We start from the raw sequence: 143,499 nt of genomic DNA, 5'->3' as shown, positions 1-143,499 counted from the left end.
CTTGACTTGTGATAAACAGGAGAAGTCACTGTTGAATACAAATACCCAAGTTCTACATCCTATTTTTAACTTGCAAATTGTACTGTTAAAAAAAAATAAAAGCTCCATCACCGCCATCAAAATTTGAGCTTCAGAGATGCCCATAAAATATAAAACTTGCTGATAAGAGCTCATTGCAAAGAAACATGGTCAGCAAGCCCACACTCTCCTCCATAAATATTTTAAGTGTTCATAGAACAGTACCGAAGAGAGAGAGAAACACCCTAAAAAGTATACTTTACATCCCCTTTCCTTCCACTCCTTTTCACAGTGGACAGACAGGAGGGGAGCAATGGCAGCTACTGCCTAAATAATTTCATCAATCCAAACCAGATCAATCTTACAGCAGACAGTACCAAGAGGAACAAAAATGAGCCACCATCTGTGGCATCTTCTGGGCGGCAGCACAACTAACATCTTGTGAGTGAGCTGACACTCATGTCAGCAACAAGAGACACATGATACTTTAGCAGAAACTTTTGTATCATTCTAAATTTATTTTTGATAATGTATGATGAAAGAAATATTGATGCCAGGAGTAGCAAGCTGCTTTTTTTGTGAAGGATCCTAACAATGTATCTTCACAGTTGCATGGCACATTTGCATGTCTGTCATTGTATCATCACGGTGTGACACAAACAAACCCTCCTCCGAAACTACAACTCACTACTGGCAACATGATACCTGAAGTTAATTCAGAGCTCTTTGCACTCCCTGCAGCTCTGAAGAGCTCAGAGACACCATGAACACGCATTCTGATGGAAGCTGCTAACAGAAGTTCATGTGCACTGAGGAAGCCTGGAATATTGTTTTGGAAAAATGCTCATGCAGTTTTTGAGGTAAAAATCTTACCATGGTGGAAGCAATAACAGTGAAGAAAAGCCACTTGATACACAAGCACCAGTCTTCCTTTCAGCAGACAGATCCAACAGATTAATTGCTAAAGTGTCATCAAATATCTGACAGATCAGACCCAAATGGTGTGGTGTGCTTACACCACCTATGCAGCAGGCAATCTGAGTCTTAGAAATAAAGTTACAGCCTTCTTTGTTCTAAGGTTTTCAAATGGCCATGTCATGCACATTATTTATAGACATCTGCCCAGACATTCAGATGAACATCCTAAGAGATGTGAGCTTCCACCTCAAAGTCAGTGGTAGCATCTCAGTTCTCCAGTTTTAACTATTAAATTACTGACTGCTTCTGCAAACAGTCAAAGAGTGAGAAAACCCATCAGAGAAGAAATAGAAGTTACTATGATAGGGGAAAGTTCAAAACAGAAAGGCAAACAGAGACAGTGAGGGAAGGAGAGTCTGGTGAGGGGCAATGGGGACACAGAAAAAAGCACATAAGGGGAGTAGTGGGGGAGGGGAACACTGTATAGAGAGATGGAACCACAAACCTCACCTCAAGAGACCCAGAAACGACAGCACCTGAATGCTGAGCCACCCTCCACACTCACCAGCTCACTCAATCCTCCCCTCATTCCCTTCCTGAAGTCTCAGACCAGCCGCTGCAGCAGGGGAGTGAGGTTGTGCTGCGGTGAGACCTCCAGTGCCTGCTTTCCTGCCCCTCTATCTCCTCAGCTACTGCCAGAATTGGGCTTCTGCCTCCACACCAGCACCCAGAGGAACCTGGGGCCTACCAGAGCACCCTCAGTGCACTCCAGGTCCCCACAAACCACCCCAAAGTGAGGCCTCGCTGAGGACCTGGACAACCCTCTCTCCTTTCTTGAGGGAAGCACGAGGCAACCGCTAGCACAGCCCCAAGAACAGAGCAATGACCTCAGCCAGGCCCAACAGGACCACACCAGCCCCAGCACAAAAAACATGTTTTAGTACCACCAGCCTGGTCTGCAGCCTCAACAGCTCCTGCCAGCCACGCAGCACTCTGGAAAAGCAGATAAAATGGTTGAAGCGCAGTATTTTCTTCCCATTGATGATGCTGCTTGCCACTCCACAAGCTCTCTGAAGGCTGATGCTGCCCCTCCCTTCCTGAGGCTGGGCCCAGGTGTCCCCCATTACCTGCCCAGCCCCACAGCTGCCACCCTTCAGGGCAGGCTCCCAGCACACAGCCTCCTCCAGAAAACTTCTTCTGGCCTAACAAGCAATTAATGCACGAGCCTCAGATTTTAGCATACAGTCCTGTTACGTGCATGGCCATGCTTTGACATGGTAGCACTTCAAGGTCACGCAAGCCCCCTTTTTTTGTGTCTGGGACAAGCCACTGCTTCAAAAGCATCAATGTCTGAGGTCTGGTTTGTCATCCACGTTAGACTGGGGCAGGGGGACACGAAGGGTAGGTGTCCCAGGCCTTCCTTGTAAACCTTAGACTTTGTTATGATCTCCATATACAGTGTTTTCTGGAACCATCCATTGCCCTGAGAGGACTTTTGAGCTGGTTGCTCAGCTGACAACAGCACTGCAAAAAGTTGCCCAGGGGCAGGCTGAAGGACATTGCGCTGATCTCTGGAGACACAGGTGTCTGCCAGTATCTGCTCGTTATGCTCCAGCAGAACATAAAAAACTAGACCCAAAGACAGGTCAGGTGTTGCTCTGTCTAAAACAACCTTTGTTACTACAGTTAGTAACCTGCACACGGGTATTGCTCAGGGTTTGCTGGAGGCTCACACCACTGGCAGCATCTGGTCCTTTCACACCATGCAACTTCAGTCAGGTTGAGTTTGGTTTCTCCAGGCTCTTCCTCTTTGGGCTGCTGCTGCTGGCCAGAAATCCACAGGCAGCATTTTTGCAGCAGCTGTTTTGAGACTCAAAATTATCACAGAAAAAGGGAGGGAGGGGAGCACATGGTGGTCGTTATCCCTCTGTGTACAAATACCTCTCATCATGCAAAACAACAGCCTTTCTGAGAGTACGTCTTCACAGCACATTCTCCATCCAAAACATGGGGAAAAAAAGTTTCTAGAAACTAGGGCAAAGGCCAGTAAATTGAAGTTTTTTTTACAGTGGTATCAAAGGGCCACCTTTTTGAATGGAGAGCTTATATGAGCTTCTGTAAGCTGAAAGAAAACATGTTTCACCCCCAGATTTGACTATCAGGTGGAGGCAGCTTCACTGATAAGAGCTTTCCACAGAGAACTTTGCAGAACTAGGAAGTAGCAGAAGTGAGGATTAACATGCTTTTCTGCTCTACTTTCTGTCTGACACCAAAAGAAAACCATTTGTCTGACTTGTAATATATTTATATGCCCACATCTTATAGCTTGTTCTATCTGTCCATGACCTCATCAGCAAAAAGTGTTTAGGGTTTGCCTGATATTAAGTGGCCAGACAGAGTGCATTAGTCTAGAAATGAATTGTTAAATTCCACTGTCAGACTGAAGTAGTCAGTAAATACAGTGGAATGCAAGTGCTTTAACCATGTAATATTCCACGTGTACTTTATTGTTAGGAAGTTCCCATACAGTGGGGTTCCAGTCCTATTTTGGTTTCTTCCTTGCCCAACTCTAGTTTCTCCTGTCAGGTTTTGTCCTACCCTAGTGTGTCGTACAGCCAGCTTCTGAGTTGCCCACATCTTCGGGAGCTGCCCCTGCTCAGCAAAGTGGGCAGTGGGCAGAGGAATCCTCAATCCAGGGAATTCAAACGACTCACACAGTTGAAGGACCACAAATGAACTCCATTTCTACATAGAGAACATGCTTCCAAGCTGATAGGAAGACTCTCTCCCCTTTTGAAAAGCAGCTACTGCTGTTGAAGTTACAGGATGCAAAACTGTGACAGCCCCACAATATTACCTGCCAACTCAACAGCAATACTAGAAGGATTAACTTCAACTCATCTCCAGTCCAATCAGACACTTGTTCTTAAAACCATGTTATTGCTGTCTTGCAGCACAGTGCCAGCTGAATTTGTCCCAAAGCAGATTCCCACTGTTCCTACCTGGGATGGCATCAGTAACCTGAATGAAGCCAAGTATATTCTAGCTGTTATGGATCAGAATAAATCTTTTTTTACTTTTAAGAACGGAAAGATAGCATCTGTGGGGATTTTTTTATTTGGTTGTTGTTGGATTGTCTCCTGATCAGAGTTATCAGATAACATAAGCTGTTCTGAGTTAGAACTGCTTGTACCCTAAAAAAGTATTCATGGGTCTTATTTCAGCAGAATTATTTTCTTCTCAAAGAAATCTTAAGCTTTTGATAAAGAGTTAAGAAGTCACATCAATTTTTGGGACAGTTTTCATTTTCTTCATCTCCTCACTTCCTCTGATCAGGATTAAATTGGATTAAGAGAACTGGCACATTTTGGTCCTGTTTCACGTAAACCTCATTCAGTTTAAGTTTTAAGCTTCCATTCACTCTACCAGGGTTTTTCCAAAATGCTCCTGCTGGCAAATCACCAAATGATTCTTAGCAACCAATCACATTAACATTATTTAATTCTCCACACCTTCTCCAAAAGTATATGCAACCCCCCCCAGAATAAAAGTGCATAAAATTCAAGGCAGGTTTAAGAATTGTTTGGTTTTTGTTTTGAGGTCCCAATTGCACTGAAGATAAGAATATTTGTATTTAAACCAGATAAAGCAATGCCCTCTAGTGTTCTGCAAGGAAATCTGGTACAAGGCTGCCCAAAGCCTTTAAAAATTCAAGCTTAGGCTTGCTGTACCATCCCAAGTGACAGCCAAAGTTTTGAAAGCTTATCTGCACACAAGGGTGCCTTGGAGAACTGCTGCTGATGCTTGCATCAGAATTTCATGTCAAAAGATGTAGGTATTTTCTGGGCATGCTCTGATAGCTTGAGAAACATCTGGGAACTTGAGAAGCTTTTGAGAATCAGGCAAAAGCCTGATCCTTTCCTTCTCAGAGTTCAGGAAATAAATTAAATCCCTCTCATCTCTCATCATCTACAAACACCATCCATGGAGTTTTTTTACTGTCTTCCTACCTGTGGCAGATGACAAGTCACATAACACCCACCCTGCACCTTCCCCAAGCACATCCAGCATTTGGTAGCCTGTCTTACCAACCCACCAAAGCAGGATGAAGCTTTTGGCTTGAATTGCTCTTACAGAGTTCCAAAGCTTAGTGCATTTCCTTCCAAGAGACTGACAAATTGCAAACAGAACTACCCAAACTCAAGAAAGATTTAAAGGAGAGCATTCTCCTACTTTAAAAAACAAATAGACAAACAAAAAACAAACCACCAAACACAACACCTGGAGAGCTATCAAAAGATTTATTTACACATTACAAAACTAAAGTTTGCATCACAGAAAGGACTGGAAGAGTTTTTCTCACTGGAAGTCTGAAAAGGAAAAGGAAAGAAGTCCTTGATGATGGTTGCTCTTGAATGGGCAGCTAGGAGCCCTTGAGGTTTACCATCCATTGCTCTTGAAAGACAACTGCTGGGCTCTCACCAGAATAGAAACTTGAATGCCTTTGATTAAACTTTTAATCACATCAAGTACTTTTAAAATAACTGACAACAAAAAACGCATGTTGACCACTGTGTGTTACTTTATGCATCATTGATCAGAAGGGACAATATGAAAAAAAAAAGATATTAAAATGAAACATCAGTTTTGCCCTTCTCCTATCTGAAATAACAGGGTAAAAGATGAAACGGTGTATTTTCTGGCAACTGAAGTGGGACTGGTACACTTAGAAAACTGCTAATGTAAAGACAGCACCACAGCCATGAGGTTGCTAGCTGGAATTTGTTTCTTGTCTTGAACAATTTCAACAATTACAAGCTGGCCCATTAACAGCGTTTCACACTCTTACCAGGACATTCACTGGAGCAAGGTTACTATAGGTATGGTTTCTTTGGAGGGAATCTAGCTTGGCCTGTTCAATGGGTAAAAGTTTAGGTCTTCAGGCCAGGCATCACCCTGCACCTTCCAGAAGAATTTATTCATAAGAACAAAACAAAATAAATAACTTTAACAAGTTTTGTTCATGAAAGTAAGTTCTCCAAACAAAAGCCTGCTAGAGTGACCATAGTTCTACAAAAATTATTGGATATAAACAAAACATCTGGTGAGATCACACCTAGGGGAAATTCTGGACTTGACGTGGCACTTCTGATGAGCCTTTTAGGGCACTCTATTTATAGCTCTTGTGTCTGAGGCTGCAATACAGAATTTGGACATAGAAATGGGATAAAATTGTGCATATTTAAAATTAGGTTTAAGCTTATGAACTCCACTTTAAGATTTAAATTACATTGCCCTCTTCTCAGAGGGCAACCAATACATATTCTAGTTAAACAAGCAGACACTTTTTTTTTTCTCTAATGAGGACTGGTTACTGCCAAGCACCCTGCCCTGCAAATAAATCATTTTTCTTCTTGTTATACATGCAACCAAATTAAGGGAGAAAAGAAAGAAGTTTAGAGACTATCCAAAAGACAGCCACCCAGTGTTTGCACCACTGCACTAGGAACTATTATTTCTTAGAGGTCTGACATAGTGCATCAGTGTGACTACCTGTGTGCAGAGAACACTGCCCTGGAGAAACTGCTTGTATAAATGGTTTTTTTAAAAAAGAAAAGCTCTCAGGATCAGCTTCTTCCCTGCTGTATTGTCATTTTATTTACAGGGGATAGTGTGGGGAAAGGATCATTCAAAACTCAAGGTACAAAAAAAGCGAGGGGAAGATCTGGGGAAGGCAGAACCACAGTCTCCAGCCTAACTGAACAAAATAGCTTTTCCACTTCCTTCAGTTTATTCAACAGTCCAGTGCCTCTCAGACACATTTCTCACCTTCTCTGTGGATAAGCAGAACAACCTGAAAGAGAATTAAGGAAAATGCTCCAGCATTCATCACAGACACCACACACACATTGCCGTATCTTGAGAAGATGTGTATCGTTCTGCACTGCTGGGAGTATTCCACTAGTTCTTCACTTTGCAAAGATGCCAAGAGTGTCCAGGCAAGACACTGAAACTGTCTGAAGAGCACATCGTTTCATCAGTGAAGCATAAACTAAGCTCTTCCACTCTTCCCCCTGGCTGTTTTCTTGCACAAGTGTTTCACTATGAAACTAGTGCTGGTGCATTCTCCTTATCTTCTTTCTGTGTCATCGTCTGCAGGTACTTCAGTCGGATGGGAGGGAGCTGCTCATAGAGGTCAAACCCCAAAGGGCTCTCTGGATTCAGCAGCCTGTAGTAGAGTAGGTGCTTTTTCAAGGTCTGAAGAAACAAACAGCAGCCATTAAGCATGTCTGAAAATAATCTAATCTTTTCCACCCTGTTTCCAACACAACACAGTGACCTGCCAGATAGTACAATTACATCAGACACTGCATATTTAATTGCATCATCTTCAACAGAAGAGCTACAAGATGCGAGTTTCTGCCAGGAAAATTCGCTTTTGATTCACATGAGCTTTCCTCTCCTGAACACAACTCCACTGTCTCCTTCGCAACCCCTCACAATGCCTTCTCGCCAGACACCCAAACGGGGTTTTGAGTGGGATCTAAGAATTTAGCCTGGAGGCTAAATATAAAAGCCGAAATGACCCAGCTCTGTCAAAAAACTGATAGACTTTGGCAAGCTCCCCGAGAAAAAGAGAAACTTTACATTTGTTTTGTTCTTTTTGGGGGAAGCATCCAACCAAGGGTCAAGGGAGATCATTGCTGACCACTTATTCACAGTTGTGTTAGAATCAACCCTCTAGGACCTCTCACTATCCAGATATAATGCTGCTTGGGCAAGAGGTACAGAAATATAGTACAGAAGATTCATTTAGGTTCCAATGGGCTCAGTGCTTTGAGTTCAATTACTACAAGAACTGGATAACAGTATTTATAGCCATTCCAGGTCAAAATCCTGCTGCTAATTTCCTCCTATTCTCAAATAAGCAAGGTAGTTAAAACACAAATTTCAAAAGACAAAGGTAAATCTGTAGGAGTACCATGTCTGAAAAGTCCCAGTGGCACAGACTGAACTTTACAGATCCTACCTCATCCACCAACAGCCACGTCTTCCGCAGCATGCTCTTCCGAGCAGCATCGGTCTCCTGGGAACAAAACACACGCTTTGCTTAATATGGCATGACGCTACCTTTGCTGACGTGCACACAGCACTCCAGGAGGATGCTTTGCTCATTATGATGATGCTCCAAAGGGCAGGTTGTTCCATCAGAAATGGCTTGAGATGGCTATTGCTTGGATACTGCCTCTCTCATACTTCTCCTGACCTGAAACTCAGCTGACTTCCCAACTTGCAGGTGCAGTTGTAGGTCAGAGGTGAAGTGTTAGCACAAGTAAACACTGCTAGAGGACCCAAGACCATGGGAAGGCTTCTGCTTGGTTATTCAAGCAAGGTGAAAGATCACTTTGCACATTAAGATTGGTCCAGGCAAAGGCTAAACCTATTACAAGCTCTCTCTGCTTGATCACCTCCCTCATCCGCTCTGCTTCATTCTTCCCCTCCCATAGCCCACATAGTTTCTGGCCTCAAAGGCTTATGTAGGATTGGCTACCACTAATGCAAGTGTTTTAGGGTATCATGAACAAGAGCTGCTGTCCAGGGTCAGTGATTCACCACAAGCCACAATGGATCCCTGGGAAGAGCAGATGGCAGAACCCAAAGCTTCCAGTCCTGAGGCTCTGCTACCCATTACCTACCTGCATCGTGCTGTCTTGGGAGAAAATAAAGCTGTTCACATGAGCCACAGCCACCACGTAAAGAACAGGGCACCAGGTGTGGCGCAGTGCACCAGTGACCAGCGTTCGGAAGTAGAGTTGCAGGAGGTTCAAGTTATCCTCAGGAGGGGAAGTGTATCGCTCGAGAGGCACAGGGAACTGCAACAAACCCACCCAGAGGCAACATTACAATTTTTGTCAGGGTTTAAGTAGTGAGGGGAAGTTCATTACTCTAGGATGTCCTTCCCCAGCTGTTTGTGTGTGCACTTCCATATAACATAGAATCATAGAATGTCCTGAGTTGGAAGGGACCCACGAAGATCACCAAGTCCAACTTCTGTCCCTGAACACGACAACCCCACAGTTCACACCATGTGTCTGAGGGTGTTGTCCAGTCTCTTCTTGAACATTGTCAGGCTTGGGGCTATGACTGCTCTGGGTGAAGAACCTTTTCCTAATGGCCAACCTAAACCTTCCCCGGCACATCTTCCTGCCATTCCCTCCGGTTCTGTCATTGGTCACTAAAGAGAAGAGTTCAGCACCTGCCCCTCCTCCTCCCCTTGTGAGGAAGCTGTAGACATGATGAGGTCTCCTCTCAGTCTCCTCCAGGCTGAACAAACCAAGTGACTCCAGCCGCTCCTCATAGAGCTTCCTCTCCAAACCCTTCACCAACTTTGTAGCCTTCCTCTGGACACTCTCCAGGAGCTTGACGTACCTCGATGGCATGACCCCTATTTGGAGCAGAGTTGTTATAGCCCACACTGACTAATGTGACATGCCTTTGACAAAGCATCCTCAAGACCTCTTCAGCTTTATGGAGAGATATTTTACTGGTGAAATCACTGCAGATGCTTTTTGGCACAGGTAGGAAGAATGGTTTCAAAGTGAGGAGACAGAGTACTTTCAACAGCACCACATCCTGCTGACGTACCAGAGAGGTTCACACTGATCTATGCGTTTAGCCAGAAAAGGAAAGCAGTTATATGTGCCAGAATTAATGTTGCTGTTAAGTGAAGTTCCCATCATTTTCTGACTTCACTGTTTGGCTTTGAAAAACAGGTTAGAAAAGCTTTTAGTAACAACTTGGTTTTGTTTGCTTTTCCCCTCTCCAGAAGTCAAATTTTTATTCTTCTCAATTTTGAGGTAAGTTCTCTAGGCTAAAATTACGTATTTCACTTTGAAGCGTCTTCTTTGCACAATTAAAGACAATCATTGATTTTATTCAATTCAGAAAGCAGTCTGCCCGCTAGGGTATTCCTACTGCCCGCTAGGGCATTTTTAACTCAAGACAAAAAGGGAAAAAATGCAGAAAAACAACACCTCCTCAAATGGTTTTGCTCAAATTTTCCAACACATGGTTTGTTTTCAACCAACACAGCACTGAGAACATTGTTCAAAGTACTTGGCATTTATAAAATTCCTAAGCACAAGAAAAATAATCTGCTTTGAAACGCTCTCACTGTAATGTGTGCCACAACTCCAATGGTACTGAGGGATCTGGTGTTGAGGGATCAAGACAAGATAAAGCACGTGACGTAGAATTAAGGCTATCAACTGGAATATGGTTTTCAGCTCTGTTCCTACGTCTATTTGTGGAACTGAAATAGACAGGGAAGGGCTACTGGGAACATCAAGAGAACAGAGAGCTTACCATAATGGACAGGTCAGAATATCTTGGCTTACCTGGCTTAAGAAACAAAGGCTCATCTGGCCATAATGATATAGAAAAACTGGCCGCAGAGCTATTACAACTAGAGCAAAAGTACTGCAACCACACAATGGTAAACTGCTGGTTCACAGTTGTTTGGAAGAAAAAAAATGAAAGGTTATCTTTGCATTAGCAAACTTCAGGATAGATCAGGTATTGTCTGTCAACTGACACAGAACTTAAAGCCATCTAAAATCCATCTCTTGTGCACTGCTCATTCAAAAGAAATGCAGTCCTGCACTTGACAGATCAAAGTTTCTTGCCAAGTTACTCAGCAAAGCATGATTCCATTATAACTAAATGTGGAAACACGGCTGAGAGGGAAAATGACTGGTTTACAACATGCAGTGAGCAAGGAAAAGGTTCTCACCAAGGTGAAAAAAAGACTTATTTAAGAGAAAGGTAATTGCTGGCAGAACATGGGGTGCACACTAGCCCTTCATACATATAGGCCATAAATTAGAAGATGGTTTCCAATGATTAGACCAAGCAGGGTGTGGGACAGTTTCCACTGAAGACTGAACAATTTCACAGCTCCTGCCCTCCACAAATACACACTATCTGCTATCAAAACAAAGTTCAACAGGTTTCTGAAAATTATTATGTGACAAGGGCCTGCACCTACATGGGCTGGACTCTGTTCTTCAGAGACTCTGTCCCTCAGGAGAAAGGGAAGTGCTGGGAGGATGCCCAAATCAAGGTTGGAGAAGCACAAGCAAGAGCCCAGTAACCGAGAAATATGCAGTGACAGGCAAGTGCCATAAACCAGGATTACCTGCTGGAGCGGCACTCCCAGTGCCCGCAGGATACTTGTGTGCTCCCCAAAAAGAGCGAGACGCAGATGAACACTGAAACGCTTCTGTAGAGGTAGAAGAACGAAGACTCCAAAGAGTGGATCTCCAAAGGAGACACCTTCAAACTGCTCCAGGAGACTTATATAGAGATCGTGGAAGGATGCCAAACCAGGGAGAGGAGCATCCAAGTTCAGGGAGTCCAATGCCTTGGGTTGGCAATACACAGAGAGAAGGGCAGCTGTGTAGTTGTGGATTGGTGCTTCTAGAAAGAGGTCACCACCTGTGAGGAAGACACACATAAGCCGTGCGAGTTTGGCAGCAGTAGGGATGCTCTGAAGGGTTTTAGCACGCCAGGTTTCCAGTAACAAGACCCACTGCAGGTTCCAGGTCACAGTGTTGACAAGATCAAGTGGGAGAGAGTTCAGTACAGCTCCACGTGTCTCTGCATTAGTCACTTTGTTGTAGAGGCTGATAAGCGGAAAGAACGGCCAGTCTGAAGGCAGGATGGGCCCTTTGACCTCAGGAAGCAACATGGACTGGATGAGGTAATTCCGTCCTTGGTAGGATGCTTTGGAACGTGTAAGGGTAGGCTGCAAGTGGACAAAATGAGAAAGGTAGCAGGAGCGGATGAAAGGCAGATTCTGGTACGATTCTCTCAGCAGGGCACCACGAGTAGCCTTTGGAAAAAAGGCTGCCGCAGAGCCAGGCTGTGCCAGTTTGGCACTGGTACCCAGATGCAGGATATCAGAGAAGTCAGCTGCTTCTGGCCCTCCAGCTTTCCCTTCACTGTAAGATAAAGACAAACATCAGTTTAAGAGACAAAAAAAAAATCAAAACAAAACACTACTACAATACACCAAACAAACATAACACCACAGAAATTAATCTCTACAGTCTTCCTGGATCAGGGAGAATGGTATATGTGCAGCACTCACAAAACTTTGTACAGCATTCAGCTGCGATAATTCTGAGTGCCAGTAAAGCATCAGCTACCTTGGCATTTACAGGAAATTCACAGAACTACATTTGGAGTTAGCAACACTGAGGCCTTGCCGCAAAAAGACTCCACACGCCAGCAGTCTGGTGTGGAGGCTGCAACCTGTCCAGAGAGGCAGTCTGCTTATTATACCAATACAGCTGTCAGGGTGCTGAGATGAAATACCACATATCATATAGGCCTACATGAATCAATGAGACAATTCTTGAAAAAGTATCTTTGCAGCTGGTAGTGCCAAGGTCAAGAGAACCATACAGACCAGTAGTAAGAAATTGGGGGTATCTTTGTCAAATCCATGTGCCATAATCTCAGACCAGAGACTGGTCATGGTATCAGATTACTTGCCAAATTCTCATGAAATGGGTGCTGGTCCAACCTCCTACAGGGATGCACCATGACAAATTTCAGAGAGATTGTGATGAACAAGATAAACTGCTACCATTTTCTTGAACAGACATAGGAGGCTTCACATTTGAGACGCTCATGATTTCTTCTGGTGGGAGGTGGAAGACATCACAGTTGTCAAATGAGGAAAAATTTGCATAAGAACTTGTATAATAAGGGTTTGAGGAAGACTTAATAAGCTTTTCAGGCTATATCAAATTCCCATGTATCTTCTAGACTCACTACTCTCAGGATGGCAGATGCTGGGTCTCAGTGAGAATCAGTGCTATCAGGAATTGCACAAATCTTACCACAGAGGCGATCAGAAGAAACTAGTCACATTTCTCAACATTGGTACACTGGAGAGAAATCTGCAACTGCACTGCTTGTCTGATTAGACGGCTCCATGACTGGAGAATATGCCCATGAGTAACTGAAGTTTGAATACAGGCCCTATTAAAAGCCAAAAGTTATGACAAAACTGCAGTGCCAATGTGACCTTTTTCAATTTTCCCAAGTATACCCATGTTCCAGACTACAGAAAGGAAAAAATTCAAAGCTTACGGAAGAAACTCTGGATTAAAGGCCAGATCCAGTAGGACCTCGTGAGCCAGATGCTCACTCCCTGGCAATAGCCGGCTTAGCAATGCCATGGCAACACAGTGATGGAGTGAGGCATGCTGGGCGTAATCCGGACAAGTGTCTGCCTGTACAGGAAACAAAACAACAGGTAAAAGCACTGTACTATTTGTCAAGGCAATCAACAAGGACAGGAAGTTCAACAGAGATACAGATCTCACTGGAAAGTCAGAGACTGAGACAGATTGCCAGAACAGTCAGTGTCCATACTGAGATCTTTCTGCTTCCCCTTGATTGTCTTGAATAGTCAGATATCTTTTTTAGCAGCACAATTGAAAACTTTGTTCTCACTCTATCCTAAAGACAGGCAGAAATATAATTTTGCCAAAGTATTTTGGATCTAAATCCCCACATCAGTAACTGTAAAGATATTATTTGCTAATGGGGCATAAAAGACAGCTGAAGAATCACCAGACCCAAGTCAGAGATAAGAAAGATGGTAGATGCAAAGACAAGCTGCCAGTCTGACACACCAAGGTAGAGAGGCCAGTGTGAATCAATTCCTCAGGTGAAAGAAGTGTAAAGACTAATAAAGGACTAATAAAGATACCATTCTCCAAGCCAATGTTAACACAAAGTACTGCAGGTGATACTCGTGGCGCAGGATCCACGCAGATGAGGGTGTTACAGAGGGAAGTCCATTCTGGCAGCTCTGATGCAGATAATCCTTCAAGCCTCTGATGCCCAGCACAGAGGTGTACTATAAAGGAATCAGAAGTGGAGACAAATACTACTAAGTCCATGCTTGGAGGAAAGTAAAATCTAGCCCTCTCCAAGGACTACCCCCTACCCTCTCACATGAGAATTCCTGTTGACTACTCCAAAAGGGGTATTTAAAATAGCCTGATAAATATCTGCTTTTCTGCCTCAGGGCTCACCCGCATCCATCATGATCACCCCTCCCCGCAGGTAACCAATAGTCACTGCCTATATTTTCCATAGCGCTTTGTGAAGCAGAAGTCTGGTCAGTGGCTTAAGATATTTCTCTCTCATCTGGCCAGATACTCCTACTAGTTATTGGTTAGCTAATTCAACATAAGGGGACTGTAGAAGGCTCTGAGAGAGCTTATGCTAAGTACTCCATCTCTCAAGGGCTCTGCCATTTCCTCTTCAGTTTGCAATCTTCCATGACTCTTTGATTCCAAAAACTCAGGACAACCAGAAATGAAAAAAAACCTCTTCAGCTACTGCAGCACTCATTCTCCTGTTTAATTTTATTCAATTTTTTGTTATATACCCTTCAATCATTCCTTTGCTCCTCTGACACTCAGCTAGTTTATTGCACTTAGCCAAACAGTTATTTCACTCTTCTCAACGCTCTCTATAAATCCATCCTTTAAACGTCATCATCATTCATCACCTGTTCTATAAATCCAGCTTCCCAGTGTCAACTGGATATTGGAATTCAAAGACAGAAGATACTTTTCAAATCCTCATCCCACCTGTTCTGAAAGTTGGGGTACTTCTCTCAATAGTATTTTGATATTTTTAAAATGAAAATACATTACAATTTCTTTTTAGTCCTACTAACATGACTCTTAAGCCTGGAAAGATACAAATATGAACCTCCTTCACAAGTATATCATAATTCACCTTGAACTTACAGTGAAAAAGTCTGTTCTCACCTTGCTGCTCAGGCCTTTGTGAACGTGAGTGATGCTACTGATGAGAAACAGGAGGGCAGTGAGGAAGGGGAAAGGTGACTTGGAGCCAACCAGGCTTAGAGGAGGTTTGCCTCCAGCGCAACTCAGAGACGCAATGCTGAAGACAGATTCTGGTGCTGGGGAACAGGACAGAGGGTTGCACAAAGCAGAACATGGCCTGTGTGAATAGATAAAGAGAGGTGTCAGGTCAAAAGCACTTACACTGCTGAAGAATAGTCTTGTAGGAATGTTACTATCTGAACTGTGCCACACATCGCAGTAAAATGGAAGCCCTGAAGACTGTGAAATAAAACAAAACAGTATCACATTTGGTCAAGTAAGTACAGTCACCACACAAGCTACTACCAGTGAATTGTCATGAACTTGCATCTTCAGCTAAATTGCTCATGACATGCAGAAATACTGAGGCAGTGACGCACCTCTGATGTCAAACATTTGAAAGCATTAAGCCTTTGATTGAAAAAAAAAAAAAATAAATACACACTTCCCCATGTACATACATAAACCAGGCTAATAAAGCTGTCCACATAGGCAAGACATTTCAATAATAATTGGCAGGCAAAGCCAAAAGGCCAGCTTATACCTAAAATGGACACTGCAAAAATGCTGCTCCTTACGTACTCATGAAATGCATAATTTTAAAGTCTACTCAGAAAGAACCTAGCTTTAATGTATGTGCCAATGACCATGCACACCACTCTTGGTGTGTGTGCTCACTTTTTGTGGGCAAAACTAGAACTTTCCATACCAGCAGTGCTTACGGGGTCCACATGAAACACACCATGTCTCTACAGGCAAGACCAGTAAAAGGAAGAATGACCATTGCATTGCAACTCGTTCCACCCACATTACCTTGTAGGAGATGCATCAACACATCCGGGGCTCACAGAGCACCCTGAACTCCTGGCCCTAACCTGCCCAGAATGCTTAGACGAGATTGCCAAAATATTAAGGCAGAGATTAGTTGACTTCATTTTTACCAGCCACCATTAAGATCAGCTTAGGAGAATTCTTGCTGATGGGCTTTTACAGTTTCACCAAACCCGTTGTTTTCAGACCTCAGTGACAGGCAGGAAAGGGTCTAATGAGTGTCCTTGTGTTGGAACCTTTAGTGCTAAGAGCTCCAGACTTCAGTTCTCAGTCATGAAAGAACATGAGCCAAATTGTTTGGTGACCATTCAAATACCACTTAAACCCAAAGATTTCAAGGGCCCTTATATCAAATGTTCTCAGAAGCAGCAGGCTGTCTCCCTGACCACAAGTTAGGCCTTTTAGGTTCTGCTTTCTCCAGAGGATTGATCACAGGTTAGTAGCGAAGCTCCCTCTACAGCAAAGATGAGTATCTGCAGTGCTGAACAACTCCCAGAGCCCAACACAATGCTTATAACGTCTGAAAGACCCGTTTGGTATATGGCCTTTCACTTTCCTGCAGGGGCTTTCAAGGCCTTAGTGAAGCTCTGCAGGAGCTTAAAGATGAGAGTCTAGTTTAAATCATTTTATATAGGCAGCATCACACAGAGCACATGAATGGTACATGTACATACACACTCACTTCCTCAATGTAAGAGGGACTCGATGTTACTTTTTTTTAAACCCAGGAAACCAAAGAAGAATCAAAGCCAAGAGTGACTAAAATCAATCTGAAATTGATATGAAAAAACACAGGTGCAGGAAAGGGAAAAGATATAAACCATGCAGCAGAACCAGTAGGAAAGGAAGAACTGGAGAACCTCTGCAGCCATCGTGCTATTTGCTCTGAGGGGAGAGAGCACAAAACAGGGTGCAGACAGAGCCCTGCTACACTCTAATTCACACATACAGGGCACATATGTACAGGGGAAAGAAATGGGAGATGGAAAACTGCCACACAGTACAGAAATTAGGCTCCTTTAGTGTCTGGCAACAGCATCTTAGCAGTGAAATTATTTTACCTGAGCAAGTCCCACATGCTGTGTATGGCTGGCTGGCTGAGAAGGGGCTGCAGCACCTCAGATGTCAAACGTTCCAGTTCCTCTAAGTAGTCAACTGGATTGACTGATGGCTACAGGCGACACGGAGAAAGACAAGAAAAGATGGTGAACGAAGGCATTCCAGTGAGGGCAAAAAGAAAGGTTGATTTCATTGCTTTCTCTGTGTTTATTATCTTTTTCCCAGACCACATAATCTACATAGTGGTACTGCTCCAGGTTAGAGCTGGCCCCACTGCCAGACTTCAAGGTGTTCTTATACTCAAGTATTAAAATTATCAGAGAGATTTTGTAATTGTCTGGAAATAAGGTATGGGATCCTTGGGATCAAGATTCTCTATATGAAAACTTGCCCAAAGTGGCTAAACCCCCTTCCCCATATCAGCTACATGCTGATCTTTCCTATTAAATTGAAGATGACACAAAGGTGATCAGAACTACCTTGAGAAAACTGAGTGGCACCATGAGTGTCTCCAAAACAAAATTATATACTTAAAAAAAATATATATATACATATATAGATAGATAGATATATCAACTACATAAAGTGTGATTGACCTACCCATTGAAGCATGATTGTGGATGAACACTGCACAGAGCAGGATCTGTGGGTTTTAGAGAACCATCCAAATTCTTCCAACCCTAGTAAGTAATATTCCAGGTTGAAGGAACATGCTGGCAAATTTTAATGTTCTTTCCCTTTGTTAGAATGCTTTAGGATACAGAAATATTCATTTCTATAAAATAAAATCTAATTTTACCCACGGTGAAATTCCCTTCCAGAAATCAGTAAAATCTACATGAATATGTTAACCTTAGTTCTTAGTCATCTCACAAAAATATTCCAAGAAGGTCCCAGTATACACTCATCTAGTTACTATACAAGTTGATTTTTTTTGCACTAGTCCATTCAAATGTGCTACCTGCAGTTCTATTTTTAAATTTTAACCAGATTAGCTAACCACAGGTAGATGATTGAGCTTTTTTTTTTAAGTGGAAATGAAAAAATTTCTGTCATAGTTCAAGGACTTAAGAAATTATTTTGTCTGCCACTCTTCTGCGATATCTATAAAGGTTGAAAAGGAGTATTAACCTCTTGGTTATCCTCACCCTCTAATGCTCAAGCCTTAAAGACAGCAAATGAAGACCAACCTTTGGGGCACTGAAGACATCTTGTAAAGATACTGGTGGTTTCTACCACAGCCACAACTAACAAACTCAGTTGCTTTGGGCAAGTTTCAGAGGAGTTGCAGAAGTGTGAATACAGCCATTAAATTACCCCCACACCCCAAAACCAGCTCTCCCAGGTCAAAACTCAGGCATGTCAGCTGTGCAGCAAAAGGGAAACTTGCATTTATATTTAGAACATGACTCTTTAACGTAGCTGAAGTACATGTTTTTCTTCAATAGTATCACACTGATGTGCCACCTTTAGAAAACTCACTTTAGAAGATGGTCACGTAATATAACTGTAACTGGGTTACAGAATTTGACCTTGAATGTCAGTGGGGCAGCAAATAAATTTATCTTTATTGTTTCCTGTCTGAAGTTCGTATGGCATGACCCTCAATGCTCAGTCTTCCAGCCAGATCATTGCAGTGTCATTGTTTGCATGTAAGCTCTCAGACCAGAGCAAATGCAAAAATGTGCAACTTGATTTAGCCCACAAGGAGAAAGGACTGCCAAACCAAATTAGGTCATATTTGCTTTGTGCTTTGGATCTCTGCAGTAAATCATAACAGTTGCAACACTATCACATACCCTGATCAAGACTCTGAGCCCAAAGGAAGAAAGGAAGACCATTATATTTGGCACTGCTAATATGAAGGATCAGCAGACCTATCTGAACCCAAATGCCATGCAGCCTAGATATGAGCTGTGGTCAACAAAATCTAGTCCTCAGCTTGATGCTTCAATGTCTGTCTCTTTCAGTACTGCCTGTAAGTTCAGGTTTTCAGAGGTAACACACAAGCTGATGCTGGTGAGATGAAAAGACGTTCTGCATTTTCAGGTCCTACCTGTTGGCTGCAAGCACTGTAATAAACTCCCAAATAGATCATATAAGCTGTGGTCAGAGGCTGGAGAGTTTGCCAAGTTTCTGTCTGGGATATCTCCTGAAGGATTTTTTTCAAACCCGTCTCAATGAAGGGCTGTAGGCCTGACACTTGATTCCATGCCACTGGAGGAGGTGGAATCTGTTCACCATCTTCAGAGGTATTACTGAAACACAATGGACCAATGACACAGGATAGCCAACATGCCTCAGAAACAATTCTCTCTCTAAATCACCATTTTTAATAGCAAGATTTCAGGCTGCATTTAGTCTAGAAGGCAATACCTGTCAACAGCCACCAGGGAAAAACAGTCTTTGCACATTCCCACAGACCAGATCAAATCAATCCAGGCAGAAAGGATGAATGCAGAATCTACTCATGAAAGCTGAAGTTTCTCAACCTACAATATTCTGTTTTAACTGACACACTACCTCAGTATCCAGCTTTAGTTAAAGTTTCCTGCTTTTCACCAGAAGGACCTGTGTCTACAGCAAATCCTACTGCTTTGGTGCCTATCAAAACAACCAACCTCTTAATTCTGACCCATCTTGGTCTCTGCATAGAGGTTCTTTCCTCCGTTCCTCAGGGAGGTTACTTTCTTCTCCCCATAAGGAAGGTTAAAGGAACTTCCCAGCTCCTTTCAGCAGAGCATTTGGCTAACACTGTTCTTCTGCCCCACAGCTGAATGCACATTTTTACTTCTGCCTCTTACCAGGCTAGTATGTAGACAGCTGTCAGAGTAGACATGCCTTCTGATTCTGTGTCAGAGGCAATACAGCCCACTATGCAGGGATTCACACGTGGGACAGTAAATCATTTAAAATGAAGGGAAAAAAAAAGGTGATAGCCAGGTCTCCAAACCAAAGAAAGGGAAGGCAAGATGCAAACTACTCAGATATGCAGAACTAGTGACAGAGGGGGCCTACCTGCTCAGCTTGGCTTGCAGCTCTGCCGTGCAGCCTGCTGTCTGCGTCACATGTGTCAGCAGAGTAACCACCGCTGTAGCTCGCTGGACAGACAACTCAACCATAGGGCTGTTCCCATGGCAAGTGCTGAGCAATTCAGGCAGGGACTGCAGTATCCTCACCAGCACAGGGTAGAGATCCCTATAGTATGAATCACAGAAGAAATTAGGTTGGAAAGGGTCTCTGGATATCATTTATAGTTCAACTTCATGGCCAGATAGAGCAAGTTTGCCCAGGAACATGTCCAGATGGATTTGGAATGTCTTCAAGAACAAAGAGTCCACAATCTCCCTGTGCAACCCGCTCCAGTCTTTGATTACCTTCACAGTAACATTTTTTCTTACACTCAGTTGAAATTTTCTGTATTTCCATTTGTGCCCATTACTTCTTGTACTTCCACTTCATACCACTGGAAGAATCCAGCTCTATCTTCTTTACACCATCCCATCACATATTTATAAAGATCGCTAAAATAAGATCGAGAACCATAACCACAACCAAAATAACAAAAGTAAACGGACATGGAAAAAAGATGACAAGGGAAGAATACTGCCATTCCAAATCAATCTGAATGGCATCTACCTAATACTCTGCTTCCAAGCATTCTGATAATATCTTGGAAAAACTACTTTTTTCTTGCTTTCTTAGTTCTCAAATTCTCAAAGTATCCACAGTTATAATCATGCAAATTTAAGGAATCTTCTGCTGTTCCTCTTTCCTCAACGTTATTTACAGTGCTAAAAATTATATATCGTTTTTACTCTTTATTAACCAATACACCTGATTGGGCTGGAGAACACAAAATGCCGTTGCAGAGAGCGAATGTCCCTTCTGAAACCTAACACTGGCCTCCCTTTTACTCCTCTTCAGAGCAACTCTATAGCCAACCCCGTGCTTCCAAGTCAGTACAATTACAAGAAGAAGATTCAACGCTTGAGGTAGGTCAGACTTATCCTAGTGCAGACCTTGACGGTCAAGCACAAGAACTTGTACTGAAGCAAAAGAGGAGGCAGCACGCAGAGTTTGTCTGCACTCACTTGGCACACATGCTGGTGACAGCTGCCCACAGTCTGCCTTTAGGTCATCAGATTCAATCCTATGTGTGCTGCAAACTATGTGTCTTGATGTCACACAAGCACATATTATTCATGCCTTCAAGAGGAAAAAGATGCAGCCCTAAAACATTAGGGGGGTTTCCCATAGTTCAGAGAAGAAACAACAGAATACCAGTGCTTAAACACGGGAGATAAAGGAGAACCAGAAAAAATGTGATCCTCAACACAAATACCTTTAGGGAACTGTGAGTTCTACCGCAAAAGGCCAGAGAAGGGGAGACAAGACTCCCTGAAGGGAGTAGAGACTGAGCCTGGAGATGCCTGTATTTGCCCCTCTGGAACATGATGTCCATTTCCCCTGTGGTGCCTCCACCCCCAGCTCTCCAGCTTTGGACGCTACCTGTAGAGATCGCAGGCCTGACCGTAACCAGCCGCCACAGCCCACAGCCGGAAGGCTTCCGTGCTCAGCCTGACAGCTTCTTCCCTCGGCAGGGGCAGATCCAGTGGGTCTTCAGCTATAAATCGACTTAACCGGCTTTTCATTTCAAATTTATTAAGCTGTAAAATAACGGAACAAACAAGAATGAACACCAAAAAAGACAAAGAGATGAGTGACAGCAGTTGCATGCAGCATTAGATCATCACTCTGACACGTCAAAAGAGCTGCAGATTTCAATTCAGCTCATTCTAACCTTCTTGCACTGTTCAAATCTGTCTTTATCTTGTGTAATCTTAAGGAGCGTACTCCAAAGGACCAATAGATGGTCAATGGCTATTAGGAGAGAAATATTCCTGGAAGGGATGACTAGGTGTTACCTAATCCATTCCTGACACAAATCAACTACACTTAAATCATTCCTGACGGGGTTTTATCTAACCCACACACACTCTTGTTTTGGATGTTCTCTGCAGCATTTAACTGATTTTTAAGAAATATAATTATCCTTCTTTAAGCAGTCATAAATAGAACTCTATTAGTCAAGACTACATTTAAAAATATATCTTATGAAAAACAATGTATAGAAAAGTACTGAATTGATGCCAATATTCTTTTTGAGAGGTCACAATAAATGGCTTTTAGAGGCCCTACAATCCAAATCTTTCTACAATTCTGTGTTTATTTTATAAAAAGGGTACCTCCTGCCTATTAATTTTATAAGATTATAGAATTTTGATGCCTTGGAAATGTTCTGAGGTTATTTTAGCATTGAATTAAGCATGACATGACTCATTTGCAGTTCTCTAGAAATAATTTTTATCCTCCCCAACAACTGGGTATTTTTGCTTAACCATGAAAAGGAGCTTCTCTCTCCTTCTCCCACACATACAAAAGGTTGTATGCACTCTGTCTAAACAAATGAGCTAACAATGTTTTTTTCACAACACGAGGACATATTATAGATAATTTAAAATTCAAATGCTTTAGAGACACGTTGTAGGAAAATCAATGCACACTAGGAAGAAAGCAAAGGAGCTGATGAATCAAACTATGAATTCTGACACCTCTCCTACAGAAGAGGGGGCGAAGTCAAATTTACTTCCAGAGGAGGAAGATGGAAGAATTTTGTTGTTAGCTAAAATAAATTCCTACATTGATGATTTTGATTTAGTTTTTTTATTCTCTTCCATTCCCATGTTTAAGTGCCTGTAACAGGCCATTTGAGAGTTCAACAGAACCAAAGCCTGAGTGGCAGGAACCTCATAAGCAATTTTTGCATGCCTTGACATACCTGGAGTATACAAAGCCTGAAATAGAGTAATATTCAGAGATTTTCTATTATGTACCTAGTACCACTTAACAGCCTTTAAATATCCCACTATCCATTATCAGCACATTATTCTATGTATTTTATAGCACAGACTGGTGTTCTTCTGCTGATATTAGCAATTTCCTGGATGGTAATTTATTAGATGCTATTAACAATAGTGAACCAAAAACCCTACAAGGTGCTCATTGCATTGAAATGGCTGCTGCTCTTCATAGATGTTACACATTTATAGCACCAGTGTGATGACCTATACGAATGAATGCAATTATCTCTGAAGTGGAAAACCTGTCCAGAAGTAGATAAGAGGGGTTAAAAATACTGATAAGTGACCTCAGAGTTATTAAGACAAATGGATATCAGGAAAGCACAAGGATAGCAATTACATCTCTGGTTTATACAGTCCTAAGCTGCCTATCACCAGAACACAGGAGAGTACAGAGTATCACACACCAATGTGTGCTCTAAACAGCTGCTGTTGCTCAGTATCACTGAGCTGTGCTATGTGATTTTGCATAACTGCATCAGATAAAAAAAAAAGCCTGAGAAAAGCCTGAGACAGCTCTTCTACTGGTACACAGCAGAAGGCATTATTATTGTGATGCTGTCAACAATTCCTTCAAAACACACATATGCAACTTCTTCACAATTATTATTTCACCTTCACCTCAGATTCAACTCCAATTAATCCTCTTCTTTTACTTAGAAAGTAAGGCATAGAGAATAAAGGCCTTTGTAATCAGGAAAGCTCTTCTGAGAATCACTCACCAGCCTGGCTGTTGCATTTCGTCCTCCAGATGCCAACACTCTGATGAACTTCATTGCAGTGGCACAAGCAACTCCATGGAGGCTGGTAAGTAAACACCCGGGTTCAGCCACTTGGGGATCCCAATGAGTAGGGAGGAATTCCCTGACAATGGTCTCAACCAACCGAGGACAGTCAAGCAGCTGCAGAGAAATAGCAAGCACCACAAATAACTAACTATGCAATTACACAGATATGCAAAACACATACGCTTGTCTAATCTCCGTGCCATAACTTTACCTGCCTCTTTCTTCCCTTTTTGCAAACCTTTCTCTACCATTATGGAGCTCCCGCACAATGGGAGATTTACCTGGCTGCATGCTTCAGAGGAGTGCCTTGCTATGTGGGTGAGGATGTGCAGTATATCCAGGACTACTGTTGGAACAGGTCGTACCACCTCTAGGATGTACCTCAGCCGGTGCTGGATCCGTGTCCTCAAAAGTCCCTGAAAGGAAAAAAAAAAGTTTGGAAAGTCCATTATACTCTTAACGATTGCTCTCTGAACACTGCAGTTGCTGGAAGACAAAAACAGATTCAATTGAATCTTCTGCAGAGAGAAGGCTTTAAAATTACAAGTGGGGAAACAAAGAGAGAAGTTTCTGTGGATTTGCCAGTACGCTACCAAATGAGCAAGAGCTACCTCAGGAGAGCAGGAACAACTGCACTTCTGTTCTGAATCAGACCACTGGTACAGTTTGGATACTTGAGTTTTCCAGAGTATGAAACTGTAAGTAACAGGGAATAGGAAAACAAGCTTCCTTATGAAGACTTCTAAATCCTAAAGTGGCTGAAAAGGGTTTTCTCATGCTCCTTGAATCGTGTTGGCCGGACACCACCTCCAACTAATGCAGCACTGTCTGGCAGTACCTGTTACAGCAGAGAAAGTTGACAGAGGCAGAGAACAGACATCAATCTTATTTTGCAGGAAGAGAGATGCAGAGAAATTATGTGATTTTTATTTTATGGCCCACAGAGCAGAAGACCATGAACAGTGGTGGTCCTAGGAAACAAATCTTCAGTTTAAGCAACAGTGTTATGCATTCTTAGTTCTGGGAAAAGGCAATTCCCCAACACCTGAGTTTGTAGTACTGATACTTTTTAAAACTTACAGCCAAGCAAGATTGTATTTCTAGGCCTAAGTTCAGCTGCTAGTTTAAATACTCATTTTTCCAACTGTGTGGAGTAATTGGGTTTTAACAGCCAATAAGCAGGTGTGAAATGGAATTTCACAACAACTGTAACAGTGGAAAATTTTAATCACAAATATCTGCTGAGTTTGGGCCACTTGGAACAAGCTAAAATCTGTTATGCTGAACCAGGCAACTGTTTCCAGAATCACAAACGGATCTGACCTCTTCTGTCTGCAACTCTTTTGTTAAGCTTTTTAAACAGTGTCACCTAGTAGAATACATCTGAAATCACGGAATCACAGAAGGTCACAGAATCACAGAATGTTAGAGATTGGAAGGGACCTCAAAAGATCATCTAGTCCAATCCCCCTGCCAGAGCAGGAACACCTAGATGAGGCTACACAGAAATGTGTCCAAGTGGGTTTTGAATGTCTCTAGAGAAGGAGACTCCACAATCTCCCTGGGCAGCCTGTTCCAGTGTTCTGTCACCCTTACTGAGAAGAAGTTTCTTCTCACATTCAAGTGGAACCTCTTGTGTTCCAGTTTGAACCCATTACCCCTTGTCCTACCATTGGTTGTCACTGAGAAGAGCCTGGCTCCATCCTCATGACACCCACCCTTTACATATTTGTAAACATTAATGAGGTCACTCCTCAGTCTCCTCTTCTCTAAGCTAAAGAGACCCATCTCCCTCAGCCTTTCCTCATATGGGAGATGCTCCACTCCCTTAATCATCTCTGTTGCCCTGTGCTGGACTCTCTCCAGCAGTTCCCTGTCCTTCTTGAACTGAGGGACCCAGAACTGGACACAATATTCCAGATGTGGTCTCACCAGGGCAGAGTAGAAGGGAAGGAGAACCTCTCTGGACCTACTAACCACCCCCATTCTAATACACCCCAGGATGCCATTGACCTTCCTGGCCACAAGGGCACGGTGCTGGCTCATGGTCATCCTGATGTCCACCAGGACCCCCAGGTCCCTTTCCCCTACACTGCTCTCCAATAGGTCATTCCCCAACTTACACTGGAACCTGGGATTGTTCCTGCCCAGATGCAAGACTCTATACTTGCCCTTGTTATATTTCATTAAATTTTTCCCCGCCCAACTCTCCAGCCTGTCCAGGTCTCGCTGGATGTCAGCACAGCCTTCTGGCGTGTCAGCCACTCCTCCTAGCTCGGTGCCATCAGCAAACTTGCTGATAGTACACTCCATTCCCTCATCCAAATCATTGAGGAATATACTGAATAATACAGGCCCCAGTACTGACCCTTGAGGCACTCCACTAGATACAGGCCTCCCCTGGACTCTGCCCCATTGACCACAACTCTCTGGGTTCTTTCCTTCAGCCAGTTCGCAGTCCACCTCACAAATCATGAAGCCTCTAAATGAGACCAGATGCCCAAGTACAGTAATTCATATTCCCAGTGAAGCTTTTAACCAGGGTCATTCAAATGGGCTCAAGCACACAGATCAAGTCATGTGATCACACATTTTAATGATTGCAGCAGGCAAGAGTCGCATTAGCTCCACCAGGGTTTGCGATAAAGATTTCTGGTTTTAGGTCTCCTATCACTAATGTGGGATTAGGCTTAAATATGTGAGGAATTCCTTCCAAATGCTCTAACTCTTTACCTAAGAAATGCAAATATGAAGAATGAAATTAGGGAAGTGCTAAGTAGCCAGCTTTTGTCAATTACAAAAATAATGTCATTGTATAAATTTAACTAGTTCTGAACTATCTAGCTGTAATGCTCATGTTTAACTTTACAAAAGTGTATACAGACACTTTAATAGTGGCTAGAACCTTTTCGCTTTTAGCTCAAGTAAGCGAGCTTGAAAATCATGCCTGTGTGCAGCCTTTCAGCATGCCTTACAAGGTCAGCAGTGTACTTGTTGCCAGTTTCCCTGGATGAAGTTTTAAATACTTAATGATACTGAAATCACACAGGTCAAGTTTCACCATTTTTAGAGATCAATAAAATTACACTCCTGGTAATATACAACAGAAACGTAACACCAACAGCCAGGGAAGAGTTCTAATTCTTGTTCAGAACGTTTTTAAAGGCATACACAGGAGGACAGATGCTTCAAGAGCACACACACAGCCACTGTGCAGAGCCTATTTTCCTAAAAAGATTTCAGGTCTAGCTCTGTGCTTACCTTTACAACATCATATCGGGCCACATCAGGATCTGGCTTGTTTTCATCCTTTAATTTTTTATCTTGAGACTTCTCTGTTCCATTTAATTCTTCCTCTTCATCCTCTTCTTCCTCCTCATTGTTGGGGACAAAGGGGAATGCAGCCATCCCTTGGTACCATGAAAAAGTCCAATCAAGATATTTCTATAAGGAGAGTAAAAGCACATAAAATAAGACTCTCACAAAGAAATCATGGAAGACAAAACATTTTCAAGGATGCTTTTGATTACAGAATGCTTTTTTTTTTATTCCCACCTCACCCCAGGAAAACAGGAGCACAAGAAAGGGTATTCTAAACATGTACAGGCAGAATGTAATGCTTTTTCAGGCAACTGACTTCAACCTATGACCCACACACCCTTGGGAAACCACAAAAAGCAATTACTGTCAGGTGAATTAAATTCACTACACAGGTAACAGAAATGCAGCTTAACTGAAAAATGTTTAACATAAAAATAAATAAACCATGAAGGCTCTAGAAGTTAACCTGAAATTTGGCATTTATTTGGTCTAGTCCCATTTCTGGACCTGTGTGGAACTCAGGTCATAAATAATACAGAATGATCATGTAAAAACTGGCACATTAAAATAAAGACTGTCTGGTGTATCTGTTCATGTTTGTTTGGCCTTTCTTTGAACACCCTGCAGCTTCAGCAAATAAAAAAACCTCTTTTCTTCACTGCTAATGACGGAGTCGGATAGTGTCAGGTCCTAGGACAATGTTGCAATAGGTGAGCTTTCAACTCTTCAGAGAGGGGATTGCTCCCATAGCAGACCTACTTCTCCCAAAATGTTTTAGAATATAAAAGATAGTCAAATCAAACATTTGCACTACTTAATGACTACTTTAAACTTCCATCTCCTGAACTGGCAATCTGAAATAACTATCACACTTAGTGCGAAAAGAAGTAGTAGACTTCAACTAAACCCTGAGCTGCCTTCAAAAATTTCCAATGAAGCGCCAAGGAAGGACAAGTTATTACCAGACATTAACAACAACAACAAGAAAAAGTGCAACATTAAACAAAGTTGGTGAGTGAAAGACACGGTCAGAAAAGGCTTGACTTTAAGGGTTGAAGCTATGAGTCCATCTGGAATACCAAGCCTGGAACTATAGCCTTCCTTCCACCAAGAGAAGGAAAAGCACAAGACAGAATGTCTAGTTCTCCAAAGGAAACAAGTGAGAAAGGTACTTCCTTCCCATAGCCACTGATCAATAAACAAAGCCTTCAGACAGCATGATCTTTATGTGTGTTGATCTTCTGTGTTTATAGTGGAGATAAAGCCTATTTGTCCTATGAATCCTGGAGCAAAAAGCTGGACTTCCAGCTCTGTCCCTCAACAGACCTTTTGAAATTCAGCAGCAAGAGACTCTAGGAAGGACTCTCCAAACGAGAAAATGCACTGACACAACATTCACAATGCTGCTTTTGGCATCGAGAATCAGAAATCCCTACTTGTATGAGATGTCATACCACAAGCTTTGATCTGAGCATCAGAGCACTGCAGACGGTTATAAACCAGAGTAATATCAGAAGAAAGAAAAGCACATTAAGAAGTTGATTCATAAGAATAATTACCAATCATGGGTGGGCAGAACTCATCTATCAGGACATCATTAGGTTCATAGGTTAAAAAAGGACCAAGATGTGGAGAATGCTACCCGGTACCCAGTCCTTCATTTCTCTTGCCTCCCCACTAGGGATAGCTCTAAAGGCCTGGAAGAAGTTGAGATCTACCCACTCTATCACCAGCCCCTTTGCAGCCTGACATAGCCTCACAGAAGGAACGTGAAACACCGTCCGCAGCACACTTTGCCTATAATGGGCTGCTTCTGTCCAACCAGGAAGACATCTTAACCTTGTTGCTCAGGGCTCTCTAGTATCTTTGAATACCCAAAAGAGGTTTCAACCTTCTAACGGAAGAAAAAGCATCAAGGAGAAAAAAAGACACATGAGAAGGTGAAAACAGGTATTAGTCAGTGTAAGAGAAGCACATTAGAACAGCAGAAAACAGACAATGAGAAAAAAAAAGAAAACAGCATCATTATGAGGTATAAGGGAATGCAGGGAGAATATTTAATCTGTTCAGAAGCAAGAAAACTACAACACAAGATGCCAACTACATAAGAGGCCACAGTGAAAAACTAAATTGCACACATACATTAGTTGTAGCCTGATGCAGATTGCAAACATGTCAAAAGGAAGAGAATCTCAGCAGTCTGCACTGAATTTAATCATGGGGCACATGTAGTTCAAACAGGAGAAAAGACATCTGAGACTCTCAAACTGGGATAACACACTCTCTTGTCTGTCCCAAAACACAGCAATGGTGTTCTATTGATCATTAAGCTAACCCATCCAGCAAGCCTTTGTTCAAGCTATTTACCATATCTTCTCATTCTGATTCCCATAAACAGCTCAGCATGAAATCAAAACCAGGCACGTAATGATTGTCTCACCTCATCATCAAGTGACACCAGCAGAGCCCGGAGAGCACCAACAGATGCTGCCATGACGTTATCCACTGCATCATCCAGTGAGAAGCGGAGCAAGAAGAGAAACCCAGCATCAAGCAGCAGACGCAGAACGCTGCCCTTCAAGGAGGAAGCAAACTCTCCAGCCCTGGCCTGAAATGTATGCCACACAGAGCCAGTGTTAAAGCTGTCTCATCTCAGCTGGGTACATCTCAACATTCTGTGTGTTTGCCTCTTGCATTTCTGCTGTGAAGCAGGCAAACTGTGTGCAGGTCATTTTTTTTTCTTTATTTGCTCCTTCTTTCATTCTACAGAGGCACACAACTCCAGTTCCTTAATTCAAGAAACCCTTCTTTCTAAAGTCTGGACCCATCTTCTGTCTTCACCCTGTCCTGCCCCATTGTTCTTCTCAAAACCACACTGTTTCTTCTTCTCTGCCTCCACTGCTGTTGGAGGAATGTTAGCATTTCCCCTTAGAGTTAGGTGGAAATGTGCACAGAAGTAGATATTAATTTGTTTTATGTATTGGCACATTGCTTTAGGAGTGGGCTGGTTCATTCTCATCTCCTACAAAACAAGCACATCATGAAGCTGGCTCAGACAACAGGAGTGAGAGGGTCGTTGCCAAGGATAGGTTTGTCACAAAAACAACACCAAAAAACCAAAAAAATTTGTGTCCAAAGAAACTACAGAACTGAAGTTGCAGCACTGCTGCTGAACAACACTTGGAAGCATCTCCCTCCAGAGAAACCTGAAACTCAATCTGTTATGCCTCAACACTTAACTTTCCTAACAGTAGATAGATCCTCAGTGAAAAATAATGTCCTGTTGGTGATTTTACTCACCTTCATTGAACAGTAGAAAGCAAACAATTGGGACCAGAGAATCTGGGCCCTGATCTACCAAAAACTTGATTATGGGGAGAAATTCCATGGAAAGTGACTTACCTTTTGAACAATACGACCCAAGACCTGTAGAGCCAGTGTCCTCTGCTGAATAACTTGGCTGCGAGACAAATGAAAGAGCTCTTGGAGAGAATAACCAGCCCTCTGAATAGGAAGAAGAAGAAAAAAAAAAATCCACATATAACCTCAGCAATAGGTAAAAATAGGCTCTTTAAAGTAAGATTAACTGTAAAATACTGCATAACAGGAGATAAACTGCAATGCAATGTTGTTTGATGCTTTGTAGCAATTGCAGAAGAGGTTCTAATCATCGATGAGACGGGAGAAAACTGAACTTAAGAAAAGGATGTCTGTGCACCTTTTCCCAACACTACGGACTCTTAATGGCATTACAGAGAAAAAGCATTAGTGGAGTTTTCTGAAAGTAAAGCAGCTAATGCATGCAGACCCGACTGCTCTTCAGGAGCTTGTTTCAAAACAAAATGATCCATCTGCACTTTCCTAAGGTTTTTGTCGCCAGAAAACCTCAACACAAAAGGAGTCTGCCAAATCAAACACAGAAAATGGAAATGGGTGTGCCCTCTCTACTGTATGACACCTACCTCTGCCTCTTCTCCGTGGTGATGCAGGCCCAGATGTGTTGGTAAATCAGCATCTGCAGGGATCAATTCTCCTTTTAAACTGAATCGAGCTTGCATTCCCTACAATGAAAGTGTGGAGGAAGAAATAGATTATTTCTGTTGCCTTCCACTCTATTCATCACTTAAAATACTACTTCTTGCATCAACTGCAGCAAGGGAAGAGTTCAAAAATTCCCCAGGTCAGGTCAAAAATTCTTAAAAAAAAAATCTTCTCCACTCCTTCCTTATTTCTTAGCTTTCAGACCTGTTTCATCCCAAATTACAGTTGCTAAACTCACTTCCAAGCTCTCCTGAGCCCTACAGACTGAACTGGCCACTTATCATCCCACCTTGTGGAAGAAACTGGGGAAAACTGATGAAATCTTACAGACCGAGTAACTAGACAACTAGGTTTTAAAGTCTTCAAAACTGCTACTGCTAGAAGCATGATCCAGACACAAACAAGAAAAACACCAGTTTCTGCATTCAAACCTTTTTGGTTTTCTTCTGCCGGGGTGAGGGCAAATCTTTCATCCATTCCAGCTTCTCAAACTCCACATTGTCCATGTGAATCCATTCCTTCTTGGGCTTCACAGGCAGATCATCATCTTTGCGGGGCGATAAAAATGGCATTCTTACCTTCCAAGGCAGGAATGAAGAAAATACTATTCCCCCTTTACCAACCTACTTGGCTTAAAGACAGCATCAAATATAGGATTCATGTAAAATAAGAAAACAATTTTCAAACGACTGTTAGCTGAGGCATAAACATCAAAGGTTTAAAGCTGTTTTCATCTTTCATGAGAGCTAGAAGAGGAAGTAAACAGCACTGTAATGAAATTCATAGACAAGGCTAATTTGTGAGAAGTTCAACAGAAGTCAGGACATAAATATGGCAAGTGATCAGAACCAGGTCAGAAAAATAATTTCAGCCCTACTTTTGAGAAAGCAAACTAAAATAATCCAAGGAGGGAGGTGTTAGAGGAGGTGTGAAATGACTCAAAGGTATTAGTGCAGAGTGGTCCAAGCAAATTATTGGAAGCAAGTATGATTTCAGCCTAGATACACTGGAGAGAGCACAAACACTACTGTTCATGATCCTGTCACATCTGCTATGCTGCTCTTCATTCTGTGTCCCCTTCTAAAGGCCTGAGGAAATCAGCTTGGCAAGAGAAGATCAAAACAGCTGAAAATTTACACAGCTTGCCTGAGAAACAGCTCAGTGGGGAAGGTGGACAGTTGAATAAGAATTTGAAAGATGCAAGTACTAAAGGAAGAAATCAGTGATTTAACTATATAAAGACCTTTGACTAGAAGAATTTGAGAAACAAGATATTTATGCCTGACATCACAATAGTTGCTCTAGGAAAGACACAGATCAGGACGTGCAAGAATCTCACAAGTGAAGGGATAGGAAACATGTAACTGGAAATAATCTGAACACTAGGAAAGGTAATGCTACTATACCGTAGCAACATGAAGAGAGATGAGCTCAGAAGCCTTCGCTATCTCAAGAGAAGACACTTCTAAGGATAGGAACAGGCAAGTCTGAGGGCATGAAAAGCAGCAGCATCGCTCCTGCTGGAGTGGCCTAGAACTTACTTGCATTGCAGCTATTAATCCTAGTGCTCTAGTCTGCTCTTGCAAGGAACAATGGGTCCCACTGAGATGCTCTTCTTTCAGCAGATCTTTTCCTGCTGATAACTGGACTGAAACCTAACCTTTTACTTTCCTCGAATTAGCAGATAAACTTTCAGGAAGGGCACTCATCCTTCCTAGGATGAAGCTTCATCCTTAAGATCAATGTAGTATTGAGTCAGGCAAGGAACCAAGCACAGCGTTATTTTCCCCAGCCGGAAAGCTGTTCCACAGAATTTCAGCCAAAGGCTCAGCACACATTTCAATTGAAAAGAAGGAAAAAGCATCTGAAATGTAAGAAAGTAGAATGTTTGTGGGTGGTAGGTACAAAACTAGAGGAAATAAAAATTAGCAGAAAAATGAAATCTATTGACACTTGTAACTCAACAAATTGTTTCTGCCTTCTCCAAACTGATAGGGTTGAGTTAATCAATGTATTAGTTTGACCTTTACTATTAGGATCTTGCCAACAAGAAAAGATGGATACATATTCCGAGACATCAGCAGATTGTTCATTTACTGAGAAATCCCTCTACAGAAACACAAGCTGACAGTGTGAATGCAATATCTGTCCTGAACTTTTTCAGACTTGGGTTATATTAAAGGCTACCATCCAACCTCTTCCCTTCCTGCTTTGTTTCTCCCCTTTGTCTTGGTGCCAGAATTTACTTTTCCATTTGATAAGAGAACAGGTTGCTGGAAAAAGGTTTTACTATCTTATTAGAAACAGTAGCCTTTTATCTCATTAGAGAGGCAGGTTTGATTTTTGAGCAATCCCATTACTTTGTGTCATCATCCTCTCCCTGGGAAAACTCAGTATGATCATTTCTGCTGGGTTATTCATGATGACTTCACCTCTGAGCACAAACGGATGCAAAACTAAACACTAAGTGCTCATGTCAAATTAATATTTTACATCTCCTGTTGGCCCAGATGGGCTGCAGGCATAAACTCAGGTGCTTCCCTGGGTTTTATAACTGTGATCCAGCTCATCCTTTCCTTGTTATTCCAAATGTCCTGGGAAAGCTTTTCTCCTTTCCTGTGCAGTCTTCCATGGAAGCAAAAGATATTATCAGCACACGATGCTCTGAACACTGAGCTGTTCCCAAGAGCACTACTACGATCTTGTTCAGTCTTTACAGGCTGAACAACCCACTTCTATTGCTCCCAGGCAAATAAAAGAATGTCATTTCATCTGGTGCAACTTGTGCACTCGATTGTTCTGGAACTAAAAATAGTCCTTTTGATTAAGATGGATTCGTGGAAAAATAAAACTTGGGGAGAAACAGCACAAGGACTTTTCAAGTGTTTTCCTCGTTAGAGGCTAATCAGCTTTCCTTCTCCTGCACGTGTACCCACATATACGCTCACAGAATCATCCCTCTCATCAAGAAAATGGTAAACAGTTGTTATCTCTGGTAAACACCAAGCTGAAATCCAGGAGTGATTCAGAGACCTCTTTAATCAGCCTGCACATTGCACTGGGACACAAAGAATGCATCAAAAGAGAGGATCAAGAGATGGAGACAGCCAAAAAATGACATGAAACGGGAAGAGAAGCATGCTACCGAGAGACATGCTATGAACAAAAGTGTGGGGAAGAGGAGAATGGGAGCCTAAACTCACACAGAAGAAGAAATGGCTAAAGAAAAGAAGAAAAAAAACTGCAGAGGAGAAAGCAACAATAAGAGGGAGAAAGTAAGGGGAAAACACTTATTTTCTCTAGCTGCTGGGGATAAAATAGCTTTCTCCTCATACAACAGAACTCTTTAATACTCAATGTATGACTGTAAAAGGCAACAGCTCTGTACAATTCTTCCAAAAAAAGCAGAACAACACTCTAACCTTAATACTTCCCTCCATCCACAGCACAGAGGAACCATATTCTGTGGAAATCACTGTGTGGGCTCTGAGACACAAGCCACAGAGTGGGGCCATCAAGTGCAGCATCATGATAAGACACAAATGTGTTATATGAGCAATTTCCCTGAAGTGAGATTAACTATCATCTCCATGCCGGCCTGTGAGCAAATCACTAATTCTTACCTACCCAACACCCTCTTGTCCCCAACTAATCTCACAAGAAAGTATTCAAGCAGCAGCTGAATCTCACTACCGCACTCTCCTGTTCCCTGTTCCTGACTAAACAGAAGAGCGATGATGCCTACTGGTTAAAATACATTTTCACTTCAGAGACCTCAGAACAAACTTCAAAATCAGAGCAAGACCTCCCACTAAATAGCTCACCTTCGTGACTTTGTATATCACCCTTCTAATTTATGGACCCCAACTAGAAATAACAGAGATGTTCCTTCTTCAACCTAAAGTATATGTATTTTTTTTAATATCATGATAAAATTCTGAGTTGGATAACTAACGAAGTGCCACATCAATCAATTCTGGATTAATGCAAACACCATATAAACCTTAATTCATGTTCAGAACATTAACAACATGCACTTTGTTTCTTACCTGTGATTTCTACCTTCATATTTTCTTCCTTCCTTAGAGATTCTTCCAGACCTGACACCTGCATGGGAAGAGATGATCCAACATCATGCTGAGACACAGGCAGAGATTCCACAAACTCCTCCGATCTGTTCTGTTCCATTTTAAATTCCTTTTTCTGGCCTTCATTGCCACCACGTCGTGACTTTAAGAAAGCAACTAAGCTGGAATCTGCAAGTGTTGACAAAGAGACAGACGGAGAAGTGACAGAAACTCTCAAAATAGTTGATATACTTATAGCTCCTGCTATTTATGTTTTAGTCTTTTCATTCCCGTTCCACATGCTTGCTTCTTCTGTACCATCACTTCAAACTGATGCACTTAACTGTTTCATGACCTCTTGAGCATATAAGCTGGGAACAACTGACCAGTGGAACAACACCAGAGGAAGAGCTGAAAAATGGTTTTCAAGGTAAAAGAAGCACAAAAAAATGAATTTATTCTCCCAAGCTTACAAATAAAAAGATAATTGTTTCTTTCCCCCTCAGTGCCACTGAAAAGGCACATCCAAATAAGACTATGCATGGTGGAGAGAATTCTGGTGTGTGATTTATGGGAAGAACCTGACAGTTTGCCTATCCTGCCTGCAGACTGCTCAGTGGCACCAATCTGAACACTATGAGAATACACGGAACAGACACCACAAAAAGAATTACCTGCTCTTCATTGAATTGCATTAGAGCTACAGTGGGTGGTCTAGATATTATGTTAGAAGAAGGAGATCTTGTTTGTTCTGAACTGACTAACCATCCTGAGAGTCAATTATGATCTGACAACATCCAGAAAACAGACATGGCCATTCTCTTCATGCTTCGGATGAGAAGAACATTTGAGAGGTAGGGATGTTTTGAATGACAGATAATATTTCTATGACTCTAAAAAAGGAAAATGTCACATGATCATCAATTTACTTTCAGATCTGCTACAGATCTCCCATGTCATTTTTAAAGGAGCACACTTTCTCTTAAAATACTCTTAATCTAGAAAATGGTGTAGAGATGCTTATGCCAGAGGTGAACAGTAAGGGCCTGTTCATTAAGCTTCTAAAATGTACAATGACACCCCACTAAGCAGTGTCAGAGATGTATAAAGTAACACAATATAACACCTGCACTGGTTATTTATTCATTGAAGGACAAAGGACAAGCAATTCAGAAGTGCTCTGTAGCTGAGAGAAGTTATTCCAATAAGGAAATGACTCCCACATCTCTGAAAGAGTTCAAAGAGGATGCAGGGATCTATCCCACCCCTGTGATTGCTACAGTCTCCTCATGATGCAGTTGAACCCTCCTCAGCCCAGTCTCATTAAAGCATGCATTTTTTTTCCAGAATGCAAGCAGAGCTTGCGCTTTCTCACACTTCACTGTACGCATCAAGGAAAAGATTGTATTCGTTATGTCACCATTTCACTCCAACGGTGACAAACAAGTCACTGATTATATCAAAAAGTAAGCCTACTTCTGCCCAGAGTCTCCATGGGCAAAACCAGAACAGCATTAACAATAAGACCCTGAAGACACTGCTCAGCATGGAATTGACTATCCATCCTCATACTCCACACCCTAGAGTCTCTACTATGTCATAACTAAGAGGTTAATTCAGAGAATGGGCAGCATTAAACACCCACAAATTATTCATGCTCCAGAATATGCAGAAAAAGTCTCTTAAATCCACATCGCTGTGCCTGTCCAGTTCCCAAGTTCATCTATAAACCAGCAAGTTAGTTTAGGAGTTACTTCATCATGTATAATTCCCTAACCACAGCTATTTCAGGAATGCCAGAATTACTCCCACTTTCCTTAAGGCCTCAAAGACCGAAAGAGCTACAATTTTAACCCATAGAGCATATAAACAAATACACTGGCTTAGAAAATAATCTTTTGTTCAAAAATGTTTTAAGTACATCCTATCCTTTTTAAACTCCCTAAGTATTCACTTCCCTAATATCCCAAAGGACAGAATGGTGGGGACAAGGAGCAAAGATCAAAAATCAGTCACAAGAAGAAAGTATATAAACAAGACATTTTTCAGGTAGTTTGGAGCACTCAGCTCTCTGAAGGAAGGATGTACCTTAACATTCTGTCTGCAATTAATTTGCACAGTTCCTTTGCCACCTTTCTGGTTATGCCCATGCTGCTTGCAATGTCAAGATCATTAATATGATCTTTAAGTGAAATCCACAAGAGACTTATGCATCTAAAATGCCACTCACACCTAGATTTGATGCTAGAGAATCTGAAATTATGAGAATTTCAAAAACCCTTGTCTGCCACCTACATCTGTACATCCCATCTTCTTGAGCACACAAAATCACTGAAACCAACACAAACAAGTTTTATAGTGCTGTAGATCACACAAAGTCTTATCAAACATACCACACTCAGTGTTGCCCCCCGCCTTGTCACCAGCTGTGACAGGCATCCCCAGAGCACCACTGTGGGCTCCAAACCACAGACCAGAGCCCTGCCAGAACACCTGTACTCAACAGCCAGATAATTAAAAAACTTTTTTCAAAAAGTTCACGACTAGTTGTAAGCTTTTCTGCTCTACCAAGTACAGATTTGAATTGAAATCTCTCACATGCCCACATGTTTTCCCTGTACACGTATTGACAGTTCTGGCCCAGTCTTATGTATTTTGGTAGGGAAGACCAAGAGCTCTCTCTCACCTCAGCATTGCTACACAGCCATCCTAAGAACAGCTTTTCATTCTTATCTGTTTCAGACTACTACATTTTAGGACCTCAATACATGTATATGTAACCAGGTATGTGGTATGCAAAGTAAGAGAGCGCATGGACCATCGTATTCCACAGCAAAGGGGAGACAAGACAGACTTACACTAAGCCTTCCCTCACTGAGAAAGAAATGCTCTTTAACTCCTTCACACCGACTTCTTATTCATAAGCTACTGACATGACATGGAAGTTAGATTATCCACATATGCAATGAGCAGGAATCCCAAGCTCCCATCTTTGATCTGTGAATTTGGTAAGACTTCAGGACACCTATATATTCAGTAAACTTCCCCATCTCTAGAGTTCATGCTGAGAAACACATACCCAGCTGAGCCAGAAGCCTTTTCTGCTCCTGCAGGATCTCTTCCTCAGACATGGACTGCAGCTTCTCCAAGTTCTCTTTGTGAATAGCTTGAGCTTCTTGCTCACTCATTTGGCTTCCAAGACCCTCTCCCGTTATGAGACAAGGCCGCTGAGAGGTCAAAAAGTCACCAGCTTTATCTGTAAGATTTGGTAGAGAACGCAGTTAGTGATTTAAGTGTCTACAACATCAGGAATGCATCTCAATTTTGTCACTATCAGGCTTGCATTTTTTTTTTTTACCTTGGTAACCAAATTAAAATAGGAGTAAAGAAGTCTAGTTTAGCTTCAAACAAAACTATCATCCCAGGTCACAACAAAATGTCTTTTCCACCTAGATTCTTGAGGAGTTTGGGGAAGTATGGGGGAAAAGGAATTTTGTTTCTTTGATGCAAAACAGCAGCAACACAAGGTAGAATGGAGCATAATTCACAACTGGTGAGTCAGGCCTTCTCTGCCCAAGAACACCTGAACTCGCGTTTGTATATCAGCTGAACCATGACTTAGTAAATACCTGTTGAGTGAGAAAGTTAATTAAAATGATTAGGTAAATAGTTTCTGGAGTGATACAGGATTCATTCTCAAGAGAGGCATATTTGCTTCTCACAACATCCTGTATTCACCTTTAAGGATTAAACACACTAGGAGTTCCAGAAGGGGGGTTATTTTTCCTACCCTGAACAAAATCAAATTTCCTTTATCATCTGATCTAAATCCCTTCAGAAGGCCCATTTCCTTTAACTCTAGCAGCAGGGTAGCATTCCTTTGGTCAAAGTGAGACCCTCCAGCTGTCTGTAGCCTTGCTACATAATGACTTGACTTGTGGCTTTATTCCTTATGTTTTGTTCATATGCTTCACATAGTGACTTGGAACATCCCTAAGACCCCAAACCAGCCAACCCTGAAAGCATCAAATCGCTGTTCAAACCGCAGTAATGACACTCACCACAACATCAGTAAAGTTTGATGTTATTTCCACAGCAATTGCCTTGTGTATTGAACAGAAAGAGATGAGAAGACAGGGTGGCCTAGTAAAAGATTCAGTAAGCTTCCCACCATCATCAGCTGAGTTGAGAGTTACCAGCCACAAACACTTTATTACTACAAGAAATTGAGCTCCCCCTCTTCTCTTGCTTCTAGTGATCCTGCCACAAGAATCTTGCAGAGGAGGCCAAGCCATTTTCTGATCCCTCTGTGGTAGTGCTACATTTTAGAAGTGTTCTACTTCAAGAGGATCACAGTTACAGTGCTGCTGTGTTTCCCTTTGGGATCTCTCAGAAAGAAGCCCAAATGCACAATTGTAACAGGAGATACAGCAGGCACAGTATATTGACCTGGATGGCGGATTTGTGCACGCACAGCACAACACATCTGCGGGTTCTCTCACCAATTCTCTAACAGAGGTCAGGGCAGACAGAAACCTTAGCCAAATGGCAATAACCCTCAAATGACATCTGGCCTCTATTTCAATGTGAAGACGGGTGTCAGGAAAAAAACCAGACACACAGTGGTCCTAAGCAAATACGACTGCTGGTACCAGTTGAATTTTGATTTGGTTTCATCCTTCCTTGTCATGTTGCTGTCAGATAAGTAACTGCTGGAGGTGGCACTGAGTCATTAGCACTGCTTCACAGCATTCCTTATGGAGCAAAGCCACAGTCGCATGGCAGTCAAGCTGGCAATGGAAGACTAAGCTTTCAGCTTCTAGGTAGGAGTGAGAACCTGAACCACAGTGGTCTTAAACACCTTCATCAGACACAAGAACAACTCTCTTCCTAAAATCGTAGAAACAAGAAAAACTTTACATGTAACAAAGAGGAAGAGGAGGACGAGAGCTTTGAAAAATAAATCTATTTGGCTCTGTGTGAAGCAAAACAGAAATCAGTGAGAAAGCTAATCTAATTTTCAGAATGTTAATTTGGATCTCGGACCATTTCAAATCCTTGTCACATCACAGACATTCCAAGTGAGCTCGAGATTCCTAAACTGAGGGTAACAGTGACACCCTAATTTAAAAATAAGGAGCACTCACGTTACAGTTACTAAGGCTATATAAATATGGTAGGCTGGATAAACAGAACCTTCTCCACTTACCATCCCTGATGCTGGGGAGAGGTGCCTCTCCTGCTGATCCCTCAGGATCCTGGGCATCTGGAGCAGTTGATGTTATTTGCATGCACTCAGCAGTGGAGGGAGCTGTTGCTGCCTTTTCAGCAGCTCTTCTCGCTGCCATCTTTTGTGCAAAGATGCTTTTTCTTCCAGATCCCACCTTCACCTGCAAACAGGGAAAACATGTGGCACTGCTTTCCCCTCCAGACTCCCACACACACCTGCAACTAACAAATGTATAGATCTAATCCTAAAGACACTCTCAGATCAGACTTTGTGACACGACACAGAGAAGCTGCTGGCAGCCACCTGCCCCTTTCTGTGTCAGTGCTGTTCCTTTTTCAATGCAGAGTTTAACGCTAGGACGGAGAGATAAAAAACATGAATATTTTTGCTGCCTAAGGAAGGAAGATGATTAATTATATGTGAATTCAAGCCAGGCAAGTGCACCTAAAATATCACCAAGCACAACAGTTCCAGCTTTCCTGCTGTTTGGAAACCCCGCATAGCTGAATACTTTGCATTTCTGAGGATAAATGGGGCTGTACTGTACTGTGCTCACCACATGCTTGGAACAGGCTTCTCATAAGGTGATTAGAGAGCAGCAGGGTGAAGAGATTTACACAGTAAGAGCTGGGCAAGTGGTGCTAAAATAATCCTTACTAAATTACTGTGTTGCTTGCCTAGGTGATGGAAGGGCAGGGCTCTCAACAGCTTTGCACAGGATGCACAGGAAATCCAAAGCAGACTAAGCAAAAAAATTCTTGCAAGTCCTCAGTCCAGAGAATAAGCTTAAAATGTAGTCTGAACATTTGGTAGCTGCTCTGTGTGCTCTTGTGTCAGATAAACAGAACTGGTAGTTTAAAAAGTACTACTCTTTCCTTCAAAAAAAGATGTCCTTCAAAATAAGGTTTCTCTTCAAAGCAACCACAGCTGTCAATCACATATCAATTCCCAGCACCTGACTCCCACTCAGCGAGTGGCCCTTCCTACTACAGCAAACACTGATGACAGCAGCCATGGCTTCCAGTTTTACAGCCTCAGAAAAAAAAATCAAAATCCAAAAATCTGCAAAAGGATAATCTGTGCAACTACACTCAAATATGATGCCAGCAAGAATCAGATGCAATGTCAGTAAGTACAAATTTAATCAAACCTGGTGGACAAATGAACAGTGATTGTTTCTCAGAGGAAAACAAAAAGAACAGGATCAATTCTATTACAACAGCACAGATTTGATCCACTTCACTGAAGATGGGGAACACTGTCTTTCCTAAACCAAAGGATTCCAGTGTCATTTAACTGCAGGGTATGGAGTGCATACTTGATGGCAAACTTGGTAGGAGAACTCTCTCCGATGATAAGGTGGTAATGCCACCTTATATATATGTTGAGCCAGCTCCTAATTTCCAGCATGCCAAGCCACTTACTCTGAGCCCTACCACCCACCAAGCATTAGGCTTTGTTGTGGGGAAGTTTTAATAGTTAATGAAGGTAGCATAAAACAGCTTCTCCCAATCTTACCTCACTTTTTATCTCAGAGCGGTGAAACGTCCTTGGAAATGGAACTCCCGTGGGCACTGGCATAGTCACTGCTACTGCACTTGTGTCTCGTTCCTGCAGGAAAAAATTAAAACCCTGTAGAAACCATTGCAACAGCCAGGCATGCTTACACCATTTAGCTAAGAGTGAACTCAAAATCTCTCAGCTCTGCAGGTCACAGGCTTTCTGCTACATCACTGCCAGGCTCAGAGTACCTTGAGCTTATTTAGAGCCAAAGTGAGGCTAACTGGCAAAAGGCTGGGCTGCCAAACTCCACCCATCACTCAAAAAAATCAGATAAAGGAAAACCTGGGCCAGTGCAGAGCAATGAGAATATCTCCCTTAAAAAGTCCAGAAACTCACCCAAATCGACACTAAAGCACGTGCCTGCATGCAAGCAGCGTGACCTGTAGGCAGTCTGGACTGGAGTAGAGATTCAAAACCATATTTAACTGATAGCAAAAATACACCTAAAGAGCTTTTTCTTTCAAGGCGGTTCAGGACACTGATCCACAGTGTGTCATTACACTGTAGAAATAAAAAGCAGCAATATAACCCTTCATCCTTGTCCACTGCTTAGTCAATAGCACTCACAAAAAACACTAGACCGTCACCTAAAACCAGACATACAATAATTTTGCTGAAGACTGCTGTAATGTGCCGATCGTGTCTCTCCAGTCTTTCCTCTGGATCTTCATCCTCAAAGTGGACACAGGTACTTTTGATCTTGGACTTTTTTGGAGGAGCTGGAGTTAGAGCTGGAAGAACATCAGGAAAATCTGGGGAGGGGAAATAATAATTAAAAAAAACAAAAACAAAACCCACCACAGTCAAGCATAAGTACTGTGCAATAGGTACTATACCAAAGGGTGCCTAATAGCATGTATTATTGTTTTGATGAGAAACGGTGATGAGGAAGTGATAAGACAAGAGTCATCTGACCTGTGCTAGGTACTGCAGAGAAGCATGCTCAAGAATTCTACTACTTATATATTGACACTAAGGTCTTTTTAAACAGCTGGAAAAGCAGGAAAGGGCACTAAGACCTGACGGTAAGTATTAAGGGAAGAAGTAAGATTGTACAGAAACAAACAATATCCTTTCAGGTTGTGTTCAGGCACAGAAAGATACATTTCCACTGCCAGCTCTAAAAGCGAGTGATTTCTATGATCATGAGCAAGCCAAAGCCACCTTTTCACTATCTATAAACTGGGACCATATTTCTTTACCTGGAACCAAGCCCTGCAAGATTTCAGCTGTTGCTTTTAAGAAAGTACCTTCAGTTTCTGAGACTATTAAGCACATGACAGAACTGTTACAGTTAATAGAGACAGAGAAAAACAAAACCGCAGGAAGGAGGCTTACCAAGCCAGATCTACTGGCTGAAAGCTGGAGCTGTTAGCAGAGATAAATCTCAAAGAGACCGAGAACAGGGTCTGGATAGATGGCAAAATAAGCATTGAGTGTCCAACGGGTACAAATCACAGAAAACATGTCTTGCATTGAGAATGGCAAGATACCACAGACGGCTGACAAATGTAGACCAAGGCAATGTGTTGGAAATGTCTTTCTTGTGGATGCTAATAACAGTGGACAAGTGCATTTTCCAACAAGGCTACAAACAATACTGCAAGGAAGACACATATGCAGGGCAAAAGCAACTCTGGGTTGAGAGGGAGGTGAAAGGGCAAGCACTGAGGTACGGAAAGAGACAGAGAAACCCAGCAATTCAAAGAACTCCACCAGGGAAACTACCATCCAACATGACTACATCCTTGTGATCCTGCAGTGGGTGTCTCTCAGCATCTGTGCTCCCTTCTTCCCCCTTCCTCTTGTCTGCTTTCTTCACAATCTTCACTGCAGGTGAAGCTCTGGCTGCCAGGAACTGGTTTTGAAAGTGCAGCAGGTCTGCCTCGGATTCCCCAGGCTTTGGTCTTGACAACATCTTGCCTCTTTCGTCTTGCAGCACAGCCCTGCGTGCTGTTCACATAGAATCTATTAAAGACAGGAAAACCGGTTACAGAACTGGATTTCCTGGGGAGAGGATGGGAAGAGCAAAGGAAAACTCTTTATTTTTGTCCCACTCTGCTGCTCCTGTACATACTGCAGACACCCTACTTCAGGATAACCCCAGGACACAATTAGTTGTACCAGAGTCCCAGACACACTGTTTACCTTATTCTTTATTGCCAAATGTGCTACTAGACAAGCCAACACCTGGTCTACCAGACAGCTGGGAGCAGAATGGCATCCATCCAGCAAAAAAACAGCCAACATGTGTATCACTGCCAGAATGCCAACAACACAGCCTTGGATTTGCAAAGCCACAGAAGCACCTGGTCCAGCACAACAGATTTTACTTACTCCAGTATTAACACCAACCAAGAACATCAGAGGCACAGTATCATGAGAACCTCCCCGCTCCAGCACACAGTCTTCTCAGGATCCTGGCAGCAGCAGCCCTATCAGGATGCAAGAGCCTGCCTATGTAGATTTGGACAATGCACTCACTCTCACTGATTCTCTTTGCTCTCCTTCTCACTCAAGTCTCCCAAGTGAAGAAAGTTTTTCTTCCTTATCTAGTCCTCCTGCTTCAGTTCCCTCTCTCCTTCTTTCACTGCCTTCTTATTGGCAGAAGCCAGGCAACTTTCAAGCATTTTCAGTCACTGTCCAGGCCAGTTTGGGTTGAAAGCCAAGGGTGGTATTTATACAGACTTTTCCTCTGTGCATATGAAAACTCACTAGGAAGGCAACTACTCCACCTCCCATCTACTGGGCATGAGAATATTCATGAGTATTACTTGACACCTCTTATTCCCAGAGCCTGGGACTGTCAATCCATTTCTCACAGGCAGCAAGTAAAGTGTTTGCAAATACATTTCACACTAATTGAATCACTGATCAGCACTAACGCTACAGATTTGACACCCTCCCACACTTGGTATGTTGAAATGTTTTGCACATATTTGATCTCTTCCACTTTTAAAAGCCCATCAGGATTCAATGATGATTTATTGCAAAGTTGGAAAAGGAAGTGGATATGGATTTTTAAAACTACAATTATCTGCCATATGGATAGGCTGTACACATGAGAAAAGCTTGGAAATGAATCTCTGTCTTAATCTCAGACCAAAACAAAGTTTCATCATTGCGCAGGCACAGCCACTGCCCTGAAGCCAATGTTTTGTCTTATGCTATTATCATACTTGATTGTAAAATATGTGGGGAGACACCTTGTGGGAAGGATGCTAACAGACACAAGAATTGTCTCATGCAGCATTTATGATCCACATTTGGAATATTTATACCATTTTCAGAGACCTCATTCTTGACCAAGGTTGGTTAGATGATGCTGGTTCCAACAGCACAAAGAGGTCCCAGGGAGTTTTACATTTGGTTGTTGATTTTTTAGAATCAAGGCCTTAGTGTAAAACCACCAACCACATAAGACCTCTTGAAATTTTTCCTGCTCCTCATTTTGTGCAAAAAAACAGATTAAAACCATTTAGACTTAAGAGTTTTGTGTACCAAAACAAAGTGGATTTTCAAAGGTTTTGAGGTTTCCAGGGACTCCATTCACTTCAGCACTTCACAACTGAGGAACCAGACCTCTTCATCCAATGCCAGCATCACAAGTTGTTGCTCAATTTCAGACATCTCAAGACGCTGACCTTAACAAAAGCTGTCAGCTCCAGAGTCCCAGGAACAACTTCCATTTTTACCAGGCCTACATATGGCACAAGCAGCAACAAGAACTTCCCTGGACCCTCTGAACAACAAAACCCTCTCCCAGCACACAGGGAAAATGCCCAACTTCTCTGCCAACACTGTCACGGACATATGTGGAACACAGCCACTAGGCAAAGGCTCCTTCAGGGCAGGAAGGGAAGGGAGCACCCTGCTCCAGTGCCCTCCTACTGTCAGAGAAGGACTCAACACAAAAACATCTGAGATGCCATTGCAGTTCTGACCAATGCTGAGAATGAAGAAATACTCCCTTTCAGCCCAGTTTGCTTGCAACTGCATAGCAAAAATCGCATCTTCTGCAGACAGCTCCTTTTTGTGAACTCCTAGCATAAGCACACACCTACTTGTTTATTTATGGAGCTTTCCGCCACAACTGGGATTCCAACAGTCATAGTTCAGTTGATATGTCCCTCTTTGATATGCATAAGTAGCACCAAATGCATCAGAAACCAAGTGTTTCATGCCCTAACATCACAGGCTTCAAAGCCCACAAGAGGATGATGCTCAGATTAACAGACACAACACACCAAGTTATAAGCAAAGTGTGTTGCTAATCTTTCTGCAATGAGCCTCTTCCACACAGGAATGTACATACACTTGTCCTAGACTCTGTGCATTGAAAATATTAATCAAAAACATAGCAGGCCTTAAACCTGCCTTCATCTGTCTGGGAAACTGTCAGGCACAAGAAGCAAACTATGCAGTCATTGTCTAAAGAGGTTATTAATAGATCTTGTTGCAGAAATCACTTTGCCAAAGTCACTCCTTAGTCCATATCAATATAGAGGCCACCCAAACATAAATAACTACCAGATAGTAAAACAGAAGTGGGCATTAGTTTGGTGCAAAAAACAGATAAAAGCTTTAAATGTGTTCTTTCCATGTTCAAACTGGCTCTAGAAACTTAATACAAGCAGGGCCTTTGACTTGGTCCTTCTGCAGTCCAGTGAGCTAGAAATTGTTGATATGCATGTGGCACTACGTGTCCCCTGGAAGCCATCTAAGGACATTAGCAACACTCACCTGGCCATCCTAAGAAGTAACTCTTATCCACCAGTGCTCACAGAAAACATGCAAGAAAAATAATACACTACTGATGATCAGCACCAACCCCAGCATAATATGGTCTGGTTACCTCCAGTCCTGCAACTGGCCACTTCAAAGCTAACTGCACACAAACTGTTTGCCTCGAGTGACCACCATCTAGTCAACACAGGCAACTTGCTGAAGATATTGTCCTAGTGACATATGTAAGGGATCAGAAATGCTGTCAAAGGACCATGAGCACCCATACCCACCAGAACATAGCGATTATTATGTGAATACACTATCATATTCTATTGTAACCCCTGTCTGCACTAAGAGTCTCAATAAACAGCTTTGTGCCATGGTTTGGACTTTCCATGGGTACTGTTAGAAAGGCCCATCAGTGCTGCAGGACATTTTACAAATGCAGCTGGAACCAGCAGTCTAAATCAGACTAAAAGAAGATACAAAAGCACAGAAGGCAATAAAGCCAGAGACTGCTTCAAGTGCCAAGATACATTTTAGGATTAACCAACTTCAGCTTAAGTGTAAGCCTAAGAAGGAAGGCCAGTTAGGACAGTAAGGGACTCTACTCACCAATTAAAGCATCACCAGTATTTCAGAGGATGGCATTTACTTTACAGAAAAAAATGAGGTTTATAATACTCCTCCAGTGTTTTCAGAAGCAGCACTTAAGCTTCTGCGGCATATACTACCAACCTCTGCCATTGCCCTCGGCAGACGTAAAACCATATAAGAATCAGGCACAACATCTATTTGAGCAAAGTACCATGCCATTCCACTCCTGTCCAAGGTTTTTACAGGTGCCATCAGGCTACAAAAAAATTGTACTTACCTGATATAAACTAATACTGCTATGTTTTTATTTTATTCTTGCTCATCTACGCCTTTTTCTTCTACAGCAGCAGAGGCCCACAACCCAAGGGAGCCACTGACATCACAACAAGAGCCATGAACCACAGTTAAATAAAGAAGAGTTAGTGAGTACATGTAAAAGCAAAGAATCATCTCTGGCTCCTACTGATTTCTGAACCCTGTCTTGTTTCCCCATCTTCAAGCCTACTACTTTACATTCTTTTGCTAAAGTTTTTTTATTTGAGTCAAAGAAAAATACAAGGTCCTGCTGTCACAATCAGTGCATCAAATTAACACATTTCTTCAGAATTTGTTGGATGAGGTAAGGAGAAGCAAAGGGTCACACCTCAGGCTCTCCAAGGAAGCTCAGCCGTCAATGGAGAGGGGTACAATTCCTCCACTCCAGATTAGCATTCATTGAAAGCCTCACTCAGGCTACTTTACAAAATAGTGACATGCGTTCTCCGCTCTGTCACAAAAAACGCTTTCTGCACACAATACTGTAATGACAAACAGCCTCAAACATCTGGGTTTGACAAGACAGACAGCAACTTTTATCTGCTATAGAGAAAGCAGATACCTGTGAAGACTCTCCTACCAGAAGGCAAACCCCAGTCAGAAGCTGCAAGAACATCTCCTCAAAGTGGCTCCGCAGCTTGCGCTGGTCACATAAGACTCAGCAACTGTTACTCTGCCTGTTGAGCACACACCATGTGCACGCACACAACACCCTGCCTCCAGAAACGCTTCAGTACCTGGCTTGTCTGAAGAGTTTCTGCAATAAAGAGACACCAGCATGGCACAAAATGAAACTAAAAGCAACAAGTTGCTATTAACAAACTAAAGAGCTGGCGCACCCCGCCGCACCCACCGCCTTCACAGCCCTCATGGGCTTTTCCTGAACGAGTTTGAATCGAAGTTCTAAGGAGAGACAGGCAGGCCAAGCCCGGCGAGGCCTCTCCTTGAAGGGAATCGCTTGGGGGAGGGACCCGGCAAACAAGGCCCCGCCGCACAGAGCCCCGGGGGCCGCATGGCGCCTGTAGCCACGCTCCTCTTCACCATATATCAAAGACGAAGCCGCGGGGCCCCTCTGGCTGCCCGGCCTGCGGCGGGACCACCGCACCCGCACGGCGGTGAAGGCTCCGCCGCCTCCCCAACCCCAGCCGCCACCCACCTGCGCTCCAGCCTCCCCGCTCACTGCCAGCACTTCCGCTCTGTCCCACCGCAGCTACTTCCGCCCGGCAGGGCGTCACTTCCGGCCGCGCTAACCAGTACCTCTCGGCCGGCAGTGTGGGCGGCGCCGTGCTCGCTCCCCTCAGGGTGTCAGGGCCGCCGCTCCCCGGCGGTTTCCCCGCGGGCGCGTTGCTGGTGAAGAGCAGCCGGCGCGGTCCCGCCGCGGGTCCCGCTCCCCGCTGGCCGGGGCTGGGTGTGGGGAGGCTGCGCGCTGCTGCTGGCGGCTGGCGCTCCCGGAGCAGTCCCGCCGCTCCCGGAGCAGTCCCGCCGCTCCCGGAGCAGTCCCGCCGCTCCCGGAGCAGTCCCGCCGCTGAACCGCCACCCGCTGCGCTCTTGGCTTGAGCGGTCCGAGTGCGGGTTATCTCCTCACTTTCTTCGGATCTAAATACGGGACACTTGCGTCCAATAGCGTGGGCCTGCACATACAGAAACACGTTTGTGTAAATGTATGGGCTGTGCTTTTCCGTTATGAGAGGGTGTTAAATGTGCCTGAGATGGGGCATTTCAGCAGAGCAGATACATAAAGCTAAATAAACATGGCAGTGATTTATTATTCATGTCTGGTTATTAATTTTTCATATATGCCAGGCTTTATCAGAAACTGCTGGAAAGCTGTCATAACTTGCAGAAGAGTTGGTTTTAATATTTGGGACTGCATCTGGAATATTGTGTCCAGTTCTAGGCCCCTCAGTTCCAGAAGGACAGGGAACTGCTGGAGAGGGTCCAGCGTAGGGCAACAAAGGTGATGAAGGGAGTGGAGCATCTCTCGTATGAGGAAAGGCTGAGGGAGCTGGGTCTCTTTAGCTTGGAGAAGAAGAGACTGAGAGGTGACCTCATTAATGTCTACAAATACATAAAGGGTGAGTATCACAAGGATGGAGCCAGGCTCTTCTCGGTGACAACCAATGATAGGACAAGGGGCAATGAGTGAAAACTGGAACACAGGAGTTTCCACTTAAATATGAGAAGAAACTTCTTCACAATGAGGGTAACAGAGCACTGGAACAGGCTGTCCAAGGAGGTTGTGGAGTCTCCTTCTCTGGAGACATTCAAAACCCTCCTGGACACATTCCTCTGTAACCTCATCTAGGTGTTCCTGCTCCGGCAGGGGGATTGGACTAGGTGATCTTTCGAGGTCACTTCCAATCTCTAACATTGGTTTTAGTACTTGGTTGCCTTTTCACCTGGGAGATGAATTGTGTGAGCATGAGAACAGACACAGACTCTGCGCTGGGCTTGGGCTGGACTAGGTGTTCCCACTATTTGAGAACCACATTTCCCCAATGCTGGAAGAAATGCAGTGCTTTCCAGTCTACTGGATCTCTCTGTTTTTTTATTCTCTCAGAAAGCTGTCATACCACAGCAGAATTGCAGCCAGAAACAAGTTTTATCCATTATGAGCATTGAAAGCACTTAAATTTATAGATATTAAGACAAACCATCCTGTGAACAGCCAGCCAGTCTTAACCACAGTGTCAGGGAGCCAGGGCCATGATGAACTCACACAGAATGGAAGTTATCAGTGAAAGTGCTGGGCAGAAAACATCTCCCTCAGCTATGCGCCTTCTGACAAGCAATCTTGTTCCAGAGATAGTGGAGTTGACAACTACCCTATTTTAGGTCATTGAGCACTTCTAGAAGTAGAAGCCACAAAAATCACTTGAAGATGCCCCGTTAGACCAACTGACTAGGTAGTCAAGAGTGGCCCCAATTCTAAACTTATTAGCAGATATTTTTCTAACACCTGATTCTGACACAGGTGTTTGAGCAGTTACTACTATTGCATCTGGTGCTTGTAGGTGCACATAGCAGGAGGAATAAATAGAACTGCTCTTAATTATATTTGGAGATTCTCAGAAGGGAGCCTCAGGAGTGTTTGGAGTGCTTCTCTGGTGCTGCCCTGCCAGGCTGCAGTTCATCAGCTAGTGGAGCTCTGCTTTGTACTCCCCGGAGATACTGGAATCAAATTAAAGTCAAACCTGGTTCAGGAATAGCAGTGACTGCTGAGAAATGTAGTATCCAATTCTTCATTTTGCTGGAATCAACTGTTACAATGCCACCACCATCTGCCACTTAATTTTGTCATTCCCACGTTCTGCTGTTTTGGGATGCAAGTTAAACCTCAAGAGCAGCACTTTCTACTCGTTTTTCTGTGGTACCACCTAGCATTGCTGGTGGCTCCAGGACTCTTGCTTCTGCAGGACTGCTCCAAAATCTATTGAAATCAACGGATTATGCCTCTGCTTGAGCCAAAAGGTGCAACTAGGATTTTAGTTTATTGCACCATTCATCTTCAGGCTGGACAAGAGAGCACCATTGATTCTACAAAACAGTTTGGCAGATGCATTGGTGTGAGCAGAAGACCTCTCACACTTCAAGGCTTTGCTGGTGCTGAACTTAGGAAGGATTTTCCGTGTGCCCCAATGAAGGCATTTGGGTTCTTCTACCTGGGCAGGGAGGCCTTGGCATTGTTTGCACTGGAACACGTTTAAGTTAAGTGTTGGAACTGTTTAGACTGTCTGACAACTGCTTATGAGGTTGAGCTGCTTTGACCTTAGGGATTTTAACAACTAGTGGCAGGTCACTTTGACCATACTGATGTTGTTAGTATGGAAATTATGTAAATGAATGACTATTCAACCAGTGAAAAAAGATATACTAAAGGTGTTACAGGATATTTGACCCTACATGTCTTTAACTGAATCAGTTCAGTAATCTAGATCATGGAATCATAGAATAGTTTGGATTGGAAGGGACCTCCAAAGGTCATCTAGTCCAACCCACCTGTGATGACCAGAGACATCTTCAACTGAGTCAGGTTGCTCAGAGCACCAACCAGCCTGGTCTTGAATGTCTCCAGAGATGGGTCATCTACCACCTCTCTGGGTGACCTGTGCCAGTGTTTCATCACGCTCATTGTAAAAAAGTTATTTCTCATGTCTAGCTTGACTCTCCACTCCTCTAGTGTAAAACCATTACCCCTTGTCCTATCAAGATGGCCCAAGTCATGAAAGAGCATGCTTTAGTTACGGTTCTTTGAGGTCATCCACCTGTCATCTTTTCCTCTTAAACCCAAGAGAGGTGCCTGTGGAGACATAAAAAATTGTGAGCTGAATTTTGCTTTGCCTGAGTAGTCCTCTGATTCTAATAATAAAAAAGGTTAACTTTGTGTCTTGCTTTCTGCTGAAGTAAGCCTGTACCTTTATTTAATACTCCTTGTGTGAATGGTCAGCATTGAATTGGCAAAACTAACGTATTACTTGAGTTATATCTAATCTGAAACTAATCTGAGGGTCAACCAGGCAGAACTGGTCAATATCCACAGACGATAATCCCACCCTGAGCGCAGGGTGGCATTCAAGCCCAACAGCCATAAGCGTTTTCCATCCCTTATGCTGGCTGCACAGATTCTGTGGCCACGCACAGTCACTCTCGCATGTGAAGTGGGCAAATAATTGTTTTTGTCAGAAGGATATGGAAATGTACTCAGAATATATTCAATTTTAATTACTACAAGACAGGAATGCTTCCCATCAAAACACCCAGAGTTTTATGTATCTTTTCTTCCTTCCATGAATTATTTGCCTTCCGTTTTAATAATACAGTTAAGAACACTATATATAGCTTATGCTCTATCAATAAATCATGCTTGTGCATCTTCATATTTATCCTATAAATTATAAGTACCAACACACTTGTGTGGATCTGCTAAGATATTCTAGCAAAGAAATTCCCGCCAGAGCATCTCTAAGAGTCACTGGAGGTGAACTCAAACATTCCTCACATAAGGAGAACCATTTTATGAGATTTTAAAAGGTCGTCAGTTTTGTCACAAGTCCTGACAATGTGCCTTGTCCCCTTCTTCTACCTTGCAACAAGTAAATAGTGTCATGTGACTTTATGGAGGATGTTTTTGGTCTTCCCAAGCGGAGAGGAGCATGAGAGCCTACAGACAAATGCTTTCTCACTGGATTATAACAGGGAAGGCATTGGGATGACAAAGACAGTAAGGCCTTGGGGGGATTAGAAAGGGTATATCTGTAAATGAGACAGTGTTATGTATGTTGCAAAGATGATAAATATTAGGATGAGTTGTCTAAGAAGCAGGTGACCAAGGAGACAGATAATCCCAGTGGTTTGTTGCCAGAAGAAACCGGAGAACAGACTAATTGGAGAGCAGGGTGGTGGGCAACACACAGGTCTGCTTGGAAATGGAGAACAGATCATGAAATGGGACACTTGTGAAAAAAGAGTTCAGTCTGATAGGAAAGATGTTCAGTAGGAAGTTGTCACCTGTGCTAAAGGTTCAACTCTGCAAGGGACTAAGCATTGAACTCGGAAGAAATGATAACGTATCACGCCTCGAAGGGGTGATTGCTCTGCACATCAGCACCAACATCTGCAGGAATCCAGCTGACAGAGTCAGAGCCCTGGGCCAGTGAAGCAAGGACACATACATAGCCATGCCACATGGAACACATCGAGACTGTTGTAGTGGAAGAACTACACATTCTTAAAGAAATGTGCATGCATGGGAGCAAAACTGGAGTGTGAGCAATGAATGGCGGCTTTCTTGCTGGTGGGAGAAGACGATAGGTGAGCAGAGACAGTGGGTGTGTGTGTGTGTCCGAATATCCTCGGAGACCCACCCACAGAGCTTTGGGTGGCTTTTTCTGCAGTTCTGGTCTAGTTCTGCAGTAGCACCTCACCAAGCAAAGGCTGCTGGGCATCCCTGGGACTAGGTGAAGCAGGGATATTTTAAATCAAACATCTACTTGCTCACCAATAAAAAGCACGTATCTGTGCCCAATGTGAATTGATTTAACCATGTGAGGGAGGGGGAAGGGTTGTGTATTTTAAGAGCCCAAACCAGCAGAGTATTACTCATCTCTAGCAATGCATCTGTCAAGCATTATGTTGGCTTTTGACAGTTAGCATGGGATTTCCTCCTTGTTGTTTGTTTCATCAATTGTTTCTATAGAAATGTCATTTTTATCAGACTAAATGAAAATATCCTGAAATAGCACACATCTTCAGCAAATAAAGATATTTCTCAGTCTATATAATGTATGCCTATCACACTGGGTTTTCCTCTCTTCATCAGAACATTGAAATAAAACCAAGCTAAAAACAAGCTGCTGTACAGCTGAGATGCCAGAGAACAGACTGCTGTGGAAATTAGAAGGGGCAGTCAGGCAAATGTGTTTCTCAAGGCAGGTCATTGAAATGCTGCCTCTGAAGAGTATTGCAGGTGAAAATCAGTGTTTGCATGGATGGCGAAGACGTTGTCATTGACGGTCACTGCTTCACAGAAGGCTTAGATGAAAATGGTCTCTGAGCTGACCCTGCCTGACAATGTAATCTGCCCCTGCTGTCACTGAGAAAAGCAACATTTCTGAAATTCAGCTTCTCTGGGCTGAGGACAGTGAGTGTTCATAGCTGCTGCTGCGGGATCTGTCTGCCAAAATCTGAGCAACATAGTGGATGCATTCAAGTCTACTGTCATAGATTTTAAAAGAAGCCTGTCAAAGTACCTAAGCCTGATATTTCACGCAATTTAAGACAGTTTCAAGCACTGAATGTGCTCAGATTATTATCCCCCAGGGCAAATCGCCTGAAGAGCTGGCTCTTTTGTTGGTGATTTGGGATTTGTTCCTTTTTTCTCTTCAGATTATTTCCTCTTGTATCATGGGGAAAACGTTATATTTTGGCACCTGAGCAGGATGAGCATGATGCATACGTGCTTTACCCAGATCCAATTTGTGCTAGCCAGAATTTGTACTGAAAGGAGTGCCATGGGAAGCTCACTTCTCCCAGGCGGAAGCATAGCCTCTGCAACACACTCGCTTTTTGGGAGCTCAATATCCGGTGTCAGTGTGTGCACAGCAGCCAGCTCGTGCTGCCAGTAGACCCAGGCCCAAGGTACTTCACTCTAAATAGCTGCACTAATGCTGCAAGTTCTGCCAAGGGGTTTCAACAGTGGCGATGATCACGATGTCCTGATGATTTAAGTGGTCTGGCAGAACTAACTGACTGCAGTCGCACAGAGTTGGGGTTTTGCCTTCATCTTTGAAAATGCAAAGGGCTGTGGTGGGTGCCTGTGCCTTGTCTTTGTGAATGCTAGTACATGGAGTCTTGCGAGGCCCGAGCTGGTTTCCCATCTCCTTGGAAGTGACAGGAAAAGCTGTGCGTTCCTGGAGGAGTAAGCTGGTGGTGTCTACTTGTGCGTCCCAGGTAGCAACACATGCTGCATTCACCTAGCCTTCTGGGAAGGGAGAAGCAAGCAGCCTAGTGAGAAACAACTGTCTAAAAGGACAGCCCAGCAAGGTGGAAGAGACACGTGGAAGAGGGGTATTCTAAGGAAACAACCACAGCTGTATTGTTATCACATGGGACAACTCATACCTAGATGTGGCACTGGTACATAGCTCCAAGCCACTTTTGAACTCTGTTGCCACCTCATACACTAAGTGCTCTTGCCAGTTTTCCATAATGAAGGAACTTGCACCCTTTTTTTTCCAGAGGCTCAGTGCTTGTGAAGTTTGACGTATGCCTGGCACCAGGACAAGATTGTTCCCTCACTGGTGACGCTTGGTGATGGAAGTGAAGTCATCAGAAAGCCTCTGCTGTACACACTTCTCTACCAGGCTGACGTAAAAGCACCTTTCTAGAGTACTCTCTTGTGTTCATTATTTGCCTGACAACAAGTTCTCTTCAGTGTTGTTTTATTATTATTTTCAGACATATCTATAGCTACTGTGATCTCTCATGACAGTTGCCTACATCAGGAGCAAAGAAGTTGACAGTGGCCAGAGGAAAGCTCACAGACAGAACCCCCCTTCTGTTAGTGCCAAGTGGTACCACTCGCAACACCAGCATTTAAAAGCCCTTTTCTTAAGTAGCACAATTACAGGGGAAGCAGCAAAGATGACTCCAGTGCTTCCTCAGTGTTACCATGTGGGAGCATTGATCACTCAGATGCACGTGTGCACCTTTTCATTTTGGTTTGTCACTGAGGGCCATGCATTTTAAAAGTCTGTTTGGCACTGGACAACAGCCCTGAGCGCTGGCAGGCTGCCTTCTGGAGACATTCAGCAGCAGCAACTGCCCAGCTTTTTTCCCATGGGAAAATGTTGGGAACTCTCCAAATTATCGACTTGGCTCTGGAATGACACTGCCCAGATGGCTGTTCTGCATCAGAAGTCATGAGCCGTGGAGGTCAATGGATAGATTTGGGTTTCTGAGTTTACCTTGGGAAAGAAGTTGGCCAAGCGCCATGATAGTTAGGTATTTTCTGCTAAGGACCAGAGGTATTTGCTCTTCTTCCAGCCATACACACTGTATTTGGGTGCTTGGAGCCATCACTGATTTGCTCAGCCTAGGACTGCTCCTCCAGTCAGCCACTGTGTCTAAGGAACTCTCTTTCCTATTTAAGACAATGAAATGTTGTGAACAGATTGTTCTATTGCTAGTCCTTCTGATTTACAAAGCCCCTCAGTGCTGAGGAGAGAGAATCTGGGGGCTCAAATTCCTTGTCATTGTCTGCAGCAGTCCATTAAAATTGGGATGCATTTACAATACTTGTTAAAAGATTTTTGGCCTCATTTTCTCAAAAGCACTTTGTGGACAGGACCCAGGTAGCGTTAAGCTGAGTTACCAAGTCCCACTGAAAAGCAGGGCACATCAGCTCAGGCGTAGCACAACAGGAGCAGCAGCAGCAGCCTCGGAGGATGCTAGTGAACTATTGCAAGCGTGGCCTTTTGCTGCTTCCTGCCTCTCAGAGCATCTGTCTGGTTTTGTGCAGGTATGTTCACTGTTCACGGAACACAAAATGTCAGTATCTGCAGAAGACAAAGCCCCTATGCACAGAGAAGGGCAGAGGCAGCTCTAGGTCCCTCATGCTGCCCATGGCCCTTCAAGTCCTACCTGGGGCTGAGAGGACAGCATCTGTTCGTCTCTGTTAGAGGAGGCTGGAGATGTCCTCCCTCACCAGCAGCCTCAAAAAAGGAAGCGCAACTGTTTGAAGAAGCACCAAAGAGAGAGGCTGGATTCTGCTCCAACACAGAAGAGGAATAGCCTTTGCTTATTCCTGTGTTTCTTGGGAATGACTCAAAAGCGTACTGTAAGGGGAGATGAAGCTCTTGGCAACAGTGATAGGGACAGAACTAGGAAAGGTTTCTCAGGACTTAAAGACTGAAAAGCTGTGGGGGATGGTGGTTGTTCAGGTATTGGAAACAGCACATCAGAACGAGTAAGATCAGAGAAAGATAGAAACAGGAGACAGGTGCCAAATTTGAAAGGCACAAGCCAGAGGAATAGATGAGAAGGGAGAACATTTCATCCTGAAAGGAAAGAATGAATGTCAGTGCAAATTCTGGCATCTCTGCACAACGTGGTAATAACATTACTAAGCCTGGAGCTTGAGAACAGGCATCACTGCCACCGGGAAAGAAATGGGAGGCAGGGCAGGGACATCGAAGAGAATAGGAGGGAGACATTATGGAAGCAAAAAGCCCAGAGTGTAGAGGTGGACTGAGAAATAAAGAGAAGACAACGAGCAGTGCCGGGAGATGACGATAGCAGGAGATGAGAAGAAATGAGGAGCACTTCACCTCTCTAGAGATGGCCCTCGTCTTGTGTCTCATGCCTGTATGGATGTCACCCATGCTTTACAGCCATGTTGGGTTTTGTACTTTGACTGTTAAAGCCCAGGCCTTCCAGGGCACCAAGCCAGCTGTTCACACTCTGTGGGAGGGTGGTACCAATACTGCCCGGCTCATTTCATGCTGTTAATTAGAAAGGCACCACGTGACAACAGGCTGGTGGTTCATCCCGCTGCCATTCTGGGAGGTACAGCCACCACACTGAGAGTAGAAATGCCCCTCAAAATAAGGCATCCTTTGTCAGCACCACCATATTAGAGCACGCAAACACTTTATAACCTAAGAGATGATATTGCCTTTATCCTCTTTTCCTCCAAGAAGGCAGTAAACTACAAGCAGTGGAGGATATAATCCAAGTGCTAATAAATTATTGATGTCTCCTTTCAGCTTTTTACTTACTAAAAGGATATCAAAGCTCATTTTGTGAATGGTCCAGACAGATTCTCTTTTGCTATATCCACAATTTAATTCACAAATATTGCACTAAGCGTTAATATTGAAGCAATGCAGTGTTCTCTCTTTACAGGCTTTGCAAAAGATCATAGACATGTTTTGGATTACACGGACTCATAAACAGATACACTGAAGGAAATGCCACTTGTGACTCCAATAGATGTTTGAATTTGTAATTTTAAAAAGGCAGAGCTTATTATTAACTAGGAATACACTTCCTTTTTATGTTAAAAGCCTAATTGAAAGCCTGTTGAAATCACTAGACTTGCTTCTTACAGGTAGTTTGCATGGTTCTTTGGCAGCCCTCGCAAGTTGTAGGACAGTATGATTGACTTTATACTTAGCAATAGTTCCTCTTTTGCAATATGCCTATTTGCATAAGTCAACTAACAAACCATCTATATTGGAAAGATTTTTTCCAGTAATGTCAGCGTTGGGACAGCATGTGGCAGTTCTTTAACAGCATATATTAATTTAGGATATTTTTTTGAGCAGCAGAGAAGTAATTTGAAGTAATCATACTGCAATTTCCCTGGTAGGAGCCTCCCCTGGACAGATGGCTTAATGTTTCTCTTTCATAAAGTGCTCTGCAAGGTCTCATGGCCAGAAATGCTCAGGATTTTGTTAGCTGTTTCATCTGAAAGCCAGACACCAGGCTCCCAGGTTTACCTTAAAATGATACCAGACCTTTGCAAATTTATCCCGAATGCTGTGTCTCACCAAAGATCAGAACAAAATTCTGCCTGTTAAATCGGTGCAATGGCCCAGCCAAGCTCAGAGAAAGGATTATCAACGATTTAACAGAGGCACACTCTGAGTGACAGGAGACTGATTTTAAACTAACACAAACTGCAGTTCCTGACTGCACCACTTTCTTCTTGCTCTGAATAGAGGTGGCAGTGCTACAAATGCGTGTTGTCTCTGTTCTTTGCTAGCCATTGAGGAGGAGTGAGTGATCAGGCACGACGCTCAGAAGAGAGAGCTGGTTTGTGCAATATGGTATACATATTTTGCAAGCCTGCAAACTGCTTACCACATTTTTGGTGCTGTATATATAAATATTCATAATTAATCTGTGTTAGAATAGAGGGAAAAGCTTCTAAAGAACAAAAATAGCCCCTTCAGGCAGCTCATACCAGTGACACTGATCCTCTGCATTTCTGAAATTAAAAAATTAGCTTCTTTACATAGATTTTGCAGTACTCTCTGGGATTCAAGCTTCCTTTTTTCCCCTGCTCCTTCAGGTTTTGAAGGCTACCTTGATAACAGAGATTGATACCCTGAATCTGAAGCTAGCAAGGTAGAAATACAGGCACCAAGTGAGAGATGACATTTCCAAGCTTAAATCTCAGGGATGGCAACCTTCATTTCCCCTTCTCCAGGTCTTCTTCATCTCCAGGCTTTTTCCCATGTGTTGATTTCAGGTACCAGGAGAACGCTGATAGCGTGGCAGGTGGGAAGATGTGCATGTGTCTTTCTTTCAGGTCAAAAGCCTGAAGTCAGCTGCAGCTACATAGTCCCAGAGACAACTTCTTCCCTTGAAGGTGGAAGGGCCAATTAGGCAGTCCTTAGGACTGCTGGCGGCCGTAAGCCAAGCAACAGTCAGGATTGGTTTGGATGAAATAAATCACAGGTTGTTCAATATCAAAAGCAGAGTGTTTGTGGAAATGAAAATAAATTTTAAACCTCCATGCAGCTGTTCGGGCTGCCACAAAGTCCAGTGGGTATTAGATGTATTTATTAAATAGAGGTGACTATTTGGACTGGGACAGCATACAAATCTGACAGGCTGAGCTCTGCCAGGTCTTTGTTTTCTGTCCTTGTCTGACTCAGCTTTTCAATTTGAAGCTCTTACTCCTGGGTTGCTTGGCTTGCCTGGCTGACACCTTTCCCATGCACAGCCTCTCCCTGCTGTCTGTGCAAACCGGGTCCCTGACTTCAGAACACTGTCACCCCCTTCTGCCTTACTGAATGGGGGTGCTCCTTCCCAGCTGTCTCATAGCACACTGAAGCCCATTTTTTCTACCTCACTTCATGGTTCTTTTAACTGCTGCTTTTTAACAGTCCCGACAAGTAAAAATTTGGCACAAATATAACGTTCATCCCAAACTTTTAAGTGCATGATTCTCTAGCTTGGCACGTTTCCCCTGTAACCACAGCACTCCATCACATCCTAGCACATGTACAGACACTGGTGTTGTGGTATATATAAGGTCACTGAAACCATCTAGGCAAACAAGCACAGGCTGACCAAGCAGAATGAGTATTTAGTTTCTCTCTTCCCCTATAGATCTTGGTGGGTAAGTCACAGGCACTCCTTATGCATTCTGTACTGCTCTTTCACATATCTCAGACGTGACCCGCTCCCTGCCCATCTACTGGCCGTCTTAGCCCTGAGAGATCATTTCCTGTTGTGCCACTTACAGAATGGGAACAAGGGCATTTTAAATGTGCATTTTCATGTGGTTTATAAATCTGCGTTGTACTGCCTTCTCCTGTGTGCATCTGGCAGCTCCTCTGCAGGGCTGACAGGAGCAAAAGCCAGACTACTTTGCACGTATATATTGGATGCAGGCAAACAAGTGCCATTCCTGCCAGGAGGAGTTGTCATCAGGGGAGGACAAGGCACATGTGGCTGGAGCTACAGTGTCAGTAGATGCACTGCAGTGTGATCCAGAGGCACAGGAGGCAAAGGGAATTTGTCAATTGACCCTCATGGACATCCTGCACCTCCCAGTATGGCTGGGTTTCTCCATTTGGTATCAGCCAAGACTTGTCCAACACAATGAATGTCCTGAAATTCAGATTTAGCAGACCCCAACACTTCTACAAAATTCCAACGTTGGGGTTTTTTTTCTCTCTACATTCACACACCAAGCACCATTCCCTGCTCTACAGCCCTCTAACCAACCTCTTACGCAGACTGGGTGCCTTGAGTCTAGAGTGGAGTGTTCCAGAGCAGCGTGCCTGAAAAGCAGCAAGCATTTGTTGTGGCAAATGTTGTGGCAGGAGTTGAGGTACAAATATTAAAGTGAAGGTTCATGCTTTAAGTGTGCTCACTTGCCTGTTTGCAAGATTTTATGAAGCATTTAAAATATATACTGCTCTAGGGCACAGATAGAGAGCCACATCAAATGAGACTAGCCTCACAAGAGTGTAATGAAACATGAAGCAAACATGCAGAGATAAGATGGTGCAGTACACTAGTCCCGGTCAGCAGGAGAGCAGATAATGACTGGATGTGCTGAGTGCAGGATGCAGGCGGGAGGAAGGAATATTGACAGAGCAGGGAGTTTGCAGGAGGCTGCAGTCATGCGGGGGAGACCTGTGTGTGGGAGACCTGTGCCAGGGAGACCTGTGGTGGAGGCAGATGAGACTGTAGGAAAGGCTCAGGCAGCAGGGAGGGGAGGAAGGGGCAGGGGCAGCAGGGTATCTTCGTTTCCTCTGCCAGCTGCTCCTCCGGGGGAAAGTAGGTGACGGTGGGCAGCAGGGCTGGGGTGCTGGGGCAGCTCCGCGCCAGCGCTCCAGCCGCACCGGTGCAGCAGAAATCCCCCTGCGGGGCATGAGGGCAAAAGGGGCGCCTGCTGCTGCTCCTCGGCCGAGCCTGGAGCGACCGAGACAGCCCCAGGGCTCGGTCCCGACAACGTCGCTTTCTGCCCCCAGTGCGGGCGTCCAGCGACCGGGCAGGGGAGCGGGGCATCTCCGGGCGGCGCCGGGCAGGTTTGTCTGTCTGCTCCGTGCGGAAGCGCTCCCCCTGGGCAGCCTTCCACCTTCGCCTCTTCCTTCTCCTCCACTTGCTGCTGCCGGGCCGCGTCTCGCCGAGGGGTGTCAGCCCGGGCAAGGTGCGGGCTCTGGGGAACAGCGGGAGGGGTGGCCGGTGCTGAGCTGCTGGCGGTGAAGATATGAAGATGCGCTGAGGGGGGGGTGGCCGGCGGCGAGGGTGCACCCCGGGGATGTAGGGGGCGCATCCCCGGGGTGGGGGGTGAAGCCCACCTCGAGAAGGAGAGGGGATGGGGCCCCCCTGGGAGGGGAAGGACGGGGGCGCCCCGAAGAGCGTAGGGGTTGGGAGGGCGTCCCGCTGGAGGGGAGGGCGCACCCCGCAGCTCCCAGCCTCCCGCAGAGGCGCGCCAGGAGCCGCCGGGCGGTCTCCTGCCCACCTAGGGGGGGCCGGGAGCGGCAGGGGCACCCCCCTCCGCCTCGTCTTTCTCTCCTCCCCTCCGCCGCCTCCCTCCCTCCCTGCCCGCCTGCTTGGGATGGTGGAGGGAGCAGGGAGCACCCGGCGGGGCGACCCTGGGTGCGGGGGGCGGCTCGACCCAGCCCGGGCGCAGGGGGGGTTCCGCGGGGGACTCCGCCGTCTCGGGGCCCCGCAGCCCCCACCGCCGCCGCCTCCGCCACTGCTGGTGATGGCCAAGGATGTCCTCGGAGGGGGAAGCCGAGGCGGCTGCTGAGAGCGGGCCGGGCAGCACCCCCGCGCCGGGGCCCGCTGCCGCCGTGCGGGAGGAGGTGAGCGGCGGCGGGGGTGCCTGCCCCACCCCGGGCCGAGGCGGGAGGACCAGGGGGGCAAAGGCAGCCCCGCCGCGGGGCCGGGTTGCGGGGCGGGCGTGGAGAAATAGCGGGGAGCCGCGGCGGGAAGAGGGTGCCCCAGCTGGGGATGTCAGCGGAGCGGGGGGAGCCGGGAAGCCAGCCACAGCCTGTTCGCCCGGCTACCTGCAGCCGCGCCGCGGGGGCAGCCGCCAGCCGCCGCGGTGCGGTGCTCGGTGCGGTGCCGCCCCGGTGCAGTGCCAGGGTGGCCGGCGGGACCCTCCGGGCCGGAGGGGTGGCAGCAGCCGGGCGGCCGCTGGCAGCGGGGTTTTACCGACGGACCCCGGGCGCCCAGCCCTGGTCCCAGTGCTGGGCTCGGGGTGGTCGGTGGCTTAGCGCCTCGGGCAGCGGTTCTGCACCGATGCGATGCGGTGGGGGTAAAGGAGGCCTGGTCGGTGGAAGTTCGGCTAAATATGCCCCTTGGGGTTTGGCCTAGGTGAGCCTGCTGCTCCCCTGGGACTTCTGAAACGGTCAGGAAAATTGCAGCTCTGCGAGGCGCTGGTGTAACTGGCAGGAGGGACAGACACAGTGAGGGTGGTAAGAGGTTTGCAGCCTGCAGCTCCGTGACTTTCAAGTGTTTTGGATCAATGGAGGAGGCCATCGTTCTCCTTTTCCCTTGGGGCCTAGGCATTCCTGTTGCCTAATCTGTGACAGAAAACACTATAGAAAATACAGCTTGATAATGTTTCTTCAGCTGGGAAGCGCTTACTGTGGCCTTGCACATCACAGGGAGGGAATGATGGATGTAGCTGGGTGTTGACTCAAAAAATCCTGAGCCACAAGGCATTGGCCAGACGGAACTGCAGGGCTTTGTGGCGGTAAGTGACAAGGCATGTACAGTCCTGCACATTCAGGACAGCAAAATCTCCTAGATTAGGAGTGCCTGAGATTTTTTTCTACGCGCAATGTAGCCTTTGCTCCCAGCTGTTTTGACAGGTCTGCCATTTACGTTGTGTAATCCATGTGCAGATTACGGAAGTGATTTTACTTTCTTCATAATACAGAGTTAAATGTACATGCTTGCAGGAATGCAGAGAGCAGCCTTAAAGCAGGCAGTGAAAACCAAAAACATAAGTTAAAGCAACCCCAGAACATTGCTCTGTGCAGTTAGTCTGCTTAAAGCTTTTGTTAACAGGTCCCATGGCTCATCAACAGCCTCATGGTCCTGTAGTCAAAATCTGGTAGCCACAAAAAAGCCTATTTGAAGCTGCAGTATACTTAGGCTACAACTAAACAGCACTTTTTGAAGTACTTATAAAAGAAAACAGACTTTGCAGCTCAGGTTGAAAAAAATGTCCTCCGTGGATGAAAATTAGGGTTTTTCTCCTGTACAATTGCTTTCTAAACACCTGTGACACAGCTCACTGTGAAGAGCTGTGACTGAATCCAGGATACAGCTGCTGTTCCAACAGTAGAGCTCCCCAATGTAATTACAACCCTGCAGAAGATCAATAGATGGTTAATGCTGGAAGGGATTTTTTGATTTATTTGGTCTATGACCAGGAACTACAGAAGGCTTTCCAATAGATTAAGTCCACCATAAAAACATCCCAGCCATTTCTAGACGTGGGAGCACTTGATCTCTCTGCTAAGCCCATTATATCTTACTTCACTTACCCTGTTCTCAGTTTTTCTTCTGTTCCGACACAAACATTTGCACATTGAGTCAATATCTTAAGTTCCTGTAACAATGATATCTTAGCACTGCAATCCTACAGTATTGGTCTTTTCCTCATCCTTTGTCCATCTCCATGTAAGTAGTCTTTTTGTGCTTGGACATGCAGTTGCAATTAAATGCCCAGTATTAAATGGGCATTTCACAGGCTTCTCTATTAGTCTTGCCATTTATAGATTTCACTTAAATCAAAAAGCGTGGTCTTAGATCTTAACGGTAACTAAAAATTGCCTCTATTGGGTAATGATGTGAGATAAAACTCTGAGCTGGTAAGAGAGAATATGTCTGAAGTCTAAGTTTTTGTTCTTGAAAGCAGGACAGTGCAGCTGTGGAGCAGGAGGGAGAGAGGCTGTTCGCTTACCTGCTGCGGCCTCTGTCCTCTTCTGCCAAGGACCACTTAGATTTGCTGCTGACTCTGCTGAATGTCAGAGCAAGCCCTCAGATCAGCTGCCAGTATTCTGGTTTGGGTTTTTTTTCTGTTGAGATATCGATTGCTCGAGTTGGATGATCTGGAACAGCCGTGGTGTAGGGTTTTACCATTCCATCAACTCCTGCAAAAAAGAATCAAGATCTTTCAGAGGAGGGAATGTAAAGGATGTGTTTTTCCAAATGTTTCAGCAGTTACTGCTGTACATTGATTCTCTGGACATATTTGACTTGACTTTCTTTCCTGAGGTAGCAGAACCTGCTGCTCTGTACTGCCCCGGTTAAGCTGCAGACTAGTGGTTTTTCTTGTCTTAGTTATTACTGTGACAGCCTACACCTACATTGAAAAGTCAGTAGGGACTTTTCTGCATTTCTGCCAATTTACACTTAAATTGAGAAATGGTCTTAAATATTTAAATCTTTAAAACTTGGTCAGAAATTGTTTTTCTTTTTCAGGAAAGTGAAGCTGGTGAGTACAAACATCATTTATTTGCTTCTATAGCCGAGTAATCACTGAAGAAAGCTGAAAGCACACACTTGACATTTTGAAATATGTATTTGTCTTGTCTGTACTGGCAGAGTCAAACAGCAGTTGTCCATACCCGGTTTTATCTTCTCTTCCATATGTAAAACCTTTAATTGGGCATGACATAGTATAATCAGTTAAGCTATTTAAATAAAAGAGGGGAAACCTCATGGGTTGATGTTCCTGAAACCCGTGGTCATCAGCTCACTGACGGAGATGTTACAGAATGCCTCATCTGCCTTTTACTGCCAAGGCAAAACACAACAGGAGCTCATTTCAAAAGTGCTATTTGTGGTCACAACGGCTTCAAAGGTGTTACAAGTTAGGAAAATAAAGATACTGCTTTGCTTGCAGGCTACAGCTTCACAGATTGTCAGGTCAAAAAGTAGCTGCATCCTTTCCTCTTAAGCATGCCACTGGAGAGACATCTTCTGCTTGAGGAATTAACTCCATTTAGTTCTCCAGCTTTTTTATCCCTTACCCCCAATATGAATGTCAAATATATTAATTTTATTTGTCAAGACTTATTTGATGGCCTTAAAAACATCAGGCATAAAGCCCTTTAGAACTTAGACTGGGTGCCTTTATGTTGTCCCCATCTATGGATTGAGGTGTACTCATGGGGCTGAGAGGTGGGGGGGGAGGTGAGGCAGGTGACCCTCTCAGGTTTATCAGGCCTGCTGTAGGTACAGCTTCCTCACCAGCAGATCCCTGTGGTCTGATGCAGCTCCTTCTCTTGCAGATCTGCAGGAGCCTGTTTGCTCCCCACTGCCTCTCTGACAATATCTTCCTCTAGAGGCCTGTTGTCATCCCCAAGACTTCTGTGCTCAGGAGAAACAAACCCAAGAGCAGGGGATGGAGAGGAGAGAGGGCACAGGGCCCGTGATAGAGGTTAATGTTGTTCCCTGCCACCTTTTAAGCAGAAGCTGCAGAGGGACCATTGGGTACCAGCCACCAGAGAGGGGCTATTTCCCTTGTAAACCTCCCCACCAAGAGCTACGCAGGACACTGACCCCATGGCCTCTGCTCGGAGGAGAGCGGGAAACATGAGACATGGGTCCTGGGGAAGCTCCGCTTTTCCTTTCCCTCAAAACCACTTCCAAACCTTTTGCAAAAGACTTGCTCAGCTAACGCCCTGAATGATAGCTGCTGCTTAGCCTGCTGGAAGATGGTCACCATCCCAAGCAAGTATGATTGACTAGTTACTTTTTATGCAGTGCACAATATTCCCCCTCTTGTGTGAGGTCAAACAGGACAAGCCCATTTTTACTTCTCCTGCCTATTTGTTCAGCAGACAGAAACCAAGGAGTGCACCTCATTTCTTGATCCAAATGGTCTCCCTCATAGAGACAAAGGAAAAAGTCCAGCAGTAGTGGCATCAGAGGAACTGGAAAGCTTTTTTTTTCATGATCATACAATTCCAGGCAGTATTTGCATTGCAGATCCTGTTGTAAGAAGATCGATGCTGAGGCATCACGTCACATCTTTTTTCTGCTTTTGTTCTTTTCGCTGTCCCACTTTATCTTCTGATCACGTGTCTGGTTTTGGTGCCCTGAAGTTGTCTGTCTTCTCTGCATTTTACACAAGAAGCTGTCGAGGGTTTAAAAAAAATAGATAGGAAACATCAAATGTGTGTGTCTGAGCTCTGAAGGGCAGCCTGGGATTCAGGTGAATGGGCTTTTACAGGCAAAGTCTTCCATCCTCTCTGACTGCTAGTGCTCCCTCGCCACCACAGCTGAGACAGAAATGAGTTTCTCCTTCTGACTGACTTTCCCAATTCCCTCCAGGAAGGGAATTCTCTCAATGGAGTGCTGGGCTTAAGTGACTGGGGAGCTCGTGGAGCTCTGATATTGGAGGGTTATAAGGACAATTTAGGCAAATAGCTGTTAAGTATGTAGATGTTGTCTCACAGGAGAAGGAGAAACCAGGTGACTCGGTGGTAGGTCCCCTCCAGACCTGGTTTCTAATGGTAGATAGACAGTCACCTGATACCCGTGGAAAAGCAATGGGTTTGTACACTTTTTTGAAACGTCAAATACCCTCCTTGTTCTCCCTTTCTCACTTCGGAGACCCCAGAGGATTATCTCCTTCCAGAAGGGAAGTGTGGATACCAAGGATACTTTTCAATCATTGCAAGCCATTGCAAGAGTGAGGTAGGAGATATCTTCTCCCCCGGAACAGAGCAGGAGGCTTCTTCTCATCTGTTTCTACACCTTGAAAGAAAATAACTCAGATCATTGTCAGTGACCGGGAACATTGTGGAAATGGAGATTCAAAAGAGTGAAATGTCCCCAGGAAGTCTCTAGTGAGTGGGACTTGTTTCTAGCTGTGTCCTAACACACAGTAGTGAGTTAACACCAAAAGCAGTGGCAGCCGAGCTATCTTCAGCGCTATAAGGCCTTTTCAGTTGTTAGTGACACTGTAGATAAGTCTGTGTTTGATTTTTCACTTACAGCAGGAGTTCTACTTTTTGGAAAAGCATGGTTAAGTAGTTAATTAGTTTTTAAATTCTAATCATGGAAAATACAGTTCACTCAAGAGTTCACTTTCAGACTCTAATCACTCATCAAGCTCCTCTGAGCTTAAAAACTGTAAAGTTAAAAATAGCACACAGTGAATCTTTGTTGAGGTCACAGTTGCTACAGTGGCTTTGTTAACTACCCAAAACTCTTAATGGGCTAACTTCATGTAAGCAGCATTGGGCAGAACAGCTGAGGAGGTGTAACAGCAGGGATGCTGCCCACAGGGCCTCTGACAACAGGAGCCCACGGGGCAGGTCAGGGGCAGAGGCCACCCATATCGGCTCCTCCCTAAGCACCGACTGCACTGCCCGCAGCACATCTTATCCACAGCCGCAAAAGCTGGGAGGAGAAGTGCCTGGAAGGAGCAGGACAGATGGCGAGTGGGAAGGCTGGGGGAGTCTGGCTGCGTGTGGTGCCGGCAGCTCGGCAGCACCAGGAGGCTGGCAGCCATCCCGGAGCTGGGTGAAGGTTGTGAAGTGGTGTCTGGTGTACCTGGCAGCCACTCTCACAGTGCCATGTGTGCCACCAGGAGACGATGGAGGGGCTTAGCCCCCCCCAAGATGCCTAAGCTTTTGACTTCTGTGACTTTGCATCAGGTGAATAATGTACAGGAAATCCCAACTCACACATAGCACCTTTTCTGTATGGCTGAGGTATTGTACATCCCAGTTCAGCATCCAGCCAGTCAAGGCTTTGTTAAGGAAAGACTGGTAATACAGGGAAGACAGCATCTGGAAACAGCTGGCTGGTGAGAGTGGGAACTAGTGGGAGCTGACAGCAAAGGATGGCAGGTCACAAAGGGTCACGCTCCTGACAAGAAAGCTAACGATCAGTAATTGGGGTGTCCTGCAAATGTGGGGTCTGCATAATCTGGCCATAACCAGGGAAGAAGATGGCTCAATCAGAGACTTCTGCAGGTCACAGCATATTTGGATATGGGAGAGAAGTGATTTGTGGCCACCCATTTGTGGCTGGAGGCCTTCATACCCATGCTATGTATTGCCCTTAGGAGCTGGGCTGGGAATTGTGGAGTACAACGTTTGATTAGTTGGTAACAAAAGTGATGCAGCATGAGGCATCAGCATCTTACTTTGAGGAGGTCTCACAAACCAGTACAGTGTGTCCTGGAGTGCAAGAGCTGGAAGAGCCTGAGTGGCCACAGGCACAAGTCGTGCCATCTCCCCCAGCCTGCGATGGGCAGAGGGAGCACGAAGCACCATGGAGGCTGGGTGTTAGAATCTGCCAGTAGGGTTTTGACAGCTTAGGGGTTCCTCTGAGGACCAAAAAGTTGGAGAAAAAACACCCTTGGTCACTGTCTGGAGGTGAGGTGGCCAGCCAGAAGTGCCAGTACATGGTGGAGGAAGGGAGTAGTGAGGACGTGTGCTGAAAGGGTGGCGATGGGAGTCTGTCCGCAGGCCTAAGGTATGCTGTGGTCATCTACAGGGGACTGTCTGTCAGCAGGCCAGGGCAGGAGCTAAATCCCCTGATTCCCACCAGCTGGTACTCAGAGTGGCAGGATGTGACAGCTCACATGCAGATGAGATGCCTTCCTGGAGAGTGCTGCTGCAATGCTCATGTGACAGCATGTTATGAATGATTTTTTTTCAGTGTCTTTGGGAGATATAAAAAGGTGTGCTGAAACCATGCCATGGGTCAAAGTCAAGTCAAGAAATAAAATCCAGGTGTCCTGGCTCCCAGTATCCCTTTTAACCGTTAGGTTTTAAAGTGAATTTTGAGTGAAGTTTTCACCTGCTGTGCTGTCACGTTATTGCGGAATGTCTTGCAGAGATAGAAGAGAGAAGCAAGAGGGAGAGAGAAGTGATATTTATGATGAAGCCTCTTTTCTCACAGGGAAGCATTAGCTGCAGGGATACTACCTCATCTTAACAGAAGCATCATTATAAAAAAACCTGACAGCACTGAGGTCCCAGCTGTGTTCAAAAAGGTGCAGAGGTGGGTAAACACAGTCCTTGAATCTGACAGAGCAGCTGAAGCCTGAGCAGTGGCTGGGTGTTATCACGAGGGATGCTCAGCAGCGGCAGGGACCTGGCACAGCCACAGCCAGATCCATGGCAGCCCAGCTCTGTGGGGCTGGCAAGTCCTTGGCTGAAGAGTGACTGGGAGGTCACACATGGGAAATGGGAAGGCTGGAGGTTGAAAGGTCAAATCACAGAGCAACCTTGTTCTGGTTTTACTAGATGACAGGACAGCTTTGCTAAAAAGTGAGAATAAAAATAAAACTTCATGGTTCTGGGCAAAGCTTTATTCACAGTTCACTTTAAAAGACTTCCCCTGACTTCACTGGAGCTTGGATAAGTCCTGGAATATATAATACTTCTTCTGAGAACCTGAGAGATGTTTCTGTCCCCCATATAAATCTCAAGGTATTCCTTCAGAGTAAGCAAAGATTAAATGCTATTAATAAGAATGAACTATTTTTCTCATTTACAAAGTCTCTAAACGGAGGCATTCAATGAGTATGCTGCAAATAGCTGGTGAGGAACTGACTGCTGGGCTTCCTCCTCACAAGGCTGTCTGTTCCTGCCTCCCTTCTTTCCCCCCAGGGAAACTGGTGTGTGGCTGTTGTCCAGCCTGGCTCAGTCCCTCACTTCCCCGTGTTGAGACAGAGGGAAGGTTGGGCAGGGCACACAGGACCTGTGGCTATGATGAGAACAGTAAAGCTCAGGACATGCGCTCTTCAAGAATGGGGAGAGCACCTGCAACCCTAGGGACCCAGGACTGGGAAGGGACAAGCTTTAGTAGACCACCGAACTATGGCTCTAACATCCACTGCTGCAGGCTGGTGTTTTGCGCAGCAAAAATAAAAATACACCTGCCGGAGTATCGCCAGCCTCCTCTCGCTGCTCACTCCTCTCCCACCCCTGGAGAGCTGCATCTTGTGAGTGAAGGTGGGTGTGAAACAGGTATTACAGGATTCCTGTTGAACCCAACTGGGACTTTGTCAAGCACACAGAGGCCAGCAGCTAGCTACTCTCCTCTCTCCCCTCCCTGCTCTCCCCATCCCTCCCAGACTGAAGCAATGGGAGCTGGTCCCACCAGCCCCCCTGCTTTCCCTTGGTGTCAGTTTTCCCTTCATGTCAGCGAAGCCCTGGCTAACACCAGTGCTGTCAGCAGGCTGCACCAAGTCCATTCCCTGGGGCTGTGACACCTCTGTGTCACCAGCAGCTTGCCCAAGGGTGCAGGCAGCTGAGTCTGGCACTCACAGGCTGAAGCACACTGCTGCCCAGGCACAGATCACTGTGCTCTGCAGCCACAGGATGGACAGAAGGACAGACGTGCATTGCCATCAACTCTTCCAGGAGCTCCCTGCAGCACAGGAGCAGGGGCAAGAGCACCTGCCCAGACCCCGCCATGCAGCGGGGCTGGCCGCTGGCTGTGGTGGGGATAAGCAGCTGGCTGGGCATGAGGCAAGCTGCAAAATACCAAGTGGCACAGCTATATCTCATGCCAATCACTCCATCTGGCAGTGGCTGGGAACTGCATCCCAGGAGCTTTCCTGAGCATGTGTGATGCTTTTATCAGTTGACTGCGAAGTGTTGAGGTAAACCACATTGTTATACCTATAAGAATTACCCTGTGTCTACTAGGTATTCAAGGCACTGATATTCAAGGCAAGGGAGTGAGGTATATGAGCTAGATCTGATGTGTATGCTTAAAGGGTAGGAAAAAAAAAAAAGTCCTTTGAACTACTTGCTTGCTTTGAGGCAGCTTGAACCCAGCTTTTCTTTCCCACTGAACTCATTCTGATCATTAACGTTACTGGGAAAAAGCCTCTGCCCCCAGAATGTGCTCTTTGTTTTGCTGCTGAGTCAAAAACCAGTGGCAGCATCATCAGCAATTTGGGGGGAAAAGGGATAATTTTGTTAGTATAGCATTTTTGTTAGCTTGTAGGAGGCTGCCACTAAAATAGCCCTGATTTCTATTTTGCAAATGGTGACCACTTTGTTGCTAGGATTCCTTGGCGCTGAAGATGCAACTGCACAGCTTTCCTTGGAGCAATATGTGGGAGCATCACTAGCAGATGTGGCTGAGGCCAAATTCTTCACACCACTCGCACACGTACCCTTATATTTTAGATAGTGGCTTTCCTATCCTGCTGTGATGTGTGGCATATATATTGGTCAGTATCCAAATGTCTTTCTTTTCTGGATTTTCCTTTATGTCTGCTTGAAGAACTCAGAAGTATCCTGCAAGAGCTACTGCTGAATCTGACATTTTAGAGGACTGGAGGCTCTTTCTGTCTTGACTTCTGCTTTCCTCTTCTTTAGATGGTATCTTGCATTCATGAGGGTGAATGGTGTAAAATAACAGTCTGTCTTTGTATAGTACTTCAGGGGGGGGCCAGGTTTGTCTTGTCCTGCGATAGGGTCTGTGTGGGACAGAATATATTGCTGCCATTTTGTGCACCTTCCCACCCTGAGACATTTCCCCTGACAGCTCTGTCAATGGAAGGAGGAGATTAAATCTCTGCATGAATTTAACAAGAAACCAAGTAATCCCTGTTTACTACAGGAAGGCAACTGCCAAAGCAAATGCCTGAGTCAGTGATGCTACAAACATGTGGAGTGCATGCAGGTTATTTTTTTCAAACCAGGTAGCATCCTTTCTGCTTGGCCTTGATGTCACAGCCCCCACCTGCAGAAAGTTTTCATTCTCATAGGAGTTTTGTGGCAGAAGAGCAAATGTTGCATCCAAAACATACATACAGCAACCAATGTCCTATACGTTCAAGGACTGGAGGGAAATTCTCTTTGATGCAAAATGACTTTTTCTGTTACCTTCTACCTCTTATATTTCCCTTTCCCTCCATGCTGAGAGCACTTGCTACTGGCTTAGCATGAGTGAAGGGTAATGGGCGTCTTGCTGTTCGAGACGGATGGCAGGAAGGATTTTGTTTCCAGTTCCCCAGGAGGGGATTTATGAGGTGAGTGTTGTATTAATAATATCTCCCCTTTCCCTCACCGGGCCTTATTATTGATGCCCCAAGTGGTGCCCAGACTGGGTCATATGGTGGAGGAGCACTTCTGCCTGTCACACACCAATGTATGGTTTAGCACAGCCCTGCAGGCTCCTTCCTCGCTGTACTAACGAGTATCTGACCAAGGAGTTCACTTGACCCTGGAAGGCCACAAAAGGTTGTACTCTGACTCTTCTCCTGCAATTGTCTTCTCCCTGGTCACCCCAGACTTCTTGGGCCAGTCTTTTACCAGGATCACCTCAGTAGCTGGAAGATTATATCTGCACCCACGTCTCTTATAGCTGCTTGGGGAAGGCAGGCAGAGATCTCCTTGCGCTTCTTGCATCATGTCTGTCCACTGCACAAATGGTGAAGTGTTTCTTAGCACCAGAGGTTGGTCCTGATGTCAGAGCTCACCTCAGTTATGGTTAACAGCACAGCCCATGCCTTGCCTAGCAAGGACTTGGTGGTCCTCTCTGTGTTATGTCCTGCCATGTCCATCAGGAGGTGCAATGTTTTCCACTGCCCTCTCCCTATCAAGATGGAAGAGGTCTTGAAGGCAGAGACAAAAATCTGCTTTCATCCGGGCAGGTCACCACCTGCCAAAGTGTGTGACTTGTGGTTATTGATTATTCTTTCCCTTTCATGTGTCTCATTGGAATATATTAATCACTTGTATAAATCTGGAGAGACAAGTGAAATTATGACTGGTATTAATTTATCCCTGTTTTTTTCTTCTTGCTTCTCTACTTTTATTTCTTTTATTTCAGTTCTATGTCAGTCTTTCACCCACTCTTTTTTCCGCATGGGCAAGAAGATTATTCTTGCTCAGTAAAAGAGGGGTAAAAAAAAACAAGCAGAAAAATATGATTGACTCTTTGCTCACATGAGTAATCCTGAGCTGTGGGGTCATTTTGTTGTTGAAGACAGTGATAAAGTAACCCTGTAGCCCCGAAGCCAGGTCTTGGCAGAGAGCAGAATGCTGTGATGCCGCAGATCTCGCTGAGATACAGCTGCAGCGTCAGCCCTGCAACATGCTGTCACCTCCATGGGAGTCTCTGCCCCAGTTTAGCACAACCTTATCCCACCCTCAGGCTGTGGGGAGGAGATGGGGGATCTGTTTTCTGGAGAAGTTTCCTGTGACTAGAAAGCAGCCGCTCAGGAGCACTGCTTTCCAGGTCAGAGATGGGCTGGGAGTTCTGCTGGCCTGTGGGATGCGTTGGTGTTGTCAGACTCAGTGTTTCCCCATTTGATCCCCGCCCAGGTCCTTTCTCTGGGCCCAGTTCCCTCCTGCCCCTGCCCAGTCTGGCTGGTCTCTGTCCTCGCCTGCCAACGCGCTTCCCCTGCCTCGGTGGCACCGGCATTCGGAGCATGTCCAGGCTATCCTTTGCTGTCCTCCACCTCTCCGCACCCCCTGTGGTTCCCCTTCATTTCTCTGTTTCCATTCAGGTCACATCTTCACTGGCCTCTGTTTTCTCTCATTCTTTCCTTTCAGACATGATAGCATTTTGCTTCAGCAAAATTGCAGCTCTTGAGGTCAGCAGCAAGGGCAAACACATTCACACGTGGGGTTTAAAAGGACAGGAAACATTTTTGGCATGATTTCCCTGAAGGAGAATTTTAATGCTTTTGAAAATGGGGAACCCAGATATCTGACTGCGAACCAGACACAGGCAGTCAAATTTGGGCCTCAAACTGTTCACAAAACAAACAGTACAATAAATTCATGCTGTGGGAGCATATTTCCTGCTTATATAGCTCATGCTGGAGTTGTTCAGAGACTGAAGCATTAAGTCTGACAGAAGATAAAAAAGTCCTTTTGTCAATAGGGAGCTACAGAGAAATAGTAAACATAAGGCAAAGTTATATATCAAATTTTTAAAGACTGTAACTCCAAAATAGATTGATTCACATCCTTTGGACTTTGCATACTATTTCTCCCCCTGTATTGGGGTCAGTTTGGCGACTTTCAGTTCAAATTTTTTTTGCCCGTCAAAATCAGAAATGGACAAAACAAGAGGTTTCTTGTCGCTGTAACCATTTGCATACTGTAAACAGTACTGAGGCAGCTAGAAAAAGAACAGATGCTTCAAGCCCACACTGCTGTACAGCTACTTTTGGAGTGAAATAGAGCAACTAATGAAGAGAGTACTGCAACAGCAAGCTAGGTGATAATGGGTTCCACTGAAGCTTTTGGAGGGTTTCTCTTAGTATTGTGTCTAGGGCTGCATGTGGGATTACTCCTGGCAGTGAGTACTGGAAGTGTGAGGAGCACTTCAGCGTTCATGTAACACCCACAGTCTTGTTTTTATGATTGACACTTAGCTTCATGAAGATAGTTGTCTTGTATAACTTAATAGGGTATTTAGCCATTAGATCATCAGAATTGTGCAGCAATAATTACCAGATTTGACACTATCCACTGGAAATAAGGATGAAATCACTGCTTGTAACAGATACAGTTGGCATGAATATTAGCAGGCTGATCTGACGAGCACAGTCCTACAGAGGGATCTGCTTCATTCATTTGATAATTTAATTATTCAATCCAAAGCCAAATCTGAAGTTACACATTTCAGGGTGGAGTGTGCAGCCAGCCCTTCAGCTGTCCTCAGAAACTGACTCAAAAAATACTTGGTAGCAAAGTAGGTGAGTGGTTGAGCATGAACCCCCAGGGTGGTGCTGGCCAAAAATCTACTAATGCAACTCTTTGAGACAGTAAAAAGGGAGAATGAGTGGGAATGGGAGATGATTTTATGTTTTGGTATGATGCCAGTGAAATAAAGTGTTGAAGTCCTGTATCCACTTATAGGGTACACATTTAAGAAGGATCTCAAGGTGCTGGAGAGAGAGCAGAGCACCAAAAAGAGCTGGAAAAAAGGCTGCACAGTGAAGGACTTAAAGACCTTGACCCATTTAAATTGTCAAAAAAACAGGTGAGAGGTGTCATAATTAGAATGAAGAAGTATCTTCATGAATATGAAAGGAGTCTTTCATTACCCAGAGAACAGGTATCTCCACTGCCATGAATGGGGGTTCAAGTGGGACGAACTTACAATGACAGAAAAATTTCATCACCAGAACAAATTACAAAGTGGATTGCAGGCTTGTCATTTCTTTTAGTCTATTACTTAAAGCAGAGTGCCTTCATGGAAGATGAACTTTTACCAGCCACCAATAGCCTTTCAGAGTTGACAGGGGAAATTTCTATGAATACCTGTAAGTGCTAAATAGCTGTCTGGCTCTTTATTATATCATAAGGGTCCCTGCCATCACCAAGGGACAGCCATGTGGCCAGTGAGTGAGTCCCACTCTCAGACATACTCATATCCAGATGTCAGCAAGAGCAGTGAGACATCACCAGTACAGCAGAGCCACCAGAGTTCCAGGTTAGGCACTCAAAAACCTGGGCTGGTGGAATTACTCTGGGCTTCTCTGAGTGTGGCCCTTCCTCCTCCTGCTAGCAGGGGTGCTCACTTGGAAGAATGGGGACACCCTGATCACCTCAGCCGGCACCCCGGGACATTCATTATTTCTTATGTAACCATCAAGAGGAAGGGACCTAGAGACACAAGCACAATTTGGCCACCCAAAAATATGTTGTTCTGGTTCTTCAGCATCAGTCTTACATTTAAAACACGCCTTTTAAGGAGAAATCAGGGTTTGAACTGAGGTAATTTTTTTCATTCTTGGCCACCCCCAATGCAGTTGCTTGCAGGCTCACTTAGAATGGTTATCAGCCACAACTTACCTGTCTGTGTCGTAATGCTTGTTTGCCAGGAGTCAAGGGATGGGTCAGAGAGCTGAAACCCTGGCCATCAGTCCCTTGCTCTTGCCACCAGAGCACGCTCAGCTCCAGCTGCTGAGCGGGGGCGCGCCAGGCTGTGCACTCCCCCTCTGCTCTCTCTCCACCCCTTTACGCTAGGCGGGATTAGCAGCCCAAATCTCCATGCTGCTACAATACAGAGCACGTTTTAATGATTTTAATTATGGTTGCTGCAGCCAGAACCCAATCTGGCTGCTGTTGAGCCAGGACAAGCGCTGAGTGGGTGTGCTCCATGCCCGCCCTCACATACCTGCCTTTGATCTTGGGCATCTGCCATCGGAGGGTGTCTTTGAAGGCAATTGCCCTTTCAGCTGCTGCCTGGGAGTTTTATCATTTGCAAACTAAGTTTTGCACAGAACTTTCTTGAAGGAGAAATAATCAAAATGTTGCCAGCCTGGAAACTCCTGTCTGCTACAGGTGTCAACTGAAATTCCAGTTCTCTGTCAGCAGTTAGGGCTTTCCAGACTGTTTTCCACCAACCGCGGCAACATATTAAATAGCATCTGTCATTTAGTGTCTCAGAAGGCTCCACGCCATCAGACAGAAAACAGACCATGGGAGGATGTGGAGCTGCCTCTGTGTTTTGCATGGCACAGAGATTCTTTGCTTTGCCTGAGCTTTCTGGAAATGATGAGCTAAAAAAATCCCAACCCAAACATGGAGGAGCACTGCAGGGCTGACCACTTGGGCCAAGGCAGCTCAGTGCAGGACTGTCCCCAACACTTGGCACTCTCCATAAGGCCCCCAGCCCTCTCCACGTGTGCAACCTTTTGCCCATGGCATTTTCCTAATTTGTGCTGAGATCTACTAAAGAATTTGGGAACCATTTTGTTGTTGCTTTTAAGTGTGGAAGAGTAAAGTGAATTTTGGCTTCTGATTGCGCATAGTTTGGATAAGAGTTAGCAGGAGTTTCCAATCCAGTGAGGTGCGATGAGAAGGAAGGCCTCTGAAAGCTGTTTAGCAGCATGCCAGGGTGTAGCAAGACATTATTTACAGTACGTGTTTTTAACACAACTTGAAATTCATAAACAATAATACTGACAACTCAGCTGTTCTTCTTCACAGTGTTCTATCCAGACCAGGAGATTTTTATAATTTGTACTGTCATCAGAGCTGTTTGGGACCTTTTGGTGAAACATTTGATTTGTCAAAGCCATCCGTCTTCACAGAAGTGGTTGTAGAATCACAGAACTGTTTGGGTCAGAAAGAACCTTCAAAAATCATCTAGTCCAACCCCCCTGCCATGGACAGGGGCATCTTGCACTAGGTTGGGTTGCTCAAAGCCCGGTCCAACCTGGCCTTGAACACTTCCAGTTATGGGGCATCCACAACTTCTCTGGGCAACCCGTGTCTCATTTAAGCTTCTGTCAGGAGGTTTGTCAGGTCAACACTGGAAGCAAAGCCCCAACAAGCAGGAGAGGAAGGACACTTCTCTTGATTTGGGTTAGAGACCCAAATACGTGAGTCCTAGCTTGCAGGCAGAGTGCCTGGTGACTGAGCCTCCATCTGTTCTGGGACAGTCTTTGGTTCTGGCTTTCTGTCAGGCTCTCTGACTTTGCGTTCTTCAATTATGTTTCTCTATTAATATTTTCCAGCGGTTATGCTTTTGTTCTACATCAAAACAACACAAATCCCACAGCATTCCTCAAAGGACGCAACTCCTGTTCGCCAGCTGGCCCAAGTTATCATGGAAATTATTAGTTTCCTTAAGCATTTATTGTACTCATCCAGAAATACAAGCTTGCCTTGTTTCAATCTGAAACACTACGCACAGAAAGGAGAAAATTCCATGTAGCACCACAGACATAATGCTTGCAAGAAGGTGGTATGTTAATTAATAAAGTCTGGGAGCCACTGGTTTAACATATTAATGAATTTATTAAAGAGATGGCAAGATATATTTCCTTATTGGATTTTTGAATGTCTGATACTTCTACTGTAATTATGTTCTATTTCGTGTCCTTCTTACAAACACTGCAATAGCGTTTCTAATAGTATGATTGTGTTAGATAATTATTTCAGCAAAAAGAAGGAGAAATAAGGGCATATATGCCAAATGAACATGTTCAGAACTTGCAATAGGAGGGACAGCTGTGGGAGTAGACCCTGGAAGAAAGATCCTTTTATAACCGAGGACCTGTGGAGAGTGGGATCTGCTTAGGAACAAAGGAGAGTATGAAACAGTGTGTCCAAAGAGCCAGGAGAAAGGAATCATGTTTTTCTCAAAGAGTTTTGAACATGAAGACCCTGCTGAACTGGACTGGTAGGTGAGTGAATCAGAGAGATGTGGCAGTGGGCTCCGTGGCTGCTGATCTTTACTAATGAAGAGAGGAGAGAAGGTGCTTTTTTACAGGATGCAGTGAGAACAGTGGCAGTAACCTGGCTTGGGCTGATCCAGCCTTTTCAGTGCCATGGTTTGAAGACCATTTTTGAAGTGTTTCCAGAGAATACATACAAAAATGTCGTGTTGGACCTGCAAGCCTCTGAAATGCTGCCAGCCCATCCCAGTGCTGCTCCAGGACTGGTGAGACCAGAACCATCTCTTCCCTCAGCAGGGAAACGGCATTTCATGGAGCTAAGCACATTAGGAGGCATTTGCCTGCTCTGATATGGCTACTGATAGCCCTAACCAGCAGGGCTAGTTGAATCACCCTTTGGGCAGAAGATAATCTGTGGGTTGCAAGTTGGACCACAGGGCTGCAGAGCGGAGAAGCTGTTAGTCAAGGGAAGTGAGATAAAGGGAGGTGGGGATGGCAGCGCCTATGGCAAATAGAGTCTTAACTGATGCAGGACAGCCCTCTCGCACGGCTGTGCCCAGGGCCAGGCTGACAGAGCTTCGAATAAGTCACAGAAAAAATTGGTGTTCCCAAAGCTGCATGGATGACTTAAGCACTCACATTAAAACTGACTGCTGGACATCTTTTGCTGGGTCCACTGGCTTTCTTTACGGTATTAACCCTATGCACTTCTACATGAGAGGTACCTGTGGAAACCTGAGTGTGAACTTAAATTCCTATGTTAGAATGCACCCAGCTCTTTTCTTCTGCACAGTCCCAGTGAGTGGAGTAGAGAGATGTTCATTTTTAGAATTTTCTTCACCTCAGAAAACCCTTAGAGGTAAAAAAGGGTAGAGGTTTGCAATTCTTCATTCCAGTCTATAGTTTTGCATTACTGTAGCACTTTAAAACTCTAATTCCTTTTCAAGAAGAGACAAAGAATAGAAGACAGAGATTCTTGGTGGAGTTTCCATGAGTCAGGAGAACCTGGGGCTCTGACCCAGGGTCCAGTGTAGAACTGTGTCAGGAGCCTACACTGGGACAGTAACCACACTGGGACAGAGTAGTGGATGTTTGACAAGAGTCTCAAGAGCTGAAACTCTCCATGACTGTATGTAGACTCCGGGATTCACACTCAAAACTCTCATAGTTATTTTTCTGCTCATTTAGAGACGCCTTAAAGCCACTTTTTGGCTTTCCTCAAGGTTACCAGCAAAAGGCTAAGAAAACAGCATTATTTTTACCCATATAAAGGTATTTTCACTGCCCTACATACAGAAAAGTTATGTACTGTGTCCTTAATAACTCACTTAGCTTCTCTACACCCATTTTGGCCACTGTAAAGACAATACAGCTCAGAATAATTATTCTTTATTCTGACACATACAAGAGGTTTGGGATAAGAATAGAAATTCTTTACAGAGTACTTCTGGATGCAACAGGAAGAATCGTAGTCCCTGCAGATGAATGTTGGTGTAGCTCCTTAAAATCAGTAAAATTACTCTGCACTTATACAGTGTCAGATTAGAAGCTAGGAATTCAAAACCAAACTCCATGAAATCTAGTTTGGCAGTACTCACAGCAAGCCATAAAACCCTCTATAGTTACTTAGAAGTGGTTCTCTGTCCCAGAAAAAAAAAAAAAAACACCACACAGAAAAAACAGTATTAAATCTGACCTTATAGCCCTGCCAGATTAGATGCCAATGCTTCCATCTCATTGAGAAGACAGTAAACTCTTCTTTCTAGTGGCACTGCACTATTATTTTGTGAGTCATAATATGCTGCTCCTTAAGTTCCTTGCTGGTTCAAGATTACTTACTGAATCCTGATTGCTGTGGGTCCAAGATAAGCTATACTAGGGGAGAGCTTTATCCCTGTAGAAAGAAGGCATTTCCCAAAGCTAGCATATGTTGGCATCTACGGAGCAGTTTGATACATTGGAGGTGGCCCCTTGGGAGAAGGACTAACAGCGCTGCTATTTTTGCATTAAATTAGGCTCAGCAGAGGGCATGATGATGCATGAATATCAGTGTGTATCTGCTTTCTCACTGTCATTTCCTCAGAGTTACAGGGGAGGCAAAGGATGGTGGTAACGAGAGGGATGCAGACAGCCCTCCACGTTACCTATCAGGGCAGCAGGAGGTCTTGCTTCACACACTCTCTACAGAGGGGCGGCTGCCAGTCAGCAGTGCCACTCACGCTGCTGCTGCTCTTTGCAGGGAGAGAACTCCATTTCCACTAGCTGCTTGGCTCGATTTGGCATTTTTTGTCATAGCCCAACACAGCATGACAATGCAGCTGTTTCACTGCACCATGGCTGGGGTAAGAACTGCAATCACACCATCCCAGGGGACGCAGTGGGAACATGAGAGTACGAACTCCTGCTCTACTTCGAGCCCAACTTTGAGAGTTGAAAGAGAGGGATGTGCTACATTTTAAATATTCATGCATTCACCCTTAACTCCAGTGCTTAAGCTTACAGGTATTATAGGTCAGAGCCGGTCTTCTAACCAGCCTGAAGCTATGCTGCAACCGTACTGTAATCCTGACAATTTTTTCAACTAAATGTGTGTGAATCTAGTAATTTTCCTCATGGCTCACCTCCAAGAAAAATGGTGTCGATCATTTGGTAGGTTTCAGGGTTGGGTGTGAGTCAGCTCTGAGTCAGGCAGCAGCTCCAGCTCCACAGAGTGCTGGTGCCTTTGTGCTGGCACGACCCATGGGGCTGCAGCCCTGCAATAGATACTGCTCCCCAGCCTCCCCAGCAGCACCGTGTGGGAACCCATGCCCAGGCACGGGGCACCTGCAAACCGAAGGGGCAAGTCCACAGCCCCACACTTTTGGCTGTGCATGTGCTGCAAACACCTCTTGGCCTCGGAAGATGGTGAGGTCCGTAGATGATGCAGACTGCAGGAAGGGAGAGGGGAATGGAGACCTGTCTTGCCCCTGTGGAGGGGCCTGTCCAACTGGGGTGCAGGCACAGTGAGTCACTGCTGCACAAATTCCATCCCCAGAGCCACGAAGAAGCAAGGAAGGAGTTTTATCCAGAGACCTCTGTCCCTGGCACAGTGTTTCTGTTTATATTCACATTTATTTTAAGTAGGGTGGTATCTCAGTCCTCAGGCAGTTGAGAGCAAAGCCAGACGCAGCCTTGAAGGCAGCAGTCACTGTGTGCATTGTACAAAGCAGAATGACTGATGGGTTCTTCACTCTCTTTGTCTTTCTCTCCCCCTCCCTGGCGGTGTGATTGAAGCAACGCCCTGTGAAGCAGTCCCTGAGCGCCTGCATGTGCCGAGAGTCCCACTGGAAATGCCTCCTCCTCTCCATCCTCATGTACGGCTGCCTGGGTGCGGTGGCCTGGTGTCAGCTGGCCCGAGTCACCAAGCTCAGCTTCGATAGCTCCTTCAAAGGCAAGTCAATGATCTACCATGACAGTCCGTGCTCGGATGGCTATGTCTATATCCCACTGGCCTTCCTCTCTATGCTGTACGTGGTGTACCTGGTGGAGTGCTGGCACTGCCACGTCAAGAGGGAGCTGCAGTATAAGGCAGACGTGGACAGTGTCTATGAATGCATCAACCGCATGCAGCAAGCCACTCCGTGCATCTGGTGGAAGGCCATCAGCTACCACTTTGTGCGGCGAACCCGGCAGGTGACCCGGTACCGCAATGGCGATGCCTACACCACCACGCAAGTCTACCACGAGAGGGTCAACACCCACGTGGCTGAAGCTGAGTTTGACTACTCTCACTGCGGATACAAGGACATCTCCAAGGAGCTCCTGGGCCTAGAGAGCTACACAGCCACCAAGCTGAGGTTCACCAAGTGCTTCAGCTTTGCCAATATTGAGTCTGAGAACTCTTACCTAACTCAGAGGGCTCACTTCTTCACAGAGATTGAGGGGCTGGATGACTACATGGAGGTGAGAGAAGGCATGCAGCTCAAAAACGTGGACTTTAAAGAGCTTATGATGGCCTACGGGGATCCGGATCACCTCCCATGGTATGTGTCTCACTATGCTTTCTGGGTGGCAGCTATCCTGATGATCTCGTGGCCGCTCAGGGTACTCATAGAGTATCGAACTGCTTATGTTCACTACCACGTGGAGAAGCTGCTGGGCCTGGAGTACACGGCACCCACGGCAGCAGAGGAGCCCTTGTACCGGTACCGCATGCCCCGAGACGCCACGCAGGACAGCACCGAGCTGGAGTGGCATATCTGCACCAACCGGCAGCTCATCCCCAGCTACTCAGAGGCTGTGCTCATGGACCTGGCCAACTCCCCGGCCTACAACAGCTACGCGGTGTGCCGGTACGGCGAGACAGCCCATGGCTGCGAGCGCTGCAACCATGCCTCCAGCACCTCCTCCATCTTCTCACGTCACGCGTTCCACAGCTGCAGCGGCAACTCCCGCCTCTCCCTCAACACCAGCCGCTTCTCCCTCTGCCGCGTCCATGGCTCCCACAGGACAGGGCTCTGGAGGAGCCGCAGCAGCAGCATTGCGGAGCGGGGCTGCCAGGACGAGCAGTGCTGCTCCTACTCCAGCCAGCTCGCTGTCAACGAAAACCCCCCAACCTACCATGACGCCCGTTTCTTCCCCGTCCTGATTGTGCACAGGCCAGAGGGGCACGACAGGCGGCATTTCTATGTCAGGCGCTCCTCCTGTTTAGAAACCTCTCTGTGACAGGCCTCCATGGTTCCTTGGCTCCACTACCCAAGGATGGGGCTTGCAGAGGTGCCACAGGTGGGGAACCTGCAAGCCTCAGTCTCCACAGCAGGTTGGCAGGACAAGCTTCAGATTTTCCCCCTGCCATTGCAAGAGGACATAGTCACTCTGACCAGCGGCTAACCTCATGTCCAAGAACTTCTCCCCCTCCTTCGGCTGGTCTCCCTAGTCATTTGTTCCCCTCTTCCTTGCACTCTTACATTCCTCATCCTTTCCCGGCTCCCCGGTTCCCTGCCTCTCCTCCCATCCCACCCTCAGTCTTTTTTTTAACATTTCAGTCACAGCGTTTGACTGCTGCTGCTGCTGCAGGATTTCGGAAGCCTGCGCTTTGCAGTGCATTTGCCCTCTTGGATGCCCTGCAAAGTCGGAAAGTCAGAGCAAGGCAAGAGGCGCGTGGCCAGCCAGAGTCAAGTCAGAAGGATAATTCAGATCCGCAGGCGCTGAGTCATCTCCTGCAAGCCCCAAACAAGGTGCTTTTTTATTTATTTTATTTATTTTGTTTTCATGAATCTTTTTTTTTTTTTTCTTCTGTCATTCATTATCTCCTTTTTTTGTGTTTTCCTCCTCTCGGTTTTACTTCATCTTCCTTTTTTTTTTCAGTTTTCTCACTGCTGAGGATGTCTTTCAGGGTGTGATTGCCTTCCACTGGGCAAAAATAAGGTATTCACTGCACAAATGTCACTGACTGCTGACACAGCCACAGACTATGCCCCTGAGAAGTGCTGAGGACTTTCTTTCCAGAGCAGTGATATACACCAATAAAGAAAAAAAAACGTTTGCTCCCCTTGCCCTGCTGGGTCTGCAGCACAGACGCTGCTGTGTTTCCAGGTGCAGTTAACCTTGCCCAGCTCCACCTTTTAGCAATCATTGAGAGCCGTAATGTAGATCAGTGCCCTGTTAGTGCCAGTATTTTTAGGACTGTGGGTCTGGTTTGTGTTTTTTTCATTCCTACCACTTGCTCAGAACAGCGCAGACTGGATGAGGGGAGAGTGGCTGGAGAGGGAAAGGTAAATACAGTATTAACACTCCCACCGATAGTCTGGAGTTGTCAGGAAGCTCTTCCACCCACAGCATCTATTAGAGCAGTTGCAGAACGCAGATTTCCCTGTGCCCAGGGGAGGGGTTTTGGCCTAGAGCCCAGTGCCTAGATGCGGAGCCACCCCAGCCCGGGGCAGGGAGCACAGCTGGGAGCCAGCCCCATCAGCCGCTCCTGCTGGTGCTCTGGGCTCTTCCCACAAGGCTTCCCCCAGAGCAGGTGCAGCGCCTTTCAGAGACTATCGGATTAGTCCCAGCAGTGCCAAACCCAGAAGGTGTCCGGTCCTGACGGAGCAGATCACTGTGCTCCAGGCTGTGGGCTGCCCTCCTGGCCCGGCCAGAGACCTCCCCAAGAGCCAGGCTCCAACCCAAAAAGCTCATGGCCACACTGAGGACCCACCAGGGACCTTGCACCTGCTAAACCTCCATCCCACAAGGGATGGTCATATGCTGAGCAACTCCATACCATTTGGTCGTGTGGATGGCGGAGATTATTATCCACCGTGACTCACAGGAGAATGCAATACAATCGCAATACAGTCACTTTGAAAAACAGTGTTGTCACTCCCTACAGTAAGTAGGTAAGAAAGCGAGCCCTGAGAGGGGCTGGCAACAAATGCTTCCTCCCAAGTCTGTTCTGTGTGTATCTACATGTAATATGAGACTTGTAAAGTCATATTCGTATGTGTAGATGATATATAACTCTGCATACTTATATGGTGATTTCTTATGGCATTGACTGTTGCACCATGTTAAATACATTATGTTTTGGTTTGATGACTCATTTTAGATATGCTGTGTTTATTTCAGCTCCAGAAATAGAAACATTGGCAATACCTGGGTAACCTGTTGCAGATGATGGTACCATCAGGAAGGTTGTTTAAATTCTTATGAGTCGATCTTTTTTAATGTAAATACTATATGTATGATTTATGTGACATTTTCATTCTGACAGCTTGGCATTTATCACAAAATACAGATAACACATATGATGTGTTAGTTTGTCACCTCTAAAAAAGAATAACCATCCTAGACACATGGAGGAACCAGGTTTGGGCTCAGGGTACTGATTATGGTTGGGCTGGGGCCAAACTAGATAACACTGAAACCTACAGAAAAATCCAAACTTAGATCCACCCTACAGTGACCCAGACTTAGTCCTCCATTCTACACTGTGCCACCCACCGCCCCCAGGCAGAGCTGGGAGTTTCGAAAGTAGGAAAGGAAAAGGCCTGAATTCAGAGCTCAGATTCATCCTCAATTAACTTGTATTCTGAAGTTGAAGTAAATTCAACTCTTTAACATGGTTACCTGTTATTTTCTTAATTCACACAAAAAGTTAAAACCAGCACATATGGAAGACGTAAGATCTGGAGGAGGCTGAAGCTTCACGGAACAGAGAAGCTGGAATATTTCAACACAGTGCTTTACTGAAGGAAGTGGTAGGGAGGGAGACGAGAAAGGAGAAAGGAAGAGATGGTAGAATAATATAAATTAAAGGAGAACAGAGTTCAGTTGCAGCTAAGATAATTCCAAAATGAGCAGCATAACTCAGTTATGGCAAGCTTAGCCCAGACACTGGCAGAATGAGTTTCAGTCTTGTGTAGCTGTTGCAGCCACTTGTGGACTTAGCGTGGCCAGTTTGGTCCCATATGCGCTTCAAGATGGAGAGTTATATTTGGGTCCTCAGAAGTGAGCATGTTAAACAGTATTATTATCTGACATGAACAAGCTCTGGCAATCCCATTATTATGATGGGTTGGGCAGGGAATGGAGGTGGTTTATGCCTAGTTTAACCTTTTCAGTGTCCTCAAAAGCCACTGTAATATCCAGCAGCTCTCAAGCTGTGTCCTTGACAGGGTTTGGAAAGGCCAGAGGGTTTCTGTTAACTCACTCCTTGTGTTCTGGCCCAACTTTGTGGCATTTATTTGAGAAGCCGTCACTAAGCTGCAAAATCCCTCACAGACATGGAGCTGTAGCCTCTGGTGGTGACTGAAAAGCTGGGAGCAGCTCCTGTTCTGGCCTGGGGCTGAATATGCTGGTTTCAATAGATTGCCCATTCAGGAAGCACCTAAACAGCCACCCTGGGTCTCCTACACGGTAGAGCAGAGCTACTTCTGTGACCCTTGAATGCCACTTCATCACTGCTCTTGCCATTGCTGCAGCTTCCAAATGCAGGATGAGGAATCTGTTCCCTAGTAATGGGAGGGGATAATGCTACTCTTCAAATCCCAAGTCAGAAGATGGAGCAGACAGGTTCTTGAATCCAAGTGCAAATCAGGCAGCTCTGTGGAAAAATATACCTTGTGCAAAACACCGGGATTTTATATCCAATTGCAGACTGACAACTTTGAAAATGGAGTAGTGGCAAGTGCCAGCATCTTTTGCTGAACTTTTAGAACTATGGCTTCTCATGTGGAAATGGGTGTTTTGGGGTGCTTTTTCACTGGGATAATCCATCTGTGTCCTGTGTATTTCAATAATTAGAAGAGGCTGAACAGCAGAGGAAGGTGAGAAAGTCCAGCAAACACTTCTCTCCCTCCTGCCTTCTCTTTCTTCCTTCCCTCTGTCCCTCCTTCCCTCTCTTCCTTTTTCCTTCTCCCTCATCTTCAGAAGTCTCCCAGAACCATGAATTCACCTCTTGAGTATTGTGCAGCCCTTCAGGCATTTTCTAGAATATGCCTATGCTGCTCAGCAGGTCCAGGGAGATGTGACAATACATTGTCGCAACAGAAGAAGCAAGGAAAGAACATAAGCCGGGAAGGAACCGTTTTGTTTATAAGCCACTGTGCTGTGTCCTGTGTGTATGAGCAGTGTACATTGCCATTGGCGTTACAGCCTGGCAAACAAAGCCATGTTGCTTAATCCAGTGACACGAGGGGCCAGGAGACTTTATTTGTCTTTGGTTCCTAAAAGCACTTCAGAACCACCAGTTCCTTTGATTTCTGTACGGTAATATTGCACTCTTCCATAAGTTTTCCCACAGCAGTTTGCTCTCCAGCTGGCAACATGTGCAGGATTGCAGTCCAATTTTCAAATGACTCCTCCTGCCTATCACTGTTCACACAAAGCCCTTCTCAGAAGAGCTGAAGCCAGATCCCCTGCTGGGGAAAATTCCCTTTGGTTTACTGCTTCCAGCACAGCTTTGGTCTCTTACACCAGCCTAGAGTCTGGCCTGTGCCGTGCTACAGCTTCCTGTCCCCTACTCCCCTTTGCAGATGAAAGCTCCTTTCCCTTTCCCAAAGCCTTTGGGAGCATCACAAATGACACGTGGAAGAAGCACAATGTGCCTGCTGAGGCAGAGGCATGCTCTGGGCACATAGCATATAGTCAAGCCTCTCTCAGCCACTGCCTCCCTACGTGGGCTTGGTCAAGTCACCACACCTGCCCGTGTCTCCTCTCTCCTGCTTGTACACCACAGTGTTTCCTGAGCCCACAGGACCAGTATAAACCTCAGTAATTGTAAGGCTGGAAGAAATCCTTAGAAGGAAAATGCTGGAAAAACACAGCATTATTCCAATGGCCATTATTTTTTCTCATGAGACAACTAAAATCTAAAAAAGTAGCTGCTCTCTAGAAGATTCTGTCGCCATGAGTAAATGCAGAAACATGCGACACACTTGTATAGATGGGTATATATGGATATACGGGGGAGAGAGAGCAGCGACAGCAAGTGCGCATGAAGCTTTTAGCAAACACCAGCACAGAAGGTCTCAGCCCAAGAGCTGTCGTGATCCCGGTGAGAGGCATGTCACGATTTCGTGTTCCTAGGAGCACCCAGGCTTGCTGCAAGCTCTCAGGTGGATGGCTTCTCAGTGTCTCCTCCCAGTCTCCTCATTGTGGCGGGAGGTGCTGGAGAGGGAGTGATATTTCCATTCCAGTAATGAAATCTTATTGGCGTTGCTTCAGTCCCCCAGGAATTCCTATCAGAAATGCAAATGGCTAGGGGCTGGGCTGGGGGGAAGATGAGGAATATTAGTTTGGGAAGGAATTATGTGAGCTGGTCATGCCTCGGTTTCTCTATACCCCTGGTGGGGATAACAGTGTGTCCCCACGCTCCCCTGTTTAGCCAGATTTCCAGAGTATTGCAGGAGCCATTGGCTACGTGTTGCACATTGGTGGCTATGGCAGAGCTGAAAGCTGCATCATGTTGCAACGATATTGCTCCTTATGGTGCTTTTCAGCCCAGATCCTCACCGTAACTCCTACAAACCGGCAGCACCAGATTATTTTTTTCATTTGGTGACTTTTCCACACCCTACTAGTAACTCTGTGGCTGCAGAGATCTCCTTCCTCCTCTCCGCCCCTACTTTTCCGCTAGTAGAAAAGCGGGCAAGGCCGAGGCGATTCTGCTTGAAGGGCACGGGTGCACCTCCTCACGTTGCTAGTGCTCCTCCACACACCGGGCACTGGGACGAGGTGGCCGTTATCCCTGGAGTCGGGGTCCGGCTGGTGAGGGGAGCACAGCCGAGGCAAGGAGCCAGACGGGACCGGGCAGGGACGATGGGGTTGGGGCTGCTGTGTGCATGAGGTGAGGTGCTGCTCATCCCGGCAGAGCCTTGGTTTGGAGAGGCTGAGCCCCCGTGGTGGCCTCAAGCTCTCCTCGCCTGGGGATCTGCAGGGTGCACGAAGGGGCCAGGCTGGCGTCCTGCTTCCATAAGTAAGTAGGGGAATAAGTGACCTGGTTTCCACCCCCGCCCGCTGCCCAGGCAGCTCCCGCCGATGTGGGTCACCCGCAGCCGGCGCTCTGGAAACCAGGCCGCCCCGTGAAGCAGTTCCCGGGGGGCGCCCCCTCCACAACCCCCCTCGCCCGCCGCCTTTCCGGCCCAGCCCGCCCTCTGGAGGGGTCCGACCTCCGGGCACGGCGCGGTGCGACGGGGTGCGCGCCCCAGGTCCCGTCTCGGAGCGGTGAAGCGGGGGCGGCGGGCGCGGTGATTCGCTGCTTCGGGGGCGGCGGGCGCCCGGCTCATGCATATTCATAAGCGTGATGTCAGAGGGGGAGAACAGCGCGCGGTGACCGCCCGAGAGCGCCATTTCCTGGAGGAGAAGGCGGCGATCGAGGAGCGGCGGGTGTACGGACCCGCGCGGAGGTGCTGCTGAGCGGCGGCTGCGCGCCGGCAGGGGGAGACCGCCCAGCGGCAGCGCCCGCAACGCACCCGCCCCGGCTGACCCGCTCCGTCGACCCCAGGCGGGGCCTCCTGCCCATCGCCCCGGCCGGAGCCGCAGCCAGAAGTTTGAGAGTCCCCGCAGCCTCCCGGAGGAGCCTTAGCCGCTGTCGCCGCCGCCGCCTGCGCGGGCGGTGGGAGCCCCCGCGACGCCGGGAGCTGGGGGGAGGATGGTGGTGCGGGAGCGATGGAGCTGAAGCGGAGCATGGCGATCCCGCGGCTCCTCTTGCTGGGACTGTGGGCTGCGGCTCTCCGGGACGTCGCCGCCGTGGCAGGTGAGAGGGGCGGGCGGTCCGCTGGCGGGCGAGGAGCGTGGCCGCTGCCCGCTGAGGGCCGGAGCCGCAGGGAGGGGCGGTGGGGCAATGACCCCCGAGCTCCCTGGGCGCGGCGGGAGGGGCGGCGGGGCACGGCTCCCGCCGCCGGGTCGTGATGGGGGCTGCCCTGCCAGCGGCGCCGGACCTGCTCCCTGCCGCCGTCCGGGTCCCCCCGGGCAGCCCCCGCATCTACAGGTGCTGGCAACCCGCTGAGGGCGACCGCCGGTCGCGGGGCTGCCCTGCCGAGAGCAGCTAGGTGCCCGAGGACCCGCCGCCGGGCAGGGGCGGCCTGACGCGGCGCCGGGGTGCGGGGTCCGTCCGGTGTGGCGGCCGCGGGGCCTTGGGCAGCCACAGGTGGGGGTCGGGGCTGGCCCGTTTTGGGCCCCCGCGCTTCACCGCCGGTCGCGGGGGGCCTCTGTGGGACCAACGGCTGGGCCGGCTACGTGGCGCTTGGGAGTCGGCGGGGAGCCCGGGCTGTGCGGTGCTGCGAGCCTCGCCCGCCCGCCCGCAAGTCCAGAGTAGTAAGTCGCAGCTCAGATAATCCTCCTCCTTGTCTGCGGAGGCATTGCTCTGGTATTTGCCTAGCGCGGATCGCCGCCGAGGAAATCCGGGCGCTAACGCATTCCTGAGTGGCTTTTGTTGGTTTTTCCCTCCTGAACTCATTTTTCTAAGTTTCATACCCGAGTCGGCAGGGAAAGGCGGCGTGTGAGAGCCTCTCGGCGCCCGGACGAAGCTCCCGCCGGCTGCCCGGAGGTTTGGGCTCCGCGCTGAAGCGATGTGAGCGCAGTGGCACGGAGCCGGAGAGCCGGTGGGACAGGTCGGATCACTAGGTCAGGGTCCTAAGGAATCTGAGGAGCAAAAACCCTTTCCCTTGGTGTGCATGGGTAGACATCTTCCTCTCTCTACACTCTCAAAATAACTTAACAAAAAGCATGCTTTTGCTCCTAGGAATCCAAATATTCAGAGGTGGCAAGTTAAAAAAAAAAAAAAAAAAAAGTAATGTATTTTGACAACTAGCATGTTTATTTGCTGTCAATTGTCTGACAACTGGTTGATAAGAAATTTAGTATAATTTTATTTCCTAGGTATACATTTCACCTCCTGCAGCTCTTACAGGTAGGCTTGGAGGAACTTGTTTGGATGAGGTTGTTTCTTGCATTGGCAAGAATGTTATCAGATGAGAAATGGTGAGTAGGAGAGTAGAAGGAGGAATTAGGTGGAAATTAAAATCCGTGTTGGCTTCCTATGTGCTTGTTCCTGATACCTGTAGGAAGAGATGCTGCAGCTGAAACTGGATTTTTGTCCAAAACCTATGCACTTATTAAAAATCCTTGATCAGTTTTTCTTCATTTCAGTTGATCTTGATGGAGGGATTATACTTAGGTGATGTGGAGAATTACAACTCAGGCTGAACACTTGTACTGTATATTAATTTCCTGCATTATTAATTTGTATGGGAACTGAAAACCATAAAGGGTCTCTAACAACACTTATTTGTTTAATTTGTGGATAACTCTTTGAGCAGAGCAGTCTGAAGAAAGCTGAGAAGTTTGCTTTTCCTTGAAGGCTCCTGTAATGGAAATGTCTTTCAATTTGTGTGTGTTCAGCAGCCTGGCTACATCAGTTTTCTGTAACACAGAGAGCTGCTATGAAGCTTTCATGTTTTATTCCCATATTGTGAGTGGTGAAAGGGAGGATGCTTTCTGGCATGCACTGGGACATGTAATTTGTGTTACAGATGAGTTAAATAATGCAAGGTTGGATCATCCTCACCTAAGGTGATTAAATCCTTAGCCCAGCAAACAAGCTGTAGCAACTAAACTAAAATGGTCATCTTCTCGTTTTTTCAATGCTCTCTGTGAATTTGTGAAATTCATAAGAGCAGATAGAAAGGCAAAAGGACAGAGTGCGGGGAAACCAGCTGTTAACAGACCAGGGGATCTTATTAAGGAAAGGAGCTCTGCCTGTCTTGTGGGATTGCTCCCAGACCACTGGTGCGCTGCTGGGTACCAGCTGCTGGTGGCAGAGCATGGGCTGGTCCCCCAGTGCTGGCTTCCCCTTCTTTCAGCCATAACAGCCATGCTGTGAGTCTCTGGGCTGTTGCTCTGCCCTTCGAGGTGGTGCCCTCGTAGCTGGGGGTGGGGCGGCATGTTGGCAAGAAGGGAAGTGGCACATGAGAAATCTGTGTTTGAGCACTGGTCGGGTTGTAACAGAGTTTGAGAGCAACAGGGCTGCTCACCTGGCAGTGCTCTGAATTTCACAACTGGCTTTTCTGTCTGGCTTGGTAGGCTAGCGAGGCATCCTGTGAGGGGCTAGCCAGACGGCAAACTGGATGAAATTGTAATATATCATGATGCATGGCTGTGCGAGAGCAGCAGAGCGATGGAGTAATTTGTTTCTGAGGGATGTGGAGGCTACTGTCAGGGCATAATACGGAACTAGGCTAGACCTGTTTTGGTCTGTCAGTCCTGTGCCACTGCATAGGAAATGGCCACTCTCTCTAACAAAACTAGCTTTACATTTATTTACCACCTTCTTTCTTTCCCACGGTCTCCTTTGATCCTCCCGTTTCCTCCTTTGTATGCTTTTCTTTCTTAAATGCGCTTAGATAGTTGGCTTCCTTGTTTTCTCATGGTAACACATTCCATATATTCGCTTCTGCTTCAGGGAAACACTCCCCATCCACCCACATATATGGCAGTGCTCCAGGCCAAATTCTGATCACTTCTGTGTCGATGTAAACCTGAGCAGCTCCAACTCTGGCCCTGCTGCTGTGGGGTCACAACTGTATAATTCTGAGCATAATGTGGTCCTTTGGCTGGTCAAGGGAGGCTCGTTTGAGCACCCGCCCACGTCACACGACAGAAATATCTGTTCTGTAAACAGTTCTGCTCCTCAGCGAGGTGTGCTGTGGAATAGGCTTTGCTTTCATGGGTTTTGCAAATTGCAGAGAAGCTTTCTGTAATGCAGAGGAACAGTGTACGCTGAATAACGAGACATAATTGATTCTTTCTCATATCCCAGCTTTTACAAATGCATACAATGGAGCGAGCACAATGATTTCTTAGCAGCACAGGAACACCATAGCCGAAATTCAAGCCTGGGGAAAAGAGGGAGGTGTGTGGTACCATGTTGAGCAAACGCACTTAGCACTGCTGGATCACTGATACGACTAAGCTCCCTGCTTTTCTGTCCGACTCTGCCCGGGCACTGCTCTGCAGAAGCTCACCCTGCTGTTACAGGAGTTGAAAAAAGCCCCGCGTACAGACTGAGCCACCGCTTTTCTCCAGCAATTGTGCTTTTGGTACTTGCCTTTGACTGTTGCTTAGCAGACATAGTAGAGCAGTGCTGAAACTAACAGACCCATCTGCAGTGTGTGCTGTAGGATATGTAATTCCAGACCACCAACCTGGAGTAATTTGCTGTACTCCAACCCCCCTTCTTCTGGGGGTGGGGCGGAGTAGTATTTTTTTTTTAGGTATGAAATTTACAGGACCTCCAATCAAATTAAAGGTGTCCCAGGGTCAACCCGTCAAACTAAATTGCAGCGTCGAGGGAATGGAAGATCCCGAGATGTTGTGGATCAAGGATGGAGCAGTGGTGCAAAGCGTAGACCAGGTGTACATTCCAGTAGATGAAGAACACTGGATCGGCTTCCTCAGGTACAACAGATGCAGAGAAGGAAGAATATCGCGGAAACTATTGCACAGTTTTTCTGCTGTCAGCTATATCTGTGCAACTGCAGTGACCTTGTCAGGGCAGAGTCCTTAGGTCTGCAGTTCAGCTTCTGGCAAGGGCATAACTGAGAGCAGAACTGAGCTACTGAGGGCTGAGACTTTATGCACTAGAATCATATTGGTTTCCTAACTACTGTGGTGATAGGCGCTTTTCTAATGCTTGTGATGCTTGAGACGTGACTTCAAGGCAAAAGGATGTTCTTGCCTTGTTTGTTCATCTTGTACTGCCATACAACTGGAAGATTAAGGTCTTACATGAAGAGGTTTTCTCTCTCACACTCATTCTGTTCTCTTTTTCTCTTGAGCTGTCAGTCTGCCTTAAGGGTGAGGATTGTCAATTGACATGAGACTCCCAGGACTATGTCCCTTTCCTTTCTCTAGGGATGAGTGTTTCTCACCTGAACCATCCCCGAGTCATTTTGCAGAGACTTTCCTAATACATTCACATTACCTGATATCAGTCCTGCACTGCTCAGAGGTGCAAAAACTCTCTTCTGCAAAGTAGCTCTCTGTGCCTTTATTTCAGCAGAAAGGGGGTGTCAGCTAGTTCCGGAAGTACTGAGTTAATCAAGACCCAAGGTTCTGCTCTGGCTTTCTCCATGCATAAAGAGAGCTTATACAAGCAAGAATGTCATCAGCGTGAGGGCTCAAAGCTGTTGACTGGAAATCACTCTCTCTGAGATCCAGCTTCATCTCCTGTGAAGTTTCTTGGATTGACATTGCCCAGACTCTCTAATTCCAGCAACGAAAAGTCTCTGTGCTAAAACTTGTCTGTAATAAACATTTTGTTAGGTAAAAAATCTGTTCCCAGTAAAATTATTGCATAACGTTATGTTGCAGAAATAGTTTGCCTTGAAACTATAGCATTTACTTCTCCCAGTTCCTCTAGTTAACTCTCTTTGTTCCTCAGTCTTTCAGTCTGATCTCCTTTCTCACCTCTTTATTTCCCTCCACTGAGAACTTTGTGTAGTACAGGGCTGTGTATAGGGTGCTAAATCTAGATGTGTCCGTATCTTTTTCTCCTTTTTCCTTTCTTCTCCTAAAGTGAGCATTTCTACTACCCACTGCGTGACTCTCTGCTGCGATCGCTGTGTTTCAGAACATGTGGCTAGATGGGCAGAACAGCTGATGCCATTTGAAGGTACAGCTCTGAAAATTGGGCTGTAGTGGGTCTGGTTTTTGCATTTCAGCAAACACTCTCCCTTTTCTGTCTTCCTTCCTGACATGTTCTTCCCCTTTCCCAAGGAGGACTGCTAGCATTAGAAAGGTGGGCAGCAGATCTGCGGAGGATTCCTGCATGGCAGCAGACGCATGGCTGCACAATCTGGGGGGGGACAATCAGCATTTCTACATTGACAGGCACTCAGAGTCACACTGGTGCTTTGGGTAGCTGAGACCTTGTTGCATTTGGACCAAATTCTGCCCTTACCAGGCCAGCCTCATGTTGCTAATGGCAGTGAGGATACTGCAGATTTCCAGCAGTGGAGTGAGGAGCAGAATTTCTCCTCTGAACTGGAGGCCTATGACTTGAATGCTGCTCAGTCCCCATGGCTGCCTTCCCCTGCTTGGATGCATCTTCTCAGAAGGGGAGCTGTTGCTGAACAAGGGACAACACAGAAGAATTTGTAGGGTGGGTACTGTGCTGGAGTGGGCCAGCGTAACCCCTTGAAATCACCAGTTGAGACGCCCAAGGACTTTTGCAATGTGAAGCTCTTTTGGGATAAGAATAATACTGAGTGCAGCTGAGCTGAGGGGGAGACCTTTTCTGACCCATCTGTTCCTGGACAAGGCTGTCACCGGTCCTGTCACCTAACTGAGGCACGACAGTCAGGCTCATTGGAGGTTTGTGATTTGGAGTGTCCTGCTAGCTCAGATATTGTAGGCCAAGCTGTCACTCTTGAAGGCTAGCTAGAGTCACATTGGAGGATCAAGATGACCAACCCCTTCCTATCCTCACAGGACACAAATGGTGGGTTTTCTGTGATGATATTTCAGAGGAAGGCTGTCTGCTCTGCTGACGATTCCCTCCACCCACTTTAGAGAGGAGCCTCCCATCTCTGCTGTTTTGCCACGTGCTTTTTGCTGGCTAGCTGCTGCTCTCCTCCCCACAGCTGGCTGCGTCTCAGTGGGTGTTGTCCGTGCATCTGGTTTGACAAACGCTTGATGGTCCTTTGGGGCAAAAACATGCTTTATCCACGTAAAATGTCGATATGGCTTTTGACTTTTTTCAGCTTGAAATCCGTCGAGCGGACAGATTCTGGGAAGTACTGGTGCCAGGTTGAGAACGGGGGGAAGAAGGAAGAATCACAGCAAGTGTGGCTCATAGTGGAAGGTAAGGACTAGTAGTAGTGCTGGTTTCCTTTCAGGGCTGACCCACCAATGTGCTCTAGGTGGATGGGGTGAGAACAGATTGCTCCAGTGACAGGCTTCTTGGTCGTCAACCATTGCCGCCAACTGCAGTGAGATCACTACAGAGCAGGAGTAAGAAATGGTAGGAGAGTAGCTTCAAGGAGAGGAGCTGTCAGTTTACCTTCCGGTTTTACTTTGGCACGTTAGGAAACAAGTGAAAGATCTTTCATGCACAAACATTTCTTTCCAGGCCCTCAATCAGTTGTTGCTTTGGTCTCCAAATAATTTGTAGAGTGACTAGATGTTTCAGGCTGAAAGGGATCTGTCCATGGGATGTTCATGCTTAGCTCGGTGAGCTAAGCCTGATCTGGTCCAACCCACTTCTCCAAAGCAGGGTCATAGCCTGGTTCTGTGTATCAACCAAACAGGTCTTCGAGGGAAAGGTACAGTTTTAGCCCAATTCTGAGTTTCAGGAGATGTGCTTCGTAGCACATCAGTGCTTCATAGCTGTGACTGTTCCATGTGCACTGTTTTGCCCAGTCTTGTCTGATAAAGAATGACTGTATGTGGTTGCCCAAAGGTCACCCAAGGCAGTGTGGATTGGTGGCTTCTTACTGTCTTTTTTTTTTTTTTTTTTTTTTTCATTTTGCTTGAGCCATGATTGTGTTAGATCCTGAGAAGCCAGCAGTCATAGGGTGGCCTAATATTTGGCAAGGAAGTTGACAGTAACGGTGCATTTGCAGCAAGAAGTGGCTTTTTGGATGTAATTGGTCACATTGGGGGCCACAGGTGAGTGAACAGTCTTAAAGAGGGGGAGCAGAGAAGGGATATTGTGGGAGGTGATGTGGTCTGGATGTTTTATAGCAAAGGTTTGGCTTGCTCAGAGCTGTGGCAACATTTATTGCAGCTCTCATGGGAAGAGCAATGCTTACCTGCTGCCTTCCATAAATCCCAAGCTTTTGTCCACCTAAATTTTCAGGTGCAGTTTCAACTGGAGAACATTGTTTACAGCTTAAAACACTCTCTGTTGTGTAGAGTTTCTATTTCTATTCCAGTTATCATGGGCTGCTCCAGAGGTGGCTGCATTTGCATGGTGGGTGCATTAGGAGTGATTGGGTAGCTCAGCATGCTAAGCCATCTGAAAAGCAAAGGAGCCCTCTGGATAGCACAGGCAAGAAATACCCAAGTCACAAAAAAAACCAGCTGCGTCTAGGTAAGGGGGAGTGTTGAGAATGAAGGCCAAAGCATACAGCAGAAGCGTAAGCTAAAAGAAAAAAAATGCAACTTGTTGCCTTTATGAGAAAAGCAAGTACAGCAGAAGCTAGTTAATCTTGAACTGAGCATGTAATCATGTGAAATGGGAGTTAGTGGAAAAAATTAAAAAATAACAAATAGTGATAAGGGGTGGATTTTTAAAAACGAGTCAGCTGTGTGCACTCCTTGGTGTTTTCTTACGCTAAAGCCTATCAGTCCCACTGTCACTATTATGACTGTATGTACCAGCTTTGTCTAGGAGTGATTGCTGTATCGATGACAACTGTTGTCCTCTTCAACCGAGAGAGGATCTTTACTCTGGTCATTTTCAGCCTTTGGTAGGTGCTGACACCCTTCAGTCTGCCACACAAAACAAGCATGGACTACTGGTGATCTAACTTAAAGTGAGCTCAAATGGATTTCTGTGCTGTCTAGTATCTGCCTTGAGATCCACTTAGGTAGTCTGTATCAGACAGAATTTGTAGCAATGGTATTTGAACTGTCTTTGTAATACAACTAAAATGCTTGATCTTATGAAACACTCCTCAGAATGTACAAACACAAAATTATTCTGAAATTATTTTCTAGTTTAGAAACTAGACTCTGGCCTTACTGAGAACATGATAGCGTTCAGTGCCTGGACAGGTAATCTAAGAGGTATGGTACGGAATGTTACCACCTGAAAAATACAGATTATGTTTCTTACAGAACCTTCCCTCTGAAATTATACCTCTGACCATGCAGCTGTTCCCAGGGCTGCTGGCCCCTGTTGTGGCTATGGTCAGAGCCCCAGCACACCTGTATGGACACGTCCACCTGAATTAATGCTGTCTAAAAACTGAGCTGTAGGAAAAAAAACTGGCCCTGTAGGTTGGATGCTGTCTTGGAACAGGGAATAGAGATGCTCATTTCCTTGTTTTGCCACTGATTTCCTGGTTGTTGGATGCTCAGTGCCTTCGTGGTGCATCTGTGAAAAGGGGTGCTGGCACTCGCCTCCTGTACTAGAAGCCAGGAGGCTGAGTGTGTCTCATACAGTGAGGTATCCAGGTAGCATATGTACAGGGGAAGTGGAGGTTCCTGAGCTGGATGAGTCAGCTGCACTCCCTGAACTATAAGAGTTTTTAATTGTGGTCTCATCTGGTCTGGTTAGCTTCTCTCAAAGTGAGAAAACCTGCCGAGCTGGGCAGGATCCTCCCACAAGTTTACCTCGGGTGCCATGGCAAAGGGACAGGAGACGGGGATCCTGCTCACAGGTAGAAGAAATGATGGTGTTTTCCCTTCTGATCTTCCTTGGAGAAGGATGGTAAAGCTGACAGATGTGTCACAGCTGGTATCTGGAAAGTGTATTAATTTTTATTGTTTATGTATGACTGCAATAAAAAAAATAAAGTAAATCATGATGATAGTTATACTTCTCCTGAACATTAGCCTTTGTACAGATAGGCACCATCATTCCTGAAGTGACCTATTTTTAGACCTGTTTTAGTTTGTTCATTTACTAGCCACTATAAAGGCAAGGAGACAAGAAGGCACAAAGAAGCTGCCACCTGAAAGGCACAAAGAAACAGCCACTGGATGGTTTGTGAAAATCCAAGAGCACTACTTTCAGCTGGAGCTTAGGGGAAGTGCCAAGCCTTAGGCTTCTAAATCCCTGTTTAGGCACCTGCATTATTGCCTACTAGTGGAGGTGTGCAGCCTTTGCCACGCCAAGAGGAGCCACTTGGGCCTGTCATTTTTGCCCAGGGACAGACAGCGTAATTTAAGCACAGTGTTGGTTCCTCTGTTTCTGTGAGGCGGCAGATCAGCAGTTTCCAAAACATGCTTTTTCCAGCTGAGCATACCTAGTTTTGGTGTTGACGCAGTCTGTAGTGGCTGTGCTTGACACCCAAAGTTTCGAGTATAAAAGGGAACTCAGCATTTCTCTGGAGCTTTAGCTCTTCCTCCAGAAGCACATGCCGGCTGTCCTGCAGGGTCAGCACTGGTGCTGATGGCTGCTGAACTTTTTGTTACTGGTTTGGAGCACTGAAACCACCAGAGTTTTGGCATTGCCCATAAGAGGAACAACATCTCTTGATGACCTGAGGTAGTTAGCATTGCATCTGTGTTTTGCTCCCTGTGTACCTGATCTACGGCCTGTTGTACCAAGCAGGCATCTTTCCATGGTGAGGAACAGAGAGTTATGAAGAGAGCTGTGTCGATGGATAATCATCAGCTCTGAAACAAATTACCCCTAACTCCAAGGCAGCCTGGTTCTTACAGTGCTGGAGCGTGCTACAAGGTGGCTTCAGTCAATTAAGCTGTGGAGACAGCATTGTAAATGATTCCAGTCTCTCACCTGGGGGATTCTTTCCTCATTCATGGGTTTGTTACAGCCACTAGTTCAACAGGTTCACAAGCTTCAGTTTTAATGCATAGCAAGAAGTATCTGCAGCTGGATTAGGTATCTTTTAAAGTGGTGTCTGCCACTGCTAAAGTTATCGACTGTTGCCTCTTTAAACTCCAGTCTCTCCAGCTGAAAAATTGAGCAAATAACTGCCAGTAAAAGGTACATCATAGGGGAGTCTTGAAGGAGACTCAGTGAAAGAGCTTTTTTGAAGGCATTTTGGAAGCAAGCACTCTTTGTCTCTCAGACTTCTAGTGGGAGCATGTAGACATTCATGCCCCAAGTTGATCCAGCATATCTGACCCCAGGTTCTTGTGAAAGGCTTGGAGGGAGTCAGATTAGGCATAGAGGCAGAGCAGGTGGGTGTTCAGTGTTGGGCACTGGTATTAGTGGAAATAAACAAGAGACAGAAAGAGTCTCTCCAGTTATTATCATCTGTCTGTTGCTTTTCCAGGTGTGCCCTACTTTACTGTGGAACCTGAGGATGTGTCCGTGTCCCCTAATGTCCCATTTCATATGGCCTGTGCTGCTGTTGGTCCCCCTGAACCAGTGACAATTGTCTGGTGGATGGGAGACTCTAGAGTGGGGCTTCCAGACATCTCCCCCTCCATCTTAAATGTGTCAGGTAAGGCTGCTGGCAATGCAGGGGATCACTCTGAGCATCAGAAGAGGAGGAGAGCTCTCTTCTGATCATGCCTAGTGATGCTGTCTAGCCATATAGTGTGAGAACAGTCTTTGACTGTACATTGAGGGCTGAGACATCATCATCACATAGAAAGCCAGATCATCTTGAGGAGTGGTCATTGCTCTCTGTATTTTCTGCTGGCTTGAGGTGCACAGGCTCTTCAGAGCTTGGATGAGGCTGGCACTGTGCTAAAAATGCTGCTGGACAGATGATGCATTGAGTGTCTCTTTCATTCCACCTTGTGGAGGGTGTTTCTTGTTATATTAAGTGACTCTGCTGGTGACATTTGGCTTGGAAATCTCCAAGTGTTCACATGTAGCAGATGCCACCTCCTCTGCACAGCCATGTCACGTACTGCTTTCCCCTCTCTTTCACTCCTCCTCTGTTCTTGCAGGCTTGGTAGATGCTGACCACCTCATGTAATTGTTTGGCACTTTTAGAATTGTTGTATTGGTGCTGAAGTGGGCTGGTTGATATCTTCAGAGCCCAAGGTTTGCCCTGGAGCGGGCACTGGGTGCGTGGTGGTGAGACCCCCTTCCCCAGCAGTGTCAGCTGAGGGTCTCAGGAGCCAGGAGGTGTTCAGGCCTCTCTTCAGCCCCCTTACTGGGAGGAGGCCCTGTGTGCCAGGACCTGGCCATGGCTATTCCTGTAGTTACCTCCTAAAGGTAACTTTGTTCTAGTTAGTTGTCCAACAGCCTTGCTTTACTTCTCTTCTTTGCTGCTGTTTTATTATTCTCAGCAGCCCTGAGCCAAAGTTGAACTAGCTATTTAGAAAGAAAAGGTTTTACAACTCAGAGTTATCTCTGGGGCCTCTTCATCAGTGTTAATATAGTTACACCCAGGGGGAGTTTCTCTGTATCTTTGGCCATCCTTAGAGCTATCCAATCCTATTAAGCCTTCCCTTAGAACCTAATTTATATGTAAATCAAAACCTGGTTTGTGATTTGCAATAGTTTTATCATCTGCTCCCTCTTTTACGTAGCCATTCGATGCTGTTCCAGTTTGGAAATGAAAACTTCTCCCTTATGATATAAACTGCCTGTTGAAATAGAAACTGAAAAGATTGATAGTCAAGATGAGGAAGACAGTAAAAAATAAGTCTCGTCCACTGAACTCATCTCATGGTGCCTTACAAAACTTCTGCCATTGTGGGGCAGTGGCATGGGTGCTGAACAAGGACATCTGCTCCTACTGTTTCCCCAAATGAATTACTATTTTATCTATTAGTCACCAGTACCTTTCTTTGCCCCTTTCAGTGCTCTTTGGGATGTTCCTTGGGCAGATCTTGTCTTTTCAAAGGAAAAAAATATATCAGGACAAGCTGCATGGTCAGATTGCCAAAGCATGTCAAAAAAAGGTGGCCGGTTAAGAAAACCGGCATTGCTAGCTAAATACCAAATTCTGGAAAAAAAATGCTGATTAGAAAGCAAAAGGTTCAGCAAGCAGCTGGTTTGGTAAAAATGTTATATTTGGAAAGCAGTGTTGGCAATGGTGCTAGAGAGTAAGGAGATCTTGGTTTGTTGTGTATTTCATGTTTTCCTAAGGGCAGGGCTGTGTTTGTTTCTGTCTTTCGGACATGCCTGCCACATCAGGTGCTGCTCTGCTGCCTGACCTTCAGTCTGCTGGCAGCATTTTCCTCTGGTTAACTTGAGTGAGTGAAAGAAGATAAAATAGTTTATTTTGTTTTATAGCAGTCCCTCCTCTCTTCCACTACACCTTCTTCACAACGCTGCTAATTTCAGGGTTGGGAGATGAATCAAAGGGCAAAGACGGATGCTGTGCAAGCTGTTCCATGCATCTCTGAAGTCTTTTTCCCTCCTAAACTGTATGCCCATAGTGTGCCAATCCTTAACTTTTCTCGGGTAGAGCCCTATAAGGCAAGGGAGGGCCAGGAGGAGTTAAAACATATGCTTGACACACTTTTCCTGGCTTTGCAATCTGTCTTAATTCTAATTAATTAGCAATACATGTATGCATCTTGGAGCAGCTGGAGATCAGTTTAATGCCATGTTCAGGCCCTGTGGGATGGATGGACGCTCACAGAAGGGAGGGAGCGTAATCCTTCACTTGCATTGGAAAGTGCCTCTGTGCTGATGCAGTAGCGTTTTACTCCCACTTCCTTTGCATGTCTTCCAAAGTCTGGTGCGAGGTGATGGACAGGTGGCATTAGCTTGAAATCTGCAGTGTCTGGTTGGAAGTTTGCCTGGGCTTATAGCCCTGTTGGAAAGTGGTTGTTGCTCAGGTGGCAGACTGAGGTCCAGAGCATTGTATAAGCACATGGTTTAGCACGATCCTTCTTCCGAAGATGCTCACTAGAAAGTAAGAAGTGGACATCTACTAATAGAGCAATGTGAGCTGCTGTTCTGCCAGATTCATCTTTCTTTTTCAGTGCTTTCTGAAGCTCCCGTGGAAGCTCTTCTACATTACCACACTCTCGCCATTAAAAATGTGGTTTAGCACATTAATTACATTGAAATTCTCATGCCTTTGTTTGGCACCCAGCTCAGCCCTCCAATCGCCTGTGCAGTTTGAGCTGGTTATCACACATAACTGAAATTCTGCGGAAGGTTGAGGATGAATTATATAGCTGTTTGTGTTTCCTTTCCTTTTCTTGGCTGATCTCCAGGTATTAATCAAAGCACAGTTTTCTCCTGCGAAGCTCACAACGTAAAGGGATTGTCTTCGTCTCGGACAGCTACTGTTCAAATTAAAGGTGAGAGAGTGCAAGAGAATGGGCAAGGGACTCGGATTTGCTCTTGGGGAGGGAAAATCGGGCTCCTTAATGCAAGGGGTTGTCTCAAAGCTGCCATCAACCAGCACTGGTTTAGCTCTCCCCAGTCGAAACAATGCTGATTCAGGAATGGAAGTGTGATGTCAAATAACATTTTTTCCTTCAAAAGGAGAGAGTCAGAGCAGTTGAATTGTTTGTGAGAGATGAAGCTGGATATAAATCTGTAGCTGGGGAGATCTTCCCTTCTTAGAGATAGATGGGTCTTGTTAGAGCCAAAGAGGCCATTACTTCTGTTTGCTTCTATTGGTGTCACATTAGATGCTGAAAAAAGACAAGGAAGGCAATCACCAGTGGCCAGTAAAGTCTACTCAGCCATTCTGTTTTTATGGATTTTATTTTGTTAATTCTTTGCTTTTTAAAAACTCATTCAAAACAAATAATTCATAGCCTTTGCATGACCAGTTGTCATTTGGAAGTCCCTAAGTTGATCTCCCATTTCCTCTGTTACTAGAGGTGACTGAAATGGGGATAACTAGAGCAATCAACTCTTCTCTTCCTCTTCATGTGGAGATGCTTCTGCATTTGAATTTTTAGTCATGCTTTAGTGTGCATTTAATGACATGATTATCAGTTCCAGGAGAGGCATGTCACAAAAATAATTTGTTCCAAGTGGTAGCTTATTGCTCAGCACGAATAAGAGCAAGCATTTATGTCTGTATCAGAACTCACAGTTGTATTAGCTAATATTCATTAAAGGATTCCTTAAAATCCAGCTGTAGATCTACTGCTCTTACAGTGTATTTTTCTTCAGGACATTGTGGTTGCTGCTATGCCAAGAATGCAGTAGGCTGGACTAGTAAGATTTATAACTTAATTTAAAAATGTTTGGAGTTGTTGCCTTAAAGGCATGTTTACGCAGGGGAATTAGTTATTATGGAATATATCTTCTATGGATATTTTTATCCTGGGATAGAATTTAGTTCACAAAGCTATTATGCTTAAAAAAAATCTCATCAAGCCATAATTTGAAATAACATTTAGCATAAACAAGCTTTTCTTTTTTTTTTTTTTTTTTAATGGTAACACAGTTTGTTTTTTTTTCTTAAACCATTATAAGATAATGGCCTAAAGGCCTCAGAATTCTCACATTTTCCAGCAGCTGCATTTAGTCAAAAATGCTCCATAGGGATCAATCATCAGCTAATGAAATCTACACAACCTATCTGGGACACACTCATATGTGCACACACACACACGCTTTTCAGAGCCAAGGAAGAGCAAGCTTAAGTGATTCAGCAAGTATGTGGCATGTCCTAGAGATTAAAAAAAAAAAAGGTTTTAAATAGCAAGTCCAGTACTGTAGTTGTAAAAGTTCTAACCTGTATGTCTAAATGAGTAGCTTTGAGCTTAAGGAAGTGATGAGGCTCTTCTGAAGAGCAAAGTTTTGAAAATCTAGTACAGCCCCTGCTAAAATTGAAGCAAAACTCCTAACAAGGACATCAGCAGAGACAGGAACAGGCCCAGATAATGTTTATTTAGTCCTTGATGCTGTGAACATGTAGACTTCAATGAAATTACTCTTGGGAGTAGTTGTCCATCCATGCATGGTCAGGGCCTTCCTCTCATACACTGATCCATTTGCTAATAAGGACTCTCAAGTCTTTCTACAATTTATTAAACAATTTGTTTCTTCTGTGTTTCCACAGGCAAATATTTTTTCTAGGACATCTACAAACCATTACCATTTCTTCCTATTTGCTGCTGTTGTTGTTCATTATCTATTCTCTGTAGTGCCCACAATGTGCTGGGTGTACTCCAAGCAGAAAATTACTGGTATTGTAGCCCACGGTCCCCAGCCGTGTACAAAGCCCCATTGTTCCAGCCACTCTACAAGCGCAGGGGAAGTTAACTCTCGCTGTGTTAACACTGGAGGTCCCGTTTTCAGACTGGCTTTGCTCTCCTTCATGTATGTAGCTGGGACTTTTAGGGTTGTATCCTGTGTTTCAGAGCACAACAGGGAACAGCTGCCCAGAGGTTTTTCCCAGCTCCTGATGGGGAAATGCCTCTGTCCCTTCTACAAATTGCAGAGTTATGGGAAGGTTCTTGCAATCTGACCCTCTTCAGTCGCTGTCTCCATTACAGAGAGGATGTGTAGCAGTTGATTATTTTTTCTCATATGTTGCTAAACCCAAAAGTTACAAGTGTATTTACAAAAGACTTAAGGGCAATATTTCAATGATACCCAAGTAAGCAGTGAAAGCAAGCTTTTTTTTTCCCCAAAAAAAAGAGCTCACAAACCTGAATACCCAACATCAAAAGGAAAAGAAACCAAGAAACAGGAATGTCTAAGTTAACTCACAGAAACCATTCACTGAAAGGCAAAGAACTCATTGTCCATCTCCCATCCCTGACCTGTGCTCTGCTGCCCCACCTCCCACACACACACACTGTTCTTATCCAGGTGGCAGCCTCTGCCCTGAGTCCTGGTAACTAGTTAACCAGATAACAAAAGCGTTATGGGGTTAATCTGTGCCACCATCTATTCCTTGCCCCATCTTCTCTTCTGAGCCCTCTGTGGCGACCTGGGAGGGGACTTTGGTCTAAGCATTTCTCCCGCAAATTGGCCCTGTGGAGATGCTGAAGGCAGTATTGCGGCTGTCCTCAGTGCGGTGGGAGACAAAGGTGCTCTCTGGCAGAGTAGAAGATGCATCTGGAGTCACAGGGATGCATCAGGGATCCTAAAAGGAAGGCAAATTGCTCTGGTTAATGCAACAAGATGCTAGAGGGCCCTGCAGTGATGGAGGTGTCTGGTCAGAGCGAGGGTAGAGGGCCAGCACTCCGGTGCTGTTTTGTGGTGGTAGGAAGCACAGACATCTGATTTAATGGCCAGTCTGGGAATCCTGATTTTTGTTCCTGGCTCTGCCCTGAATTTGTAGTGTGGTATCAGCTATGTAATAGGCAGTCCCTTTGCCTCCACTTCCCCTCTATAAAACAGAGAGTGCTTTCTGAGTTTATTCATCCCACATCTAAAGGAGGCAGTTTTCAGTCTAGGCTCTGTCCCAGGGTGTTTCAAAAAGGGCTTGTAGTGGACACCTGGAGGCAGCACTTTCACAGCATGAGGTTTCAAATCCAGCTGCAGGGTATTGGGTTCTCTACAGCAAACCACCCTTCCACTGGTGCTGGGAGATCTGCTTTGGGGGGCTGCACCAGGGGAGAGGTTTTGAAGCCCTGATTTGGTTCACAATGTCAGTCCACAGCCGATTGTGTTCTCAGGGCTGAGTCATGCATTGCTGTGAAGGGGGCTGAGTAGCCAAGGTGTAAACATCATACACTGCCGTTGCTATCAGAGATATCAACTGCTGCCTGTATACATCAAGCAAGTATGCTGGACTATTAGAGAATAGATGCCAATAGCTTGTTCAGTTATAATAGCTTCATTCATGGCAGTCAGGGACACTCTTTAAAGATGTGATATTGTACCATTTCATTGCATAACTTCTAGCCTCAACTCTGCCATTTTCATGTGAATACCTGCTCAGTTCTGTGCATGCTGAAAGGTCTCTTTGTTTCCTTTGTAGCCATGCCTCTCCCGCCTCTCAATGTAACTGTAAGCCAAGTCACCAGCAGCAATGCCAGCGTGGTCTGGGTGCCAGGATTTGATGGCCGTGCACCCCTCCACTCTTGCAGTCTTCAGGTATGGCCCCTCTGGATCATCCCCTTCCCTGCATGAAGAGTGGGTCTCCCCTGAGCCATGACACTGCTTCAAACATATTTTGCTCTCCTAACTGCTTTGTAGCGGTGTTTGAATTCTTATTCTACTGTTTTAAAATGTGAAAGTTTGGCAGGTTGCAACTGAGGGCATAAATAGGTGCTGAATAGCAAGGCTGTTTTTAAGCATGAAGTTGAGAATTTGAGACTGGCCCCATTCTCCCTCCCAGCAGGTTGCCCCATTGGTTGCTCTGTGGCAGCCGCTCCATGCAGCACACGTGAAGCACGTATCACTCTGTGGGAAGTGCCCTTGGGTGGCTGCAGGGTGCTCGTGCATCCTGCTCGCGTGGAGCAGCCGGCCCGTGGTAACTTGTTCCACTGCAGTAGCCCGTGGCTCCAGTGCCAGCTCAGCCCTGTGCTCTGCAGTGCCAGAGGAGATGCTGCAATCTGTACATACCCATGAGCCCAACGGATGAGGAGCTTGCAAAGTATCGGATGTGGTGCAGGAAAGGTGGGAATGATGGAGGCAGGAGACAGATTGGGCTTTTTGATACAAAGTCAGGCCTGTTTGCATGTTTTAGAGTAACCTTAAGCCTTGCCTCTAAATCTTGATTGGTTTTCCATTGTCAATGACCATTTCTGCTCAGAAAATCAAGGGTGATCATATCCTTTAGCTCTATCTAGTGCTGAGTACTCAACATCTCTGAAAAGCTGGACTGCTTCTTCAGGTCTGTGGGAATAATGGTATATGTCCAACCTCAGGCAGAGTTTCTAGCATTGCACACTTAACTATAAAATCAGATCAAACTGCTGGTAACTGAGTGTCAAAAAGAAATGGGAATTCCTGAAGCAGGCCACACAAACACAGCTAGGAGGCACGTTCCCCATGGATTTGTCTACCAGGTATGAATATTGAGCCCCTGTGCTTTCCCTACCTGATGACAGCAGCAATGTGAGCTGGAATGGAATTTCTGTGGGGTGTTGCCAACTATGTAGAGAAAGATTATAAACACAAGGTATGCTCGAAGCAGCATAGGTAATTTACTTGCAGTCCTCTTTTTATTTGTGGAGGAAACCAGAGATTTCACGCTTTGATTTTTATTCCCTTTCATAAGTGAAAGAAACCATCATCTTGTTTTAACTCACTGACAAGAGGAATTTCTGAATATAGCTGGCCCCGATATCTGGATTTTGTTGCTGCTTCTGTTCTTGTTCACAATCCAAAATGGTTTTCTTCCTCTGTTTTACAATGCGAGTTATCTCCAGTTGGAACAACCTATTCTCCCTGGCTTGCATGCTGCAATGCTAATCACCCTGGGTTTTGAGTTCCCCCTCTCACTTTTGGCAGGAGCAGGGGTGGGGGGGATGGGTCATGTAGAAAAGAGGTAGAATCAGAGCAGCTCAGTTTCTGTCCACTCAGCAGTCTCTCGCCCTATTTCTAAGCCTTTTCTGTTCTATTTGGGGAGGACGAAGTTCCTGTGTTTTGGTCAGGGAGCAGGGTAACTTGGCAATAAGCCTCTAGTGACAGAAAGCCGTGCTTCCTCCATCTCCCACGCTGAGAGTTTTTGTGAGAGACATTGACCCATATTTCCATGTGAAAACGCACATGCTGCAGCTCCCCATGATTGCACTTCTGGTCGGAGCCTCCCAGAAAGAGAAGGGGGAATTGAAACTTGGCTGTGGTTTTCTGGCACTCAGGAAGTGCAGCGGGTGCCCCAAGAGCACTGTGTTCATGCAGGCGGGTTTGCTTCTGGGACAGCGTAGAGACTCACCGTGTTTACTCACTGTTAACACAAGCCATGTTCCAGGGCATAAATGGGGTGGATGTAAGAGCCCAGACTCTTCAGACTGTTGAGCAGAAACATATCATCAAACTGACAGGGTTTTACACAAAGGTCTGCTTGTTTTTTGCCTGCTTTGGATGACACTGATAATGACAACAATATGCTTTTCTGTTAAGGAAGCTTGAGATCCTTCCTTTTTATTAGCCAAATAAATCAGTGAGCCAGAAGTGTGCATGAGAATGAGCAGAAGGGCAGGGAGAAAGGGAGAAAGACTGCTATATAAAGAATACAAAGTCCACATGAGTGTTGGTTTTTTTTTGTCAGTACTCCCAGCTTTGCTATTTCAGATGCATTCCATAAGAAAGATAGGCTGAGCTTGGGAGCTATGCAGTGATTCCTGCTATTGTCAGTGCAAAGCAGGAACATTGAATCTGTCTTTTCATTAAAGGCGCACAGTGCTATCAGATTTAAATTAACATTCATGTTGCTTGGAGTTCAGATTGGGCTGGGGGTGGGAGGTGGGTAACAGTTGCAGGAGTGGTAAAAAGTTTCTTTTCAGTTTAAATTTGAAACAGTTTAGTTGAACCAAACCACCAGTATCTACCATGTCTTTAATCCACTACAAAACTGAAAATATACAAACTTCTGAAAAAAGAGTTGAGAAAAAGGTGACACTGGGCAACAGGGAAGTTAATCTACCAGTTCTCATTGCCCAAATTTAGACAAGCCTCAGAAGCGAGCTGCTAGCACTCAAAGCAACATGCACATTTGATGTTCTTTAAAGGAAATAATAATAAACTGTAGAATTTGTAATATAAGTAAGAAAATGTTTTAAAATGTGGAACCAAATTTTCAGCTGGTGGAAAATTGTTGTACTGCCAGAGTTAGGAGAGTGATGTCACTTAAACCAAATTAAGGCATGGCTCATGATTCTTAGTTTGACAACTCCCTTTTCCATATTATAAACAGCACTGGTACCATATCTATTCTTACACATTCCTAAACTAACCATTAACAGAACTTTTATCCCTCTGGACCTGTTAGTCATAAAGCTTAGGGTAACAGTCTTCTCTGTTTCACCCTTGGCACAGGTAGCTGAGTCAACAGACAGCCAGGAGGTCTCCACTGAAGTCACCCCAGTGCCCCCCTTTGCTTACGTTGTGCAAGGCCTGAAGCATTCCACCAACTACAGTGTTCGTGTGCAGTGCAGCAATGAGATGGGCAGCTCCCCGTTCACCGACAGGGTTTATTTCCAGACCCTGGAGCTTGGTAAGTAAACAGCAGATGAGAACAGGAAAGCATATCTGAATCTGAAAAAGAGATGATGATGAACTTCATTGAACTTCTCCTTGCTAATTCTGAAGTGCAGGAAATGTGATACTGTCAGGTTGCTTGTCCACTCTAAGGGCCTCCTAACACCTAAGATAAAATAATAATGTGCAGTCAAATGTGGTTCACAGCAATGATGTGTGATACACAAGCTGATCCAGCCATGAGCTTCTGCATGCTGGGCATATGTCCCATTGGCTCTCTGAGATTCTTGGGGTCTCGCAAAGAGACAAGAGGCACTGACCGGCCTTATCTTCTGCACTTGAAGTAAACATAGTGCTGGTGGCTTGCAGAAGTTCTTCTCTCTCTTCACATTCTCTCTTCTGGCTGATACAAGGAAAGAGAGTGAAACTGTCTCTTCAGCCATTTTCAGTATGGATAGTGCTTTATTTTCCTGCACAGAGTTATTGTGTTCTGTTCTCCGCTTTCAGCTCCAAGCAGCACCCCACAAAATATCCATGTTATCCAAAGAGATCCTGGTCTGATTTTGGAGTGGGAAGGTGTGGCTCCAGACGTGCTGAAAGAAAATGTCCTGGGATACAGGCTGGAATGGATTCAGGATAATGTAACTCAGGTAACAGATTGAAAAGGGAGCTGAGCCATTTGACGCAGAGTTGGAAAATGCTCATATTAAATTTTCTGGGCGTTAGGGTCCCTCATTCCTTGTCCATACCAGGGGACTAGATTGCTGGCATTGCTTTTGTGTAAGGGGATCTAATCTGCTTTGCCACAGCTCCACATTTGGCCTCGGGATTTAGGCCCATTTCTCCCTTCCTTGCTTTTTCAGAATTCCTTCACTTGAATGTCTGTGGACAGACAAGCTCTCTGCCATTCCTTGTGCAACAAGGACAGCATAGAGAGAATTCAGTTTGTCTCTGCCTCTTTCCAGTGCTCTTGCAAGAGCAGCTCAGTGCAGGATCTGGGCTTTTTCCCTCCTGTGACTGGGACTTGGCTTTTCAAATCCTAGCAGCAAAAGTATATTTAACAAGTGAATGAGTTATACTGTAAATACAGAAAGGAGGCTGTTCATCATTTAATTTCATTTACAATATGTAGGGAGTTGAAAGGACCCTGTCAAGGTAGAAGGCTTTTCATTTGTTCTTCAGCATTGACCTTTCCCAGGTATCTATCTGCCTTTGAAGTTCAGAGCATTTCTTATGGTTTCTCACTTCTTAATATGTGTTTAGCTGGTGCTTATTAATGGTGAACAAGCCTGTAATAATAGACAGGTAGATGGAAAAGACTTATTTCCTTTTTTGCATGACCCATTTTGTACTAGGTCAGCGTCATTGCCTTTGAATGATAATATCTTGAGATCCCATTGAATTTACATTGTGTCAGTGGTGACAGCCAAATCTTCATGGGTTTACTGCAGATGATTTGTATGAAGAAGATCCACAAAATTGCTGAAAATATGTTGGCCTTGCCATCCTAATTGAAACTTGCCATTAAATTCAGAAGCCATTTGGAGTTTGATCAACAAGTTGAAACAGACAGACTCCTCCCTTGGCTGTTGTTAGCACATCTTTGTGTTTATACCACAAGAAGGAGGTGTATCTTTTCATAGCAGGAAAAAAAAAATTCTATGGCAACTTTCATGGAAGGACCTCAAAGGAGGAAAATATGAAACCTCACATCTTCCCCATGCCCTAGGAAGCTATTAGCAATTCTTGAGAAGAGAAAACCAAGATGACAGCCTAACTGGGACTAGGACCCTGAAGTCTCAACTCCCAAGCCTTTTTATAGAACCACTGAAGTTCAGAGTAATGCTTTGGTTTCGTTTTAAAAGTGAAATCTTAGACTAGATTCCCTTTAAGAAAGCTGACATTTTGTTGCTGTTTTCTCCCAGGGGGAGATGATTGTGCAGGATACAAAAGCTAATCTCACCACATGGAATCCTCTCAAAGACCTGATCATCAGGGTGTGTGTGCTGAACTCTGCAGGGTGCGGGCCCTGGAGTGACCTCTTCCTGCTTGAAGCCCGGGAGGTCATGGGTGAGTGTCCACAGCTGTCCCTTCAGTTTTGGGAAAAAAGTCGCAAGTGCTGGGACTACTGGTTCTCTCTGACTCTTCTCCTTTCAGTGCTTACAGCTGACTGAGCCACGTAGCTTTATACAACAGCAGACTTCATCAAGCAGAGTAGAAATTAAATAATATTTAAAGAGCTGGTATAAAAAAAACAGCTTCTGGCCACTACAGTGTCTTCTTTAATGGGATTTTGCTGTGCTTAGTGCAGAGCAGGGCAAGAAGAGGCACAACAGAAAAGGTGCAAAGGAAGGTTTGAAGTCCTTCATTTAGGCTTAAGCCTAAATGCACATTTACAAGAGTACATATGACAGAAAACTCCTCTAACATAGGTTCTCTTCTTTGATATAATTTGAAGCCATTCATGACTAGTTTCAGTTGAGCCTCGTATAAACCATGGCCACATGGAGTTTTGTAATTATTTTACTGAATGTGTTTACATTAAACCAGTCTAGCTCTTTTCATGGAAAAGCTGAGCTGTGGGTAGAAGAGGAGATGACAGTACAGAAGCTGTACCATGTGGAAAGGTTTCTTGAGAGCAAAGAACATGCATGTGTGGAGTGCATTCCTCGTGCTAAAGGGCAGTTAGCTCATCTGCACTCCTTTGCTCACTGCTTGTATTTCACAGTGAGTGGGAAGTAGGAGTCAGGCCATGCAACAGGGCAGGGTGTTATATGGGGAGATGGGTAGAAGGGAGAGAAGAATGCTGCTTGTCAAGGAAACTGTAAAACAACTAAGAGGAAGATGTTCAGCATAAAAATAGGGATTGTTGATAAGAAGTCAGAGAGGTGTGATTGTGCAAAAATACCACAATCTCCTGAGGTTTTGTTCCTGGTGCCCATGGAAGGATGGGACAGCAGTCTCTAATCTCTGGTGCTGACCCATCTGCTGCTGCTATCTGCCTGACCCACGTGTCTTTTGAGGAATCACATGAACATTGATCCCTCCTGATCCCTCCGCACTTAGGAATAGCAGGGGGAATCTAGAGTGGGGTTCCCAGGCAAGCAGGGGGTGGGAGATAGAGGCAGAGCAACCAGGGGAGACCTGTAGCCTTACTTGCAGTAATGCATCTAATGTGGGTTTTAATGTGCCTGTTACTCAGAAAGGCCCTTTGAAACCCAGTTCTTGTGATGAAGTCAGTACTGATGGTTACATGTGAGCACACAGGCTCAAATTATTTAGAGCAGAGTGAAGGGGTACAGGGGTCCCGAGCTGACTCTACTGGAGGTTGAGTGTTTGCTCCATCAATTTTTTTCCCCTTTTTTTTGCTCATTTATTTTCTGTGGCATCCAAAACAGACAAGAGTACCTGAAAGGACTAGAAGATCCATTTGGAAAATGGCCAGAACTGGCAAGAAGCCCCGGGGAATGTATAGGGTTTACATTTTACAGGGAGCTGGAATGGGATAATCCTGAAAGCACAACATGTTTGCTTGTTTTTATTTACAAACCACTTCAAAAAAGTAGCATCAGGAGCGATGCTTATTTTGGCCAAATGCTGTCTGAAAGCACACATACTTCTTCACAAGCATAACAGGCTGGAAATAAAGGTTCGCTGTGGAAACACTGACAGGCCTTGAACATTGGAGCTGCAGAAAGACTGCAGTTTTGTTTCAGGCCTGGTAGAAAATATAAGTCGCTTCCTTTCCTAAAATAGCAAACTGGCACTGGTTACTTTATGTGAGAAATGCCAGGGGTGGTTTCTGACCAGCTCCCAGTGCGGCAGTAAGGATGACTAAGCTTGCATAAACTTTTAAGTCGTATTTGTCATCACAGCAAAGCTGGTGGGAGCTCCACCCTGCTTATGCAGAGATCTTGCGCGCTATTAACAAGGATGGTTTTAATATTTTCAGAAACATTCTCAATAGAAATCTTGCTCTTTCATTGCAGAGGGGGAACAGACTGTTCTAATAGCTTTTTCGTGTCTCTAATCTTTGTGATCTTATGCAGGAGAAGACTCTTGGATTACATTCTTTGCATACCTTTTTGATATAAAACCTGCTACACGAATAAAAGGGGTTCTGTCATCATCAGTGACTTCTAAATACTCATTTAAGCTCATATAATAGTACTGTCTTCCCTCTGCCTTGTGCAGTGTTAAAGCCTATGCCAGTTGAAAAAGTGGGGTACAGGAGATGGGAGAGAAAAAGAGCTGGGGGAGGACAGGCAACCCATTCTTCACTTGCACTGCAGCCATCCTCTCTAGCTCTGTGGCATGAGTGGGAAGCAATGCACTGTGGGGCAGAGGAGGAGAAGCAGTGAACTTCAGTGTTAATTTCTATTTCTGACCTATTTGTTATAAACTGTGCCCCTGATTCCTAGCAGTTTAGGAAAAGGGACGATAATTTTGGTTTGTTTTGATCCATTCTCCTTTTGGAGACAGCCCCCAGAAGGTGCCCTAAATCCCTGCTGTCTCACCAGGCCAGCTAGCAGACAGAGACTAGAAAAATAGACTGAGAGAGGTTTGCCTCACCCTAGGGAGAAGGAAACCTTATCGGTAGCTATCAGAAAGGACCTTTTACATCAGTGCTGTTAATTGTTTCTACCTTGATTGTTTGGCAGGAACAGCCCAAGTGATTGGCTTGGCAATTGTGGAGCCAGTTGTAGTTACCTTTCATTTTATTTTCGTTCCACTTCTGTTTCTGATCCCTCTCCCTCCTCATAAGCAGCCTTGAAGGCCAGGTCAAAAGGTGCAGCAGGAGGGAGTATCATAAAACTGCAGAGCCTATAAAGCCTTCTGGGTGGGAAAAGAATATGTGAGTCACAGAAGGAGATAAGAAAATAGGCGCTAAAGCTCTGATAATTGTTTGAAGTGAAGAAGTACCAGTCTGCTCCTTCAATGGTCCAGAATTCTCTTTCCTAAAGCTCTGTTTATTAGACTATTGTTTCTTTAAAAACTTGGGTGATAAAGCTCAACAAAGTAACTAGTATTCAAGCCCTAGAAGCCTTCTTTTACCTGCCAGGGCTCTGCCAGTCAGGGTGTCTGACTCCTTTTCACATACATCTGTGCAGAGGTTCATCCAAATCTCAGCCCATTAACCTAATATCTCTTTTAAGGACAGGCTTACTTATACTCTCACGACATATAACATAACAGGATTATTTGTATCACCAAAGATGATTCTTCCTTAGCTTCTGGTAAAGCACAGTCAACTACTGAAGGTGAGCAGGGGAGCATGAAGATGAAGAAAGTGCTTAGGAGGACCTGTTACCTGTCCTTGTTTGCTCTTAAACATTTTAGAGGTATGAGGGCTATCCTAGATTTTAATAAACCCATTCAAGTTCACGTTTAAGCTTTAGTAATTGTATTTGGAGAAGAAATCTCTCAGGGAACTGGATTAATTTATCTGTTGTTTGCCAAGCATAGATAATATTCTTTTATTCATCACCATATTGCTTATCTTCCTCTCTGGCAGTTTAATCAGATTGGCATAATCTCCATTTCTTCTGTAGACAGTTTGTAGTCCAAAGTATACATATTTTGGGAGCAAATGTTAGACAGGAATTGGAACCTGCATGCTGGTTAACTTATTTCTTGTCTCACAGGGTGTTTTTTAAAATTCACCTTTTTTTTTTTAGTAGAGAGACATTGAGAAGTTACAACGAACCAACAACACAGGGAAGTTACAGCCAATACTAAGTACCGGTGCTTCTCCTTGTGAGAGGGATGAGGGGGGAAATGTAAATATTTTCAAGCAGATTGCCATGAGGCAATTGTCTTTCTCTATTGTCTTTCAAAATGCTATCAAGTTGGCATTCAGGCAGCACTGTGTAGCCTGGTCAAAGTTCTGCTGGTTTCCTTAAGCAGGGCAATGTGAAATCTGCACAGAAAGTGCTCATATTAAGCAACCTTTTTGTCTTGAGACTCCCGTTTACAGCACCCCAGATCATGAGCTCGTGTAAAGTAGTATAATCTGGAGCAGCACCTTTGACTTTCTTGAGGCTCAAAACTAAGAATAGCTTCTGATAACTGGACGTATCTGCTCTGCATTTGCCATGTGAAACAGCTTGTTTTTCTGATGACTGAGTAGCTGATTATGCCAAATTCCAGTGTACAATGATCCACTGTGTATACCAGATCCAGCAGCATGGCTTTTCCATTTGAAAGCAAACAGAAGAAATATCCCACTATGGCCTGTTTACCTTTGACAGTTTTCTGTTTCCTGACTGGTGTTTTCTCCATCATCTAGGTAGCCAAAGGCAACCTCCTTATGGGACATCCTGGGTTCCTGTGGCACTGGGCATTCTCACAGCTCTGGTCACTGCTGTTGCCCTGGCTCTTATTCTCCTTCGAAAAAGAAGAAAGGAAACTCGTTTTGGGTAAGAGAAGTTCTCCTTGTGCTGGTTAGAGATATCATTGCTTTCTCCTCCAGTGTGATTTCTGGCTCAATTATTTTTCAAAAAGCATTGTGGCTTGATTACTTTTGGCACTTTCTTTGAATAACTGTTTTTCACAATTTCATGGGTGACCCTGTATTAGAGACTAGCAGGAAAGTGCTTTACCTTTTCTTCAAAATGAGAACACAAAAAATCTAGTAGAAAAAAATGCTATGTCAATATCTGGGCTTTATTAGGATATGAAAATATAAACTAGATCAATGTGGTTGTATAAGTTCTCAGTGCCGCTGCTTAAGAGATTCAAAGAGAAAAAACCCACAGGTGAATAATTTTCTGTGTTCCTGTGGGCTGGGCCCTTTCTCCTGTGCTGGTTTTCAGTCTAGCAGCTGCTTGTAACTTCCTGACTGCCCAGAACCCTCTGGATCCCTAGGAAAGTCTCCTTTCCATCACCTCTGACCCTTGGATTTGTGTTGCTCCCTGCTGCAAGCACGTTTCCTATTCTTTTCAGAATCTCCCAGACCTCCTTCTCATAGCAGCATCTCTGTTTATGTGATTCTTTGCAACCTGCCCCAATCTGTAGCTTCTCCCAGGCACTCATGACAAGTCATTCCCCTCTTTCAGAAGGCTCCAACCCCCTCTAGGTTTTTCAGCACCCATCATTCCTCCTCTCCAGCTACACTCTCTTTTACAAAACAGTCTGTAGTATTTATATGTCAAGGCATGAGAAATTGTCCATACTGTTCAGCACACCCTTTTAGAAGTGAATGGCCCATGTAATCATGGCCTTGTGTGTCTTTTCTACCTTCTAGCCATGCCTTTGGCAGTGTGGTTGGCAGAGGGGATCCAGCAGTCCACTTCAGAGCTGCCAGGTCTTTCAACAGGGAAGGCCCAGAGCTCATTGAAGCAACACGTGAGTAAAATTGCCTGAGAAGCTGTGTTCACGTGTGTACCGTGCTCCCTCTTCATCTTCACTGGAACTGATGTTTTTGGAATAAGAACATGAGCTAATGTACAAGTAGGCTTAGACACTGTGGGTGGTAGAGGTGAAAGGCCAGAACTGCTGTTGCCATACCGGTTACATAGCACTTGCTAATTACAGCTGCAGTCACTGTGTGTATTAGTGCAAGGCATAAATTTGTCACTCCCCTGGCCCAGTTTCACACTACAGGGACTCCTTCAACTGTAGTGTTATGCAACAGTGAGATAAATATGGCTAAGCAATATTAGCAGTATGCTTTAAACTCAGTGTACTGAGTTGTGCTACAAGCACGAACCAATTGTTCAGTGTTGGGAGGCCAGGAATTAGTAACATCTCCAACAGGAAACTGAGTCCCACAAGTGGCCAGCATTAAGAGGATCCATTTCTGTCTCCTGGTTCAGCAAGGGCACGGCTCTCTGGAGCAGCACTGCATGGCTGGGTTTGGGTGGTGCTCCAGCTATCTTTGACTTTGCTCCCCTGGGTTTAGAGGCCTCTCCATTAAATCAAGTGACCATAAACTCTTGGACATTGTGTTACCCTCTCGGCCAGGCACCGTGGGACTTCTACTGTACTTAAAATAGTCTGAGAGCCAGTCATTGAAAACTGGTGCAGCTCTATCAACTTACATGAAGCTGTATGAACCATTGTCTGTCCCTTCTGATTAGATATTTTGTCTTCTCAGCATTATCTACAGTAATTCTGTATTCCTGTTGCTCTTGGTGTGTTTAAGGGTGGTGTTATCATACCCTCTCCCTTTCAATACTGTAGGTACATTTTCTTGTGATTGAAAGTTATTGGCTTCTTGTCTGTGGTGAGGCTAGAAAGGAACCTCTGTCTTTTTCAGGTTTCCCTGTTTACAGTATGGGAATTGGATTTGAGTTTCAGATTAGAAAAGGTGATTCTTGGTGTTGTGAAAGAATATTTAAGTATCCCTTATTTGACTCTTTGTTGGTTTTTTTGGGGTTTGTTTGTTTTTCAGTGGAGAGTGTAGGCATCAGTGATGAGCTGAAGACAAAACTCAAAGATGTTCTAATCCAGGAACAGCAGTTCACTTTGGGAAGAATGCTGGGCAAGGGTAAGAGCAAAAAACTCGATAAGGCTTTACACTGAAAGTCCCACTTGTGCTATCTTTACTGTTGAACAGGGAAATGCAATTATGAGCAGCCTGTTTTCTCTCCTTCTGCTTGTGGTTGGCAATTTAAATGGAACTTGCCCTTCTGCTGGGATAAAACATTTCAAAGGTTTAGCATAACTAAGAGGATATTTGCTAAGCCTTTCATATAATATGGCTCTACAGAGTCATGCACTGCAGTCTATGCTCAGGTTTCCAAAGTACTATTGATTCACTGGTGTGCGAATTTCTTTCAGAGATTTAAATAAAGGAATATTCAATTAAACTTCTCTTTTTACTAACAAAGTGGTGCTATGGAATTCCTTCCATTTACATAAGCATGTGTTAAGTATTTAACTGAGACAATGCAGAGACAGATATGATCTACCTCAAACATTCCAACTCCTCAAAAAGAAAGTTGATTCAGTTAATTCTCAACATCTGGGGTGGCTTGACTCCAGATTTTAGTTTGGACTCTTCTAGAGGCACATTTGTAACAGGTACTGGATTTTGCTGACATTTATCTACAGTAGTTCAGGTAGGTCCTTAGGAGCTCTTCTGACTGTAGATATCCCACTGGATCTCCCACACAGGTGCTCCTAGCATTACTCTGAGGATTTCAGGTCAGAAGGGATGGCCCCAGTAAAGGTGGGGATGCTTCTCACTTAACTTTAGCTAAAAGATTGCCCCAGAAACTCTTTGTGAAAAGTTTGTTTTGAATTTAATTTCCCAAATGGTAGGCCAGTGCGCTAACCATTGAATCATCCTTCCTACTTCTCAGGCTGAAGAGGATCTGTAGAATTAAGTGAAAACATATAATAATAAAGCCTGTAACTAAGAGTGGAACATAAGTCAGGGGTCATAAGCAAAAGGAAGCTCAAGTGTTTGGCTTCCCTTTTCTTTATAAGACTAATTCTATTGCAGTTTTCTTTGACCCTTTCCCACTGGGAACATTCTTCCCCCTCCATCCCTCCCAGAACAAATGCATTTCATTCAGAGCAAGAGGATGACCTTCCTGCAGAAGAGATCTCAGAGGGCTTTAACAATGCTAAGTAATTAAACAGCTGTGTCAGCTTTTGTGAGTGTCAGCTCTTGGGCAGTTTCTGGGATCCTGGCTTCAACCCTTCTGAGCTGTCCCCGTGACACGTAAAAACTGGAAATGGGCTGCATTGTGGCCCCTGGGCATGGCCTTGCTGGGAGGATGGTAGCTGGCAGGATCTGTTTTGATGTTGTCAGCCCCATTTCACCAACCCTACACTCAGCACAGAGGTTATAAGATGGCATGATTATATTATCTTGGGCTCTGCTGACTCTGCAACTGAGCAACAGCTCCATAATACAGAAGCAGCACAAAATGCCTTTCCTCCTTCCCATTTTTCTCTTTTGTGGTCAGATCCACTGCTCATGTTCAAGTTCCTCATACCAATGCATTTGGGGTGAGTTAAGCAGTGACAAAAACAGGGAGAGGAAATCTAGAGCCAGATCTAATGCAAAGAGGCTGTTACACTGTGGTATAAAAACACTTCAGGCTAAGATAATTTGAAGAGGGTTTGGCCAGTTGCATTTCCTCTTATCTCCCTTAGAGAGCACAGCAGGGTAAACACTTCCTCCCATGAATTAGCATATCACGTACACACAAGTAGGCTTCTATGTTTTTTCTGGTCAGCTGTGATTTTATAGAAGCCATTCACTGAGTTTTGAGAGATAAGGCCTGATTGTGTCTTAAATGGTTGTCCTGGCACTGTTACTCAGCTCTGGTGGGTGTCAGCCCTGAGAGCTTCTTCAGCCAATCCATCCACTCCCTAGCAGCTAACAGCCTTCTCTCTGACCAGAGCCTCTCTCAGCCTCATCCCCCATATGGCTTCCCCAGAAATGTCTGCCTGGGATCCCAGCTCGTACTCTGACTCTGCATGATCAGTCTGGTGGAGGATTGCTTTCTTTCCCTCTTGTTTTCCCTTGCCTTCTGGACTGCTAGCACGGTAGCCCCTGTCTACTGGTAGTACTGCCTCTTCTAGGCACACATATGCTGAAAGCTGCTGGCTGGAACTTGCAGAATGAAAAATGAAGCTGGTAGCTGCATTTCTTATGGTTATTCAGCTTTTTTTGTCAGTGACCCCTGGAGTGAACCTGCTGTGAATCATACTTTCTTCACAAGAAGCTGTTTCCTCACTGCGTGCTCTGGTCATTTCACAGGGGAGTTTGGGTCAGTTCGAGAGGCACTACTGAAGTTAGATGATGGCTCTTTCCAGAAAGTGGCAGTGAAGATGCTGAAAGGTAAGTGGAAGCAGGGCTACCTGAAGTACTTAAAGAGATGAGAGCTTGGAAAGATTAAACGCTATCTGTTGTTTTCTGCAGCAAACGTCCCCTGTCGCTCTTTACTCCTCTCTGAGCTTCCTACTCAGCTGCTTTACCCATGTTGTCTCCAATCCTTTTTGTGTCAGTCTTTTTGTAGTGGAAGCTCTTCAAGTAAGGATCTGTACCATCTTAGTTGCTTGTATAGCACCTAGCATGTCGTGAGTGTAACCAAAACCAAGTCATAGCTACAGCGTCTGTGTATAGAGGATCTCATTCAGTTTCTTGATTCAGCACAGCACTACATCATGTGGCATAGACGGCTCAGACAGGTCTGCTTTGCCCTAGTAATTCAGCAGTGAAAGACTGTATTCCTCCAAGCATATATCCTAGATAAAGAGAAGAGTGTTTGGGCTGAATGCAGTGATAGCTAACTCATCTCCATCAGGTATATTTGAGCAAGTAGTCTTAACTCCCTGCTGATTTGTCATTTGGTGAGTGTGCATAACAAGGACAACGCATTAATCAGGCAGAGGTCTGTAACAAGAAAAGCAATTAATAGGTAGGTATAAGCCAAATCAAGCATGTGCAGGTATGCTTGTGTGTATATGGATAGATATCTGTTAACCTATGTTATTTCACCCATGTTGCCTGTAAGGCAAAAATTAACTGTGATTGACTTAAAGCAGAGTCACATTTGTTTATCTCTGGAGCTGAGCCTGACTGCCACGGAATACCAGTTTGTACTAACATTAGTGTAAGTTCCATAATTTTCTCCAATTTCAACAATAATCAGTTTGCAAGCCGTTTTGTGCAAGTCAGATTGTCTGCCTTCAGGCATCTAACGGGAACTCTGTCACCCTCCAGAGGCACCTTCCTTTCTCTGTTGACTGTAAAAAGGGAACCTGCTTTTGTCTTCTGAATCATGCTTAAATTACTTACCTAAAGCAGATAATGTGAGTGTTCCCTCACGGGTCTAAGTCTGATCTTGCAGCAGGACTGGAGGACTCCTGCTAAATTCAGCAGCAGCAGTGGGGGAAGCAATCCACTGGGCTAATTCTTGATTATGTTGATACACTTCCATAAATCTGGAGTAATAGCAGTGAGAAATGATTTATTGCAAATTTACGCTGATGTGTGTCACTGCTGAATATGTTCCAAGTTCTCCAGTAGTGTGGTTATTTAGGAAATCTTAGCTCTAGTACCTTAGAAGACTCAATCATGCCGACAGACGTAAAAGTATTGATCTTTCATGCCACCCTCATCAGAGTTGACTTGGGGTCCACTGTGCCAGCCAGGGGCTCCAGGGGCTCTTTAATTTTATGTGACATTTCCTCTCTCCAACATTGTAGTTTAGGTCCTTTTAGCTAATTAAGTCTTACATCTGTAACACACACACACACGTTTTCCATGACTTCCAAGACAAGTTATTCCTAAGAAGAGAGCTGCTAATCAGGACGTCTTTACTCTGCCAAGAATCAATTTACCAGATGTCCCTGATGTGTGCTTACTGCCGCCCAGCCCCAGAGAAAGCATCAGGCTCTGCTTTGCTGTAAACTGGCTCATCTAGCTCTAGGTCTGAGAGGATGTGCTGTGCCACAAAGAACAAGCTTCTGATGATCGTTATCTGTAAAGTCCCTTGTAGCCACCCACAAAGGAGGAAAACTTACAGTCGCTTTTTTTCCCAGCGGACATCTTCACCTCGACTGACATTGAGGAGTTCCTTCGAGAAGCTGCATGTATGAAGGAGTTTGACCACCCACATGTCACTAAACTGATTGGTAAGCCAGCACTGCTTCTTGTGGTGCCACAGAGCACCTCCCGGTCATGCACAGTCCCACACAGCCTCGCGTCCTCACCCCCACTGCTGTCCAACAGCACTGCCAGTGCAGTCACCTCTGTGCTGCCTGGAGTCCTTGCATGTATCAGCATTGCTCCTTCCTAGGCCTAGAGGGAGCTGGAATGTGTGTAAGTGCTCACAATGCATGCCCTCACACACTGGCAATGAGCATCTCCTATTTAAGCCACTTCTTTAGTTCTTGCAAATACTACAGAGAGAGTCTGTCTGTCTGAGAAATGTCTGAACTGCTGTGGAATGTGGACAGGTGGGTTGGTAGGCAAATAGAGGGGAGGGAGATTGTGCCTTTCTGAAATACTGGGTAAGAAGCAAAACATTTATGGGTGGGCACAATGGAACATGGGCGGTTTTCAGAATGTGGAGATTGCTCTGCAAACCTGGGAGTTTGGGGCTGTCTGGTCTGGAGTGCTCCTAGAAACATTTATAGCCAGTCCTGCAAGGAAAGCTGAGAGCCACTGGGCACTTAGTCCTGCTGCTGAAATAAACAGAGTTAGAGATATCTTAACACCTTCTGGCATGACACCATACAAAGGAGCTTGGAGCATGGAACCGACCCACCGAAACTGCACATTTCCTCCAAATTTGTAAGAGAAAGGCACAGCAGGCACTAACATTCCTCTTGGGACTGACCTGTTTTCTAAAACCCCTTTGTGTGTGTCCTCCTTAGGAGTCAGTCTGCGGAGCCGTCCCAAGGGCCGACTCCCAATTCCCATGGTGATCCTGCCCTTCATGAAGCATGGAGATCTTCATGCTTTTCTGCTGATGTCACGGATTGGGGAGAACCCTTTTGTAAGTCTGTTTTACTGTGGAATTACTTCTGGGAGGATATGGACTTTTAGAGAATATACTTGGATCAGTTCAGGGTTGGTCTCCCAAAGGCATTGGCAGATGACCAGATTTTGATACCAGAGGAAATTGTGGGATGTAATGTTGAAGTATTTAATTCCATGCATGTTGAGGACCAACTCCTTCATTCCATCCCCTCCCTATATCCCCCATCCCTGCTCAGTGATCTAGCAGCAAATCTTGCAGTGTTTCCGTATGTGCTTGAAAGCTTCCAGGAACAGAACTTAATCTGTTATTTCTTTCAGAACTTGCCTGTTCAGACACTCCTCAAGTTCATGATTGACATTGCCAGCGGGATGGAGTACTTGAGCTCAAAAAATTTCATACACAGGGACCTTGCAGCTCGGAACTGTATGTAAGTGACACACGAGTTTTTAGAGAAAAGAAGGACCAGAATGGGTGAGAGAGGGATGAGAAGCCTTTGGCGTGACAGAAGAGGGGAGGGATTGTGTTTGAGGATGCTGGTCTTTGCATTTAAGTGAGGCACAGGAGAGCCAAGGCTGTGTGGGTGGGGGGGGTGTGGTGGTGGTGCTGGGAGCAGGGAGCAACTCCTAATGTCCCACTGAGCTTCCAAATTGACCCTGTTTATAAGGAACTTTTCTGTCGTTGGTCTGCACGTATATTTTCATAGGGTTGATTACTATGTATGTTTGTAATTAGTCACTCTAATGGCTGTGTGTCAGCGTGGGCTATTTGTTCTGTAATATAATGTAACCAACAGGAGAGAATGGATTTGGCGGTGTTAGGAGAAAGGAACTTCTATTATAGCCTGAAATCTGTATTTCTCCTATCTATTTTGAGAACTTGATTATCACAATATAAGAAATGTAGAATTTCCCTGAAAGCTTGTGAAGAGTGACTTATGTGGAGAATGCCTTTAGAAATAATTGCATGGTGAACACACCGCATGATCCCACATCACTATTCTTGTCCCTAAACTCCTTTGCCTGCTTTGAAGGGAAAAAAAGTCCTTTTTTTGTCCTCTCTTCTTCCCTGAGAATGGAGCAAGGAACGACCCGTTCTGGCAGACAGAATTCTGCCTTAGAACAAAACCACGACAACTAGTAAAATCTGCAATGAGACACAGATTTCCAAAGGCATTTGAATGTCCAGATGTACAGACAGGAGCCTGGTAGTCATAATGAAAAATGATGGGTTAGCCTGCTTTGACATTTATGACAAACGCATACTGATTTCCTATTAAGCATTTTTAAGAGTACAGACTTTCTTCAGAGGAAGCTGAATGTCTATTTCATCATGTCTTCTGGGAAAAGCTGGGAGTCCTTTATGAGATCTGGGAGCATGAGGTCTTTGTGGGCTTTACTTGCACTACCAACATGTCTTGGTTTAAGTGGGTGACAGAGCAATTGAGAAAAATAACCAGGCCTGGAGAGAAGATCATGCGGATCTAGTTTGACCAGTCGTAATAGGCAGTCTAGGCAAGTAGCTGTGTTTTCTGATTGCCTGTACAGGGCGTAGGCCTTAGTGGTGGCATTGAACACCACAGATGTCCTCTGTTAATCTGGGAAGCTACAGAAAGCATCTGAGTTCACTTTGGCTGACAGAGTAGACCAACTGAGCACAGCCATTTCTTTACTTCCCTAGTCCTAATTATCTCCCCATTAGTCTCAAGGAACTGATTTGAGACCGCTAAACTCTTTCACATTGGTCACTGGGTAGATGAAGTCATTATCCTTCTGGGCAATACTTGGTGAACTATGTATCTCAGTTCCCTGGCCAGACAGGGACATACCTCTTTTTTTGCCTAAGGTAGCCAGTAAATGCTTTTCTCAGTTATTAAAATTTTCACTTAGGTTGGATGAGAACATGAACGTGAGCGTTGCAGACTTCGGGCTTTCTAAGAAAATCTACAGTGGAGACTACTACCGTCAGGGCTGTGCTTCCAAGCTGCCAGTGAAGTGGCTCGCTCTGGAAAGTCTGGCAGATAATCTGTACACAACACACAGTGATGTGGTGAGTTTTGCTCTGGTGCATTTGGGGACCCACCTGTATTCCTGCTGAAGTGCAGGAATCCTTCTGTGTGCACTGTGGGTGGGAAAAGGCCCTGGTGATGGGAAAGGAAGTTTGCCTTGTGTTTGAGGGGCAGTGCCACCTCTACCTTGGATGCTTTCAGAATTCAAGACTGGAGATGTGTACGAGTAGTTCATGGCGGAAGACATGAACCCTTTTACTCTTGTCCTTTGGTCTTTTCACTGCCTATCTCCATCCCCTCCTTCAGCTTTTCCCTTCTCCTCCTTTTCCTCTCACTTTATTCAGTCTCTTCTTTCTTACTCTTTTTCCTTTCTCTTCTGAATGACAATCTGAAGGTGAGGTTTGAAGTGCACACTAGCCACACATTCACGTACAAGTCCAGCAATGGTATTCCATCCTACAGGAGACATTGATGAAACTTTGTAGACTGAATATATCGGTGCTTAGACACTCCTCACCATGACTTCACTCTTGGAGAGTGAGGCAAAACCCGTTCATCTGAAGTTTTTGCTTCCTTTTCCTTTGTTTGTTTTTTCCTTTGGATACCTTGTCCTCTGTTCCTTGCTGCCTTCTTATCTGGTTTCACACTAGTTTTGTCCTTCAGGCCTGTGGAATGCCTTCCCAGGTATCCATGTCGCAGTGTCCCTGAAGAGATCACCTAGAGTGCCACCTAATTCAGCTGCTGTGTTGCCCAGTGATTTGCTGCAACCAGTGTATACAGTGGTTAGTGATTGGTGATCACTAGTTCAGCCACTTTACGATAGACACTGGGCAAGGTTTTGCTTATGAAAATCATAATTTTTTGCACCTAGCAAACCTTGCAGTTTAGATTTAAATGTGGAAGAGTGAGTGTTGCAGTGCAGAGCACAAATTAATGTGAGCCGTGAGTGGTTTGTTCCTTGCCCTGCTATTGGCTAAACTCTGCTTTCATTTGTGCCTGTACATTTCCAGTAATGCAGAATGTTGCCTCATGAATTAAGCAACTGATTTGTAAGCCCCAAACCAAAACCTGGGAACCACAAAACTGATACTGCATGCCTTAAAGAACCATGAGTAGGAGATGCTTGGCAGAGGTCTGCAGGTGGAGGACAGCATTAGCTCCCAAATCTTCCCCTGCTCCACTGCAGGATGGGCCTGCCTCCAGCTGTCTCCCAAGATAATGTGTCAGCATCAGCCAGGTAATTTCTTTGTTTTCTAGCTAGAGTCCTTTCACCACAGCTACTCACACGACATTACCCCAGGTTTGGAGGGTTGGTACAGTGCAACCATGCTGAAACCCCAGCCCAGCAAGCAGGGAACTGTCTGTTCACTTGTTCTATGTTCTGTTCCCTTTCAGTGGGCATTTGGAGTGACCATGTGGGAGATTGTGACCCGAGGGCAAACTCCTTATGCTGGCATTGAGAATGCAGAAATCTACAACTACCTCATCAGTGGGAACAGGCTGAAGCAGCCACCAGAGTGCCTGGAAGATGTGTGAGTACTTCCTTGCCCTGCTGACATGTGATTCCTTGAGAAATTTGGCTCACTGGAAGGAAATGGGGGCAGCTGGCTGGGATGCTGATCTGAATCTATCCACTTTCCAAAACACAGAGGCATTCTCTAAAAAGTCTCTGTGTTAGCTACCAGACACTTCTGCTGGCACAGCTCCCTGGAACCTGTGGTAACTACCTGGGCGGCTAACTTGGCTCAAGGGTTCGAGCAGTGTCAAACTTAGCAGCACTTGGCTTTGTGGAAACTATAGTTGTGTTTCCAGAAACTCCCTGCTTCCTACCTTTCAGGCCAGCATCTGAGAAAAGATGTGAGTGTCGTGGCACAGCCTAAAGGCTGAATAGAGAAGCAATTAACACTATGAGGAAACTGGATTGCAGAGGCAATGGCCTGCATGTGTCTTTCAAAGCTGGGCCCAGTTTTCAAAACTGGATCTGCTACTCTCACAGAAATAGAAGGATGAAAGAGAAAAGGGCAGATCGCAGGATCTGAGGTTCTGTAGATCAGTGGCCCCCCTTAAGTTACAGGTGGAAACAAAACTGGGACAATTTTGCAGATACTGGTTTCGGACGTTTTCAGACTTGCAGGAAGGACTCAGGTAGCCACATGTTGCAACCTGTGCTCCTGCCTTAGTCCTGTGACCAACAGGCCATTCTTGGCCAGCAGCTTACATGAAATGTTGCTCCATGGGTGGTGGCTGGAGCTTCCTGGAGTCCACACATGGCACTGATGTTCCCCAGGGAGTGCCACAATGATTCCTCCCAGGGTAAAAGCTTGCCTAATCTGGACAAGGTGAAATCAGTCCTCTGAGTGCCCAACCAAGGCTCTGTTTTGTTGTGCCCAAAGCAAGGCTTAACTATGAACACTGACTTTAGTGGCCTTTTCAAGCCATTTCTTGTGTGTAAAATGAACAAGACGAAGTCCTCTTTCCTCCCTCTTCCCTCCTGCTCTCATAGTGGATTATTTCCTGTGGTTTCCTTTCTCCAGGCTTTTTTTCCACATAGGGAATAATCTGTACTCTTGTTATTAAAGCTGTACAATTCTATCTTCTCAGCAGTTAATTTTACCTGTTCCTGAGTTTAAATGAAAACATCATTATACTACTGCTTAAATTCATTATATGTCTGCATCTTGACTGCTGCAAGCAGCTTTGGTTCCAAGTTGTAGAGCTTATGTGGCCACAGGAGGTTATAGATGCCCGAAGTAGAGAAGAGATTCAAAAAGCTGCTGTGCATTGAAGAAAAATCCATCAAAAACTACTAAAAATCTACAACCTCCATTTCAAGAGGCCCTTGAGCTTCAGGTTGTTGACACCTGAGAGAATATACCAGAAGGACCTCACTACATGCTCATCCTCAGCTTACATGCTTTCCCCAAGCATCTGCTACTGGCCACAGTGAGAGGCAGGCTGCTGGGGCAAATGGACTTTTGGGCTGGTTCAGTACAGCCAGTAGTTTTCTACCTTTCTTTCAAATTCTGCTCTTTGCCAGCAAGAGTAAAAGAAATTATTTAATTCAGTGCCACATAATAGGAAGTTTTTGCTATATCTGGAGCAGTTAGAGTTATTTCTAGTGTTTGTGAGGGATATAAATCAGGATTAAGACAACTGAACCACAGAAGCTTTCTCTAAAACTAGCATGAGATGAAAAACAGTCTTGTAAAGCTGATGGCAAGCAAGGGACACAAATAGTAAAATAAAAGCTGTCGTGAAATGCTCTGTTTCCTGGTAAAGGCCATATCAGATTTTTTCCATTTAAGAGTTTAACTGAGGTTCGTTTGTCTGTGATGTTTTTCAGTGCCAGTACTGTGCTTTGTTCCAGTTCCCTGCAGAACTGGCAACAATAACACCATGGGAATGCAGCTGCCAGTCTTGCGGGTGATGCACAAAGAGGAGGAGGGGGACAATGGCTGTGACCCAGAGGGCTGGGGCGGGTGGCCTGGCCGGCGGGAGCCCAGCCAGCATGGGCTGCAGGGGCGCAGAGCTCCTCTTCCCCTGCCTGATCACAGGCCGTCAAAGACAGCAATGTTCCCTCTCAGTGGCCTTCAGGCAACCAAAGCTGAGTCAGTTTGACCACAGGAGAAATGCTGCAGGACAGGGTCTGAGGCTGCTCACAGCACTGAATGTGGATTTTGCATAGGGGTGGTGCCTTTGTAGCAGAAAGGCTGCTTCAGCATCCGTCTTCCAGCAGTGAGGGTGTAGTCCTTCCTCCACAGCACTCCAAAACAAACCCGCTGTCCCTTTTTGCATCGTGCTGGCACTCTGTCAGGCAGGGACAGCAGGGCACCTCTGTTATGTCGGGAGCGCCGAGTTAACGTGCTGCAAAAAAAATATTCTGGAAATATTATAACTTGTAAGTCTCATAGTTGGATCTCTGTTTTTCTTCCTGTGTTTTATCTGCTCTTGAACTAGAATTTGGAGGAATGTTTTCAGCCACAGCAGGGGTTGTCAGATGCTTTTTATGAGTAAATTCAAAAGCCATTACAAAGTGGTGTCACACTTACTTACTATTATAGCTCTCCAGAGACAGTGGAACGAGGCTTTTGCCATGAACTACAGCGTCCTTTGACAGGGCTTTTGGGTTTTTTGGTACTGCCTGGATAATTATTTTGACCAAAATGAGAATGCTTTTGAAAATGGGAAGGAATAAGGAGTTAGATCTGTAATGGCTGCTCACATGCTGTCACTTGTGCAAGGCCAGAGGCAATAGGTTTTGGGGAAAGTGTCTCTGCTTTTAGGCTGCACGGCACAGAGCCCCTGTTTGGAGTTGCAGGAGGTGGCTGCTCTGCTTCTCAGTGCCCTTGTCCCTCTCTGTTTTACAGCTATGATCTCATGTGCAGATGTTGGCATCCTGAGCCCAAGCTACGCCCCAGCTTTGGACTGCTCCGGTCCCAGCTGGAAATGATTCGGGGGAGGATGTCCACACTCTCTTCCAGTCAAGATCCTCTCTATGTCAACATTGGGAAGGACAAAGAGGTGTCTGCAAGTGACCCTGCCCTGCACGCCTCCTTTGGAAACATGGACAGTGAAGAGACTCTTGCTGGGGCAGCTGCTGCTGTCACAAGTGACTATCGCTACATCATGAGCCCCTTGTGCCTTGGAGATGATGCCGAGGGTGAAAGGCATCCAGATGGGCAGGAAGGGGAGGACAAAAGCCTTCTGTATGAGCTGGAGACAGAAGGAGAGAAAAGTTGTTAGCCTGTACATCGCAGTGACACTCTGCTTCCCTGGGACAGGATGTGTGCAGCTACGGTGCCGTGTTGCCTGGGGCTCTGAGGTGGGGTCTGGAATAGCTTTGAGCAGCACAGGCCAGAGCTCTTGGGCAGCTTTTGTAGCTTTCACCACCTGCGTGGGCTGCAGTGGCAGATGTCTTGGAAGGACCACAGCCCCAACAACTCATTGGATTTGGGGGAGTGGGGCAGTAGGGTTCCAGGTTGATGGCACCCTGCTAAAAGGAGTTCAAAGCTAAGGTGGGAAGTCAGAGTCTGTGCTCTGCTCCTTCTCGCTGACTGCTGGAGCAGAGCTGAATGCACCTTCTGTTCAGTCAGTGCTCGCTCTTGTGTAGATGTTGTCTTCGATCCTGGCTGCATGACTTCAGGACTGGTACCTCTGAAAACACTAGTGGGTATTTACACTGTCATTCAGGACAAGAGGGCAAAATTCCCCTTGTGTTCACTCAGCAGTACTGCCTAGACTTGTTGCCTACCTCAGTGGTTCTCAAACTGATCTGCAGATCTGCTTCTACCCAGCACTGAATTAAAGCATCTGGTTTATTTCATGCAGTGGCATTTGCTGCTTCCTCAGTCTGGGGCTTTTTTAAGAGTTTCAGATGTTTTGATGAGCAATGAAAATTAGAAAAAAAAAAAAAAAAAAGAAAGAAAATCCAGCATTTCTCTCCACTCCACATACCTCTTCTTTGTCTTTCTTTTTCTTCTGTTTGATGCCAATTCAGGCCTGACCAGACTTGCAGCTGGCATTAAAATGTGAAGGGAAGGACAGCAGCTGGCATATGTGAGGACAGAATGCAATTTCAAAAGGATGGAAAGGAAACGGTGTAAAGAGGACTTAACAGCAGTATGGGGAAGCAGTGCTAATTACTGTTAAGTGCTGCCCTCCAGGAGAGGAAGGAGACAGCTCAGATACAGAATGGCAGACTTGCTTCAGTTTCAGTGGGAGCAGAATTCAGCATTTGCTTTAAAATAGCATTTCTTTAATCTTTCTCTTTAACAGTCCTATGATTTTTTCAAACAACCAAGTGCTGTAGCTGCTGTAGTGAAGGTGTGAAATCAGTTTTGGGAAGGTGTATGTATTGGGGGGGAAGGGATCAACTAGGAGATCTCTTTCTGAAGGGAGAGCCCTCATGATGAAAAAGCTTGAGAACCACTGGCATTCCTGTTCAGGAGGTCTTCTGGCATGCTGTAAAAGCCACATCAGAACATAGACTAATATCACTGCAGCCTTCCAGACAGGGCAAAATTAATGGTTTTGCTCTTCAGGTTTTGTTTTGTTTTCTAATCAGCATGTCTGACTTCTATAACTGCAAGCGCTTGTGTGGTTTTTAATAATTTGATATTTTACTGTAAATCAGCGTTTGTTTTGTGCAGCAGTTCCCAGCAAGGAAGTGCAGTTACATCTTACTCTACTTATCCTAAGTATTTGCTAGATCTTAATTTCTATTATTTCCAGTGCACTCAAAACTTCACAGTATCACAGGACTTGGGATTCCATATTGCTCTCCTTCAGAAACCAATACCACAAATGTTGTCATCATTTGCTGAGTTGGCAAAGGTGGGACCAATAAGTGAAATGAGATTGCATACTTGGTATCAGAACATTCCACCCTTCAATGCCCAGTATTTGCTTATTGTAAGGTACAGAATTTGGGTTCAGCCCTTAGTGAGAACACTTCCTAAGGAAGGGGAATTTCAGCCTGGGGCCTGGGCATGGATCCTTTCTGTAAAATTTCCTACTGAACAGGGATGTCCTGCAGATGTCTCCAGAAGTTCAGTACAGTTTCTCAGTTGCAGATAGAAACTGCACCATCTTCTACCCCAGGCAGCACAGGGTTTCTTCTTCATTTAGCTGGAAATGCTGTAAATGCAGGTGAGAAGATAACACCTAAACAAAGGGTTACAAAAACCTATGTGCTGCATGCTTGCAGTGAGGGCAGAAGGCTATGCTCCCTGCAGCTGCCTGGGAAGTGCAGGTGTACATATGGACTCTAACTTTGGGAAGCATGTCTTTAGTTTTTATGCATTTTTTTAAATAATAAAACATGTACTGTGTCTGAGTCTCAGCCTCTTATCAATGGCAGTTTGTGATGATGCTCCCTTGCTAGGTAGGGTTATAGCAAATCTGGGGCTGACAGATTTGGGTCAGTAGTTCCACAAAGAGACAGGCTCTGTGACCATCGCTGTGTAGGAGCCTGGGAGCCATACCTGGGATTGCAAAACCTCTGAAAATGGTTACCTGCACCCATCCAGCTACTGGCAGTGCTCTCTGTGGAAGAGAGGTTTGGAGGCAGTGGGTAAAATTCAGCTGCTGAGTCAAATGTTCCAAGCACAACATAAAAGGGACCCTGGATTTCCAGCTCACAGAGAAAAAAAGGTGTATTTACGTACCTCAGGCTTTTATTCTTCAGCAGCAAACAGCACGTTGCACACCCTCTGCCTGCCAGCTCACACAGAGAAGGGAGAGTGATGGTACAAGCACTCACTGCCCACCTGCAATGCAGGAAAAATGACTTCTGAAGCACCAAGTGGCTGATTTAGTTAATATTTTAAGGTTCCATTGCCCAGTTCTGGTTCAAATGTGATTTAATCCTTTTGCATGCAAGCCTGGTCAGACCAGGTACAAATGAGGCTGTTGTCGGGGGGGAGAAGTGACACCAGAAGAAGAGCTGGTAAGAAACGAGAGAGGGAAGAAGATTTTGAAAGGGAGACAGATGGGATGAGCTGTGAAGACAGCAAAAGAGGGAATCAGAAAGCAGAGATGGGGAATTTTTTTATATGAAATCGCAAAACAGAGAAGACATTGTCCCCCAGCTGGAACCAGGCAGAGGTGTGTGATGGGGGCTGGCTTTGTGTTTTGGTAAAGGATGAGATGCTCTGGTCCAGCCCAGGTGCCCTACAGTTTGTTGCTCTTACATCATGAAGAAGCTGTAGGCAGCTGGCCTGGCTCTGTGTCTACTTGGTGACAGTGCTATAACCCTGAAGCCAGGGAAGCTTTAGCCTAACCCTTCTGATTTAGGCACCAGTCTGGCACACTTGTTTCCTAACTAATACAAACATTTCCCTTACAACCACCTTTTTTTTCCACTGCCCTGGTACAATGGTGCAGTCCTCCCATCCTCTCAAGCAGCAGCGCCCTTGCCCCATCTGTGTGGTGGGACAGGCGAGGGGCACAACCTGTCCCCGCTGAAGCAACCTTTGTCATGCACCAGTAAGCCAGACCACACTCCTCCTCCATCCACATCTCCCTGCGGATACAACAAGGTCTCCTCCGTTCTAACAAGCACTGCCTCGATCCACTGGGGGCAGTTACCAGCTCGGTCCTGAGGCAGCGTGAGCCCACAGTGCCTGACATGGGCAGGAGCTCGCAGCACCGTCTGTGCCATGTAGGGGTGGGTAACAAACAAGAGATGCCCCAGTCAGCTCCAGTGCCGGAGCTGACTGAGGGGACCCAGAGCGGGGGCTGCACTGGCAGCTCAGTCCTCGGATGCAGGGGCGTTCCAGCCTGATCCAATACCTGCGTGGTGTGCGGAGCGTTCCATGGGTGGGGAGCATCCCACGGGTGATTGCAGGCCCTGGCTGAGGTTTGCCCCTAGCTAAGGTACTTAGAAGAGCTTTCCCTTGTTGGAGTCTCCAGTGTCCAATACGAAGTCCTGGAATTTCCATCTGCAGCAAAGATACCAATGTGACACTGACAGAGTCTGCCACACACAGCCTGTTCTCAGAAAACTTGTTGCAACTTAATTATCCTTCAGACCTTGAAGCAGTGGCTTCAAAAGCTATTAGGGACAACACATGCAGGTGATCAGAAAATCTTGTTACCATGGGAAACCAAGCTAAAAATCAATTACCTAGTCCAAGAACAGTAAAGACTGACGGACATGGTTTTTGACTGCATTTGCTCTGTCGTATAAAAAGAACTCGGCGTCAGTATGAATCAGACCTCAGTCACTGCACCAAGGTCTAGGGACAAAACAAAGATGATCGACTCCTCGCTTCCTAATTACTCTGTGGATGCTACAGCTCGAGGCACGCCAAGCCAAGTCATTCCCAAATGCAGTCAGGCTGGGGAAACAGAACATCTTTTGGTCATGTTTGACAGTAGGACCAAAATCAAGAGCTGGGTCTTTCAGCAGCACGGTTGCTGGCTCCCACCAAGCCCAGCTTTCCAGGCAGGCGCTCTGATGAGCCTCCAGCCGCTGCTTGGAAATTGTCTAAACAGCTTTTATTTCTTCCAGTTTCTTTTCACTGGCTTAAAATAGAACTAAAAGAAACATTTGACCTCGGGAAATTGAAGGTACTTTTTGATTTAAGCATTATTGAGTTCAGTAGGGATTCAGCAGGACTAGACTAGTTTCCAGAAGAGTCTTTATAGGAGCTGATTCTTGCCAGCCTGCTGTGTGAGGGAGCAGGAATTCATGGAGAGGAAAGAGGGCTTGCATGCATAAATGATCTAACTGGGAATGTGAGGTAGTGCACTACATGCTGATAAACACACTGCCAGTAAAGGTGACAAAAAAGGGGGAGCTGAGAGAAATGATGGGGCATCAGAGAGAAGCACACTCTGTGCACTGCAACATGGCAATTAGTGCAGCAAATTCAGAAGGTCGCTGCTTTCTCTGTTAATACATAAGACGACAACCCTGGCTGCTACCCTGTCATTACCTGAGCTGCGTGGGAGATGGCTGCTGCCTCTTTGCTTCTGCTCCACCGATGAATGCCTCTGCAACAGCTGCTTCTGCTTGTGTGACGCAGGTGTCAGCTGGAGCAGGGAGCCCTTTGGTCACTCACTGCTGCCTCTCCCTGCTTCATCTTACTACGTTACCTTAAAAGAAGCTAAAAAACCACAAGGTTCACATTGCTAGATGATGTAAAGCAGCGTCCCTCTACTAACATCAGGTAAGGTTCAGGCCTAATTAATACATCTCCCAGTGTTATTTGTCTACATTATCCCTCCTCTTGCACAAAGATACACAAAGAGAAGCAGAAGCAGAAATATTTTGCGGACTTGTGGCTGGGCATATGAGGAGCGACTGAGCTTTAATAGCCCTTCTGTGCCTGTGAACCTTGTACCCGAGCTGCAGGCTGTAAGGGCAAAGGGAGATGGAGGCTTCGGGGTTACGCAGGGGACCCAAACTGTGCCCCGAAGTGGAGTAAGTGCTTAGCTGTTGCCAAAACTCCTGGCACTAAAAACCTGTGTCAAATCCCAACTTCAAGGCTTGGCATCTGCTCAGCAGTCGGCTGGGGCAGTTTAAGACCCATGTCCCCTGTATTTGTTCACCCCCCACCTCCTGGAATTAGGGATCCCAGCAGGCAGGGCTGGTGCTGCTGGCGCTGCTGAAGGTAGTGAAGACAGAAGACGATGTACGGAAAAGGATGAAGCACAGGCACATGTTTCTACCAGCACTGCTGTGGGGGTGGAAATCTCCGGCAGAGCAAACAGCCGGTGACTTCTCACACTCCCACCCCCTGGGCTGATTCACTCCAGCTTGTCTGCCAACACTCCCAGTTACAGCAAGGCACTTTCATTGAAGCCGATATGCTGGGCTGTACCTGAGGCAGTGACTGCGCTCGCCACATGAAGTATTTCCCATATTTTCCACCTATTGATGCAATCTCTCTAGGTCACTATTGAAATTGCGCAGGGCTGCTGCCCTGCCAGCCGGCCAACTTTTTCTGCAGGCATCATCAGGCAAGGACCCAAAGGAGAGGAACTGAACCTGTTTATAGCAGAAAATAATAGGGCTTGATATTTTTCCCTTTTCTCTCTCAAAGCACTCCAGGAAATACTACCAGTCTGCTGAGCTCTGTAAAGCTGTAGGTAAGGAGCTGCAGTGCTGCAATTGAAGACAGCGGTTGGCCTACAGGGACTTTATTTGGGGATTTGTGCTCTCACATTTGACTGTCATCTCAGTGGAGCAGACCTTATCCCAGAGGCCCCCTGCACCACAGGTCTGAATCACCTGTTGCCCATATTGGTGTAAACCAGTGAGAAAAACACTGGGATCATCAGCGGTGTTTTCCCTGGTGTGAAAATAGCACAACTCAGAGAAAGACATAGCCTTAAAAAGCACCCAGCCTGCCTTCATACTGTACCCTGACCTCTCTCAAGGGAAGATCGTTTGCTGAGGTGACGTTGGTTTTCCTGCTCACGCCTGTTCAGCCACTGAAGTGTCATTTAGCACCACCGAGCGCTGATGCCGCAGCAGGAGCAGCACGCAGCAGTTCGCGGAAGTCCACGGGATGATGCCGTCACAAGGCTGGCAAGAGATCAACATCGTGCTTTACAGCTTGCCTGATTCCTAGACTAATTTCTATTGGCATCAGAAATCTGTGAATGTAGAAAATCTGCACTTGTCTTCATTCCAGGAAGGCTCTAAACTTTCATGAGAAAAATGTAATGGATTTATTTTTTTCCGTAAACATCTTACAAACGGTCTGGGCAACAGAGCATCACTGACAGTGAGTTTGGCAAATAAAGAAAATGTTCTTAGCTCAACATTAGTCCAAATGGGCATAAAATCCTAAAGACAACAAGGCTTGTTGTGGTCTTCCCATGCACTAGCAAGGTGAGGTGTATCTCTGACTCACCCACAACTCTCTTTTCCTGGACCCGCTATTGCAGGTGGAAGCAAGGCGCTGCCTTGTTTTCACCAGTCATGGTGGAAGGGCACAACATATCTTTCCCTCAGTGCAGATGAACCCACAGACAATGGTGACTGTTGAGTTTCTTCGCACTTGAGCTTTTGCTTGCAGGGAGGATGCTGGAAAGAGGAGCTGAGCTGGCTGTGCAGGCGTTGGTACTGGGATCCCTCCTGAGGTGCACAGAAAAGCCCTGGGGCAGCCTTAAGTGGGCAATGTTTTACCCTGAGGATCAAATTCAGTTTTGTCCCCCAGGACCAGCTGCACAGGGATGACCAGTGTTAGCTGCTTCAGCAGAGAGCTGGGAAAGCTCAGAGGAGGCAGCAGTGGGATAATGTGTCCATCAGAGACATTTTTATCCTCTGCAGCACGATGCTCATGTCTCTCAAAAGCAATGGCCTTCTCTCCTGCAACAGGCACCGGAGCAGCTCTAGGGACTTGGCTGACAGTAGACTGCTTTTGTTTTTAAAATCCCTCCCATTTCATTGTTTACATCCTCAGAAATGGCCCCAGAAGACTGGTTAAATATGAGTCCTTTAGAAAGCTGAAGACATTAATCTAATGACCTGCAGTTCTATAGGGGAAACCCTTCACCATTCACCTGTTTTCCCCCACAGCTCTCCTTCCAGCCTGCCCTTCTGCCTGCCTGGCCAGGAAATCCTATTTTGCAAACGCAAACAGTTAAAACACCTTGCCTCAGCCATATTCTCCTTCATGTCCCTGCCCCGACTAGGGTGAGGAGACAACATCCTGCCCAGCTTGGGGCAGCCCCAGCACCCACAGCAGCCCCTGAGCCCCGGCAGTGTTCCTGCCCACAAGGATGCCATGAGTGCCCAGCTGGATCCTTCGCCAACAGGCTCAAGACCTCCTCATCACACCACTGAACTGTCCTGGGGCTCTGGGGCAGCAGGGATGCTCTCCCTGCTGGCCTCAGCACTCTGCTTAATGGTCTTGCTGGTGAACAGTGAAGAGTAATCCCAGTTATGTTTCTGAACATATATTTTAACATGATTCAGCTGTCGAGAGGGAGTAGCAGATTGCTGAGTGAGAGAAAAATCTGGTCTCTGGCTCCACACAGTCTGAGAATTGGAAGATTTTCTTGGCCAGACTTTTACTTCTGCTCAGTTACACCTATTGACTCCTGCAAAACTACAGGAAGCAACTGAAATGAGAATTTGACCCCAGACTAGTAATTGTTGCTTTGTATTGACATTCAGCATGCAAAACCTGATGACTTTATGGATGTACAGTTGGTGGGTTCCCCTGTGAAGCCAACACTGAAACAGGCTTGGGAAAGATGCAGAAATGCCTTCAACAAATGCCAGTTCACATTCCATGCAGAGTTTGGTGCATGTTTGCTCCCCACAATGCTTATGCAGTTTTGTGATGTGGTTGTGTTTTTTGTCTGCAGCATCTATGGAGAAAGTGCTTTGTGTATTTGATGGTTGCCTTGTCTGCGCCATTTTGAAATCTCTCTGGGTGCGTTACAGTGAAATATGTAAGGTATGAACACTGGCTTTAAGTGGACACCTTAGCATGTCCTGGCTTTGGATAAGGATGCTGCTTTCATAGTGGATGTTGTGACGGTCCCAACTCACTATGCATTGGGGAGTTTTGGATGAAGCCCCACAGGGAGATGGGCTGTGGGAATGCACCTACTGCTCACAGGCTGCACAAGGGCTGCTGGTTCCCAGGCCTGGAGATGAGCTGGACTCAAGCAACCATCCCTGCCCCAGATGAGTAAAGCACAAGTGGCGGTTTGCTAGGACAAACTGTTTTGGTCTTTTTTTGGTTTTAATGTACTCTGGCTGCACTACTCACTGCTGCAGCCCTAGCTTTTGAGCAAGTTTCCTTGCCTCGGGCGAGATGGTGCGGGCTGGTGCTCTGCTGATGGGTGTCTGAACTGGTCTCTGGGTTACGTGCCTGCCTCAGGATCTCTATTTTTCCTTTGCATCAGCCTCTGAAGTAGGACACAGGTGGCAGCCAGGCAGGCAGGTGCTCGGAGCAGTGAGTTGCTTTGAGTGATGAAATTGCCCATTCCACTGCTCAGCTCTGCCAGGGCAGCGCTGCTGAGGCTGAGAGACAGGAGAGGGAAGAGGGTGCTCCCATGCGCAAGTGGGACAGCTGATGCCTTGGGTTCCCCCCACCTGCTGTTGGCCACTCACACACCCTTGGGGAGGGCAAAAATTTTCCAAATGTGTGGGGTAGGACACAATAGTCTGAAGATGGTTTCCAACCCATCCTGCAAACTTGGTGCCCCCACTACTTCCCCTGTGAGTGGTGCCCCAGCCCCTGGTGCCTGTCCCCTCCCTTTGCCTTTCTCCTCTCCCTTCCTTTTCCTTCTTCCCCATTACCCCCTGGGGAGGCTGCCCACTTTGGGGAAGAGTCACAGCCTTGGCCCCAGCACACTGTCTGGTGGCAGGTGCAGACTGTGCCTGCTTTACCTCTCCTTGCACCGCTGTAAGACAGGATGGAGAGGCTGCAGGGCAAGGATATAGTCTGTCTTTTAGTGCCATTTAGATATTTAATATAATTTGGGGCTCTCCAAGCAGCTTTAAATGAGGCTATTGCAGCCTGAGAACTACTGACTTCACATATCTAAGAAATCATCAGCACTTGCAACTGAAAAGGAAATAATCCTGGGAGCCAGGCAGTGGCTTTGGCGCTTATGGGAAGGTCGTCCAGGAGCACCGAGATCAGGTGCCTCAAAACCGCAGCTGTTTCTGCACTGGTGCTTACAGACGCGTGTGAGGGGTTTTGCAGCTGGTGCTTTCTGCCAGGTCCCCAGGGCAGCTCCTTACTCATTTGGATCAGGAGCAACCAGCATTTGGGTCTCCGCAGTGTCCCCTCACAGGGGATCTGTGTGTATGGAGCACAGAGAAAATCCAAACCGCACTGGAGGCGTCTGTGGCCACACACAACAGGGGCTGCCTTCCCGCAGGGGACTGTGGAAAGTCCCCCGCACAATGTCCTCCGCTGCAGGAAAGGCTTATCCACGCTCCCCTGCCCCCATTTATTGGAAGGTCTCAGATCTGTGCTGTTGCGATAATGATCTGCCCTGGGAGAGCTGTGCCGGCATCCTCCCTGCTGGTCACTTCCACAGAGGAAGGTTTAACCCCCACTCCTGGAGACGCCAGTTGCAGCAGGGATAGAGCAGCACAAGGCTGGGCGCCTGGGGACAGTGGTTTTGAGCCATTCAGGCAGGGAAGGGTTTGTTAGGCTGCGGCCCCTTTGACAGAGGAAAAAGGAAGGAAAAAGACCGGGCTCGGCAAGGCTTATCGCAGCACAAGACCCAAACCTCCGGTGAACAAAGCAGCTGGGAGAAACAGCAAGGCTGGAAGAGCAGCGGTGGGAGGGTTGTTTGCTGTTCCCTCACGGAGCAATGATCTTGAGCCAGATCCCAAAGGTAGCTACTTAGGAACCGGCCCAGAGCAAGAAAGCCAAGTCCAAGCTTCTCATCACAGATGCATTCCTAGGAGGTTTCTGCCTTAAATAAACACTGTGCCAGGAGAAAACAGCACAGAGATGCGCTGCAGCCAGCGGCTCGACTCCTTTGGGTGCTGCAGCCCAGATCCTGCCTGGAGAAAGACAGGGTAAGCGGCTGAAGTGCACTCCTGTTTCTGTCTCCTTTGGGCTGCCTGGGGCAACAGTTTGCACAAGCCAGTGGGGAGGAAATTCAGAGGCTGCGACTGTCCTTGGTCCCTGTGGAGGAAGGCTGGGATGGGAAGACCCCTGTGGAGAAGGAGGCTTGGCCATCTTGCAGTCTTCTGTAAAAGAGAAAGCAGGAGTCCAGCCTCAGCAGCACAGGCTCTCATGTGCCTTCAGAGACAGAGAGGTGTCCTCACCACCACTGACCACCAACCGGTCAGGAAGACATAAAAAGGAAGTTACTAGGGGAAGCAGTCTGGAGACCTCAGGTGAGCTCTTGGTGGTCTTTATTACATCTGTGAAACAAAAAGCAACAATAAAGCTAGTGATAGACCTTCCACTTTCCTTGCTGATTTTCCTTGCAGAACTTTTTAAGAAAACCTGGACAGGCCCTCCTCTTAACCGTACCTCTTCAGTCCCAGCAGCTGATCCCTGGCCTCGCGTTTTGGAAAGAAGAGCCTTCCTTGCTGTGCAATTACACCACTACCTTTGAAGCTCTGGTGACAAGTATAAAGGGAAGGTTGAGGCTTAAATCATGAGGATGACGCACAAAAGCAGCAGCTCCAAGTGTACCCAAGACCTTTTTAAAACTTTGCCCAATAAAAACAACATTAGTGAACTCTTAGAAAGTAGCCACCATCAATGAACCCTTTCCATGTATTCAGATAAGAAAGTTCTTATTCGGGATGCAAAATTGACACTAGAAAGCTAGTAAATGCCAGCTTCACAATTATCTCAGCAATTTTCATCTGGCTCCCATGTGCGTAATGCTGATTTCATGAAATATTCACACATTATTTTCTTCATATGATCCTGACTCATTCAGTGCCCTGGAAGTTGCATCCTTAGTTCTGACATTTTGCAGACTTTGAATGATTGATTAAAGCATTTAAATAACATACTTCAAAACATAAGGGTGGTGGTTGTTAAATGTAATTATTGTTGTTTAAATGTAATTATTTTTACATTATGACTAATTATAAATGGATATTATTAATGGAAGAACAAAATTTGTTTATCGAGGTTTGAATTCTGCAGTCACCAGGAATAAACACACCAGGTAATGAGTTTGGCAATAAAATGCCAGCCTAAGGCAGAGACCAAATTTAGCACCGCCCTTTCTCTTTGTATCACGCTTCCTTCCTCCCACAAGCTCAGCCCACTCAAAACCTGTATAATTTCTTCATATAAAAGGATGTGCATGTTTCTGCTCAGTTTTGTAAAGCATATGCCTTTATTTCCTAAATATGTTCCTGAGTAGGAACTCTCTTGGTGGATTTATAGGCCCGTTTTATGACTCTTATTGGGATGGGTGGGAATGGAAGAGCTGAAAAAGTTGGGGTTTGATTTAGAGTGAATGGGAACAGGGTTGCGGTGAATGACCTGCAAACAGGAGAGCAGAGAGAAGTGGGATAGTGAGTGGGAGACTCTGGGTGAGCTGATGATGTGGAAAAGCACCATGGCCCCCAGGCAAACAGCCCCCTGGAAGAACAGGTACTTCCCTCAGTTTCCCCTTCTAATGGTTGTGTTCAGAAAGGAAAAGAGTGGGAAAGAATGAATATTCTTTTTCTCACTTATATAAGATCCCTGAATCTTTAATGAACTCTTGCTGCCCAACACTCAGCTTTCAAAAAAACCACCAACTGATTAGCCAACAAACAAGATCGTTTGTAGGTGAAAAAAAGCAGGTGGAATGAGTGGCAAATAATTTTTCCACAAAACTTCACCATGTGATTTGGGCATCTCCGCTTCAAATTACATTTTCAAAATTAAGATACTCAAATTTGACTTGCATAGAAACAACTTCAGCACAGTAGACATGAGATCTGTCTCTCTTGGATAAAGAATGGGTTTTGCACTTAACGAACACAACAACACTTTTTTTTTTCAGCCGTATCATACTGTTGGCTCATTTCTGAGATATTCACAAACACCATCAGGTTTCCTTCAAAACTGCTCCAGCCAAAATGTCTTTTTCCACGTAGAAATAAATATCAATGACCTATTTCCCCTGCATGTGTTCTCTTTCATTTGTTCAGAGCCCCAGTGCCCTTGGTTGCCTCTGCATTACTTCTGTATTCTTTCCTGGGTTTGCAACATTATTACATCTAATGGCAAATGGCAAATTTCATTTGCGTGATGTTTCTTCTGCTTGGCCTGTTAACTAAAACACATCTTGCAGCTGGGAATTGGGCACCACATCTGTTATAGTAGCAGGAATTTCAAATGAAGGGTTGAAACTTGGCTGTGCCTTGATCTGCTCAGGAACCTCAAAAAACCACAATCTAAACCCACCATGTGCACCCAAATGCTTCCAGGCTCTGGCTGCAAGATTGTACAAGCCCACCAAAGGTTTACCTTATGCGCTGGTTAATGTGTTTGCAACCTTTGTATACAGATTCCTGAAAAATATCTAATAGGTGAGAGAAGATATTTTTGAGCTTCTCAGTGACTTAGGAACCAACCACTCAATTCAATATCAGTTTGAAAGGAAGTTTGATTTTGTGAAAGTATAAATCTATACCTAATTAGGCATCTGCCTTTTTACATCCCTCATGGACTTCTCAGCTATATTGGCACAAATTTTCAGTGATGTTACCACGCCCAGGGAATGCTGATCAGTGCCGTGACCGAGCACCCCTCAAGGCCAAGACCTCAGCCACAGAAATTTTAGCCCAGGGCTACATCACAGTGCTGATTAACATCACCTTTTGTTTACATTTTTAATTAGTTTCTGTTACATGTGATCTGCCTATACCCAAGGCAACCTAAAATTATTTTTCAAGACTGTGGAAGATGACTCTCTCCTCATCGAGTCAGTTACCACACTCTGTCGGTTACAGCTGCCACCAAGTTCATCCAGCCTCACCCACCTGTATGTGCCCACGCTGCCTATAGTTCATGGCATTTTGCTTGCGTTTCCTTTTCTCTTCAGCATTTGGTCCATTATCTTACTCTGGATTGCACACCTTCTGCATGGTAACCTCCAGAATCACATTTGGTCTAAGCCTCACCGAGCTGTTTTGTTTGGAGATACTATTGAATATATCCATATGCTGAAGGACCACATACAGCCTTTATTTTTAAGCTCTTAAGCTTGTAAGTACCACTGTAGCTTCCCACTAAGCCGGCAATTGGTAAGATTGCAGTTCTGTGATGCTCAACAATACGCTTGCCCCAGAGTCCTGCTGGGTACGGAGGTTTTGTGCAAGCAGCACTCAACAGGCACAGAAAGGTTTATGAGCCACGTTTAACTGCACCACACCCTATGCATTTACACGTAGCTCGAACCACGCTCAGAACATCGCACCCCGCCGCAGGCGAACCCCTTTCTCCGTCATTTGCGAACGCCGCTGGGCAGAAAGGAGGAA

At 45.5% G+C, this 143,499-nt stretch overlaps 3 protein-coding genes across 7 annotated transcripts; 2 read left to right on the top strand and 1 right to left on the bottom strand.

Annotated features, from left to right (window-relative positions):
• Positions 1–5,223: 5,223 nt before the first annotated feature.
• On the bottom strand, positions 5,224–48,535 carry RPAP1 (RNA polymerase II associated protein 1). Of its 5 annotated transcripts, XR_013922164.1 has the most exons (26): positions 48,497–48,535; positions 43,429–43,668; positions 42,304–42,452; positions 41,656–41,748; positions 40,117–40,297; positions 37,987–38,163; positions 34,890–35,096; positions 31,272–31,387; positions 30,762–30,860; positions 30,202–30,303; positions 29,240–29,407; positions 26,740–26,922; positions 23,760–23,894; positions 23,413–23,592; positions 21,279–21,436; positions 19,785–19,964; positions 18,823–19,024; positions 16,769–16,878; positions 14,799–14,994; positions 13,724–13,873; positions 13,099–13,241; positions 11,135–11,939; positions 8,634–8,810; positions 7,919–8,023; positions 6,766–7,194; positions 5,224–5,306 (listed from the first exon to the last, which is right to left on the bottom strand). XR_013922164.1 is itself a non-coding variant. In XM_080344958.1 (25 exons), the coding sequence occupies exons 2-25, from the start codon at positions 43,616–43,618 to the stop codon at positions 7,039–7,041; spliced, it is 4,362 nt and encodes a 1,453-aa protein (XP_080201084.1). In that variant the 5' UTR covers positions 43,619–43,668; positions 48,497–48,535; the 3' UTR covers positions 5,264–7,038. The 5 variants fall into 5 exon arrangements, 4 of the variants coding, with proteins under 4 accessions (XP_080201084.1, XP_080201086.1, XP_080201085.1 ...); XM_080344958.1 differs by having other exon boundaries at positions 5,264–7,194; XM_080344960.1 differs by having other exon boundaries at positions 5,264–7,194; positions 7,967–8,023.
• Positions 48,536–62,084: 13,549 nt separating this feature from the next.
• Positions 62,085–83,167, top strand: LOC308041212 (transmembrane protein 151B-like; the record flags this gene model as incomplete). The annotated part of the gene is made up of 2 exons (XM_080345741.1): positions 62,085–62,174; positions 81,737–83,167. The coding sequence occupies 2 exons, from the start codon at positions 62,085–62,087 to the stop codon at positions 83,165–83,167; spliced, it is 1,521 nt and encodes a 506-aa protein (XP_080201867.1).
• Positions 83,168–89,596: 6,429 nt separating this feature from the next.
• On the top strand, positions 89,597–129,806 carry TYRO3 (TYRO3 protein tyrosine kinase; the record flags this gene model as incomplete). The annotated part of the gene is made up of 19 exons (XM_080345518.1): positions 89,597–89,684; positions 93,202–93,385; positions 95,692–95,792; positions 99,901–100,071; positions 102,758–102,844; positions 106,441–106,556; positions 109,446–109,623; positions 110,115–110,257; positions 111,533–111,677; positions 115,897–116,026; positions 116,854–116,954; positions 118,003–118,098; positions 120,328–120,408; positions 122,115–122,207; positions 122,952–123,073; positions 123,376–123,485; positions 124,945–125,104; positions 126,459–126,595; positions 129,431–129,806. The coding sequence occupies 19 exons, from the start codon at positions 89,597–89,599 to the stop codon at positions 129,804–129,806; spliced, it is 2,619 nt and encodes an 872-aa protein (XP_080201644.1).
• Positions 129,807–143,499: the final 13,693 nt, after the last annotated feature.

The sequence above is a fragment of the Nesoenas mayeri genome (genome assembly GCF_963082525.1).
Source record: "Nesoenas mayeri genome assembly, chromosome: 5".
NCBI classification, from domain to species: Eukaryota; Metazoa; Chordata; class Aves; order Columbiformes; family Columbidae; genus Nesoenas; species Nesoenas mayeri.
The sequence above is the reverse complement of the archived record's forward strand: the minus strand, read 5'-3'. Positions and strand labels throughout refer to the sequence as shown.

What these genes read in the sequence shown, in the direction of transcription:
- RPAP1 (XM_080344958.1), bottom strand. Translation starts at nt 43,618, where the DNA reads ATGTTGTCAAGACCAAAGCCTGGGGAATCCGAGGCAGACCTGCTGCAC. An exon ending in TGGGTCGTATTGTTCAAAAG is followed by an intron (nt 29,408 to 30,201) that starts GTAAGTCACTTT and finishes CATACATTTCAG; the next exon opens with GCCAGGGCTGGAGAGTTTGC. An exon ending in CCCGATATGATGTTGTAAAG is followed by an intron (nt 23,895 to 26,739) that starts GTAAGCACAGAG and finishes TTTTCCTTTCAG; the next exon opens with GGACTTTTGAGGACACGGAT.